Source organism: Equus przewalskii, chromosome 7 (assembly GCF_037783145.1).
Source record: "Equus przewalskii isolate Varuska chromosome 7, EquPr2, whole genome shotgun sequence".
Classification (NCBI taxonomy): Eukaryota; Metazoa; Chordata; class Mammalia; order Perissodactyla; family Equidae; genus Equus; species Equus przewalskii.
In genome coordinates this window covers 39,621,515-39,744,975 of record NC_091837.1, presented here as the reverse complement: position 1 = coordinate 39,744,975, position 123,461 = coordinate 39,621,515, and the positions used below count along the sequence as shown (strand labels likewise).

Below are 123,461 nucleotides of genomic sequence, written 5' to 3'. Positions count from 1 at the left end.
GAAATCTGTTTTGTCTGATATAAGTATTGTGACACCTGCTTTCTTTTGTTTGCTATTAGCTTGGACTATTGTCTTCCATCCCTTCACTCGAGCCTGTGTTTGTCCTTGGAGCTGAGGTGTGTTTCCTGGAGGCAACAAATTGTTGAATCTTGTTTTGTAATCCATTTTGTCACTCTGTGTCTTTATATTGGAGAGTTCAGTCCGTTCACATTGAGGGTGAGTATTGATGCATGAGGGCTTAATGCTGTCATTATATCACTCATTTTCCAGTTTCCCTGTGTTTCCTTTGTTTCTCATCCTGTGTGTTTTAGCCTACCCATTGACTTCTGCATTTTCTAATGCTGGATTTTTTAGCTTTTCCCTTATTTATGTTTTGTGTGTCTGTTCCGTTTTTTAGTTTAATAGCTGCCCTGCAGTTTGTATTCAGAATCCCGTGCATACCATAGTCCATTTTCTGGTGACCTCTTACTTCCTCCCCTCCTAAATTATTATTTTCATCTCTTATTCCAACTTGTGTTGTGAGTTTGTGGTTCGAGTGATAAGATCGTCTTTGCTTTGGTGATTTCCCTCCCTTCATCCTAGTGCTATAGTTGAATACTTGCTATCCTGTTCTGGTTCTATCTATTTTTCTCCCTACTCTGTATTTTGTGACTCCTTTCTCCTTTTTTTTCTTTTTTCAGGTATGAGAGACTTCTTGAGGATTTCTTGTAGGGGTTGTCTTGTGACTATGAAGTCCCTTAGCTTTTGTTTGTCTGGAAAAGATTTAATTTCTCCCTCATAACTGAAGGATATTTTTGCTGGATAGAGTCTTCTTCGCTGAAGATTTTCATCCTTTAAAGTTTTGAATATGTCATTCCAATCTCTCCTAGCTTGTAAGATTTCTGTAGAGAAATCTGCTGAAAGTCTGATATGGGTTCCTTTGTAGGTTATTTTCTTCTGTCTTGCTGCCCTGAGTATTCTTTCTTTGTCATTCATTTTTGCCATTTTTACTACTATATGCCTTGGAGTAGGTCTTTTTACATTGACAAATCTAGGAGATCTGAAAACTTCCTCCACACACATTTCTCTCTCAATCCCTAGATTTGGGAAGTTCTCTGCTATTATGTCATTGACCACACTTTCTGCTCCATTTTCCTTTTCCATGCCCTCAACTTAAAGAATCCGATGATTCTTACATTGCATTTTCTCATTGAGTCAGCTTTTTCTCAGAGATTTTCTTCAGTGTTTTTAATTCTTAGTTCTCTTTCTTCCTCTGTCTGGAGCCATTCCACCTGTCTATCTTCGATCATGCTAATTTCCTCCTCTATGGTGTCTACACGGGCATTCAGGGAGTCTGTATTCTGTTTTATCTGATCCATTGTATTTTTCATCTGTAGTATTTCTGATTGGTTCTTCTTTATAGTTTCAATCTCTTTTGTGAAGTAACTCCAGCACTTGTTGACTTGTTTCTCTATATTTCCCTTTACCTCATTGAGTTTTTTGATAATAGCTATTCTGAACTCCTTGTCACTTAGTTTACCTATTTCCAAGTCCTCAGGGCATACTTCTGTGTTTTTATTGTTTTCCTTTTGGACTGGAGCTTTTATAAATTGCTGGATGGTAGAGGAGCAGTTTTTGCGCATGATGCTATTATTCAGTTGCAGTTATAGCCTGTCGCCACTAGATGGGAGTCAAGAGCTGCGTGTTCTGAGTCCCCCGCCTTCAGCCGTGATGGCAGCTCACAGTGGGGTTGGAGAAGGAGGGGTGCTTTCTCTCACATAGACCTCGCTTCCCCTCAGCTCTTGCTCTCTGGTTTCCTGGGACCTTGGCTTGATGGGGTCCCCCAACGGGAAAGCTTTCCCCTGTTAGAGGGTTTGCATGCATGGGTGGTGGGAGTCCTGGACGATCCCCCTGATGCACGGCCCCTCCCCCACTCCTTCCCTCACCCGCTGCAGCGATCCCAGTCTCTAGGGGAGGGAGCAAAGTTCTCTCTCACCCCGTGCCAGCTCCTCTGAGGGCAGCTCCAATCTCTGCGCCCTCCCTCATTTGGCTGCTGTGGGTCTCTGACGATTTCTGTGTTATTAGGATTTTTTTGGTTGGAATGCAGTTGTTCCTTTTGTTTGTAATTTGGAGCAGATAAGAGTCTCTGGCGAGCTCACTCTGCCATGTTGCTGAGTCACTCTAAGGATAATTACTTTTAATCAGCTTGGTTGCTAGGGCTTTCTTGAGAGGGTTACTTTGATTTTTTCTGCACTAATGTGTTTATTTCAAGTCAGAGTCTGTAGCACAAATTATTGTGATTGACTCATTAAAATTTTCTTTTTTTTTTAAAGATTGATCAGGGGACATTTATCCATTGTGGACTGAGTAACTAGATAGCAAAACCAAAACCCATGGGCCGTGCTTGGGACAATACTGATTGACAAGGTATCCCCACAAAACCCAAAATGCACAGGGAGTGAGGATGACCCACAGACAGCTGCAAGACCTGCTGCTATCAGCCTGGGTGCAGGCAGAAACAAGGGAACAATAAAGCGTCTGATGCACCTGAAGGCAGGGAACCTCAAAATAGCAGCAAGTTTCCCCAGGAAAGCCTGGAGAGAACAGCAGCTGAAAACAGGCAGAATTTTTCCCCATCCAATAGCGAGTTAGTGCAAGGGGCCCCCGATGGACCTGAAGGGCTAGAGCAGTCCTTCCTTCTGGGACGATACCCCACATGAAGGGAAACTCCCAAGACAGAATAAGAATTTTGTTGATATGGACAAGAGAAATGTAGGAAGACAAAGTGCAGATAAAAGTGGGAAAGGGGAAGGTTCAGAAGGCAAGCTTCCATATTTTAGCCCACTAATGAAAACAGAAGATGTTACTACGTGAAGTGGCAAAGGCTATCCTGAACTCTGCTCCTTTGTGATGTTCAGGAAAAGTAAATCCACATAGGAATAAGCGTTAGAAAAGAAGTAAGGTCAAATGCCATACAAAGCTATCAGAAAAAAACAGGACAAGAAGTGGAATGACAGTCCCACAGACAATAAAAGTAGTCCACAAAGACATGCCCACAAGACAGACCAAAACTACAACCTATTATTTCAAAACAAGCTAAAGACATTAAGAGAATGATGGAAGATATGTGTGAACAACATAAATCTCAATTAGGAAAACTCAGAAACGAAGTGACAACTTGGAAAAGAATTAGAAGTAAATGAAAAAAAATTAAGAAATGAAGACAAACGGAACAAAAGAGGAAATAAATGTAACCAACAACACTTTAAGAAGAGGGAGAGATTTTTAAAAATCAGAAAGAAATGAATGATAAAATGAGTTTAAGAGGATATGGCAAATATCAAGGATAGGCAAAAATATCCAATGGATAACAGGAGTCCCTGAAGATGGAAAGCAATATGGAGGAACAATTCTAAAACTCGTCAAAGCAAATAATCCATAATCAATTTATAAATCAGAATTGGGGTGAGTTCATTATGAGCCAAGTTTGAGGACTATAGCCCAGGGCCTTCCTTCCTCAAGAAAGGAACCAAAGAAGTGGGATGTACAGAGTGGTTACATACTGTCTTGGAACAAAGAGCGTGCATCACATATGACAGAAATATCTCTTTTACTACTGTCACGAGGTGCTTAGCTGGCACAGCAGATCAGTGGTCAGCAGGTGAGTGGTCACAAGGTGAGCATAGCAGGTCAGTAATTAATCCTTAGTTTCCAGGAAGAGATGCTTATCCTTAAAGAAATGCCGATATGAGGGGAGTTGCATCCCTATCTTTAAAGGCACCATTCTTGGCTTTGGGACATAGTAAATGCTTAAAGCAGAAGTACAATGCATGCTCAACAGGCCACATCAGCCCCTTTGGGAAAAACAAGGTCAGACCAAATTAGTTTTAGACCAAATGCCTTCCTCATATACTCCAATATATCCTATTGCTTTTTATTTATTTATCAAACCTATAATTCAAGAAAGCTTTCCTGAAATAAAAAATGTTCATATTTGAAACATATTGAAAGAACACCCCTATGTACCTGAGAATATCACTTCAGAATGCTCAGCCCCAAGGCATATTCTAGGAAAATTATTGGATTTTTTTAAAAAGTGAAAAGAAAATATCTTTGGGCATCTAGGCAAAAAGAGCAAGTGACTTCTAAGGGAATAGAATTTGATTATTGCCAGACTTTGACAGCATGATTTTTATGGCAGAAGAAAACAGTACACATACTTAAGATTTCATAAGGAAAGGAAATGTGACCCAAGGATTTTACAAGCAGCAAAAGTGAATTTCAAGTTTAGAAGTCAATGACAACTGTTATCAACATGCAGGAATTGAGAAAAGTTAGCTCCCATGATTTCTTCTAGAAAACAAGCTTCAATCAAAATGACTAGGGAGAGACGGTGATATAAAAACCAGTGGTGAACATCAGAGATACAGTTTCTTTTGAACTAAGACCAAGGTAGGATTAAGAGTATGGTATGGAATAGCCATACACTCTGACAAAATAGATGTAGTGCAACTTTTTTTTTTTAATGGGAGAAGAATGGAGAGCACAAAGCAAAAACAAATTCCTGTTTTCAGTAAGCAAACTGGCAGCAATATTGTTGTAGTAGTGTTATTCTAACACTGTTGCATGTATAACAGGGGATAAAGCAAATTAACAACTAGGGCACATTCTAATTTTGTCAGTCCCTGTGTACTGACACCAGGACTCTTGGTGTGGAAGAAAGGAAATACAGACAGCGGTGTGCTGGAGCCGGCTCAGGCCAGCTCAGGAAAGGCACTGTGTACACCTCTTCCCAACTCCACACGCAGTGACGTCACACTGGGAACATCACTTGAAATCAGCCATGTGGGGGTATATACACCATGGAAATTTGTGAAGGGGATCAGAATATGCCATTCCAAAATATGCCACTTTGACTTGAGGATTATTTTGATCTGAAAGCAACTGAGAAACAGCAGACACAGCAGGAGCTCTCTGCCCTCCCCATCTGCCTAAGAGCAGAACATAAATTCCCCTTCCATTTGTAAAGGAAATTTCCATTTGAAAAGGTGGCCCCCTCTCCTGTACCAGGAGGAGAACTAGAGGCAACTCTCAACTGCCTGAGATGTCTTGAGACTGCCTGACAAACCTTACTAAACAACCCTTGTTTACCACACATTTCCTAGTCACCTTCCCACAGCTACCAAAGCCCTCTTTTCCTTTGTCTGGTCTCTTCTCCGCAACTTATCACCCTTTATAAAAATGGTCTATAAGCCCCTGGGGCCTACCCGCTTCTCTAGGTTTTCACTTGTTTTCTGGGAAGCCTCTGTATGCAGGCAAAATAAACCTTGTCTCCTGTGAATCTGTCTTTTGTGGCTTCACAGGCCTCAGCCACTGAACCTCAGAGAGTAGAGGAAAAGGTGGGATTCTTCCCCCTCTGGAGTTCTGGTGACCACAAAAGGACAGCTGGGACACCCCAATCATTTCGTAGCTGAGAACTCAGGATGCTGGACAAAGCTTGCCAAAAGTGAAAAATCTTACCAAGTCAGCCTCTCGGAATTTTGCTTGGAGTCTGATCAGATGAGGGCAGTAAGAGCGCTCCTCGTCCAGGAGAAAACACTGGAAGGATCTACTTCTTTGGGTATTACTCTTGGGTGACTCTTGGTCTTGAGTACTCATGGGTCATTGATTCTTTCTTTCCCAGGGAGAGCCATTGCTTTCCTGTTTGCCTCGTTTTATGTCTGAAAGCTTGACTTGACTTTCTGCCTGCCGGGGGCACCGGGTTGTCAGGGATGCATCTATAGGCAGCCAACTATCAGGTTGGGGGACCCCAAAATTTGTAGTTAGCTGAACAGAAATATTGTGGCTGCCATCTCATTGATTGTTGCCAGCTCTCAGGGTGTTCATTGACATCTGTCTTCTGCGGCTGTCTGTGGGAGTGACTCTGGATCGTGTGGCTGCATCTTTTGCACTCTCTTTGGAGATGCCTCTTGCATCCATGGTTAAGCTAGAAAAAGGTTTATTGATATTGGTTTTGAGTCACATTTATAATAGGCAGACTTTTGGAAAGAGAATAAGAAAAAAAGGGAAAGGGTCAGGAACACTAACTGTTTGTCCCAGCCTAAACCTGATAATAAGATATTTGACAGGATTTTTAAAAAAGAGCTCTATGGTCAGAAATTAGCCCAAATGGAGGCCAATATTCAGGGCCTGATTTATGCTTGGCATCCTATCCAATTTTTAAGGCCTTCCCTCCTATGAATAACTGGCCTAAAATGGAATTATGTACTCAGAGGGAAAAGAACATGCTCAAACCTTTGTGGAAAGACTCATAAAGAAACATTCCAAAAGCATACAGCTCTAATCTAGAATCTAGGACTCTTTAGATAGCCACCTTAGTTGAAAACCTCCCTGATATAAAGAAGCAAATTCAAGATAATGTAATTGGATGAGTGGGTCAGCCCCTTGATGTTATCACTGAGGTGACCCAATTCTTTGAGGAATTAAAAACAAATGTCCCTGTCTTACTAATTGAGTCTTTACAAAAGCAGAAAATGTGGCTCAGAAAGTAATTCAAAGCCCACCCATCCTTCTTACCAACTCTCAAATCTCCCCTATTCATCTCAAGAGACTTGTGGGAACTGTAAAAGTTCACAGCATTAGAAACGGAACTGTTCTGCACTTAAGGAAAATAAAAAAGGGGAAAAACTTAAATAATAATTGCCCTGAACCTCTAATAATAGGAACGTTCTTCCCAAGGACCTGAAAACCAACTCTTTGAAATGCAAACTTCCAAGGCTCTTGACTCCCAGACTGAAGGGAACAAACTGGATATTTTATCCATTCATCTGAGCTCTAAAAATAGACAGCCAGTTGGTATTTCCAAAAGGTCTCTCGCCCAAAATATAGTACACGACCTGCATAACATTACATTATCATGGCAAATGAAAATCTTAAAAACCTTCTCCACAAATATTGGTAAAAAGCTTTAGCCTTCAATCAGCAGATAACCTCAGCCTGTTTCATCTGCCAAAAACAGTTTGGATCCAACTTATGTTATATAAACTAGTGAGTTTTGAATTACTATGTTTGCCTGACTCAGGCTAAAATTTTAGGATGAAAGCTATTTCTGTTTGTATCTGTCTGTGTGTTTGTATATGTCTGTGCCTGTACATTATGTACATGTGGTATTTTTTACCTCCAGATGGCATTGTCAAAATTAACTCATAAAATCCCATAAAATAGATCTATTTTAATTGGCTTAGAAAAAAATAAACACATGTAAATTAGATATTCCTAAAACTCTCAGAAAAATAGGAACTAATCCAAGTACTTTTCTTTTTTCTTTCTTTTTCTTTTTTTTTTTTGAGGAAGATTAGCCCTGAGCTAACTACTGCCAATCCACCTCTTTTTGCTGAGGAAGACTGGCCCTGAGCTAACATCCATGCCCATCTTCCTCCACTTTATATGTGGGACGCCTACCACAGCAGGGCTTGATGAGTGGTGCCATGTCCGCACCCGGGATCTGAACCTGCAAACCCCGGGCCACCAAAGTGGAACGTGCAAACTTAACCCTGTGCCACCGGGCGGGCCCTCCAAGTAGTTTTCAAGTTCACATGATCTGGGATAATCTTGGGTAAATAAGGCTCATTCAATATTGCTGGTTTAATAAAAACAGGTATGTCTTCAGAATTGTCAACATTTAATACAGTGCAGACATACAATTTTTATTCTACCTGGGTTTGTTAGTCCAACAAGCTTATGCTATGTTTTCTAGATGTTTAAGATTGTTAAGTTAATTAAACAAGGAGGCCGTTAGACTGAGGTGGCGCTAAGGCTCTCGGCAGCCTACATAAGCAAACCAAAACCTAAGCCTGTAAATGCCTCAAGGTGGCAAAATCGAAACCTAAGGACAACCCATCACAAGCAGCCAGCCAGGCGTTAAACCAATCAGTGATTTCCTTGCTTGGCGTCTGCATCTTCTCTCTAACAGTCTTTCTGCAGGTCCTGGCCATGGAGCTCTTCTAACCACTTCTAGTTTGGCCCTGCCCAATTCAAATCGATTTTTGCTCAAATAAACTCTTAAAATTTTTTATATGCCCCAGTTTATCTTTTAACAAGATTCTAAAATTACTATTTATCCTAAAAACAAAATGTACAATAAAATTAATTGCTTGATGTATGTCAAGCACAGCAGTTAAAAAAAAAGGAAAAGTCATGTGTTTGACTTTTAAATTCTTCTGTGATTTTTGATACTTGCCTAACATGCATACGTTATAAAATTTGTCAACAACAACAACAACAAATAACTTAATAGCTAGCTTTCTAATGTCTCAAAATTTTCATGAGCAATCCAAACATAATTGTTAGGAACGTGTGAATTGAATAAATTTAAGTGGAGTAAAAGTTTATGCAATGAACTTTTTGATGATAATTATGTTTTATAATATGTCTGCTTAAAAATAGCTTCCAAAATCTTTGGGTAACTTTAAACCTTAAAGTTATACCAGGTTAAGTTAAATGATAGATATTCGTTGAACATCTAGATCATTTCTAAATAAGATCAAATACTGAAATGTTAAATACTAAGGGTTAATTTTGTCTACTTTTGGCTTCTTATTTTTACAGAGAAACTAAAGATAAATTTGCACTATAAGGAAATATATGCCTCTAAAAAATATGAAATGGTGTGTTTGGGGTAGGTCTCAGCCTATTGATAGTGATGCTGTGGGCTAGGAACGCAGAGGCCCTCGCCTGGGCCCAGCCACTTGTGGCAGCCCCCACATACATCTCCCTGACCAGAGCCAATGTTGTGGCTACACCAGCCCTTGAGGTTCTTGTTATGATTGCACGATACACCTCAGCAACAACCATCAGGGAACTTTGAAAAAACAAGGCTTATTACTCACAGATCACGGAGGATACACAGCACACCTGGGGCCACACGGTGAAGTCGCAGCTGAAAGAGAAAGAGAGCACGTGCAGAACTGAGGTTCTGATTTATTCAAGTTGAGGGTGGAGTGCCTAAGGTTTTGCAGGTTCAGTCTTTATTGGTGAATTTAAAACATAAGAGTGATAATTAAGGTGCAGGAAGGGAAAAACAAGCGGTCAGTCAAATGGTCAGTTATCTAGGTCGACGAGAGCTTTCTAAACGGGGTAGGGCAGTGTGGCTCTACCTAGTTGGGTAGCGGGCAGTGTGTTTATTGGAGATGGATGTTTTTGAAGTGGATACCTTGGCAATCAAAAGCTTAATGTTGGACACTTACACTACATGTTGTGTTCATAGATTTGCTAATCTGCTACAGAAGACTGATGTATGACGGACAGGTCATAATTACCTACTACCTTTTTTTGGTCCTAAAGTAATTTTAAAACTAGAGTTTAGTTAAAAGGACAAAGATTTCTTGGATTATTGGTCTGTCCTTAATAAAAGATTGTAAAAGGTTTTTCTTTACTTTTGACTAATCTGACTAGGAGACAAAGACTGTTTTACCAGATTAATTTGCTGTGCATCCTGTTGTCTTTATCATGTCTTTGAGTACTAAAAAAAGGAAAATCAAGTCTTCTCAATATTGAAAAAGCTAAGTTGTTTGTTTTATTTTTCACAACCATGTCACCACCTATAGTTACCTTTGAAATATTTTATTGTCACTTTGGTTAAATGGATAGCTAAGCAGTGTTTCACAGTGGCCTGTGATCTTATTTAAATGAATGTTCAAACATTTTGACATCTTTGACAACTTCCCAGAGGGCCCCTGGAAAATCTTAAAGGATTTGTTCTCTCAACTTGTAAAAAGAGAAATGTTAAAGTAATTAGGTCTATTTGATATGCCTAATTGCATGGGAAACACTGTCAGATAAGAAGTGACACTAAACCTTCTTTAGATTATGTTTGTATAGGTATACATTATTAATACAAATATTGCAGAAGTTGCATGAAGCTCCTAGAAGTTTGTAAATTACCTTGCCGTTCATGACGTGTCCTGGTATAATGTTATCAGTCATAATTCTACTTATTATCTTAAAATGTTGGATGTCACAGAAGCAACAAAATTTCCTTGTCAGTTGAGTTAAAATGAACTCTCATCAGATCTTCAACCATGGCCACTTTAAGTCTTTTGTCATTCACAGACAGTTATCATTTTATTCTTATGCTTTCCTGAAGGCTCTTGCAATCAGCTACAGGCCAAAGTACTTCACCTTAAAAAACAAAAAAGAATTTCCAGAACTTTAGCTGAGAAGTTGATGGGCTCATGAGACTGCTAACCCAAGATCAAGCAGAACAAGAATTGTTTATACGGAACTGAATGAACTGATGAAAAATCATCAGAAATTGATTATTTCTTTCACTATTTTTCTCAGGATATTACTGGTTCTTTAATGTTTTATTTTCCAGATTCAAGAAAACTTTTTCTCTTAAGCTGTCTATAACTTATAGGAATTTGTAGATTATACTTTTATAAAGAGAAACAAAACATTTATTTTTCTCCCTAGCTCACACCTCCAGAATTTGGAAACTCTTACGGTATATTCTTATTTTATGCAATATAGTTATTTGCATAAGTTTGGTAAGTCTATTCTCCTTATAACAGGACGCAGTTGGAAACAGTGGTTATATTACAAAGGCTTTGACTGGAACGTTGTATTTGAGAATGACGTGCATCAGATATGACCAGACAGCTTTAAGGAACTAAGGTTGACTTTATGGAGCCAACGTTTACAGAGCCCTTTGGAAAAACCAGCCTGGAACCTGGCTTGTATGGTTCCTAGTCTTACAGGTGAGTAAGGAAGGTCACTTCCTGGCAGATGAGAAACCTTAGGATATTTTGGGGACCTCAAGAAGAGAGGGACTTACCCAAATCTATAGGTACTGTAGGCAAAGTCTAATGGTGAGTTCTTGGGTTGTCTTTCTAGCCTCCAGAAACTTTTGAAAGTCTAGTCTGAGGTTCCTTATAAAAGCTCTAGCAAAGCAAACTTTAAAAGGTCTATAGGGCCAATTACTATTTTTGCTGCGCTTATGTAAATAATCAAGCTAAGTTTAATGAGACTAGACTTATTTTGCAACCAAAATAGTTTTACTTTGATTATCTTTGATAGAAATGGGGGTTATTATGGACAGAAATGTTGTGTTTCAATAGAAAATTATAACCCACCCTTGTAGGTATTCATTGTCTTTCAGCTATTTTCATTCCTTTATAAACTGGATCCTGTCATTTTATCCATTTTCTCTGTAATTAACATTTCCAATTTCTCTTTCACCCTCCTGACTTGGTGTCCCTAAAAACTAAAAGCTGACTGCCCAGATCCTTATTGGGACCATCTAAAGAAGCCCTCCCTGCAAGCTGAGGCTGAATGCTTCAGTGCTCTACTTTAAGAAATAATCGTGACTGTGACACTGATGTCTATGCCACCACCAAAGACATTTAAACTGCAAACCAGGAAATTCATCAGCTTGCCACTGCTGTCCTCACTCCACCATCTAAAGATGCTTCAAGCCCAACCTCTAGAAGTCTTCTCAACTGACTGGCCTCTGAACTCAAAAAGTAAGTTCATGGTCTGCTCTAATCATTAATTCTTGGTTTTTGTTTGTTTTCATAGAAGTGACCCTCATTAAATGCCTGATTGCTCACACCATATAGAAGCCTAGCTTAGGTGGGTACCTTCTTCCCTCCTGCACCGCTGCCTCCTGGAATGAGACACAGCTGTTTAATGGACTGACTTACTCCCAGGACCCAGAGACTGGGGCTGATTTCACGGGAGAGGGGGCATCTGCTAAGATTTGTTCTTTCCTGCTGATTTATTCTTGTTTCGGTTGACGTTCTTCCCCCTTTGCAGATCTCTTGCCCTGCAACTTCTAGCGTAAATCTCTCTCCACAGCTACCAACTTGGCCTTTGATATGTGAAAGTTCCTGTAAAGATTCAGGCAGGGGAAACAAAGGAGATCAGGATGTGTCACCCCAAAATTTGTCACTTTGGCATAAGGATTATTTTGATCTGAAGGCAACTAGGAAGTGCCAAACACAGCAGGAGCTCTCTACCTTCCCCCGTCTGCCTGAAAGCAGGCATAAGCTTCCCTTCCATTGATAAAGGTGCCCCCTTCTTTCATAGCAGGAAGAGGACCACGAGACAGCTCTTATCAGCTGAGATGACTTGAGACTGCCTGACAAACATTACTAAACAACCCTTTTTTACCATACATTTCCTAGTCACCTTCCCACAGCTTACCAAATCCCCCTTTTCTTCATCTAATCTCTTCTCCACAATTTATCACGCTTTGTTCAAATGGTATCTAAACCCCCAGGCCTAACTGCTTCTCTGAGTTTTTATTTCTTTTCTAGGAAGCCTCTGTATGCATGCAAAATAAACCTTTTCTCTTGTAATCTGACTTTTGTGGCTTTAATTTGTAGGCCCCAAGTACTGAACTTAAGAGAGTAGAGGAAAAGTTTTTTTCCTGCACTATATTTGCAAGTACTACAAATCTGGCCTTCAGATATTAGATTGTTAAGGATTTACCAACACACCACTGAACATACATGTAATATTAAGAGGTTAGACAAAACCCCCGGAATATTCATTTGGAAGTCTCTCTGTTAACTCATGAGGTATTTTGGGGTGTGTGTGTGTGTGTGTGTATTTGCTTGTTTCCTGACTCTGAAACCAGTGGACAGTTAGCCATTAATGATTAGGTAGCTAGTAACTAAAGTTTTTTAGGCAGTTATTAATTGTAGCTTTTAGTCGTTCGCCTGCCCATTGTTAAATGTGCTTCTTAGGCAATATATTATCTGACTCCCAGTAGGTTCCTCATAGATAACATCCCTGATGCTTGGGTCGCCATGGTAACAGATGCTTGAGTTGTTTTTCAGAAACTAAGAGTCAACCACTATCTGGTTCAGGCCATTTGAGACCACCAATCCACTAACTGGGATTCCACTAATAGGGCAGGTGTCTTAGGTAAACTCCTCATGTCAGGGGTCTAAAAACTCCACCTTGAGATCAGGCTAAGGCCACCATTTTGAGGACATGCATCCTATGAAGAGCCATGAAGCCTGACTATGCTTGCACAGATCATCAAGTACCTCTCTCCCCCTTGCTTCCAACACCTAGCCCCACACTTCAGACCACCTTGCCCCACTACCCCATAAACATCCCTAATCTTCATTTTTGGGGAGGTAGATCTGAGATTTGTTCTCCCATCTCCTCACTTGGCTGTCTCGTGAATAAACCCTTTCTCTGCTGCAAACTCATCATCTCAGTGATTGGCATTTCATGCGACAGGCAAAAAGAACCTGGTTTGGTAACAACTCTGTCACTGAAAAGGCCTATCCAAGATTGCTAGGGTGGTATCTATTACTAGGGGCCAGCCTGGTGGTGCAGTGGTTAAGTTCGCATGTTCTGCTTCGGCGGCCCAGGATTCACTGGTTCAGATCCCAGCTGTGGACCTATGCACTGCTTGTCAAATCATGCTGTGTCAGGTGTCCCACATATAAAGTAGAGGAAGATGGGCACGGATGTTAGCTCAGGGCCAGTCTTCCTCAGCAAAAAGAGGAGCATTGGCAGCAGATGTTAGCTCAGGGCTAAACTTCCTCAAAAATTAAAAAAAGACAGAGCCAACTTGAAAAGCCTCCCACAGGTCAAAGATTGGGATATTTGAATGTCAATAAAGATAATTTTAATGAATTAATCAATATGTTTAAATCCAAGGAGTTCATATTAATACCAAAAAACCCCTAATTGTTGAACTGCACCGTTAGTATACAATCAGCAAACCAAAAAATAAAGGGAAAAAATAAAACTTTATCCTGCCTTTCTTATATGGACTGTACACTGGGTTACTTAAGAGTTGATCATGGAATGCTTTATGGAAGTATTCCAACTGAATAGGTGAAAAAGACTGGATATAATGAGAATGTATCTACTCTGTAACTCCCGTTGAATTAAGTGGTATAGGCACTGAGCAGTGATAACTTCTAGCATCACACACCAGGCATTAGGCACTTTCCTATGACTGAGGAAAGAACACACCACCTACAACCTTGCCAAAGGGAAGAGTCTGATCAAGCCTCTGATCAAGTTGACAATTTGCATGACATACTGAGCAGAATGGAACGTGTTAAACTGTGCCATGAGTGTGCTGTCAGCCAAATCTAGACCGTGGGAATTTCATAGGGCAAACTCTACAAGTCTTCACCAGATAAATGTAGGGAAAGAGAAGGATGGAAAAGGGGGCTCTTAAATTGAAACAAATTCAAAAGGCATATAAAAAATGGGAAAGACCAAACTATGTTGTCTACTTGGGTAATAAAACTACAAAGAAACATAGTAGAAATGCTGTGGCGGCACCCCACATAAAATAGAGGAAGATTCGCACAGATGTCAGCTCAGCAACAATCTTCCTCACACACAAAACTGTGAGGATGGTGGTTCCTTTTGGGGGCAGGGTGACGTTGTGATTGGGATGGTCACATGGGTGGGGTTGTCTGGAGCAGCTTGCAAAGTTGCATTTCTCGACCTGGGTGGGGTTACAAGAGGGTTTGCCTTATAATAATTTATAAATACATACATTTGGTCTGTGTGGTTTTCTGTGCCTGTGTTTATTTTACAACAAAAATTTTTAATTCCAAAATGCAAAAAGGAAAACTGCAAAATTGAAGTTAATATGTTTCAATAACACTTTGTAAAATGTAGCAAATTTCTTCATTGTAAAATTGAGTATTCATAAAAATACTTTTGCCTTTGAAAATATTTTTCTTACTTTGATCTAACTCCTGCGTATGCTCAATGATTGCCAAGAAATCAGAATAAAATATAAACTAAACATTATTCAAAACTAAATCATTTCGGGGCTGGCCCCGTGGCCGAGTGGTTAAGGTTGCGTGCTCTGCTGCAGGCAGCCCAGTGTTTCGTTGGTTCCAATCCTGGGCGCGGACATGGCACTGCTCGTCAAGCCATGCTGAGGCAGCGTCCCACATGCCACAACTAGAAGGACCCACAACGAAGAATATACAACTATGTACCCGGGGGCTTTGGGGAGAAAAAGGAAAAAATAAAATCTTAAAAAAAAAAAAATTAAAAAAAAAAAACTAAATCATTTCAAGAACAAAATTACTCTTTTTGAAATCCTTATGAATGTATTACAGCAAAAATACAAACACATATATAGTCTTTAATGTGGATGTGGGTGTATTTTAGTGTTTAATATAATGTGCAATGAGACCTTTAATTTGAAACAAGCGTGGAGCTTACAAAGTTCTTGAAATGGCCTCAGACAGGTGCCTTCTCGTGACTTGGAGCCGGATATAACTGGACGAGTGTCTAGGAATCAGGCACCCTTCTGTTCAGTGTAGTGGTTTGGCCCTTCAACCGTGGGACTAACTTCCTGGATTTAAGTCCCAACTCCGTCACTTGTTAACTGTGTGCCCTTGGATAGGTTACTTAATCTCTTTGTTCTGCGTCTGTAAAGTGAGAATACTAGCAGTACCTACTTCACAATATTGGTGTGAGGATTAAACACCTTACTAGATATAAAATGTTAGAGTAGGGCCTGGCACATAGTAAGTACTCCATAAGGATCAGCTATTATCATTATTATTATGTTGGTCGGCAGGAGAGATGACCATAAACAGGGCTGGGTGTCCCACACCGTGCACAATGGCATGGCGGCCTACTTTGTCTGCTTGTGCCTCTACTATCCAGAGCTGGAGAGCAGACTCCTGCAGCGGTGGGGAACAGGGAGCAGGGAAGCTGTCACCGTTTCCTGAGATGACCACTACTTGTCACCACTATGGCCTGGCCTCCCCACCCCCATCAGCCCCATTCAGCTTCCAGCAAATGCTAAGCACAAGTGTCTCCCCAACACCCATTTCCACAAAGACACGTGCACACACATACACACACCAATGGGCACATCCTTTTAAGGTGGTCATCAGCCCTTCCTCTACACTCTAACACATCCCAATATTCTGTTCTGAAGTTGAGAACTTAAGCAAAAATAGAGCACAATACATGTATTAGAGTTACAAGTGCAAAACCTGTTATGAAAAACAATAAAATTCCCACATATTTTACCCAACCCACAATGTAGAAACATGATCCCTACTTTGTTTTTACTTAAATTTGAAAATTGTATAAGTATTTTTGACTGCTATCTTAGTAGTCCTGTGAATTTTAAGATAGTACAAATATATACTTTTTTTTTTCTGCCAGGAGCTGTTACATGACTTTTTTTTTTTTTAAAGATTTTATTTTTCCTTTTTCTCCCCAAAACCCCCTGGGTACATAATTGTATATTTTCAGTTGTGGATCCTTCTAATTGTGGCATGTGGGATGCTGCCGCAGCATGGCCTGACAAGTGGTGCCATGTCTGCGCCCAAGATCCGAACCAGCGAAACCCTGGGCCGCCGAAGTGGGAGTGTGCAAACTTAACCACTCGGCCACGGGCTGGCCCCTTGTTTCCATTTTTTGCCAGTGTTTTCTACCACTCCGCATCAATATCCCAGCCATAGACGCATTGTCAGGACTTCTCCCACGGCCCTAGGAAAAAGTCTATCATATTATGAAAGTCCAAATTATATTCCTCAGTACCCTGGGTCAAAGAATCACTGTCATTTTAAGAATTCCATATATCCATCCCATGGGGAGGATTTCAAAGGCTTAGAAGAAACACAATGGCCTTTTGCTAGTAAGTACGTCACTGTCCTCTGGGACCCATCAGCCTGACAGTTATTACGTGAAGATGTTCTACTTTTCCTCTTGGAATTCACCTTCTTCCTCTTGTCTTTGAAGCCCACTCTAAAATGAAGGTCCCACAAATATTACTCCTCGTGAGTGGGTCTAAACTTGTTGGTACACAGTCTACAAAATTATTTCCTCATCAAACCTAAACTCATGAGAAAAAACAAAACAAAACTAATCTATACTACATCTCTACTATTGTGAGATGTATGGAATGGACTAAGGAGTTGGAAACCCTGAGTTGAAGTCCCAATTAGCAATGTAACTTTGAACAATTCGTTAACCTTACTGAGAGCTCCATTTCTGCTTCTTTAAAATGAGGGAGGAAAATCAAATAAGTAAGAGGGATGTGTCATGTGACCACTGAGGCCCCTTATAGCTCTTTAATAATCCCTTTTCAAGCATCCGCTCTTAGCTGCCTCTGATAGGAACAATTTCTCCACTAGGGTTTTCCATTTAAATCTAGGGTTTTATAAGCAAGAGGCCCCAAACTGCATTATGACATACAACTTGGTCTTTTGGACTGTGTTAATCGTTAACAATCCCTGAGGCAATCCCCAGTAATTAAAATGATTTAGATTAATTTATAGGCCTTGTCATAGTCCAGGTATTTTTCATATGTACACTCAACCAGAGTTTCAGAAGAAAAAAATGCATTCAACTACAGTAAATGAGTCGGAAGAAAAAATTATTACTAGTTCTAGAATTATAATTAATTCTTCCTTTTTTTTTTAAAGATTTTAGTTTTCCTTTTTCTCCCAAAGCCCCCAAGTACATAGCTGTGTATCTTTAGTTGAGGGTCCTTCTAGTCGTGGCATGTGGGATGCCGCCTCAGCATGGCTTGATGAACGGTGCCATGTCCGCACCCAGGATTCAAACTGGCGAAACCCTGGGCCGCTGAAGCAGAGCGCTCGAACTTAACCACTAGGCCACGGCGCCGGCCCCATATTCTTTTATTTTTTAATATTAGCTTCTTGTTCTGTTCGACATTGCGATCATTTTTTCTCCTCCTTTTTCCTTTCAATGATGATCTCTTTCCAGGTATATATCTGTCTCCTTCACCACCACTAGGAAAATAAATGGTCCATAGGAGCATGGTAAGCAGTATATCGTGGTTTAGGTTCTGAAGCATTCAAGGATCTTAAGCTTTTGAGACTTGAAAATCAGACTTTTGAAGCTCACAAACTTTTCTTCAGTTTATTCTGTCATGGGTTTCAAAGTCTATTTTGAAACTCAATACTTGAGCACTGATTATTTTCTTCTCTTGAATTCACCATTGTATCCCCAGCACTTAGCACAATGCCTTAAACAGAACTTAATTGGGCCACACGTAACTGGATTTGGATATTTCATGAAAAAAAAAGTTAGCAATTTATCCTGATGTGGATTTGAGGATCTCCTTTCTCAATCCATGCAACTCCAGTTTGGTGGTTGGGGCACTCCAGCTCCTAGGGTATGCCCTCTTTCTAAAATCCTGTGCATCAAGTCTGCAAACACAGCTCAACAGTCACCTTAACGTTTCCTGCACATGCGTCTTGCCTTCCCAAGAAGAATGTATTCTCCTTAAGGACAGAAACTATTTCTCATCAACCTCGCCCTGGATTAATCCAGAAGGAAATGATTAAATATCTAAAGCTTTGTGGTTATAGGAAACTTTCCAAAGTTTTAATTAACATTTATGTACATATCTTCATGCAGAGATCAATAAAAGACTTTCAAGTATAAGTATATGTAATGGAAATATGATTTCAAGATGAGAAGAAAATGTAAGATTTCTTATTATTAAAAAAGAGCTTATTCTTTTTTTCTTCTCGTATAGAAGTAAGTATCAAATCACTATGGCATTTATATTTCCTTGGATACATTTAAACGACAGATGTAATGGTTTAATTTAAATGTGTTGATATTTACATTTGACTAGCAACTAAGTCCTTTGCAATTATTCAAACTTATGAAGAAAATATCAGAGGACAACTTAAAATGGGTGAGAGGGTATAGAGTTTTTCAAAATTCTTTTAAGGCTGTATAAGCGAAAGTGAAGATTACTGAGCTAGATGAGAGGGGATATTCTCCCCACCCAAAGTGAGAAGGTTGAGCCCTTGATCTTTCAATATAGGCGTGTCCTAGTTTAATTCACACAAACACAGCTTATATGAACCACATAGCTATTACAGAACAACAGTAGATTTGGGAGCACTTTATTCTCAACCTTAATTGAGCCAGACATGGGAGGATGGTTACATAGAGCAAATAAAAACCACTATATACTATGCAAACTACAAAACACGTGTCATGTAACTTCACTACAAGAAAAATTATCTGCTCTGGGCTTTTTTTCCCCCCTCCAATCAATCAACAGGCAGTTACTAAGTAACTTCCATGTGCCAACATTGTGTTAGCTTGTATTAGTGAATACAAAATACAATCATTTCTCTTTATTGGAGGTATTCATTCACTGAATCGGTGAATACCAAACCATTGCTCCTAGGGGAAATACAGGGTTAGGTTCCTGTGAGTTACTGGTCACAAAATTTTCATCAACAAATCAATACATAATCTTGTTTTATGTGAGTTTCTGTTTAAAGACACCTTATTTAATATTTATTGTTGATTCATTATCATTGAACTCACGGCCTATGGCACTATAACTCATGCTTGAACAAAGCTTATCTAACACATTTTTTCTGTAGGGCACATCACAGCCTTGTGCTTAGGAACACTAGACAGCACTTCAGGACTATGCTTGGGGGCCATTTTAAACAGCAAAATCACCAACAAAAAGCATGAAAATACGGAAAACCTGGCACTAAATAGACTGCAAAAAGGATACAGAAGGGCAGAGCACAGCCTTGTTTGACCTCAACCAGAAACACGCATGTCATGAAACTCAACTCTTCTGTCACTTGCATGTACCCGTGAACGAATTCTAGGGTTACAGACAAACCTTAGCAAGTCAGTGAATGCACAAATACAGACTCAGTGGATAATGAGGATCAATTCTAAATACATGTTCAAGAAATATAACTCCAGCTGAAAAGCAAGCAAGCGAGCAAGAAAACAATGTAAGTGTGAAGGTAGGTAGGCTTTGGATAAGGTAGAGAGTGAGCAGGGTGCTGTCTAGTGTGACATAAGACCAAGATTAAAACAGTATCTGTACTGGTTTCCAGTTACCACTGTAACAAATTATCAACAAATATGATGGCTTGAAAAGCGTAAACTTATTATCTTGCAGTTCTGTAGGCTGTAAATCCTCATGAGCCTCACTGGGCGAAAATCAAGGTGTCAGGAAGACTGCATCCCTTCTGGAGGTTCCAGGGGAAAATGCATTTCCTTGCCTTTTTCAGCATTTAGAGGCCACCCACATTCTTTGGCTCATGGTCACTTCCTCCACCTTCAAAGCCAGCAATCGCGAGTCACATCCTTTTCCCACTACAATACTTTGACCTCCTCTTCCACCTCCCTCTTCTGTTTTTAAGGATTTTATGTGATTATGCTGGGCCAAACTGGGTAATCCAGGATAATCTCCCTTTCTTGAGGTCAGCCGACTAGTAAGAGAGGAGTTTTTTCCCTCCTGACACCACATACATAGTGTCTTTCCCAGCACTACTTCTGCAATTCTCCAACATCAACTGGGCGTCCTACAATTCAATTCAATTCTACAATAACTACCCATAGTCAGCATCAGACTCCACACGTTTAAAGGTTCTTCCCACAAGACTACCCTCACTTCAGTTACAGGTATCTGGTCCTCAGGTTAGCCTCACTTCTGTCCAACTTGGCTACAAAGTCAGAGGCTCCCACAACCCTCCTCCCAACCCCACAAGGTTCAATAATTTGCTAGGATGACTCACATAACTCAGGAAAGTGCTATGCTTACTATTAGAGTTTATTACAGAGGTTACAAATACAGCCAGAGGCAGAGGCACATTGGGCGAGGTCTGGAAGTGTCCCAAGTGCAGGGGCCTCTGTCCTCGTGGAGTTGGGGTGTGCCATCCTCCCAGCACAGGGATGTGTTTGCCAACTCAGAAGCTCCCTGAATCCTATCATTTAGGGTTTTTTAGAGAAGTTTCATTATGTAGGCATGACTGTGACCATTGGTAATGAATTCAATGTCCGGCTCCTCTCTCCTCCCCAGATTTTTTGGGGATGGAGCTGAAAATTCCAAGCTTCTAATCAGGGCTTGGCTTTTCTGGCCACCAGCTCCTATCCTGTTGCTATCTAGGAAACCATCAAGTCACCTCATTAGAACAAAAGATGCTCCTATCACCCTTATCACTCCAGAAATTCCAAGAGTTTTAGGAGCCAGGAACCGGGGACAAAGAACAAATGTCTTCCTTCTCATACCACAGCAATTTTAATTCCATTTATAACCCTAATTGCCCTTTGCCATATAAGGTGACATATTCACAGGTTCTGGGGACCAGAATGTGGAGCCCTTTGGTGGGGGGGGGCATTATTCTGCTGACTACAGCGGCTACTGCAACTTATGAGTAGGGAAGGTTTAGGAAGTCTGATGCGGCAGCATTATGGTGCATGGTTTGGAGGGTTAGTCAAAAGACTGCCGCAAAGCACTACATTAGGATGAAGAGAAAACAGAAAGAGAGGGGTCTGCAGGGTGTTTACAAAGCAGAAATAATAATTATGTAATAAATATGGAGCTCATGATGGTTCTGTTAGATCACGCCCTGCAGTTAATACATTCACTCTCTGATGACCTGGTAAATGCATTATGAGAATGTGAGTGACCTGCATTAGTTTTAAACAAAAAAGAAAGAATCTAATTCTAGAGACTCGAATTTCCTCTGCTAACAAACCACCTTACCATGGAGAAATTCTGAGGCACCTCATTTGCATTCCCTTTCTTCCTCCCTCCCTCTCACCTGGCATTACTTCTAACACTGACTGATATGGGAAATGTGGGATGTGGCGAGAGGGCACAGAGAGAGAGAGACACCCTCCCCCAAGCTGCATCCTATCCCATGATTTAAGGGACCAACCTATCAGTGATTTGTGGGTGAGATGTATAAGCCACGGGAATAAAGTCCTTGTACACCCAGGTAATTCACAATAAACAACCTTTTCCTCTGTGCCTGCCAAGAACACTTTTATAGCTTTCTAAATCATCAGCCACTCTTAACTACTATCAACATCTCTAGGAGCACTTTTGATGTGAAAAAATTGCACAATGATAAGTTAGTTTCACCGTTGGTCAATAATTGCTAAAATCTCTCTGGATGGCAAATGTCCCCATGCGTCTTTGTTTCAGATATTCAGTCGTTTATTCCAAAGCTAAAGATCATGGCAGTTTAAGAAGTAGAGTTCAGAAGAAAAAAAAGACTAATCATGTAACTATGGTGTGATCTATGGAAACGAGAATATTTCTTCAAATCTACAACACCACCAACAGTAAGATGCACCCCTATTTCAGGCACTGGGGGATTCAGGCAGGGTCTCCCGTGAGGTTGCAGGTAAGTTGTCAACCAGGCCTGCAGGCATCTGGGGCTGGAGAATCCACTTCTAGACTCATTCACATGGTTGCTGGTAGGTTCCAGTTCCTCCCTGACTGTTGGCTGTATACCTTGCCAAGTGGACCTAACTGTCAGCAGGCTGATTGTGTCCCACAGAGTGAGGAGAGCCCAAGACGGTGGAAGCCACAGCCTTTTACGCCTAATCCCATGAGTGACACCCATGACTTCTGCCATCTTCTACTGCACACAGATTAACTCTCGTACAATGTGGGAGGGGACTGCACAGACATGAGTATCAGGAAGCAGGGACCACTGGTTACAGTTACAGAGAGGCTGGTTACCACAGTACACGTTACAGAAAGGAACCTGAAACTAGTTTGCTTCTTTGTATAACATCTATTGAGCACTTACTATATATCCACGCCTCACGCTAAACACTGACAATTCATCTCAGAGGATTAAACGAGAGCAATAATCTTACAAGAGGAACCCTATTAAACAATCCCTTTTTTACAATTGATGAAACTAGAGCTTAGGAAAGTTCAGTAACCTACCCAAGGTCACATACCTAGTAAGGATGAGGGCTGGTACTTCTGATTTTTCACTAAAATGCTACCCACCATTTGCTTCAATGTATACTATTAAGTATGTCAGGCAATGAAATCCCATTAGATAAATTTGAGAACCTCCAAGATTCTTTATGTTTTTCTTACTATCACCATCACGACTTGTAAGAAAGTACTTTATTGTGTTGTGACATGTTTAAAGCTTTAGTTTATTTAATTTGTTGTGGCAATTATTTATATATATATGTGTATATATACATATATATATATATATATATATATTTTTTTTTTTTTCTTTTGGTCAGGAAGATTGGCCCTGAGCTAACATCTGTGGCAAATCTTCCTCTTTTTCCTTGAGGAAGACTGTTGCTGAGCTAACATCTGTGCCAATCTTTCTCTATTTTAATGTGGGATGCTGCCACAGCCTGGCTTGATGAGCAGTGTGTAGGTCTGCACCTGGGATCCGAACCTGTAAACCCTAGGCCGCTGAAGTGAAGCACGTGAATTTTACCACTACACTACTGGGCTGGCCCCAATATAATTTTAAAAATCTATTGTGATGGACTTCAGCTCTGGTGCTATCTACACCTTCACAAAAGAAATGAGCACAACTGCCTGCCGAAACACTTGGCTTACACAATAGTAGGTATCATTTTGAAAGACAGGACAAAAGAATAAAGTGAAGACCTTCAAGAAAATCTGAACAATTTCCTCTGAAGACACAATGGTCTCAGAAGATAGTATTTAAAATTATTTTCATAACTTTACAAAAGAAATGTAAGACAAAAGAGACTGCTTTTTATTCTAAAAGAGACGTTCAAATACTGTCTCAAATACCTGTCAAGAGTAGCCACAAGCACACTCCCCGTATATTTAGTAACAATAGGAAGGACAAGTAATATCACTTTTAGAATGCTCTGTGAGCACACGGTGTAATAAGTCCTTACTACTTGTGGCCCCAAAGCTCATCATCTCCAGTGAATCACGCTGACCCCTTCCTACAAGGACGCAGACTCGGAGCTCATGGAATTAGTTCACTATGTTTCCAGTTCATATTAGACAAAGGAATTTTCTTAAATCCCTGCAGGTAAAACTTGCTGGAGCCATCAGTGTGGAAATGCTGCAGTCACATCCAGAGGAAAACAAAGCTTTAAAGTACTCACAATTGGAACAGCTGGACTGAGCTTGGAATAGTAACCAGTTGTAACCAAGCAAAGAAAGCAGTGGACCAGGTACTCACAGGGAGTCAACTCATTGTTCAATCCTTCCATGAAGAGAAACAGAGCCAATGGAGTCCATCCATGGGGAGGGTCAGGCTGGGTCCAAGAGTGGGAGCAGGGAATGCCAGGCTGAGCAGGCCAACAGTCCAGACCACCACACAGTGGGGGTGCTCCCAGGGCAGGGGTGGGGGACAGAGAGGAGTGCAGGAGTGGGGTAAAGTGCTGGGGCTGGGAACCAGGAATCCAGCTGACAGCAGATGGTCCAGGGGCTCAGCATTTCTGCAGTCTAGACAGTGGTCAAAGAAACAACTGACATTGACAACAAGTCATGACGGCCAAGTTTTGAACCTCTAAGCCCAGGTCCTTGACTGACCCTTTCTGTCTCTTTAGGGAGCAGAGCCCCAAGAGACTTGTTATTAATGGGGTGTTCTGAGCCCAGCACCCAAGAACTATAAGAACACTGAGTTACTTGGCCAGCTGTCTTTCCTCAGCGCACATCACAGTCTTCTGCTATGATTTTGAAGCTTGGGATGTTTGCCTACAGAAGGATATGTGTAGAGCTATTTCAGTCACGGTCTTCGTTCTGGATGCATACCAGATTCTCAAGAAATTGGTTTTTTTAGTTAGAAGAGAGAGAGAGAGAGAGAAAGCAGAAAAAGAACAAGGAGGAGGAAGAATAAGAGTGGAAGTATGAAAGGAAGGAAAGTGGGAAAGAAAAGAGAAAGACAGAAAGATGAAAGAAAGAAAGAAAGGGCAGAAGGATGGAAGACACATCAGTTTGGTGGGAACACACGCACACACACACATACTCACACACACACCCACCTCCACCGTGATCGACCTAAAGAAATTAGCTATTTTCCACCTATACCTATTAGCCTTTCCTTGGGACATCCTTTGGGGTAAAAATAGAGAATGGCTGGGACAACTCTGCATATGTTGATTTAAAATTATTTTTACCTCTAGGGTAAATTATACTTTGCTTTTCTCTGAAGCATAATGTAAAAGACAGAGGGTCTCAAGGCAAATAATTGTCAGTCAGAAATACTAAAGATGATCAGGTTGTGAACTAACTAGACTCAGGTGGATTACTTCGTGAAAGGCTAGAAGGACTATTAATGTCCCCAGCAGATGGCGCAAGCTGCCCTCCGCTCCCGGGAGACTTCTCACAGCGTGACCCATTTAGTATCCACACAGGTTTCCTCTTCATATGATGATTGAAACAAGTAGATCCTAACCAGGTAAGGGATTGGGTTAGGAAAGAAATCGTTCGGTGGGATTCGAGGAGGAGCAAAGTAGGGAAGACAAAATCTGGAGGCTTTTTAATTTATCATGTTAAACTGTTTGAAAACATAACATTGTTCCATTCACATCCTTTGGGGCTCTGAAAAAGTTAAGAATTCTTCCAAGACAGAGTTTTAATTAAGTCCCAAAGGACAACAAAGTATCAAGAATGAAGATATCTATAAACATTTTTATTATCTGGAAGGATAATTGGTGAAGGGCTCACAGTGGAGAAAGCTTTCTCATAACAAATTAAAGATAAACCAATTCTGATGAAAATCAAGGGAAAGGGGAACTTGATTAGAGATTATCGAGATCAGCCAATGTTTCTGCTACTTTTCTAGTTACTACAAATAAATATAGTGTTCTGGCTCACATTTTGAGCTCTAGAGCTGTGCGTGTTTATGAAGAAGCAGACAGTAAAACAGAAAGCATTTACATCACTGGACAAGCGGTAACCCTCTTTGGGAAAGTGGGGAACATAACATGTTATCCTTGGAATCATCTTCAAAATCTGGGATGGAAAAGAGAACTTTATTAATTAAGGCTTCTTAAACGTCTGCTCTCATAAGTTGCCAAAGAAACAAGAGTTTGGAATATTCGGGTCAGTGACTAATTTCCGGTGAAGAGCTATCCTGCCAGCACCTACTGCCTCCCTCCCTTCACATCCATTGATATTTTAACTGTCTGCAGTCTGCTTTTACTGTCTGCCACTAAAACTTGACTTTGTGAAGTTATTTTAAAATGTAAAAGTAATACATGTTAACCACAAGACATTTGAAAACACTGAAAGGTATCAAAGAGAAATTACCCATGATTGAGTAGATATTGGTAACAGATACTTCTAACAAGGAGCTTATGTCTGGAATATACAAGGAACTCCTACAAATCAATTTAAAAAATCAGTAACGAGAAAAATGGGCAAGAGATTTGAACAGACACTTTACCAAAGAGGGTACTCAAATGGACAATCTCAGTTTTGTTAGTAACCAGCTATAAATGAAAGCCATGACGTATGTGATGATTTTAAAAGAAGTCCACAAATTCTTTGATACTTATCCTTTCAAGACAAGGGGCCTAACATGATGCAGTCTATACAGAAACTGAAATATAGTGATGTACACCTGAAGTTTACTCAATGTTGTAAGCCTCGCTCCCTCTCTTGCATCACTCAGACTGGGTGAAGCCGCCTGCCGTGTCATGTGGCCGCTCAAGCAGCCCTAAGGAGGGCCACAAGGTGAGGAACTGGGGCCTCCTGCTGAGAGCTGAGTGAATGAAGGACCCTGAGTGGAACCGCCATGCTAAGTCACTCCCAAAGAAATGAGACCCACAGAAACTGTGAGATGATGACGTTTTTAAGCCACCAAATTTGGGGATAATTTGTTTTGCAGAGATAGATGACTTATACAATACTACCACACATACACCAGAATAGCTAAAATTTAAAAGTTTGACATATTAAGAACTGATTACAATGCGGAGAATGGGAACTCTCATTACACTGCTGGTGAGTGTGTAATTGGTACAACCATTCTGGAAGATTGTGTGACACGAGCTACTAAAGTTGAATATATGCAGACCCTATGACATAAGCACTCCACTTCTAGGACACATCCACAGAAATGCATACACATGTGCATCAAAACCCATACGCAAGAATATTCACAGAAGTATTATATGTAATAGCTCAAACCTGAAAATCTACCAACAGCATGTTCAAGAGAGCCAACAGGCCCAAAATGGAGTGAGTTGTGCTAAGCCCCACATCAGCAAACCAAAACTTAATACCTAACCGAGCTGTAGATTCAGCCTCTTCCAGGGATGTAATCTGAACCAGTCAGTCTGGAATTTCCTGGTCATCACTAGTGAGGTCATCCACCTGATGCCCCCTCTCATCCCCTAAAGGAAGCTGACCTTGCCTGAAACCATCCACTTTTTCTCCCCCTGCCTATAAAAGCCTCCCGTTTTGTACAGCTTTTTTCCAGGAAAAAAAATAACTCTTTTATTAAAAAGTCTGTTTTCTCTACTGTCTCTAAAATGAAAATGCCTCCGCCGAGCTTCAGGCGCCGGCGCAAATCCCAGCGTCCGGCCCGCGGCGGCGTCTCCCCGGCAACCTGTGCCCCTCTGGCGGCCGCGGGGACGGGTCAGCGCCGCAGGGGCCCGCGAGCCGCTCCACCCTCTGCACTCGGTCCTCAGGCTTGAACCCGAGCAGGCACTCGTCACTTGCCATAAAAAGCGATACTTTATATCGCTCTTCACGCGTCGCCAGGCTATTTTTAAGATCTCTCCTCCTGGAGATCCCCAAGTTAAAAGTATCGCGGGCCCGCCCACCGCAGCCCGGCTCCTGCCCCCCGCCGCCGAGCCGCAGCCTGGCCAGGGACAAGACCGCCCTCGGCACCCCAGGGGAACCGCCTCCGGGCCCCGGGGGAGGACCGCCCCAGACTCCGGGGTAAGGACCGCTTCCAGACCCCGGGGGAGGATCGCCCCCAGGCCCCGAGGGGAGGACCTCCCCCAGGTCCCGGGGAGAGGACCGCCTCCAAACCAGGGAGGGGAGACCGCCCCAAGACACCCCGGGGATCCGCCCCCAGACCCGGGGGATCCGCCCCCAGACCCCAGGGATCCTCCCCCAGACACCCCGGGGATCCTCCTCTAGACTCCCGGGAGGGGCCGCACCACCTGCCCCAGCTCTCTTCCTCCCAGGCCTGGCTCGCGCTGCCTTCCTTCCACGCGCTCCCAGGGAAAGGCTGCGCGCCTGTCGAGCTCCTCGCAGTCCCCTTTCCCAGGACTGACAATGGCCTCGTCCCTTCTTTGGTCTGGGATCCGCGTTAGAGGCCATGAGCCCATAAGCCTTACCTCTCAGATTCCCCACGTATGTGTCGTCCCTCCCCCAACTTGTCACCTCACCAGGGCCCCTGGTGTCAGCTGCCGGCTTGGACTGCGGCCCTGGGCCCTTCTCAGCCGGCCGCTGTCCCTGGGCAGCCCAGGCCAGCCAGCACCCGTCCGGACAGGCTCAGGGCTGTCTTTGGCTCACACAAAGAGCCGTCCAGGTGCCGCTCACCCCCACCCCCAAGCCAAGATTTTACAGAAGTCAGAAAGTCTGTTTGATTGAAAACCCGTTGGTTAAGAAACTACTAACAATGTTTTTTCTCTAGGAAGGAGAACTGAGTGATGGAAAATGAGGTGGGAGGGAGGCTTACCTCCTACATACCCTTTTGACCTTTTGAATTTCATGTTTTATGCAAAATTATTCATATTGTTAAAATAAAGCCTTGCTTTTTCATCTGGGGCTGTTTGCATAGGTATGTTCAGTTTGTGAAAATTCAGTGAGTTCTATAGTTAGACTATATGTACTTTTCTGAATGTTTATGTATCTAAATAAAAAGTTCTTAAAAATAAAATAAAACCTGTGGGTAAAGAGCTGAGCACAGACTCCCACTGTCCTGCAGGCATGCTGGTGCCTAGGAAGCCATCCAGATGTGCTTGGACAAGCCAGACCAGGCATCTTCTGCCCCTCCTTTCCACTGCCCTCCTCTCAAGCTTGGAGTCCTCCCATGTGCACATTCTCAATACATTCCTCCTTTCTAATCCCTCTATGAAGCCAGCAAAGGCTGGAATGTTCACATTTATATTTCCATGGAAAATCATTCATAGCAATTCAGTGACTCAATACTCACTGTGTCCCACATTCCTGCCTTTTGGTCGGAAGGCATTGTTCTGCATTCAAAGCATGCCAGGCTATAGCAGTTCAGTTAAGGAGCTTCTGTGTAGAGAGTAAGGGGGCCTTTTTCTGCTCCACCAACCTCCTCAGGAATGACAGATTGCCTAAGTCAGGTCCTGAAAGCAAACATGATTTACTGGATGTAGAGGATGTGCTGGCCCTAGAATGCGATCCCCTTGAGGGCAGGCGTCCCATGGCCTAGAACAGAGCCTGGCACACAGTAGGAACACACATGCTTATTGAATTCATGTTTTCAAATGAACTGAGCCAAAAGACTGAAAGGGCCTGCACAAACTAACTGTCCCCTCTCTTTTCCTGCCACCCCTGAGCAGACACTGAAGTACCAAAAAATGCAAAGACAAAAATCCAAGTGTAGTTTGGTATGTAAAGTAATATTAATTACTGTCCTTTGTAAACAGTTTAACCTTTCTGCCTGATAGTCATGAAGCGTCTTATTGATTTTGATGTTATGAGAGATATGAAAGCATATTTGCACTGTCGGTTTTGCATCTCTAACCCCATAAGCTCTGGCTCCTAACAGAGTATGGTGGTTGTCAGATGAGTCCAGAACAATGGCTGATGCAACATATAGGGATTATAAAAGAGCAGAAGAATATAATTGTAGCCCAGGTGAGGGTTCCAAGATCTAAGTCAGTGCACATTTGTGTAACAGAAAGGTTAGGTGGTGTGGTTTAATCAAATGATTGGGAAAAATAACATATAGTATGGCACAGTAAAGTTGGCCAGAGGCTATAGGTACATCAGACATATTTGTCAACCATTTATGTGGCCAAGTGAGAGGGAAAAGCAAAAGCAAAACTCTGCCATCTTTCATCAAAATCGTTTTATTACAGAAATGACATTTTAACACCAACATGCAGGAAGGACATTACTTCAGTTAAGGGCAATTTTTAACATGAAATACACGTAGCTGAATGAAAGTCTCATGGAGTTGTCCATATTGTTCCCCTGTTGGTGTAAATGTCATTGCGGACAGACCAGGGCCCAGATGAGAACTATGGCCCCAGAGAATAGGATGTGTGTGGTCAGTCCTGTCCCCAGTCATACATGCCTTGGGCTGTGAGGCCAATGCTACTACACTCAGAACAGACCAACTCCATCACCACACTGCTCCGTCAGGTGCAGGGGCCCACCCTGCTCCTTCACCTGCCTCCTCCATTCAAACCCTGAGCTGCCCAGCCTTCCTCGCCCCTTTGCGGGCAGGAGTATCAGCCTCTTTCTCTTTGAAGCATCTGTGCCCCTTGATTAATGCGCCTTTCAAATGATAGTTAAGTCAGCATTACTTTAGCCTCCAGCATTGTCGCTGGACCAAACTTGAGCCCAAAGACCTCATTTGAGCTCTTCCATTCCCCAGAGAACAGCTGTGAGAGGGAACGCTCTTCTTCAGAAGAGAGAAGCGGCCTGCTTTTGGGCTGCTGTGTTTTCCTGAGAGGACATTTAGTATTATTTTGCTGTTTCTAGCATCTTCCATAAAAGAAAAACCATCTTTCCCAAAGAAAAAGTGAAGAAAACTTCCATTTATGAAAACACCTCCTGTTCTCAGACCACAAGTATTTATCCGTGTGTTCTCCATTTCATGCAGAGACGGAGGTTTATAGACTCCCAGAGAATGAAGCTTACTGAAAAGCTGCCCGATACATTCGATTACTAAATGGAAGTTATATTAGACCAGGTATGCAGATATGTCTAAGAGCATGGCTGGGGGTGCGGGAGTCTTCTATAGACTAGGACAAATTAAGAAAAAATTTTTAGTCCAGTATGCTTCACCTTCCTTTAAAGACTTTCAATTTGTATATTAATGTTTTCTATGACCTCTTACAATTAGAATATCAGTGCCATAACTGGGCAAACACTTGAGACATTTTCATTCATTTAACAGATGTTTATTAAGCAATACAATGTGCCAACCATAGTACTGGCTTTGGAGATACAATAATGAAAATTCATCCTTTTCCATCAAGGGGCTTAGGACTTTAGTGGGGCAGACAGACACGTCGATCAATAAATGAGAAGTACTCCCAGTGCTTTCCCAGTTCCCGGTGCGGGCAGAGCGAGCATCGTCAGTTCTACCTGAGAGATGGGGAGGAGGCTTCACAGTGGGAAGCAACACTCCCCCTCTGTGGGAAGGCCGGCATGGAGAAAGAGAGGGCAAGCCTGGTCAGCAGGTCAGATCATGAGAGGCTGCAGAAGCCACCCTAAGGAGTCTGGGCGTTCTCCCACAGGCAGGGAAGGCTGTGCTGGTTATAAAGTTATTGTCTCCCTGTTCAGCACCGCCCTTCTCGGCTCTGCAGTTTGATGCCAAGGCTAAGACTCTGCAAATACATTTCCCTTTGCCAGCTGGCTCCCTCTCAGGATCTACCAGCGGGAGCGCTGGGAGACTGGGAGGCTGGAGGAAGGAGAGAGGACCTGCTTGCCTGCTGTTCTTGTCAACATCACTCTGGCAAACTTCTGGCTCTTTTCCACACCCCTGAACCAGCCTGCCTGTGCCTTGCAAAGGTGGCAGCACCACGAGGCAGCAGCCCTCCCTCAAGGCCCCTCTTCCGAGCCCCTGCCATGCAGCGCACCCCTCGAGGAGGCCTGGCTCTGGGCCCATGGCACCCCTCCCAGCTGGCAGGTTCTGGCAACCCCAGCTTCTGCCTTGTTTCCCCAGCCTGAAGGTCGGGATCTGCTTCCTGCCCTTACTATCTTTGCTGCCTCTGTTTTCTGATTTTGCCTTTTTACTTGCTTAACCCATTTTTATATTCAATTCTCTCTGTTGAAATACCTTGGGTTGTTTCTGTTGTGCTAACTGGACCATGACTGATGTCACACTGGGTATGAGTGGTCCAAGAAAACAGACTCTCAAAAGTCAGATTATGGGGTTGACATGGATGTGTTTTTGGCCCCGAATACAGTGCCACGCAACTTGCTGATGGGAAATGGAACCCTAGTAATCCACAGCACATAGTAACATTGCTATTAGTCTGGAGATCATCAGTGATCATTGTGATGAAGCATCTACTAACGTGCCTTGAAGAACCAAGTGGCTGCTGCACTTGAGTGTTACAGCAGCAATGACCATCGCTGAGATGGTGGAGTGGGGTTAAAACTTCTCAGTGCACTGGAGAGTTACAGAAAGAATATGACGATAATGTCTCCAGCTGCTTTTGAGCAAGGAATTCACTGTCTAAGACATGGCTAGAGGAGTGGGAGACCAGGAGTAAGAGACTAGGAGTCTATTGCAAATTAAATTCAATAATTTCCTACTGGTTAGGATATATTTGAGAAAGCCCATTCTGAAGTATTGAGTGCTTTCGAATATGTATATTTCTTACTTTACTGTAATACAGCAACTTAAAGCTAACAAACGAGTACGTGTCTGGACGCGGGATAATGTAGAGCTGAAAAATGATTTCTCAGTGCTCTCGAGATTATCTCAGAGACTTGGATTCCTAGAACTGGACGAGATCATCAGTTCCTCTTACAAAAGCCCTGCAGGCAATCACTCGCCTCTGCTCAAGGTGTCCAATGATGTGCTCACTGGTTTTCTGCAGCCCAGCCCAATTTTCAGTAGCTCAGCCTGGGAGAATTTCCAGATCTTGAGCAATGTTCGCCTCACTGTAATTTTCTACTATTAGTTTTAGTTTTGTCCCAAGGAATTATGCAGACTCAGCCTAGCTCGGGGTAGGTCCAGAATTAGCAGAGCTAAATTATTCAATTTGTGAGGCCCTCTTTTGGAAAAAAGAATAGTAATCATGAGCATGAAATTAAAATTGAAGGTTTGGAAGAGGCCCATGCAAGTGAGGGGCCTGGAAGCTTCCGTTTCATAAGAGCCATAACAAACCCGCCTCTGTTCTGGCCCCTCTTCCTGAGAATTCTTCACACCACCGCAATCTCCACCACACCAAGAAGTTTTTCCTTCTCCAAGATAAGCATCCACAATTCACCCAATTGTTTCCTTGGACGTATTCCGGTTTGTCAGTGACCTTTCTAAAGAATGCTGTGTAGACAGCAAGTGGGAGACAGGTGCCTGAGATAAAAGGAGAGTTGTCAGCACATGCCCTCATGAAGTTTTTGTGTCACATGCATTCATGATTGTGCAGTGAAATGCCTTTATTCATGTATTTAAATAACTTTTTAGAGCATGCTGATGGGCAAGAGACTCCAGGATGACCTGCCCAACCAGAGTCCAGTTGCATTGTAACCAACATGGCTCTAAATATCAGGGGCTCATAACACTTCAGTGTGCTGATCCCACGATGGCTAGTCAACCGTAAGCCCCTGCTCCACACTTGTACAGTTACTCTGAGACGTTTCCCCAGTTAAATTTTCCTTTGCCAAGCTGTCCACAAAATTTCTTGAAGCCTTAATCTATCATCTGCTGTGAATTACCTCTCTTAGGTTTGTCATCTGGAAAGCTGGCTCGTGCTTTCATTCATTCAATTCTAAAATCAAGTGCCTACTAGATTCAAAGACAAAGGAAAACAAATATATAATGTGACTAGGTCTAGAGCCCAGTTGGAGGGAGCTGAGCTGCAAGGACCTGGGGGCCTGGGGAGGGGGAGAGGAGGGCTAGGAGTGGAAAAGTACTGAATATTGAGTCAGAGTGGAGAAAAGTGTCTTCAGGCCCACAGACAAGGTGGTCTTGGCGGAGGCCCAGATCAAGGCTTCACCTAAGGCACCTTCCCCATAAAAAGGAGGCCTGGGAATGGAGGTGCCCAGGCCAGGTATGCAGATATATCTAAGAGCATGGCTGGGGGTGTGGGAGTCGGGTGGGGGTGGTTTCTGAGTCTTTGACTGCACCTCCCTCCAAAAAACTCCAGTGCAGTGGCTATGCACCAAGTCTAGCATAGAGAGGGCAGACCCCACCCCTCAGGAGAACTGCCAGGTAAAACTTTGTAATTGCCTAAGGTCAGGTCTGAAAAAGCACATGGAAAATTTTGGGCTGGAACCAGACTCCTCAGACTAGAGTTAAAATAGAACATGATTTCTCAATCAAACATTGTTGGACTGGATAATTCTTGTTATGGGGGAGCCATCCCAAGCATTGTGGGATATTTAACAGTATCCTTACCCTCTACCCACTAGATGCTAGTAGTATTCCTCATGTTATGACAAACAAAAATGTCTCCAGATGTTGCCAAAAGTCTCCTGGGGGCTAACTCAGCCTGGTTGAGAACATTGGAATAGAGGAACATGATACCTCTGCAACTGGAGTTGCTTAGAGTTCTATTTGTGTGAATCTACTCCTGCCTACCTTCTTGGCATTGCCCTGGGAATGTTTCCTCCCAAAATAACCTTTCTCTTCTTTTCCATTTGTGGATACCTACTCTTCCCCTCACCTCCTCTATGAAGCCTTCCCTAACCACACCCAGAGCCTTCTCCTGATGGTCCATCCTGTCTTTTGGCACTGCTTCTGTACCAAGCATTTGCTTTCATCAGTATAGTCTTAGTCTCTCTGTGACACATCCACCTACACAGGTCTGACATGTAACAGGCACACAGTAAATGCTGAAGAGTATACGCTTAGACAAGAGGTCAGGCAAAGAACCAGAGTCAGAGAAGTGCAAAATCATCCCAGGACCCAGCAGAGATTGAGGTCCTGGAAACAAACAGGAGAGAATTCCAAGGAGAAGTAGCCCTCAGAGTGAAATGCTACTGAGAATTCAAGTAGAAAAAAGATTTCAAAGTGTCCCTTGTGTGCAGCATGCAGAGGGGTACTGGTGACATTTGTGAGAGCAGTTTAAGCACGTGATGGAAGGAAGCCACGTTGCAGCGGGCTGAGGAGCGACTGGGTGGGCGGTGAGGACATGCAGGACTCTTTCAAGAAGATTCAGATGGAATGGAAAAGCAGTGACTAGAAGAGGTGCAAGATCAACCAGGGGCATTTAAGAAGAGGGAGATGTCAGCATGTTTATGGGTTGGACAAGAAGGAAGAAACAGTCAGTGGGGATGGATGTGTGGAGTAAACATACTAGAGAGAGGAGGTAATTGATGAAGTGAGATCCCAAGAAAGAACATAGATGGACGGGGCCAGAGCGCAAAGCGGAGGAAATGGAGTGGAGGAGGAGCACCTCTTCCTTTGAAACAGGAAAAAAATAGGTACAAGGGAAGGGAATTGTATGTTCCCAGGGTGAAGTGGGGTAAATTACCGTCTAATGAAATAGGAGGCAAGAGGGAATTTGAACAATGAGTAGAGAGGTTTGGAAATGCCAGTGAGGGGAGAGAAAAAGCGTTGCTGAGCAGCACTGACTTCAGGGAGATGGGAAGAAGTAGCCAACAGTTAACAAGCACCTACCTTGTGCCAGGTCTTTTATGCATTATTTAATTTACTTCTCAACACTGCCCTATGAAGTTAGTATTATACCCACTTTATAGACAAGCAAGTGAGGACTGAAAGAGGTAATGTCACTTGCCTGAGGTCCTAGCCAGCAGCATACCTGGAATCTGAACCCGGGCTGGTCTGACTCTAAAAGCCGTGTTCTTCCCAACACTCCACTGCTGGAGGTTTCCGGGAGAGTTCAGGTAGTGGGGCTAGGTGCAGCAGAGAGAGAAGTATGGGCAGTTCAGACAGGGAGTGGAGTACTGCAGATGGATTGCACAGGCGACCAAGAGCCACGTGATGACAGTGGCACGGGAGGACTGAAGGGTTGGAAGAGGCAGATAGTAAAACACATTGGAGGTAGGAGGTCAGGACCCTCAGAGTCTAAGGTGTGCACTCTGCCGTTCTTTTAAAAGTCAGCAAAATCTAGAAAATTGGAAAGGTTGAGTGAAAAAATTGTAAGCCAGGAGACAGACTCTTAGAGGAATGTGAATGATGACCCTGAAGTTAGCACCACCAAGGACAATGAAGTTAATGCATGGCAGGGGCCTCCCAGGAGTTGGAGTCCTGGCCCAAAGACAGAAGAGCCAGGAGTGAGTTGTGAAGGGATGAAGAAATGCTAACAAGACCTTCTTCTCCCCATCCCCATGTTTCCATCTTCATGTACCCCTGGCCTTGGGGATGTGGAAGAGTTTCTGGAAGAGGAGCTTTATTGCTAGGGGACAACCAGATTTCATTTAGGGCCAGAAGAGAGAGGAAGACCTTTCTGTGAAGAGGTTGAATGTGTGTGTTGTAGGGTGGGGGTGGGAGGTGTGTCTAACAGGGAAACGGGTACCAGAGGGCTCAGTGACAAAGCCTGGCATGGTATCAGCAATGGGAGGAGGCTGGGTGAGGATGGAGGACGGGCTCAGAGCCCAGGAAGAGAATGGCCTTCTAGTGTGTTTCCTTTAGAGTTGATCGAAGCTTTGGATAGTACTGACAGTGAAGTGTTCAGATACGAACTTCTCTAGTCCACACCTGTTGTCCTCATTTCACATCAATACACATTATTTATATCATTGATTGCACTACCCAAGAAGAATAAGCTTACTAAAAAGAAGTAACCCAAGTCCACCAAATACATTGAAATTTCAGGATGATTTATCATATTCACATCCAATCTCCTTCAACATCCAGAACCGCGTCAACAGAGGACAGTGCTGTCTGCCTGATAAATCATATGTCTAAAAAGAGTCTCTAATCTCTTTCCCCCTTCCCAGCAGTCACAGAGTATTTATTCTTAAAGACATTTGACTTTGAGTGTTCTTAGAAGGCAGGGAAGCTGTGAACCGCTTCTGCTGCTGCTGCGTTTTGAAGACTGAGCAAATCTGTCTCTCCCTGCCTCAGCCTTTTTCATAGAGAACACAGGGCAACTGACAAGGAAGAGCAGAGCCCTAAACTGTGGGAGCAGTGAGGCCAGAGGGCTTTCGGAGCCACAGCATAATCACCTGAAGGGGTTCTCATGGGTCCTAAAGAGCCTGCGGATCCCACTTAGAGGACCTGGAAAGATTAGCGAGTCTTGGCTGACTCCTTCCTCCACCTCCTTTTTCCTCCCCTCCCCTCCCAACATTAAGCACACCCTCCAAAAGTCCCACTGGCTTTAGGACCAGGTTTAGACTACACTTTTGGAAAATCTGATCCCATCCTATACCTTATGTGCCTCCTGCATCTGCATTTTATGTGGCAGACCGTTTGATCCAAAATAATTTGGTTAAGAACTAGTTCATCCAAAATGATAACTCAGTTTCAATGACAAACCATTGCTGAACAAATGCATCATCTATTTTTTTCAGCTTTATTGAGGTACACTTGACAAATAAAATTGTAAGATTCTAAAAGTGTACAAGTAGGGGCCAGCTCCATGGCTGAGTGGTTAAGTTCCTGCGCTCTGCTTCAGCAGCCCGGGGTTTCACCAGTTGAGATCCTGGGCACAGACATGGCACTGCTCATCAAGCTATGTTGAGGTGGTGTCCCACATAGCACAACCAGAAGGACCTGCAACTGGAATATGCAACTAGTACTTGGAGGCTTTGGGGAGGAGAAGAAGAAGAGGGGAAAAAAAAGAATATTGGCACAGATGTTAGCTCAGGTACCAATCTTAAAAAAAAATAAAAAATAAAGTGTACAATGTGATGACTTGGTAAATGCATAGTGTACATAGTGAGAGGATTCCCCCTACCGAGTTAATTAACACATCCATTACGTCACATATTTACTTTTTGGGTCTTTTTGTGTGAGAACATTTAGGTTCTACTCTCTTAGCAAATTTTCAACTGCAGTCAGCATGTTGTACATTAGATCCTCAGACCTTATTCATCTTATAGCTGAAAGTTTGTACCCTTTACCAACCCCTTGCCCCTACCCAAGCCCCTGGCAACCACTTTTCTACTCTTCTGTTTCTGTGAGTTTGACCTTTTTTTTAGAGTCCACGTATAAGTGATACCATGCAGGACTTGTCCTTCTCTGTCTGGCTTATTTCACTTGGCACAGTGCCCTCGGATCCATCTTTGTTGCCAGAACTGACAGGATTTCCTTCTTTTTAGAGGCTGAATAATATTCCATTATATATATAGATCACATTTTTTTTATCCACTCACCTATCAACAGACACTTAGGTAGTATCCATACCTTTGGTATTGTGAATAATGCTGCATTATTTTTTAAATTTCTCACTTTTTAAATTTCTCACTTGAATTCTTTCGTATTCATTTTAAGGAAATTAGGCTCACTCTACATTTTTGTCTGTGTCTTCACAATCTTTTAATTTTGCAAATCAATTGAAAATGAATGTCTCAGCAATCATCTATTCATGTTTGCATAATTTTTTTGCACAGTAGGGAGGGGAGTGTGCTATTTTTGGATACGTTTAAGGCAATCGTGGCACAAGGACAAGTGGTGCTGACTTGAGCCGTTGGTCCAGCAGAGCCAAGCATAAGGAGATATAAACTCCTTGACCCAGCTGGACTTTATGCCTATGATTTCTTATCATCCTGCTGGGGGAATTGCAGAATACTTCCAGGTAGCTGACTTTCTACGTGCTCACATTGCAGAACAAGGAATGAGTTGTCTTTGGCCCTGCTTAGATTTGAGCCTACCACAAACATTTACACTCTTCCCTAAGGTAGCTTGAGAGTGGCCAAACTGTCAGCCTGTGGGATTAACGGGAGTGGGTGCTCTGCAGTGGCTCTGAGACCAGAGGCCCCAGGCTTGCTCAAACAACGCCCTTGCTGTGGGTCAGAGCATGCGACACCTAGATATTCATACTCTGCCTTACCCTTAACAATATTTCCTCGGAATGCAACTCCTTGTTTTTTCTCCTGAGATTTAGGGAGCAGTGGACTCTACCCTCTTTCTCCTTTTGCACTGTTTCCAGAAGTCTTCGCTTTGAATCACAAAACTATTTGGAATCCTGGGGAAACCTGCTCTCATCTTAAGTAAAAGTCTTATAGGATGAAAGTTAATAAAACTATACACTGAAATAAGAAACCTAGAACTTGAGCAATTTGAGGGTTGAAGTGTGTCATTTGTCAGAAATGTTAGAATGCATTTCAAATAGCCAAACAAAAAGCAAATTAAGTTCTGGAATGAGATGACCTGAGAACAATGCTCACGATATAAACAGAAGATTTTTTTCTAAATAAGGAAAAAGTAGGATTGACTTTGTAGAAGTTAACTTTATTAATCACTTCAGTAGAGCTCTTCTATTTGGGAATAAAAGGAAGGTCTCTGTGTCTCTATAGAGTTTGTTTTCTGCCTTGGGTCTCAGTGATGGCTCCCTGACTACCACTATCACCCCCGAGAGAAAATGCTTGGAAGGAGAGTTGAATGAGTCTGTATTGTTTAGTGTCCTCAAGGGGTTTTTTTTTTTTTTTTTGAGGAAGATTAGCCCTGAGCTAACTACTGCCAATCCTCCTCTTTTCACTGAGGAAGACTGGCCCTGAGCTAACATCCATAACCATCTTCCATCTACTTTATATGTGGGATGCCTGCCACAGCATGGCTTTTGCCAAGCAGTGCCATGTCGCACCCGGGATCCGAACCAGCAAACCCTGGGTTGCTGAAGTGGAACATGCACCCTTAACCACTGCGCCACCAGGCTGGCCCCTCAAGGATGTTTTTTGTGCAGAGGAAAGATTCAGAGGTGACTTTGGTATTAAAAACTAATATTTGATTATTAAGTTTTTAGTTCAACTTAATTCATATCCTATTTAGCAAATTTTAACAATCACTATTAAAAGTGATTTTTTATTATGATTATTTGCAAATTTTGTTAATTGAGTGTATTTAATCACGTTAGATTACATTTATATATTTAATATATAAATACTCACAGGTAATTCCTTAACATGGAGATACTGGTGATATGAGTTTAGTTGCCTTTAGCATTTCTTTACTTAATTCTGTATCTTGCTATGGCTAAAAGATGCTCCTCGCCAAGGGAACAATGCTCAACCCCATTCAAGGAAGGTAAGTTTTCTGCTCTAGGTCTTTGAACTTAGTGGAATTCTGCATCATTTTCATATTCTTCGTATTGCTGGGACCACAGCTCTTGCTGATGTGATGACGACAGCTGACTGAATTCTGCATCTGTCCTCTGGTTTCTGCCTAACTCTGCAAATTGATTTCCAAGGACATTCTAATGACAATCTGTTGCTACACCCATCCACCAGTTTTGCCATCTGGTTTTTCTTGTACCCAACATAATATTTTCTCTGGTCTTGTCACATTTCTAACTCAATTCGGGACCCTCGGTGGTGCCTAGCTTCAATGTGCGGGGCCACCAACTGAAATACTGATAACATCTAACCCTATACCTCATTCTCTTTTCTTGTTTCCCTAACTGACAAAGGCCAATAGGTGATAAAGAAATCCCTGTTGAGTAAGCAAATAAATGAATGAATAGACAAATGATTTACATAAGGATAAATCCACACAAAACTATGAAATTTATCTTTGTTTTCCTTTTCCCCTTAACTTGGGTTCCTCTCTCAGCAGAAGAGACTCAAATGTTAGCATTGATCATATTTCCTTCTCATCACACAGACAAGTAGAATGCACACATCTCATTTAAATCCTATTCATCTATCAAGGTGAAAAATGTGCTAGCCTAATACTGGTGGCTGCCTTAGAAATGGAAGTTCTTCCTGAGATCCTGTATTAGCTAGCTTTCTTCTGTTGGCTATATATTCCTAAAGGTATATGGTGTATGTGCTCACTCTTGCTCCCTCTTCATGTGTGTATACACACATGTGAACATGCACACATGCACACATGTCTATACTAAAAAGTATTTTCTGTTCCTAAGTTCAAATCAAATTTTTAAAAGTATAATATAAAACACTGAATTAATGAAAATGTGACTGATTTTGATAGTTGTCAGGAATTCCATTTTAAGAAACTTCAAAATCTGCCTTCAAAAGGCACGTGAACGTTTTGGAGCATTTCATATGTTTCATACGACGTAGCTGGCTCAGGAAGCTTGCTTGTTATTTGATTGTTTAACTCTAGGCATTGGAGTGAGATGCAGACTACTACTAAAGAGGGAGTGTTTTAGACAAAAAAGGACACATGAAAAAGGCAGATGTATCAGGTGAAGGAAGAGGCCCAGAAGGATTTGCACATTCAGGCATTTCCCCTTTTCTGCAGTTACCAAATGACCTGAAAAAGAAAGTGCAGGTGTCGACACTTTCAAAAACCAGTGTTGGTGAAATGAAGACACAAAGCTCTGAGATGAGTTTCCTTGACTCAGTGTTGGTCATGGAGTGGTCCACTTGAAAAGGTCAAGGGCTTTGATAAAGGATCAAATGCAGCAGAGTCTCATTGTGTCTCCTCTCAGATGTTACTAATAACTGTGTAGCATTTTAGTGTGTACCAAAAACAAATTTTCTCCAAGGTAATGTAAACACTGCCTTTTTAGGTTAAAAAACCCCCCAAAACTTGGGGCCAGCCCCGTGGCCGACTGGTTAAGTTTGCGCGCTCCGCTTCAGCAGCCCAGAGTTTTGCCGGTTCGAATACTGGGTGCAGACGTGACACCATTCATCAAGCCATGCTGAGGCGGCATCCCACATGCCACGACTAGAAGGACTCACAACTAAAAATACACAACTATGTACTGGGGGCTTTGGGGAGAAAAAGGAAAAATAAAACTTTAAAAAAAAAAAAACACCCAAAACTGCAAATGGAGCATAAGCTTTCAGTAAAAAGGCAGAGAAACATGTTCCTGAAGGCAATCTGGTTTTAAAATACAGGCAGATGAAGAGTTTGTTAGTGTGTTCTCACCTCCATTCATTTTCAACCCCAAGAACCTTCCCCATTCAAGCGGTGAGATCTGCGGGTGAATTACCCTAAGGGAAAGAGTGGATATCTATCGCAAGAGGAACTCAGAACAAAGCATTGCCCATTCGGTCAGTGCTGACAAAGAAAATTAAAATTTTGAAATTATAAAATTTTTAAAATTTTGAAAATAAAAATTTGGAAAATCTGTCCCACACTCAGTAGATTGGAGATGGGGCAAGAGCGAAGGGGCGCTGTGAAGGAAGAGTTGAAGCATAAAGCCAGGCCCCTGCTCCTCCTGCAGAAGGGCAGAGCTGAGTGCAGCAGGAGAGGCCGACCTTTCCCGGAAAACTTTAAGAAGCTTGAGGCCCTTTCCGGCGGGGAGTGGGAAGCATGCGCCGTCCTGGTTTTCTTCCGCACTTCACCAAGGGGGAGTGGGTGCCAGCCGAACAGAAACTGTCCAAGCTGAGAGGACCAGGCTGGGAGCCTCCCCTGGAGCCTCCCAAAGCTGCAGTGCCCCAGAGAAGGGGGTGCCTGAGACCTGATGTGGGCTGGGGGTTGAGGAAGAAACTAGCATGCTCCATCAATACCGCAGATGAGGGCTACTCAGGAGAGGCCAGCAGGGCTGAGGAAGAAAGGAATGACTACAGCGGCCTGGATGGGGCAGGTCTCATCTCAGCATCTGCTAGTGGAGGACAGAGAAAGATCCAAGGAGCAAATGTCCTTTCCCAAGGCTGAATCCTCTTCGCACGGACCCATCTAGGGAAAAAGGGGACAGCTCAAAGATGAATTGATTGAATTTCCTTCTTTTTTTTCTTTTTCTTTTTTGCTGAAGAAGACTGCCCTGAGCTAACATCTGTTGCCAATCTTCCTCTACTTTATATGTGGGTTGCAGCCACAGCATGGTTGGTGAGGGGTGTGGGTCCGTACCCAGGATCCAGGTCTGGAACCTGGTCTGCCAAAGCAGAGCATACCGAAGTTAACCACTATGCCACAGGGCTGGCCCCTGAACTGATTAAATTTTAGGCTTGAAATGTCTGAAAAACCGCTGACATGTCTGAGCTGTCCTGGAAGTAAATTCAGTTTTCTACCATCAGGCAGGAGGGGAAGACAAAAAGAGAATTCCGTTATGGGGAAATAAAGAGAGTTACATATTGTACCTCTGAGTCTACGGATTGTGAAATATCTGCTCTGTGAGTCTTGTTAATTTCATGAACATCACCATGAAGAATTTCAGATGCACGAGAACTGGAAATATTGAAAATTTATTTTACACAACTGAGGCCTTGCAGTTTAACAGAATGAAGGTGGGACCAATTATTGAAGTACGGTTTCATCCCCTCCAGGATCTATGACTGTAGGATCTGCAGGCACAGAACAGCAGTAAGGAGTGAGTGGAGGTCACAGCAAAGAACAAATAGAAGTCACAGAAAAGCTTTGCAAATTCTGAAAGCCAGTGCACCATGTGTTCTCAGGGATTATCTGGTACCAGGTCACACTCGACAGGAGAGGTAATGACCACCACATTAAGCCCTTCCTCAATGGGAAATATGGGCTTTGGAGGTTTCTCTAGAGTAGGAAAAAGCATCTCCAGTTTTGCAGTGGAAATAAATGAGAGGGGGAACCCTGCTGAGAAGTTTTTTTACAGACAATTCTGCCGGAAAAGAGCTTTGCAAGAATTCCTAGGATTGTTCTTTGTTTCGGGGCCATGGCCAGAGTGTTGGGTGGTACTGAAAACAGAGCATTTGTTTCTAATCACCTGTCTGACTTAATTTAGTGAGAAGTTTCGGCACTGGCCGACTCTGTTGCATTGGTGGTCCTGAGCAGCCTGGCAGGGTGTTGGGCAGCAGGATTGGCTCTGCCGTTCTGTCCTGGAGAGCTATGCTCCCCACTGCCCTCCAGGAGGCCTCTTGGCTGAGGAGAGCTCCTTGTGACCCTAAGTGTGTGATGCACAAGGCACTCTCCTTGGCTCCCAACTATACCAGTTTGCTAGAGCTGCTATGACAAAGTACTATTGACTGGGGGGCTTAAACAACAGAAATGTATTTTCTTACAGTGCTGGAGGCTGGAAGTCCCAGATCAAGATGTCCACAGGTTTGGTTTCCCCTGAGGCCTCTGTCCTTGTCTTGCAGATAACCTTCTCCCTCTTTACGTGTCCTTGTCCAGATTCCCTCCTGCATAAGGACACCAGTCCTATAGGATTAGGGCCTGCCTATATGACCTCACTTTGACTTAATCACCTCTTTAAAGGCCCAAGCTCCAAATACAATCACATTCCGAGGTACTGGGGGTTAGGATTTCAACACATGAATTTTGGGGGAAACACAATTCAGCTCACGATATCAACTTTCCACACCTGAGGTTAAAAATAGATTAGTATCCCGGACCCACTTCTAGGGATTTAGATAAAATAAACAGAAGTGCTTATCAAATGTCCAAATCAGCACGTCTTGGCCCTGAAGAATTAGATCAGATTTCAAAGTAACCTGGGAAGCTGGAGAAGTGGTTAGAAAGAAAGAAAAACTTTGTTTGACATTTCGTTTATTTAGACTTTGCTTTGTTGCAGAAAGGACATAAGGGGAGGGGACTCCCAGATTAATACAGACACAACGGGCAAGGTGTGAAGGAGACAGTCTCTCCTGAGTGCCCTTTCACTGTCTCACTGCCGCCCCCTGGCCTCTGGCCCCTGTGCAGTCACCTTGCATGTGCCTCCTGGTGACCAGAGTGCCCACTGGGGCTGCACCCTTGGGGCGGGTGTGGGAAGGGGCTGTTAGGAAAGTTTCTCAAGGCAGAGCACGGTACCCTAGGGGCTCACCAAAGTTAATGTGCTTTCTCAGGGCCTGTGAAAGAGGTGACATGTAGACTGCATGCAGAACATGGTGGTGCAGAACTATTTTACATTTCCATGGAGAATCACCATTAAAGCATAAGGAACCTCGGTAATCCATTAGGAAAAGCTGATTTCAGTATTCAATGATTAACATATACTTATTAAGCACCTATTATGTACCAAGCAGTAGGTGATCACTTGAGACTACATTGGTGAGCAAGTCTTTAATAATATTAGCAAAACACAAATGCCAAGAACATGTGTGTTAACTTCTAAGATACTTACAAAAAACCCCACCCCATTTTACAGTTGAGGAAACAGAGGCAAAAGAGGTTATTTGTAATTTGCTCAAATCCACACAGCAAGGAAGAAACAAGGCCAATGTTTTAAGTTAGGAAAATATGCCTGGCTCCAAACTTCATACTGGTAAAAACCACATGATTTTGCCTTGAGATATTTGGAAGTTAGGCAAGGAAGTAAACAAGTCTTTTTCTCTAGACGTTTAGATATGATGAGGTCCATAATAAGTTTATCTAAAGATATAGCTGAGCTCCCAGATTGGTATAGACAGGGAGTAGGGGGGAGAGGTGTTCAGAAAGAGCAGCTGAGAAGAGCCCGAAGAGAAATTTCATCACTTTTGTGGAAATCAATAAAAGAAAACGTAACTAACTTGGAGTCAGGGAGGCCTGTAGGGGGAGCTCTCACTCCCTGTCCTACGTTGCCAACTACAGGAAAGAGGAAAAGAGCTACCCTTGCCTCTTCTGATGGGAAGTAAAACTACTTTACTACTAAAGGAAGATTTCTCCTCCTACTCGGCAACAGCCCAGCCAATGAGAAACACAGCAGCTCAGCCAATGAGAAGCCGTTGTGACCCTGAACCGTTACTTTCCTTCAACGGACTTTTGTTTAGAACAGCCCCTGCCTACTCCCCATTTTTCTCTATTAAAGCAGCTCCCTTCATTTGTTTTTGGGATTTGCCTACGGTTTGCTATAGCATGCACATCCTGAATTGCAATTCTTTTGGCTATTCCCAAATAAACTCATTTTGAGGGTAAAAATAGGCAAATTTGCTTTTTAGGTTGTAATTTTCCTTGGTGTTGGAAGGGATCCCTGATGGAAATCTGCTATGAAGATCAACAACTGTGCATTCAACTTTAAAAACAAGCATTCAGAGCACAATCTTAGATATTTTCCATCTTGAAAATTACGAAAAATATGAACAAAAATGATGGAGTAGAGCATGCTCATGCCTGCCCCAAACCGGGCAGTATTGGCAGCTGGGGCAGTTCTTGGTCTGGTTTTCTGAGAAGTGGGAATGAGGAGACTGGGCAATGCTAAAATAGAGACTATGAAATTAATAAAGGGAAACAATTTAAAATGGAGTCAGAAGGGTGAGCTCCCACTCAAGCAGTACCACTTGAGATCTATTACAGGGAGGATTATCAACTACAGACCCCCAACAAGAAGAATCCTCAATAGGAAAGAATCATCCGTGATAGGAAAGATGAACATTGCATCTACTAGAGGAAATTGACTACCCCAGCAACTAAGCCAACGAGAACCCATCATCACACTGAACTCTCACTTTCCTCCAATGGACTTTGGTTCTAAACAACCTCTCCCAACTTCCTCCTTTTTCTCCATGATGTGATGTTCCTCTCTCTTGTTTGCTGGATTTGCCTATGGTCTGCCATAGCATGTAACTCCGGAACTGCAATTCTTTTCGGCATTCCCGAATAAACTTATTTTGCAGGTAAAATAACTGACTTATTTTTAAGGTTGACAAGACTAGAGTCTTACCCAGCTATGGCTTCCTAATTGCTCCTTGCTGTTTGTAATTTTTATTTGTCTCCTATATAGCACACCTAAAGTTTCTCTACAGGGTGTTTCTATATAAAGTGCTCACAGACCAAAGCTAAAACATTTAATCTCATCATTAGGTTAATTGTGTAAAAAATGTCCCATCGATAGGGGCTGGAAGGTGGTTAAGTTCCCACGGTCTGGTTCCACGGCCCGGGGTTCACGGGGCTAGGATCCTGGGGGCGGACCTACGCATGGCTCATCAGGCCATGCTGCTCCGGCATCCTACATAGAACCAGAGTTACCAACAGCTAGGATATACAACTATGCGCTGGGGTTTGGAGGAGGAAGAACTCCCATCGAAGTTTTTGTATAAACTCTCACTCTTCTCCTGGGCTCTGAGAAGGTGGCACTCCAGACTAATTTTGTGTGGTCAGCATCTTTCATAAAGGGGTAGGTAGAACAGCTTATGAAATTCAACTCCTGGAAACCACACAGTCACTCTCTCGGGAAACGCAAATACAAATACAAAATGTATTTATGTGTAGGTGATGCCAGGGTTGGGTAGTGTTAAAGAATCCAAGGTCGAAAAGGTCATTCATTACAGAGAGGGGGTGAGTCACAGTTCAGACTCCACATAGGAGTTTGAATTCAGACAATTATAAAATCCAGTGACTGCCATCGTAGTGTTTGGTGTTTTAGCTGAGGTGAAAGCTTCTGGTTTGCAACCGAACACTCGGGAACACAGGCGCTTTGTGCTCGCTGCAGCGAGGACGAGCGCCCGCGGCCCACCGAGGAGGCTGACAACACCGGGCGTCCAGCAGCCTTCCGCTGAGAAAGGGCAGACCCGTTAGGAGTTGAAGAAAGCTCCTGCCTGGCCGCCCCTCGGGCCACGGGCGCGCAGGCCGCCAGGCGAGGGGTAGGGGGTCAGAGGCGCCCCCAGCTGGAGCCAACGCGCTGGCGCCCACTGCATATCCGGTGCTCGGCGGGAGTCTCAGCCTCAGCCACGCACGCCCACCCGAGCCGCAGCCTGACCCAGGACCCTGCTCCCCCCGGGACGAAGCCCTCCGTCCAGGCCTACCACCACCGGCACCCTTCCTTCTCCCTCAACGCCTTCCCAGGACCGCGCTCGGCGCCCGGGCCAGGGCACGGGGCGTGGCTCGGGGGAGGGGCCGCGGGCTGGAGGGGCGTGGCAAGGCCGAGAGGGCGGTGGGGAGGGCGGGGCTTGGGGGGAGCCCCGGGACCGCTACGGGAGGAAAGCGTGACGCCGGGCGAGGAGGGGTGGGGCTTGGGTGAAGCATGGAGCCGCTCTCAGCCATGGGCGGGGCGGGGCTAGGGGGCGGGGTTCGGGGCGGGGCTCCAGGGAAAAACAGGGAGGGGCGGAGCCGGGGCGGGGAGGGGGACGCGCGGCGGGGACGGACTTATTGCGGGGAAGGGCGGGGCTCTGCGGGGGCGGGGCTCGGGGCCAGGAGTGGGCGTGGCCGGGCGCGGGGCGGGGCGCGCGGGCGGTTCCCCTGGCCGGGGCCGGCGTCCTGCGCTTCCCGCGGTCACTGGGGCTGGGCGGGCGGCGGTTGAGGCGCAGAGTGGCGGGAGGAAGGGGAGGGAGTACGGAGCCTGGTTTCGGGACGGCGGGAGCCGGTGGGAGCCCGGCGAGGAGGGCTGGAGGTGGCGGGGCCCGGCGAGGCCGCGATGAAGCCGAGCCGCGAGGACGAGGAGGAGACCGCCGGCGGCCCCTGGCAGGAGTGCTTCGAGGCGGCCGTGCAGCTGGCGCTGCGGGCGGGACAGGTGAGCGCACGGCCTCCTCCCCCGCCCCGGCAGGGTCCCGGGGAACGCAGACCCGCGGGCCGGGCGGCGCTGCGCCGCATCACGCCCGGTCAGAACCTCTGAAAGTCCGAGCAGAAGTCACGTCGGAAGAACGGAGCTCCTGCGGGTCTCGTGGGGAGCCAGGCCCGGGACCGCGTGCGGCCGCGGGGCGGGGGGTCCTCGGCCGCGTGCTCTGGGCGCCCGGTGTCCGCAGACCGGGGCGTGATAGGGTGAAATAAGTCTTTGTGTTGGTTTGCGGCACAGACCTTCTCTTCTCCACCCCAGGGGCGGGGGCGGTGAGCACCTCTCTCCCGTATCGTCTCGCCCTCTCCGGTGGCGGCGGCAGGCGCCGGTGAAGCGTGCGGGACAGCCCCTCTCCTTTGGCAGCGGCGTGGCTAGCTGTAGGTGACTTGACTTTTGCGTTGGAGAGAGCAGGCTAAAATATATTGACTATGCGAATCAATTCGGGGCTTTAAAAATCCCTTCCAGGCTTGAATGCCGCAGCTGTTCGTTTTTAGGAACCTCTGATTTGATCCCGTGGCCGGGACAGGGGTGTGGTTGCCCCTAGGTCTAAACCCCAGCCGCCTGGAGATCTGGCAGGCTCGCTGTTTGTCTTTCCTCAAGCGTCGTGAATCCAAACTTACTCTGACCCACAGCCTGAAAGAGGTTCCGCTCCGTGGTGGGAGGGATTCGTTCACACTGGGTGGAAGGATGAACATCAAGCCGCAGAGCTGAAGACCTGAGACTAGAGTCTGAGAATGGAGTGCACCTCCTGTCTTTGCTCACTTTCATCTCCGTGTGTTTTGTTCCCCACATTTCCTCAGTACCTTCAGCAGCCCTGACACATAGTAGGTCCACAGTCCTGTTGGCAGGCGAGTGAGGGGGGTTGGGTCTCAGGACTTTCAGGGCAGGGTAGATGGCTTGCTCATGCTCTGCTTGTTAAGGTCCACGATTGCGTTCTGGTGATTTGGAGGATGAATATGGACAGGAGAAGGAGCCATGTGGGCAGACTGACTTGTATCCAAACAGCATTTTTTTTTCAGGTCTAGCAGTCTGAAAATGTTTTTCTCTTACAAGTTTTCTCTTCATGTTAAAATTTTCTGTTAACCAATCTTAAATTTGAAGTAAATCATCATAGGCACAGTGGATACTGCTTTACCTTGGTGTGAGTCCTCTAATCCACTTTAAAAGTTAATCTTCGGAGCCAGCCCTGATGGCCTAGTGGTTTAAAGTCCCTTATGCTCTGCCTCATGGGCCAAGGCCGGGTTCCCGGGTGTGGAACCACACTGCTTGTCTGTCAGTAGCCGTGCTGTGGCAGCAGCTCACGTAGAAGAGCCAGAAGAACTTACAACTATACACGTCTATGCCCTGGGGCTTTGGAGGGAAAGGAAAAAGAAGAAAACAGGAGGAAGATTGGCAACAGATGTTAGCTTAGGGTGAATCTTCCCCTGCCAAAAAAAAAAAGAAAAGAAAGAAAGGAAGAAAGAAAGATAACTACTGTTAATGTTAAAAAAAAAAGTTAATCTTCAACTTTGAGTGGACACGTTTTGGAGGGCCCTCCCTCTGTGGTTTTAAGGACCCAAGACTCAGCCCATAAGGAATACATGACTTAAAAGGAGTGTTGTGAAACTTTATTCTTTGGCTCTGTCACCTTCCCTCACGTAGGAAAACCTTAATGCTAGAGTGATGAAACTTGTAGCTGCAGGGCAAACATTCTTGCTGGAGCACTGTCTGTCCTGCCCTCCCTCCCTCCAAGCCGCTCACCTCCTGCCCAGGGTAAGCATCATCGGGATATTTAGGAACTTTCACGTTCCACTGTGAAATTTTGCCTCCTTCAGGCTTTGAGAAGTCAGTTTAGGATTCAGACACTACTGTGTAAATCCTGATGAGTTGTTATGGGTTTCTGTGGTTTTTCAAATTTAGATCCTTGAAGACACAGGGAGTTTTTTAAATTATATATTTTTTAAACAAATACATATATAGAGCTTGCAATATGGCAGGCACAATTCTGAGGGTCTTACGAATTTTAAATTATTCAAGAGTTATCTTATGTTTTGCAATTTGCCAACAACAAAAAAAGCTTTTTTTAAAAAGTTGGGTAAGGGTGAAATAAAGATTCTGCCTTAGCAGTCCAGTCAGGGACCCAGGACTCTGGGCTCCCTCTGGGCGTTATGCTGATGGCCTCCTGCCTCCCAGGCAGTGGGGGAGAGAGTGGCTAGAATGGTCTGTGGCTGGGACAAGCAGAAGCCACACAAGGTCATTGTAACCTGTGTAAAGAGGAGCAAATTGTCTTAATGTTCTCACTGATGGGGTACTGGTTGGAGAAAATCTGGCCTTTAGCTGGATAGCCCAGAGGGGTCTGAAAGGAAGTTAGTGGTGATCCTTTGCTGAGTCCTCTTGGCTGGGGGAGCGTTTGGTGCAGTTACTGTGTCTTGTGGCCCAACACGCCCACCCCCTCTGCAGCCCCCAGGGTTCTGCTATTTTATTAAGTTTGCTATTCTCAGCTGCTTTTGAGACAGTCCGTGTGCTGAGTCCGTGAGGGAGCTCCCAAGAGATCAGTGTCATTGTCCCTGACTTTTATGTGATGTGAACAAAACTATCATAGAAAACTGTGCTTTTTTCAGTTGTTCTGCAGGGATAGATCCAGGTTTTGTTGGGCCTGAAGCTTAGATAACTTAAGGGCCCTCTTTAAGAAAAATACAAAATTACAAATTTAAAATTCGGTATAAAATTGTTTATTTAGGGGCCAGCCCCGTGGCCAAGTGATTAAGTTCGCGTGCTCCGCTTTGGCGGCCCAGGGTTCGGATCCTGGACGCAGACATGGCACCACTCATTAGGCCATGCTGAGGCGGCGTCCCACATGCCACAACTAGGAGGACCCACAACTAAAATATACAACTATGTACTAGGGGGGATTTGGGGAGAAAAAGCAGGGAAAAAAAAAAGATTGGCAAGAGTTGTTAGCTCAGGTGCCAATCTTTAAAAAAAAAATTGTTTATTTAGAATAAGAAAAATCACAACAGTATGAATGTTAAGATGCTAACAAATGTAACAAAATGCATAAAAATAATTCTTTAACTGCTTCTCAATCTTCTGTAACAATTTTTCACATTTTTTGGCTTCATATTCTTTACATCTTCGAATGACAACGATTTTGTAGTATTTTCTATGGAGAGCAGAGGAAGATAAATTCAGTCTTTCCTGTAGCACAGCTAACTGAAATTGATTACTGTTGGTTTAGAAAAGTTTATTTTGGCTTCAAACTTGTTATTGGCAGGGTCATATAAATTTTTAGGATTGCCGTCAAATTTTAGACTCTTGTCAGTTTTCTTTTATATATTAGTTGTAAGATGGGAAAGAATTTTCCACAGACTAGCTCCTGGCTCAGTATGTTGAGGCCTCGGTTATTCCATGAGCCCGTGTGCCGGCTGCCACTGCACATACTCGTCTGGTCCTGCTGTTTACATCGCTGCCAAGTCAGTCGGTGTGGTGGGCAGTAGAAGCGTTTCTGGAAGCCACTCCTACACAGGATGGCTAATAATTTCTCACAGAGAGATGCAACTGCAAACCCCACAGGTATATCCCATCAAACCCAAAGTAAATTCATCTCCACTCAGTTTAACTTTAGCCAAAAATGCCAGTACCCGCTCCAATGCCACCTGACACAACATATGGTGGAGGGGAGGTCATGGTGGAAAGAGACGGCGGTTGTAGCTACAGTTAGAATAGCTGACTTTCGTAAATTTAGAAAAGGTGTTCATGTATGACCATGAGAACACTTTGCTAGGGTCCTTAGCAGAGCCTCACTCGAGGGAGGCGCCTTGAAGGCTCAGTTTAGATCCATCTCTATTTACTGGTAATAAAATCTCAGGACAAAGCAGAAAAACAAAATCTCAGTCCTCCAGACCTCTGCCTCTCTAGTCGCCCTTACACACCCTTGCGGCTTATGCTTCCCAAGGCCCAGTCTTGAGAAGTGGGGCTTGTTGTCCCAGCAGTTCCTGTGTGGACCAGCCCTTTGTCCAGCCAGATTTAACTACTCTACTTGGCGTTTTCAAAATATATATTGCATTTTCCTGCCTTTCCTCTGGCCTATGCTTGTTGAAAACCATAGTCTCCCTCCAGGGCCCCTTCCTTCCAGGACCTTCCCCTGTGACCTTCCTCATCTTTCCTGTGCCTCCTCCCAGCTTCGTATTGTCCCTGGTCCGGGTGTGGGGGGGTGCTTTCCCCAGAGTGGGCTCTGAATGTGGATGCTTTTCCACCTCCCTCCCTGGAGCAGAGAGCGCATGTTGGTGGGCTCTGACCCAGTATCACCTGCGTGTCTGGCTTGCTTTGCCAACACGGTGTTGTTTTTGATTTGTGATTTTAGTTTTTTTCAGTTATTCACACAGGAAATTTAGAAAGTGAAATATTGCTAAAAGGAATGTCATGAAAAACATCAGTTCCCTATCCCCTGTCATCCTCATCCTTTTCCCCAGAGGTCACTGTTTTCAATTTTCTGATACTTACACTCATTTTCAAATAACGGGCTTCTACCACTCTTTCTTGAGTCGTCCGTTTTAGGCATTGTACTTGTGTTGTGTGGCCACGTTACCTGTTTGGTTTATTCGTATTCATGTTCTCATTCTGATGACCATATAATTGTAAAGCATGGTTGAGCTGGGCAGTATAGTTGTATTAAGTATTCTTTTCTTTCTTATACAAGGTGTATTTTCCTTAAAGTTAAGAAAATTTTTTGTTCAGTTAGTTTTCTAGGTACCTACTGATAGCCATCTTCCAACTTCCCAATGGAATTTTTAATGATCTCAGTGTGATCAAACTCATCAGGTTCATTGCTGTAGAGAACTGGTCCTCACACTTTGGCATACATCAGAAGCTCCTAGAAGGCTTATTAAGGCACGCTAAGTCCCACCCCCAGAGTTTCTGATTCTGTAGGTCTGGAGTGGGGCTGAGAATTGGCGTTTCTACCAAATTTGCAGCTGATACTGGTGCTGCTGGTCTGGAGACAGCACCTTGAGAGCCACTGCTGTGTAGTATTTTGTTTTGTGAATATATGACAATTTATTCATGCAGCTCTTGAGGAAACTGGATAATCTCCAAACTGTGAATAATGTTGCTATGAACATTCTTGCCTGTGTCCTTTGGTTATGTATGTATTCATTTCTGCTGGGGATAAACTGATAATAGGAGAGAAATTGCTGTGTCATCAGGTGTGAAATTCTGCCAGGTAGTTTTCTGAAGAGGATGTACCAGTTTACAGTCCTGCCAGCAGTAGGTGAGCATTCCTGTTGCTCCACATCTTGGACCACACTTAGTATTATCTGTCTTTTCCGTTTTAGCCACTCTGATGAGTTTTGTTTTTTTTTTTTAACTTTTTGTTGTTGTGGGTTTTTTTGGGTTTGTTTTTGAGGAAGATTATTCCTGAGCTAACTGCTGCAAATCCTCCTCTTTTCACTGAGGAAGACTGGCCCTGAGCTAACATCCGTGCCCATCTTCCTCTACTTTATATGTGGGATGCCTACCACAGCATGGCTTGCCAAGCCGTGCTGTGTCTGCACCAGGGATCCGAACGGGCGAACCCTGGGCCGCTGAAGCAGAACCTGTGCACTTAACCGCTGCACCACTGCGCTGGCCCCACTGATGAGTTTTGAGATGGTGTTTTGCTGTGGTTTTAATTTGCGTGTCTCGTGTGACTAATGAACAAATATTTATTGAGTAACTCTGGAAAGGGACTTTAGTCTTTGCTCTGAGTGTGATGTGAGGTGTGGAGCAGAGTCCTGTGTAGAGTCCTACAGAGCAGTTGGGACACCACCCTGGCTGCTGCCTGGGGCCCTACAATGCCGTGGGGAGACCAGAATTGGATATCTGATAGGAAGCTACTAAAATAGCGCAAGTGAGAAATGAGGGTGGACTTGACTGGCGTGTAGTGAAGAAGGTGGTAAAACAGATGTATTCTGAAGGCTGAACAGCCAGGTTTGCTGTTGGATTGGAGGCAGGTGTGAGAGAAAGAGAGGAGCCAGGGGTGCCTTCAAGGGTTTGGGCCTGAAAAACTGGTTGAATGGATTTGCCGTTTTCCGAGATGGCGAAACTGCAGGAGGAACAGGTTTGGAGGTGGAAGTCAAGTGGTGTGTTTTGAGCATGTTAAGCTTAAATTGCCAGTGGATTTCTAAGTGGAGGTGTTGAGTTTGGATCTAGAGTTCAGGGGAAGTGTTGAGGGTGGAGATGCCAATTTGGGAGCCATTGGCCCAGGATGGTATTTAAGGCTAGGCCCCTGGACAGGGAGAGAGCAGGCCTGTCTACCCTTGGGCGCTGCCTCAGGATGATCCCAAGTCAAGTTCCTGGTTTTATTCTGTGGGAGATTCCCTAAGGTCAGTATGTGGAGGCCCTGGGCTGCTCACTTCAGAAAGACTGCCCCCTCTCCTGCCTGGCTGCATGAGCTGGCCGCCGCAGGAAGGGATGTGGGGGTGGCAAGTCCCTCATGTCTCGCCTTCAGTGCCTCATCTCGCCTTCAGTGCCTCGCCTCACCTTGGCCCCAGGCTGCAAGGCCAGGCCTCCAGTTTCTGCTTAGCTCCACAGGGTGGGAGCCAGCCTGCGCTAACAATTGTAAAACTTATGCCAACATTTAAAACCTCAGCCAAGACGGCGCTCCTGTGAGACAACAACTGGCAGGCACAGAGTAGCGGCTGCCCCTTTTCGGGGTACGTGCAGGCCACTCTCCAGGGCCCACTCCTCCCTGACTCTGTTTGCGAAGCCAACTGTCATTTTCCTTACATATCGTTGTACGGAAAGTGGCATGTTTCTTATGCCCATTTTGCTAACAAAAGCTGTTTGAGAAAAATGAGAGGGAGCTCTTTTTTTCAGAGGCATTTGTATCCGCAGCCCTGGTGTGGGAGTGAGTCAGTGAAATCCCACCTGTGTCTCCCTAAGGGATAGGAGGGAAGGCTGGTGTCACCCCCACCTGAAAGTGAATTGGCCTCTGTTGCCCTGAGATATTTACTTGCTAACCCATATGAAACACTCATTAGTGGAGATGACTGTCTGTGGGGCTGGCGCAGAGAGTAGGCTGAAATCTTACCACTAAGCCAGAGGATGGAGACTTTGCTAGTGAGTTCCAGGCCCCACCCTCCCCCCGAGCCCTAGGACTTGGGGGCTGGGTGGGGGAGCTCAGGCCCCAGGAGCCCGAGGTTTGGAGAGGAAAAGGGGAATTTTGAGTCCAGGCTCCTCCCTGTCTCCCGGCCTCATCAGGCCGGAACCTAAGGCTGGCCTGGCTCACATCTTTCTCCCCTGGGAAATGAGGGAAGAATTCAGCTGAGGGGCGGTGTGGAGTCTATGTCGCTAAGCCAGTTTCATGATCCCTGTGTCCGCTGTCTCAGCCCCCAACCCCAGGGGCTAGGGCAGTGCCTCGGCCACGTGGATGGTGGATTCAGCACACAGCGGGCATTGCAGGGGGCCCCCTACAGGCTGCCCAGGATGGAAGCGTAAGCTGATGATCACAGTAGCATACAGGATGGCTGTGGTGGCGGTCTTCCCAGGCCCGGGAAGACTGGAGACAGCTTCCTGGAAGAAGTAGTATCTGAATTGTATCTTTAAAAGGAAAAGCAGGAGTCACCTAGAGAAGGCTCAGGGTGGGACGACGGGGAGAGAAGGGGTCAAGGCAGAGAGAAGATGGACACTGCGAGGGATGAAAGTGAAAGGCAGCACCCAGGAACCACAAGAGATGCCCCCTGGCTGAAGCTTAAGATGGGAGAGGAGAGTCAGGCCACTGGGTGGGAGGAGTCTGGGGAACATGAGTAGAGTTGCAGGTGGGGGTCACACCCAAGACCGACCAAGGTGAGTCAGGCTGCTTGATTAGCTGTGTGTCAGGTGGACTTGGTGACGGATAAGTTGAAGGAGCCCTAGGAGTAAGGAACTTCTGGGTTTCTGGCGTGGGCAGCTGGTGGATTTCATTGCTTTAGAGAGAACTCTGGACCGGGTAGGGATTGGGAAATCGTTAATCCAGATAACCGCAGCCCCGGGGGAGTCGGCTCCTTTCAGGGATGGAAGATTTGGGGCGCCTGTGTTAGAATCCCTTTTCCTGCACTTTAGAGCTGTATGAGCTTGGGCAACTTTCCTCATTTCTTTGTGCCTCAGTTTCCTCATCTTTAACACGAGCATAGTAATAATTACTACCTCAGAGTGATCATGAGCATTAAATAAGTCCGTATGCTTGAACTGCTTAGAACGGTGCCTGGGCCAGAGTATGCCCCCAGCAGGTGCGGGTGCCAAGGTGGCTGACGATGCTGGCCGCAGTGACGGAGGAGGTGGGATGTCCAGGGCCCCGCCTGAGTCCTTAGACACCTCTCCTGAGGAACGGTCTGGGGGAGAAGCACTGGAGGAGGTGGAGGTCTCAGAGGCCCTGGTAGAGAGGGTCAGATGACACAGAGCTGGCAGCTGAGATGTGGGTGAAGAGTGTCCCCTGGATTTGGCACAGGAGGGGCTGGGAGCCTGGCAGAGCTGGTTCAGAGGAGTGCTAGGGGCGCAAAGGAAGACAGTGGGCTGAGGGGTGACGGGAAATTAGGAAGCAGAGGTGGCAAGTTTGGGGAGAGTTGCCTACGAAGATAAAGAGGGAGGCAGTTACTTTGGAGAGCCTTGAGACTCGCTGGCATGAGAATGCTGGAGCATTTGCATCCTTGGCCCACCTCTCCGGTAACCAGCAGCTCCTCTTCCCCGGAGTGAAGGTTCTGTAGTCATGCAAAGTGTATTAACAGAGTGAACTGCTGAGCACTTGGGCCATGTGATAACCACGTTGTTACCGGATAGCTAGTTTACTTTGTAGGTTTTATTGACTGTCACGAGTATTAGTCAGAGTTTTCCAGAGAAACAGAACCAGTTGGAGGCCAGCACATCCAATCTGTGGGGTGGCTGGCAGGCTGGAGACCCAGGGAGAGCCAGTGTTCCAGTTTGAAGGCTGAAGGCAGCAAGAGTCAGTGTTGCAGATGAAATCAAATGGCAGTCTACTGGAGAATTCTCTTGCTCAGGGAAGGGTCAATCTTTTTTATTCTATTTGGGCCTTCAACTGATTGGATAAGGCCCTCCCACATTACAAAGGGTAGTCTGCTTTACTCTACTGATTAAAATGTTAATCTTATTCAAAAACACGCTTACAGAAACACCTAGAATAATGTTCAATGAAGTATCTGGGTACCCCATAGCCTAGTCAAGTTGACACGTAAATTAACCATCACGTCACATTCATTTGTGTTCAAATAAGTGTAGAGGCTGAAATGTGGCAGTGTCCTTAAGACCACACCTCCCATAGCCACACTTTTCCCATCTGATAAAGGAAAGGCAGGCTACCTCTTGGAAGCCTTACTTCTGTAGGATTTTTTGAGCTTGCTGTTTCATGGGTTGCAGAGCACACCCACATTGCTCTGTGGTGATGGGTGAGACTTGGGCGGCAGACTCGGGGACAGTAACACGGAACCGACATGGCGTACAGACAAGAGAGAGGTGTTTGGACATGTCTCTGAATGATGCCTCTGATGCTGGCGTTGATGGTGTCTTTTCTCAGACTTGGACTTCAGGCATCAGGGGCTGAAGGCCCATATTTTGCGTGTTAAACGTTAACAGAATGTTATGTGGAGGGAGAGACCTGGGCCGGGAGGTCTGTGGAGTGCGTGCTTAGTTAGTAGCTGAAAAACACTAATTAAAAAACAGCATACCCTAACCTATTACTAGCAGAACGCGAAGGTTTAAACTCGCCTTGACTGAGAGAAAACAGCCGTGGTAAAGGGCGTTAGCGGGTAACTGAGCTGGCAGCCCCCCCATGCCACCCCCATGGATGCGACCACGGCTAAAGGGCAGGGCCGTTTGAGTCTAATACTGACTTACTTTAAAAATACAATACTCTATCACTGCCTTTCCTCAGTGTAGGAAAGTTTATGAATTAAACTTTTCTTTGCTAGTATTTCAGCATCCCGTCTGAGATTTGTACATTGTGTATATGGAGGTTTTGGTTTTTGTTGTAAGTCGTTAAGTTTTGTCAGATCTGTGTTCTCACAGATAACTATGTAGAGTGGTGAAGTCTGTGCATATGTATGTCATTTCGTGTCCCACGACCGTTAGGTACAGTTCCTCATTTAATTCTTACAACTACCCGCTGTCTTAGATACTACCGTTAAAAGAGATGAGGAAACTGAGGTTCTGAGAGGTCTCCTGATTCCCCGAGGTCTCCCCAGTGGGGTCTGAACTCAGATCTGTCTGATTCTAAACTGCAGGCTTATCTTCTGTACTCCCTACTGATGTTATGAAATCGGTGAAGTAAGAATTACATTCTAGGCAGGGGAGATGTTCACGTGCATTTCCTTCGTGAAGAACTAGAGTTGCTAATCATTGGTGACTGAACGGAAGCTAATTTGTCTAGCTCTCCCACATATGGGAGTCCACCAGTCAGTTTATAAAGTCCCATTACGTGCAGACTGCCATGATCGGCCTGGGGCCTGAAGGGCAGGGTGGGGCCTGGAGCTATCACATGAAAGGCAGAACTCTGCTTTCGAAAAGCTTACAGTCTAGCAGAAGAGACAGGACAGGGCCTGACAGTGAAAAAGGACGGCAGTGTGTGCATAACTGAGATGTGCATTCGGTGCTTCGGGAAGCATGGACCCAGGAGAAAGGGCTTCATCCTGGGTGGGGGGAAGGCGGGGGGCCACACAGACAGCTTCCTGGAGGAGATGGGCTTGAGTGGAGTCCTCAGGGACAAATGGGCTGGCGGTACCCAGGGATGACCATTGCAAGCAGAAGGAACAAGGAGTCCAAAGCTATATAGGAAGGAGAACACCCAAGAGTGATCGAGCATGGCAAAGGAGACAGGGCGAGGGCACGGAGGGGACCGAGTCCCGCCCAGGCTGGTCGCAGAGGACCTCACACACAGGACATGGGCCTGCCATCCTCCTGGCGAGGCCAGCAAGCCACAGGGGGTGCCAGGAGATAGATCTGCTTTCCCGAGAGGCCGCCCTGCTCCTAGTGGACGGCCCTTCAGAGGAACAACCAGGGAGACTTGGAGGCTGGTCCAGCATGGCAGGCAAGTGATGGGAGGCAATGTGAGGAGGGCAGTGTGGTTTGGGAAAATCACTCAGAAATGCAACGTAAGTGGGTGTGTAACCGGAGGAGGAGGAGTCAAGAACAACCCTCAGTTTCCTCAGGTGGCCAGCTGAGTGCACGGGGAGTAGGGGGCCCAAAAGAGCAGCAGCAGGCGAGAGGGGCTGGCAACCTGCCCTGCCGCTAAAGGACGCAGGCACATTGAAGCCCCTGCCTTTCCTGGTGACGCATGCCCACAATGAAACAATCATAGCACAGCAATAATAAATGCAAAAAAGAAAAATGAAAAAAAAAACAACGAGATACAACATCCTCCTTCTTCATCCATGAAGCTCCCCCTCCTCTGTATAATTTGTAGCTAGGGGCTGGTTCCTCTGGAAAGTGCCCAGACGACATCAGACATTCCCCAGACTGCGCGCACGGGTGCCTGAGCAGGCATCTCCTCAGCAGGCTGGAGTTGTGTGTGTTTTGGATGTGGAAGACCAAGTGCGTAAACACCAGTGAGGTTAGATAGGGCTTCGCAAGAGCACTTGTTAAACAGTCTTCCAGATTTTAGTTACCTATGAGCTCAGTGTGCTGCAGCCAAGAAATCTTTCATTCATTCAGCAGATGTTCGCTGAGACCACTGTGTACTGTGTACAGCCTCTGTACAGGCTGCAAAATCTGCCTGTGGGATACAGAAACAGGACGGAGGAGGGGCCTTAACCAGGAGTGGACTGACGTGGAATCCCAAGGGGCAGTTGTATGGTTTGCATAAGTGCCCTAGGAGCACACTTAAAGGGTGAATGCCCCTCTCTGCCCGCAGAAGTGAGAGACTCCTCATAGAGGAGGTGACACGTGAACTGAGTCACTAAGGAAGAGAACAAATGGGCCAGAGGAAGGCTGGCACTTCCGTTGGAAGGAGACTCTGGGGGGAATGATTCAGTTTAGCTGGAGCATGACAGTCATGGAGCGGGGAAGGGAGAGGAGAATGAAAGTTTAGGGTAGGCCTTCATTTGTTAGGGTCATGGGTTGGCTTCCTTCGGAGACCGGTGACAGAAGCAAGGTAGGTTTCTTTCTCTTTCCTGTAGAAGTCCAGTTAGAAGTCTGGGGAGTAGGCTCTGCTTCCCCAAGTCACTCAGAGACCCAGGTGCCTTCTCGCTTCTTCCTCTAAAGTGGTGGTCTCTTCCCACATGAGCAAAGCTGACCTCTCACTAACACACCCGTGTCACAGCTGGTGGCACAGGGGAAAAGGAAAAGAGGAAGTGGAGTGCAAACAGTGGCCTTTTAAGGACCTTACTCAGAAGTTGCATATATCACTTACATTTACATCCTTTTGGATAGAACTTGGTCACAAGGCCACACCTACCTGCACTAGAGACAGAGAGGTGTAGACTGGTGAGGTGGCTCTGTGCCTTGCTAAACTTGGGGCTTCTGTTCCTAAAGGAAAAAGAGGAGACTGGAAATTTGGGGTCAAATTATCTCTGCTACAAGGTATGCCACCTTCATGGGTTTTGACTTTATTCTCGGAGTAGTAGGGAGCCATGAAGTACTTTATGCTGGGGAGATGCATGATTAAGATCAGGGTTTTAGCAAGCTCATCTGTCTGTGATGTGGAGAATGGATTTGTATGCCATGAGGCGGATTCAGGCTGGCTCCAGGAGGTAGACCAGTGGATAGAGGCTCAAGCATGACAGACTTGAAGCATATCAGAACTATTTAACAGGGCAAAAAACAATGAAGCAAAACAAAAAGACCAAAGTGGTCAGTATTCAGACAAACACTAGTGGTCTGGTTGGAGAAAATGTTACAGAATCTGTTCAGGCAGTCTGAAGTGTATTTGATTCATGATTCAAAGAATTTTGTGCACCTACTCTGCCAGGTACAGAGTAGATGCTAGGAGTGTGGCAGGGAACAAAAGAGAGTGAACTCTGCTCTCCTAGAGCTTGTGTGCCAGTGGGGAGAGGCATACCATCAACAACAAAACAAAGATGATTTCAGATGGTGAGAAGTTTCTAGACAGAAGAAACCATAAAGTCCCTGGGGCAGAAACACATTTGGTTAGCATCAGCCAGAAAACCAGAGTGGTGGAAGGAGAGTGAGCATGGGGGTGGCCTGTGGGAGGTGGGATTGGTGATGGCGAGGGCCTGGTCATGTGGGATGTGGGGCTGTGTTCTAAGAGCCATGGAGAGCCATTGGGTAGTTCTAAGCATTAAAGTGAGACCGGCTGATCTATGTTTGAGAATCATCAGTCCAGCTTCTGTGTGAGACTACAAGCTAGACGGTTGGAATCAAGCCCTTTAGTTAGGTGAATGCTTACCACACGTGAGGATAGGAGCCAGGGTGAAATGCACCCTGTGTCCTCTCAGGGAGGAGGCCCCAGGACTCACATGCGGTGCCAAGCCAGAACACCCCAGCCTCCTGAAGACCCTTCCTCACTCTGGTGTTGGAGAACCTGCTCAGCCCCCACCTCCCTCGAGTGTGCCCCCAGCATTGGGGGCACGACAGAACTTGTCAGAAATGTGCAAAGACCCCAAAACCCACACCTACTCAACCACAGTCTTCACTTCGACAAGTCCCCAGGTGACTCAGGCACATGAAAGTTTGAGAAGCTCTGGTGGCATGCCCTCTTGTTAGGGTGTCTCTCTCTCCTCCTCTCTAACTATGTGCCTACATACCCTGCCCATACATATACCCACAAACACATATAAACCATACACACATACCACGCACACACCCCACACGCACAACATAAACCCCACACACACCCTACCACATATTACACACAGCACACACATATAAACCATCCATACAGGCCACATACACTCCATCCCCCCACACCCACCACCGAATTGCCATGCAAGATACGAGCTCATTGCAAATGCCCTCCGGACAGGAGGTCTGGACTAGCTCACAGTTTTGGGGTTCCTAGAGGGCAGGGCGGTGCCTCATGAACTAGATTTGAGGAGTCTGAAATTTATAAATGGGGAACCTGTGGAGATTCATTTGGTGGGAGCTTGCTGTGTAAATTGGTGTTTGAAGGAGATTAACCTGACAGTGATGAGCAGGATGTGGGAAAAAGAAGGGACAGGAAGGCCCTGGGTGGAAGATAGTCTGGAGGCTGCGCAGAAATATGAAGGAGACTGTCTTTAGTTAATGGAGCATGCTTTTATATTATTTACAAAATACTTTACACTCTAAATTTTCTGGAATATGTATCTGTTATCTTTGCAACCAAGTTGAAAGAAACAAACCTGTCTAGGCTCAGTATTGTTTGGGCCAGCACTAGGATGGGGCACTATGTGAGAAACATGAAAAGGGTGCCTGCTCCATGTCTGGGGGTCCTCCTGCTTATTCTTTACAATTCTGTGTAAGCATCTCTCCTCTCTGCGGGCTTCTGGGTGAGTGTCTCCTGCCCTCCTCCTCCTCAGCATTGTTAGTGCACAGCACAGGCTGGACGTGAAGGGCACTCAGAAAAATGCTTCTCTAAGGTTGAAGAATAAGTATGGGCCAAGGGTGTCAAGTCTAGGTAGCTGAGTGATTGGTGGTGCTTTGGAAAGAAATGCAGGATCTTGGAGTGGTAGCCAGTTTTGGAGGAAAGGTCTGAAGTCGTTTTTAGGTGTCCTGAAATGTCATCATGGGAAGGGAGACATCAAGTTGTTAACAGTGGACAGAAATGAAGAAGAAAGGCCCACTCTGGGGTAGGGGTGCTTTTTATTTCACAGGATAGAACTGATCCTTCCCGAAGTGTCCTGTGACTGATTAACCACACCACACGCCTTCCTGTTTGATTCTCCCAGGGGTTCCTGGAACCGGATTAGGCCGGGCGGGAGGTACTGGAGATCTGGTGCCCTCCATTCCTCGCCCCTATATTTAGCTGCAGTGGGTTTACCCCGGATGTGCTGGCAGCCCGCACACTGCAAAGCCGCCTGAGAGCTCAGCCCTGCGGGCTCCGGGAGGGCGCTTGGCACCAAAGCCGGTTCACGTGTGTGTGCCCTGTGCACCGTTGGTAATGCCCTGACCCAGGGCAGCAAGGAGAGCATGACTTTGTGTTCTTGAAGTACATTTTAGCTCTCCCAGGTTCTCAGTTTGAACATTTATAATCTGGGCTCAAGAGCATATTCCATTTCATGTGATTCATAAAGTGAATTAGGGAGAAGTTTTTACACTGAAATCTCATAAATTCAAATTCATAGGACTCTATGGGGCAAAGGTGTGTTACCTCATCTTATGTTGTATGAAATTTTGTGCTCTTCAAGACCATTAAGTGTTTCTTTTCCCTCAAAGAAAAATTGTTCCACACGTCGGACAAAATAACTTCAACAATGAGTCTGTCTGTCTTGTAAAAAGAAGACTAGGTAATTACGGCTCACTAGAAACCCAAACAGAAAGGCTGGGGTGTAGTGTTTCCTGAAGGCCTGTCAGTGATGGAAGCAGTCAGAGGTCCACAGACCCACGCTCATCGCCCCTCCTCAAAGCACGCCCAGTTCAGAGTTGGCCCCACAGGAGGGGAGAGCTCATTTGTCGGGGGTGGAGGGTGATTGTCAGCTTCTCACACTTTTATTTCAGATCATCAGAAAAGCCCTTTCTGAGGAAAAACGTGTTTCAACAAAAACATCAGCTGCAGATCTTGTGACAGAAACGGATCACCTTGTGGAAGATTTAATTATTTCTGAGCTGCAGAAGAGGTTTCCTTCGCACAGGTAGGTGTATTCCTCAGGGAAAACATCCCAGTGACAGGTTGCCACGTTCATGCGGAAGGCCAGGGTCTAACCCCGGAGGCTGCACCGTTGGTCCTGGGGGCAGACATAAAACAGGAAGCCTCATGGTCTGTCCCCTGATACTTTGATTGCATGGTAAACTGACCCTAGTTTCATTCTTTTTACTGTCATCTCGTCAACCCTCCTGTCAATATGGTACCTTACAAATACTGAAAAGCTTCCACTTTCACAATGCATTCTCAGGGGAAGTGCCCTGTTCCCTTCTACTAAGCCACTTAGCATATTTCTGAAAGGACTTGGAGCATTAGTGTTCCATGGCAGCATGTGTCTGCTTGGTGGCCCCATGCACACTTTCCAAGAAGGATGTGACCCTGAATGGCGCCATCAGCTGTGTGGGCCCAGATCCACCATCTGGTGGTGCACCCCTGCTGGTATTCAGTGACCCGTTCTCCCCTCGCCAGGCCAAAGCCTGCAACAAGGAAGGTTGCTCTCCTCCCTGGGGAGGCCTTTATGGGATCCCAACTTGCTCTGCTCTAGAGTGGAAGTTCTTGACCTTTTGAGATCACTGTGTGGAGAAGCTGATGCAAACTATTAATCTTTTCCTGAGAAAAATTCAAATATTTACACAGCATTTTGCACCTTATTCCAAGGGAGCCTTAGACCCCAGAGGAAGGCTTTCCTTGAGCTCTAGGGGCTCCTCAGGCCCTTCCTTCCCCCTCAGTGTTCTGCAGAACTGAGTTTGAAAACCACTGCCTTGGATGCAAGGGGTCTCTTTCTTTCCTTATGGAGAATTGCTAAAACTGGAATACCAGTTGTTGCATTTCTGGATGTAGATCATTATAAGAGTCAGATTCCATGTTTGTTTGTACTTACGCAGCAGAAACACATAAGGCAGGCTCCCTCAGCATACGTCTAACACAGGGTAGGCGCCACAGATTTTTTTCCCTGTGAATAATTAAGCAAGGGAAAGGACAAGCCGGTGCTCAAATTTACCCCCTTTTTTCCTGTTGTTTGCTTTAACTGGTTAGGTTATCTCAAGGTCACCAACTCTCCTTCAGAATTCTCTCTGCCAATAAGTTGTGTTTGTTTTGTTGACAACCTTTGTGTTTGAGTGTCTATTATTTCCTATTTCCTTACTCAGTGTGAAGTCAGGATCCTTGACATCTGTTATAATATTTATAAGCTCTAAAATGTTTATGATATTTTAACTTTTAAAAATCTAATTAAATGGTGGTATCAAAAGAATTATATAGACTGCTTTTATTCTTTGAGAGGAAAAAGGCTACAGTAACCCACCAGCTTTTTCTGACTGAGGAACTATTTTGGTGCCCGAGGTTTTGTTGGAATTGGTCCAAGTGGCTATGATAGAAGTGAGGGCTGGCTCAGCCGTATGGGGTCCTCGTAAGGGCCTTAAGGGCAACTGTAAGACTAGGCATAATGGCATTATCAGGCCTTCTGTATTTTTCAGTTAGATTGCTCTGACAAAGGAAATTCTGAAATTGTCTGCCCCCTTGTATGTATGGACAGCAGTTGCTCATGTCTTGGATCCACTATGACGTCAGAATGGTGGATTCCTTCTGTACAAGGTATATTTAAATGTTCTTTGCTATAATCCCTATCAAAGTTCCAATGACACTTTTCACAGAAATAGAACAAAGAATCCTAAAATTTGTATGGAACAAAAGACCCCAAATAGCCAAAGGAATCCTGAGAAAAAGAACAAAGCTGGAGGTATCACACTCCCTGATTTCAAAATATACTACAAAGCTGTAGCAACCAAAATGGCATGGTACTGACACAAAGACACACAGATCAGTGGAACAGAATTGAGAGCCCAGAAATAAACCCACACATCTATGGACAGCTAATTTCAGACAAGGGAGCCAAGAACATGCAATGGAGAAAGGAAAGTTCCTTCTATAAATGATGTTGGGAAAACTGGATAGCCGTATGCAAAAGAATGAAAGTAGACCATTATCTTAACACCATACACAAAAATTAACTCAAAATGGATTAAAGACTTGAATGTAAAACCTGAAACTGTGAAACTTCTAGAAGAAAACATAGGCAGTAGGCTCTTTGACATAGGTGTTAGCAGCATATTTTCAAATACCATATCTGACGGGGCAAGGGAAACAAAAGAAAAAATAAACAAATGGGACTACATCAAACTAAAAAGCTTCTGTACAGCAAAGGAAACCATCAACCAAATGAAAAGACAACCTAAAAATTGGGAGAAGATGTTTGCAAACCATATTTCAGATAAGGGGTTAATATCCAAAATATATAAAGAACTCATACATCACAACAACAACAAAAAATCCAATTAAAAAGTGGGCAAAAGATCTGAAGAGACATTTTTCCAAAGAAGATATACAGATGGCCAACAGGTATATGAAAAGATGTTCAGCATCACTAATTATTAGCACCTCACTCCCGTCAGAATGGCTGTAATTAAGACAAGAAATAAGTGTTGGAGAGGAAGTGGAGAAATGAAACACTCATACACTGCTGGTGGGAATGCAAACTGGTGCAGCCACTGTGGAAAACAGTATGGAGATTTCTCAAAAAATTAAGAATAGAAATACCATATGATCCAGTTATTCTGCTGCTGGGTATTTATCCGAAAAACATGAAAACACGAATGTGTAAAGATACACGCACCCCTATGTTCACACAGCATTATTCACAATAGCCAAGACTTGGAAACAACCTAACTGCCCATCAAGGAAAAAATGGATAAAGAAGATGTGGTATAGATACAGAATGGACTACTACGCAGCTATTAAAAAAAAAAAGATGAAATCTTGCCATTTGTGACAACCTGGATGGACCTTGAGGGTATTATGCTAAGTGAAATAAGTCAGAGAAAGTCAAATACCATATGATCTCACTCATAAATAGAAGATAAAAAAACCACCAACAACAAACAAATGTATAGATACAGAGATTAGATTGGTGGTTACCAGGGAGAAGGTGGATGGAGGAGGACAAAAGGGGTGACGGGGACATGTGTGTGGTGATGGATGGTAATTAGTCTTTGGGTGGTGAACATGATATAATCTACACAGAAATGGAAATATGATAGTATACACCTGAAATTTATGTGATGTTATAAACCAATGTTAACTCAATAAAAAAAAGAAAAAAAGAAATATTCATTGCTCTGTGTCACAGGACAAAAGTCAGTGTATCCACCCAGCGCAGTGGACCCTACCCAGGGTGTGTGTCAGGCCCATCTGGGAGCTTCTCCAGCCCCTAATGCCAGGGCTCCATCTCTGAAAGCCCTGGGAGATGCAGATGCCACACCTGGCTAGGAATCAGCGATTTAGAGAAGTGGTTCCCAAACTGCGGTCTACAAGCTAGTGCCAGCCAGGCCCTGAGGGTCAAGACTTGGTTGCCCTGCAGTCAGTCACTGGCTCTTTGCCACTGCTTCCTTTGTGGCCCTGATGTGGCTGAAGGCTGGACGTCACTGCTCCTACTCTCTGCTCAGTTCGTCTGGAAAATTTAAAAGGATGAAATCATTTTTCAACAAATCTATGTCAAATTTAAAAGAAAGTACCAGAATTTGGGACCATTTAATTGTATTTTAGATCATAGACAAATTAATAAATGAGAAAAAATTGCATATGATTATAAAATAAAATAGTATGTTGTAATTTTTCTGCATTCAGAGTATTTAAATATCTCCCTTAAACAATAAGCTAGCATAGGGTTAACCATCATCCTTTTTAGGAAAGACTTTCTTTCATTCTGAGCTTATGCTCTTCCTCATTTTTAATCTTTCATGAAACAATATTAAAGATACATTGTAACTTTTTTTTTTTTTGAGGAAGATTAGCCCTGAGCTAACTACTGCCAGTCCTCCTGTTTTTTTGCTGAGGAAACCTGGCCCTGAGCTAACATACGTGCACATCTATGTGGGATGCCTACCACAGCATGGTGTGACAAGCAGTGCCATGTCCGAACCCGGGATCCAAACCAGCGAACCCCGGGCCACCGAGAAGCGGAACATGTGAACTTACCCGCTGCGCTACTGGGCCGCCCCCCTATTTTGTTTTTAATAAAGTAAGAAACAAGCTGATATAGGCTCCCTGGTTTTATTAATTTATTTTATTAATTCCTTTGTGAAATCCAAAGTCTGGGTTCCTGATCTGGAAAAGAGGCGTAGACTGAATCAAAGAATAGTAAGGTTTAGACTTGCCCTCAGCTATGGCAAATCCCTCCACTTCTCAGGGGCCCTGTCTCCTCACCTGGGAATGGCGGACCCAGGCAGGGCCATCTCTGCGGTTCCAGCACTAATGCTGATGTACGGCGGTGATGACAGAAAGCAAAGCAGTGGGTCAGGTGGAGAGGCACAGCTTGGGTCTTTGAAGGCAGTGTGGGCGTTGACCACGTTAGCTCTGGCTCCAGCCAGGCCTGCCTTCGTTGGTACCTCAACCTGTTTTCAGTGATGATTTTGCATTAGAGCCAAGTTTAGTGACTTTGAAAATACCCAGTAGCCTCACTGAACTGTATTCATACACAGCCCGTCCTTGTCCCTTTTGTCAGGGTTGGCACGGGCAAAGGCGGGAGGACAGCTGCTTAAGCTGCTCTGTATACACAGCCACCTCCTCTGCCCAGGTCTGGGTCCCCATTGGTGGGACATGGCCTCGTCCATCATGGTGACCCCGTGCCCTGCAGTGTGTCCAGTGTGCCCTGGACTTGGAAACAGGATGGCCCAGCCCCTGCCAGCTGGACGCTTGCTCTCCATCATTTTCCCCCTGCTTTGTGCTGGGTGCTTGTGTTGTCAGGCAGCAGAGGCCGCCGCAGTGCTGGTGGCGGCTGGGCCGTGGCTTGAGAAGATGAGGCCGAGGAATGTTAATTGGCTCCCTGGTGGACTGAAAGGTGAGCCTGACCTTGTCACAGGATAAACACACTAATCAGGAAAAAAAAGGCCTAGATGCACTTGGCCATCAAAATTATAAGGAGGTTTTGTTACAACTATTAGGAAAAAAAGGGAAGTAGTTAAATTAGGCAGCAGAATGTATCATTCTAATAGTTAGCATACTTCCAACCTTGCGCCAGATGCTCTTTTCCTCTTTACATTAGACAGGCTTATGAAATGTCCCTTGAGCTCCCTAGATTTAGTCACATGCATTGTTTTTTCTTATTTGTTATGGATTTTATATAGATGTTCCAGTGCTTTTATTAAGGTCTCTATTATTTCACACTTCCATTTGTCCACGTTGATGTCCCCACTCCATCAGAAGAGAACTGAAGAATGTTCTCTTCCATTCTGTAGATATTAGCCTCCCACACAAGGAAAATCAGGTTTAAGTGAATAAAAACTCTATATCCCTCCCCACATGCCAGGGAGGTGTTTTTGGTCCTGAAGAACAGACGCAGTCGCTGCCCTGTTAGCTTCTGGGGCCTCCCACAGTGCCGCCCGCAGGCGCGACGTTAGCCGGGAGGCGATGGAGCTTCTTCAGTGCCCCTCACTCAGGCAGCTGGGTAAAGAGGAGAACTCTCAGGTGTGAACAATCCACTGCTGAGCGGTCCAGGGACTTAATGTGGGCCGCTTGAGTATTCCCCTTAGAAGCGCCTTGCAGAACAAAGTTCTGTGTCAACGGGAGCGTGATGGGTGCTGCTGCAGAGCAAGCTGCCCGCTGAAGCCCGCAGACTGTCCCCCACACCTGCTGATGTGGCCCCGCGTGTCCTGAGAGGCCCCCGCCGCTGGGCCACGTGCTGGCCTTGCGCTGAACTCTGGCACACGTGTTGGATGGCAGTCCCAAAAGAAGCTCTCCCTCTTCCTTCCAGGGGACCCCAGCAATTTCCCCTCTAACTCGAGTAGGTACCAGCTTCCCACTTAAAATCGGGTTTGAAAAGGAAAAAAATTCCACACTCCTCCTCAGTTTCCTGGGAACTGATCTTTGTAGGTGAGACATTTCCATTCCTATCTTGACCTTGGTAATGTCTTTTCACTGCTTTATCGACCTTGTGCCCCATTTAAGCTTTGGCACTTGGTCCTTACATTATGTGTGCTTTCAGGGTGTGGACTCTTTGTTTTAAAAACATAATCACAAGTCATTTCATGGGAGGAGAATCATGCAGCTACGAAGATGACATTGAAAACATTTAATTCCTTAAGCTTTGGCTAAGAAAACTGGCAGAGCTAATGCCACGTACGATCATCACTGAGTGGAGTGATTCTGTGTGCACATCACCTGCATTTCTGCTTTGGTCAGGAGTTCAGGCCTCACCGCCTGGCCACACCCTGCCTGCCCTGGCTCCCCTGGCTGTGTGTCTTTCACCACACCATTTGTTCCATCTAGACTCGCCTGCCTGGATCACGTGGTCCAAATGATCCAAAAGCCCAGGGAGGGAAGTGATGGTGGGGAGGCATTTCCCAGCAGGAGGAGGGGATGCAGAGCAGACAAAAGCAAGGAACCAGCGTCCGCTGCATCTGGTCTGCCCACTGGATTGTAAGCTTCTGGGGGCAGATTGTGCTCACTCTGGCTTTCTCCGCACAGCTGCCATTTTTCAGGGCGTGGATTTCTCAGTGTCCCACTCAGTGCTTTCCATCTCCAGTGCTTTGCCTGCTCATGCGTGGCTGTCTCCAGGGACCACGGTGGGTAGGGAGGAGGAGGTAGAAACACCACCCTGAAAATGACACATGTACACTCATATATGCTGATGTTTTTCAGATAATTTATAAGATAGAGGGGCTAGATGACTGTGCATGTAGAGCATGAATTTCATAATCTGTGAAATGGAAATGATGGTCCCAGAATTGTTGGGGGACCAGGTGAATTACAGTGCATATGACAGCACTGTGTTGACTGAAAAGTGACATCAGAATGCAAGGCACTTGTTATTTCAGTGTTACAGACTAGGACAACACTGGCCCATAGAACCTCCTGTGGTGACAGAAATGTTCTGTCTGCACTGTCCACTGTGATAGCCACTAGCCCATGTGGCTAGTGAGTACTTGAAATGTGGCTAGTGAGACTAAGAAACTGACTTTTTAATTTTTTAAATTTTATTTAAATTTAAACAGCCACATGTGTCTAGTGATACTGTATTGGGCAGAGCAGTTACAGAGGTTTCCATTTTCAGTCTTTTCATTTATAATGTCAATCTCATCTGCAGTTCATTGATGCCAAATCATGGGACATGTGGTTCCTCTGGGGAAAGTGGTTTCCAGGGACGCCTTGAGGCTGAGGGGGAGTGGCCTGCCCTGTGCTCTGACCTCTTCACGGGCGAGGCAGCTTCCTGATGACCACGACTGACAACACACCAAATGCCATCAATAAGACATGAGGCATTTCTTGTTTTTCATTCATTCTTCCTTCTTGGTAAAAATCTCTTGTCTTCAGTTCTCCTCTTTCTCTAGTACAGTTGTGGACATGCATGAGAACCTAGTAGAAAACCCCTCTGCAAGGCCTTGTATCCACACATCAAACAAATGTTTGCTCAGTGCCTGCCGTGGACAGGTCCTGGTGACAGGGCAGAGGCCCTACCCTTGGTGACCCGGAGTCTGTTCATGACAGTCAGCAACGTGCACCGGGCACTGTGTGTGCCAAGCCCTGTCCTGTATGCTTTAGATGGAATATGTTCTTTATCCTGAGTTCGCCTTCAGGAGGTGTAAGCAGAGGCCAGCTCTGCAGGGACACAAACCGCTGCCTGAATGGCCCCCACTGAGCGGTGCTGAGCCTGGGTGGGTGGTGGTGGGAGGGAGGAAGACAACAGGGAAGAGTTAAGGATGCCTTCCCTAGCTTTCAGCCTGATCACTGGGGTACCTGGCAGTCCCTTTTGCTGAGACGGACGTGAAGAGAGACATCCAGGAGCTCCCTTTTGCGCAGGTTGATTTTGAGATGTTGGGTGTCTTGTTCAGATCCCTGATAGGAGATAGACGGCCCCCTCACATGAGGATAGTTCCAGGAGGGCTTGTCTACAGAGAACTAATTACAAAGGCCAGGAACAGGGCCCACTACCACTGCTGCAGGGGGTGCCCAGGCTTGGGGGTTGGAGCAGGTTGGCCGTGCTCCTGCAGGATTGGGGGGTGGGCGGGCATCAGAGCCTGAAGGAGAAGGGAGGAGTAGAGGCTTGCCCTGGTGAGTAGGGGGCGCTCAAAGGGAAGGAGCCAGCAGGTATTGTAACTTCACTCTCCTTCCATTTCTCCTCTCTGTTGGGTTCCCCAGAGGACAGGGGTGCCCAGGAGGTGTGCCCTCCCCGGGGGGGTCCTAGGCCAGAGACCAGGGTGGAGAGGGCCTCTGCAGGGAAATGTCAGCTCCTGTTGAGCCCGAATGGTGGGGGTCAGTACACGTGGATGCAGTTGTCTCCTTGTCTGCAGTTCAGGTGAGGCCAGCTGGGTACAGACCTGGGAAAGGTCAGCTGTAGGTGACATTTAACGCCTTGCTTCTGGTGGGTGAAGCACTCTGCCCCAGGCCACAGCACTACTAGTAGGAATGCTAAACCAGAGTCCTGGGCCCTGCTCCCTGGCCAGCATTCCTGATGCTCTTCTCTCTCTTGTCTGTCCTCGGCCTTCCCTCCTCCAGACTAAAGTTAAAGCAGAATTTAGCTTTGCTTCATCCGATGTGTTTCCCAGTGTTCTTCATTCTTGTGTTTCTCCCTGCTGCTTTTCCAGAGATCCTAAATTGAGGTGTCATTTGTGTTTTCTGAATCCTGCTGAGTAAGTAGACTACAGACAGATCAAAAATCAGATGGTCTTACAGACTCTCCATCAATTTGCTCTGCAGAAGCCATCATGAAATCTCTTTACTGTGGCTGCTTTGTCTTTGATGCGGCCGGCAGCAGTTTGAAGTGCTTTGTCTTGAGTTCTTGCTGCGTTTTCTCAGGCTGTGTTCCTGCCCATCACAGGTTCATTGCAGAAGAGGCTGCAGCTGCTGGGGCCAAGTGCGTGCTCACCCCCAGCCCCACCTGGATCGTCGACCCCATTGACGGCACCTGCAACTTTGTGCACAGGTGAGCATGAGCATGGGTCACCTCATTCTAGACCTTTAACTGCCGTCTTCTCTAAGACTGTCTTTTCCAAAGCAGCATTTCTTAAGGCAGAAGTATATAAGAAAATCTCTGGTAGGTTTATAGTCTCATCAAAAAGGTGATCAAATCTTGATATTTTTAAAATAAGGTCTTCCATTTGTGAGATACTCTCAGAGCTTGCGGGAAATCTTTACTTGTTTAAAAACCATTGTGTTTGTTATCTTTAAAATGTGTGGTTGAATTAAGAAGGACCCCTTAAGGAGGCCCCGGAGAAACAAGCAGGGTTAAAACAAGCATGTGTGGTCCAGCAGCTGCAGGAGCACAAGGTATAGACAGCAACACGTGACGTTCTGGAGCTGCCTTTGGAGATGGGAACTAACCACATGTCACCATGAGACGGGATGAGGAACCCATTAGCAGCTGACTGGGCCTAATGTGACTAGGCAAATGACAGCTAAAAAGCAGTAGATTTTAGGAAGGTCAGCAGGGACCTTGTGGGGAGGGGAAGTGAGCCGCAGAGCTCAGGGAGGTGACAGGGACGTGGCCCTGGCCCCAGAAGCTCTGAGTAGTGGGGCGGGCATCAGAGCTGAACTGGCTAATCTGGGGATGCAAGGGCACAGAAGGTGATGTGGTTTCCACAGAAGGTGGTTTTCTGACTTGAACATGTTTAGAGCCCCCTGGAAAGCTGGTTGGCACAGGTTCCTGGCCCAGCCCCAGGTCCCCCATTCAGTAGGTTGAGGCGGCCCGTGGATCTGCATTCTTCACAAGCTCACAGGTGATGCCAGCACTACTGGACCACACTGAAAGCCCCTGCTGTAGATGACTACGAATCAGTCTGGTTCCTCACTTCGAGTGAGAAAGTGTGAGCACAGCCCGATGCTGGGGATCGCTCTTGGTGCTGTCCTCTGTTTTGTCTCAGGTGTTATGTTTATTTGTAAGTATGTAAAGTAATTCCAATGTATCTTGTTAATCACCACCCTTTTCTTAAAGGGTGTCTTGAGAATTCAGTCAGTCGTGCCCACGCAGGTGGCCCTCTTGAGGCAAAGAAATAGTGCCATCTGGTGACAGCAGCACGATCTCCAGACTGTAATTTTACCTCAAGTGTGACACCCCTCTGGAGAGTCATGCGGTATCACAGGTCTCCCTCTGAGGTGTGTTTTGCTGAGTGAAGCGCCTGTTACTCTGTCTTGCTCTTCATTCCAGTGTGCTTGTGAGGACAGGGCTGCTGAGCCTCGGCAAGTGGTGAAGGCCACACGTCCACCGAGGGTCTTTGGTGGGCTCCAGTGGCCCCAGGGCCAAGGGGAATGTGGGGCCAGAGAGACAACTTGGAGAAGGGCGTCATTTGGAAAACAAACTGTGGTGCTGACCCTTACAGTTCCAGAACACCACCAAGGGCCAAAGCAGTGGCAGTTCTCGTGGCCTAAAGACATCCAGAAGCTTTGGCCACTGCAGCTCAGGTAGGACCTGTCCATTCTTGTATCCGGCAGACAGGACTAAAGCAGGTGGGACAGAGCTCTTCTGAGAGTTGGGACTAAAGCTGTGCCTGGCGCATGGTGTACTTGGTAGTGAGCCAACCAGCAGTGGCGGCGGTACATGCTGCTGCTGCCTCCGTCAGGGCTCAGATCCATGTATGATCCGTTTCATAGTTCCCCTGTAAGTTAGCAGTACCCAGTCTTTCCTTGTTCCTGCTTGTTGTTAAGCTCTGATGATCCTCACATAAAAGAGATTATTTTGAAGATGAGCAGCAACCACAAAATCGTAAAATAAAACCACAAGCAAACTGCGACATCACAGCTGGCCTTCAGCCAGCATGGCCCGCACCTGCTCTTGGATGCTTGGGACCTCACACAGGAGATGGCGAGGAGAGATGTTGTTGCCCAGACCTGGCCTCTAGAGGGAGGCTGTGGCCTGGGGCCTGCAATGGCACCTCTGGGGGCCCCTGTCACCCAACCTGGGACATGGGTCTGCCCTTTTTGGAGGTCTCTGAGAATCAAAAGCTGCTTATTAAAATCTCTCTCAGTTGGGTACTCAGCAGTCATTGTTGAATTACATCGGTCTCACGTGGTTTTCAGAATGTTGCCTTCTTTCAAGGGCAGCTGTCTTACAACATGGCCAGCTAAGCCTGTTTGTCTTGGAAGCCGTTAATCAAATTGTGGGAAGTAGTTTTTAAAAAAAGCAAACACGCTCACACTGTAGAAAGGCCCTTCTTTGCCTTGAATGACGATGCTCCACAGCCACATAGAGGCTCCTAAGAGTTTCCGTGTTGGTAAAGAGCAGTTATGTTTTAGAATGCAAACCATTCTGTTTTCCTTTGCAGATTTCCAACTGTGGCAGTAAGCATTGGATTTGCTGTGAACCAAGAGGTGCGTAGTAGGTGGGGCCCCAGGGTCAGTGGTCTCCAAACCCCTTCGGGTCCCCAGGGCTCCAGGTTTTGTTTAGTCATCTTCCTGTTTGGTTTCAACCTCTACATTCCTGCTTTTCTCTCTTTGTCATATGCCTTAAACATGACTAGTAAATCTAAGTGTGTGTTTTTCAAATCTGAGAAGGTAAACAAACGCAAACCGGTTTAGGGGTGTGGAGGTTTGGGCCCCTGTGGCCGGCCCTCCCCCCACGGTGGCTGGCCCTTGTTTCCACTGTGGTCTTTTTGTGTTGCTGCTGTGGAAGGGGAAGTTTGAGCAAATGGTCCAAGTTAGTCTCCATCTGACCCCTGGGGCGTGTGATCCAGTCACACTCAAAAGGAACTCCTATTTTTGGAGGACACTTTTAATCCCAATCTTCTATTAATTCTTCTTTATCTCCTCTAGCTATTAGTATGAGAACGTGGCTATTTCAGGGTTCCCAAAGATCCTCAGAACTAAGCAATATCATGAGACCTGCATAAAAGGCAGTAACACTTAGGAAAAGCCTTAACTTCTTTGTAGTTACTACAGTTTTATTTAAGTAGGACTGGGGGCTCAGTGTTTTTGCAAAGCAGTCCTCCTTTAGAACACTGTTTTCTCATCGTAATCCTCAGTCTTAGCATAGGTTCCCTAGCATGGACACAGAGACGTTTATACTTGTGTAAAAGTACTTAAGTAGAAGATAAGTTGAATTTTAATGTTGAAATTTGGCTCAGGAGTTAATTACTCACTTGTTTCTCTGTTAAATGTTGTCATTGAGACTGAGTAGGAGGTTGAGCAGTAAGCTCAGAGGGTGATGCTCATGACCCCATGTCAGTGGTGGTAGTAGGGACGTGCGACACAAAAATGCTGCGGCCGGGAAGGTTGCAGTGGTGAGGCCCGTAACCTACAATGGGTCTGGTGTGTGTGACTGCGCATGGTGGCCCAAGCTTGCAGTGGCGGGCCCCTCGTCAAGGGGAGCATCCCACCCTTCCTCTCCATCTCACCCTTTGCCACCTTCCTGCCAGCAAAGGCCTCCAGGCCACCCGCTCGCCCTGGGGGCACAGGACCCGCACCATAGGGTCTCAGGCCAGCGGGATTCTAGGCCTGACCCAGATCTGGGAACCCTTTGAGAGCCAGGGCAGTGGGAAGCGGGTGGGGAGAACAGATAAGTGTTGCTGGAAAGTGTAGGGCTGACCGAGCGAGCCTCCCCAGAAATAAACCCCATCCTGAAGGTCGGGGAGTCCGTTCCACCGTGGCTGTGCTCCCCTAGCCTGGCCGAGACGTTTCTAAGGCATTTGGCCTGGATCTCTCTTCCTTGTCCAGAGAGCCGAACACTTGGCTAAGCCCCAGACCGAGCACACTAGCCATTGTTAACCCTGAGCGTGAGCAGTCGGTAGAGGAAGGGCAGCAGAAACCTGTGGGTGTGAGGCAGCGTTTTCTCCACACTCCCCTCTTGTTTCTCCCATCCCTTATTGGGAGGCTGTTGCGGGGGCCCGTGTCACCTGCTGTGTGCAGTGTGGCTGCTGAGCGCGCCGCCTGCTTAGGGAGGAGCCCTCTTTGCTGACCGCTTCTCTCTTCCAGGGGCTGTCTTTGGGTTCTGTGATTCCGTTGGCTTTACAGATGCATTCTCAATTCTTCACACATCAGCAGTTTTGAGAGTTTCTTGTGGGGTTTGATTAGAGTCACAAGGAGCGCTCCCCCCTCCCCAGAAAAAGAAAAAAAAGAGGTCTTTCTAAAGAATTAAGCTTTTTCAATAACTTTTAGTTGTTAATGTTTGATTATGATGTTAATTTTTAATGTAGTTTTAATATATTTTTAAATATAATGATTTCAAAAGAAAGTTTGCTTTTATGTGCAGGTCTAGTTATGAATCTAGATGCTGGTTTTTTCCAATTCCCTTTTGAAAGGTCATTTCTAGCACGTCATCACTGCAGTAATTGTCACACCTAGGACACCTTCCCCTCTGAATTTTGTGTCATTTTCTGGGTCAAGTAAGTGACCTGCATTTGTTTTCCGTCCTGCCCTGCATCCACAGCTTGAATTTGGCGTGATTTACCACTGCACGGAGGAGCGGCTGTACACGGGCCGGAGGGGCCAGGGGGCCTTCTGCAATGGCCAGCGACTCCAGGTCTCCAGGGAGACAGGTGGGCTTCACGTGGCTCGTCTCAAATTGAAAGTTCGTTTCAAATTGAAACATGTGAATGGAAAATGCCAAAAGTGATCATTCCCTGAGACGGTGGTGGAAATCTCCTGCTGAGGGTTCAATCTCTTTAGGGACATTGTGTCCCTGATGACCTGAAGGTTGAGCCAGTTCTGTATCTTAATGTTTTTGTAAATGTGGCCAGGAGCTTTAAATAGTCTCATTCTGTTTTGCACTCACATCTTTCATCTTTAATGCTAAACGAAATCCATTCACCGGTTAGGATTTGGTCTCTAGCAGGACTGAGGCCAAGGCCTAGGGCAGAGGCAGGGGCCTACTCTGGCCCTCAGAGCGTGTAGGTTAACGTCAGTCACCAGGTGCAGGCTGTGGCTCCCTGGATGTGGACGAACTCAGTTGGCTTCAGTTTCCGTGGGAAGACAAATAGCCACAGGAAACAGTCGTCTAAATAAGCGATGTTTTCACGGACCACAGATGTTCCACTGTCATTATTCCTGAAGCAGAACCTCAAGGACATCCAGCAGCTCTTATAGAGGAGCTACTGTTGTGCTTACACCGCGTACAACTGTGTACGGTTAACAATATGCCAGTTCCGGTTTTTCACTGACTCTGGCCTTTCTCTCACACTGACTAGAGTAGTGATATTTTATCTCATTGTTGACGGGTGCTGTAGGGGACAGAAAAATACAAGACAGAAATAAAAGAAGAGCCCAGACAAGAAGCAGCTGGATTAGGAGAAGACTTCAAAAGCTCCCTAATGTTCATGTTTGAGTCTGAAAAGGTCAGGAAGCACAGTTCCTGCTAGCCGTTGAGCCCCTGAAGTGGGATGATAGGAGGTGTCCTCCCCGATCATGGCTTCAGTCTGTGGGTGTCAACACTTCCCCTCTGAGCTTCCTGTGCCTTCCTTACTACCTCCCCTCTACACCTGTTTCCAGCCTCTCTGTTTAAAATTCCTTTCCTAGTGCCCTTTCCTCATTGTCTCTATTTATTCTGCCCTTTCTTCCTCCCTGGATGACACCTTTGTGCCTGGATGGCCTTAGAGGCAGTGAGAGGAATAAGGTGAGTCCCTGCCCTCCAGCTGCTCCAGCTGCAATCCCAGAGAGAGTAGTGCCTTGCAGGAGCCCAGGGGGGCGTGACTGTGTGTGTGTTGGGGATGGGGGGGGCGGGCAGGAGGGAGCTCTGTGTGCCTGGAGCAGGCAGCACCCTGACCCAGTGATCAGCCGGTCTGCTAGGGGCAGGACCATGAGGAGACTGAGGCGGCTCCCTCGGAGGCCTGTGAGATGAAGAGCGTGCCCTGGGCAAGGGTAACGGGGGAAGGTCACAGGAGGCTTCAGACAGAGGTGGGACCAGCAGGACACAGGAAGCAGTTACTGCTTCTGAATCACAGAGAGATTCCAGAACAGCTTCCAGCCCTGCCCCGTTTCTCCCTCTCCCAGAAATGTTGTGTTTGGCTGTGTAAAAAGTAGCATTAATTATAGCCACACATGCCAAGAGGTAACCACTCAAACTGAATTGTGTAACCCAGTAGTGAGGAAGCATGTTATTAAACACGCTTAAGTGAACTTTGCTCTATATTTCATTTGGTTATAACACTCAACTCTATTCATACACACTTGGCTTCCTGGTCGGCTGCCTGCGTGGCTCAGTCGTACATGACAACTTCACATCCTCAGTGGGGCTCTCACACCACTTGCCCAGCACTGGCTTGTCTCACCCCTGTGGACAGGGACTCTGGGTCACCACTATGTCTGGCCCATTGTAGGCCCTTCCGTCCCCCCAGTTCATTGCTCACACTGTCATAACCCCTCCCTACAACGTGGCTGTGGTTTGCATTTCTCTCAAAATTGCTCATGTTCCAAAGCTCATTTGTGATTCTGTAAAAACTCTGGCTCATAAAGTCCAGTGTGTTTTCAGCCTGGCCGTTGTCTATTTGGTGGGTGACTAGACTTCTCTGGGAGGTGATGGAGTACACTCTTCAGCAGCACAGTCCTTAGGCGTCGTACAGACCTGGTTTCAAATCCTGATTGTGCCACCTTCTAGTGCTGTGGCTTGTCAGTTAACCTCTCGAAGCCTCAGTCCTCCTCTGTAAAGTGGGATGATGATAGCTGTGAGGATTAAGTAAACTTATACAGAGAAAGCACCCAGGAAAGTCTCTATTACACAGTACCCACAAATGAGAGTTGTTATCAAAGAAGAAAGTTGAGTCTTCCACAGGATCAATCAATTATAACCCATTGTTGAAATCAGGATGCGTTTCTGGAGGAAACAGGCATTTAAACAACCACCACTAATTTTTCTCTCCTTGCTTTCTTTGCCTTCTCTTTTCCTATTACAGCTTTCTGGAATGTCTTCAACTCACAAATTGAAAAACAAAACAAAACTACACTGGATAGGGATAAAGGATTCAATGGAGGCCAGAATTTCATTAGCTTTTTCTTCAAATTCCACTGTACAAATACAGGGGAGGAAGACAATTCCTCTACCCATTCTAGGTCCTTCTGGCTGGTCTACGAATTAAATTGACTTGAGACAGAATAACAGGAGAAAATCAAACAAAGCTTTTTAACATGTATACATGGGAGAAACCCAGGAAAACTGAGTAACTCACCAGAATGGCCGAGGTTGCCGCCTTAAATACCATCTTCAGCTAAAGACAAAGGAGGATATTGGGGATGGGGGGGAGTCAATTGTGGGAGATTACCAGAAAAAGCATAGTAAACAAGAGTACGGTTATTTTTCAGATTTAAGTCCTTGCCTTCTGCATTTATGAGTTTCTAGAGATAAGGTCATCCCCATCTTCCTGGTACAGAGAGGGAGATATTTTTACAAATGGAGATTTCCCTTACAAATGAAGATGTCTCTTACAAAGGGTAACTTCTGCTTGGTTTTTAGAGCTTGTCCCCTGTGTGCAGTTTCTTTCTTTCTTTTTTTTTTTTTTTTTTTTTGAGGAAGATTAGCCGTGAGCTAACATCTGCTGCCAATCCTCCTCTTTTTGCTGAGGAAGACTGGCCCTGAGCTAACATCTGTGCCCCTCTTCCTCTACTTTATATGTGGGATGCCTACCACAGAATGGCTTTTGCCAAGCGGTGCCATGTTTGCACCCAGGATCCGAACTAGCAAACCCCAGGCCACCTATGTGGAATGTACACACTTAACCATTGTGCCACCAGGCCAGCCCCATGCAGTTTCTTAAAAGTAACCAGCCCAAAATAATCCTCATGCCAAAGAGACACATCTTGAGGTGGCAAATTCTGCTCCCCTACACAAACTTCAAACATGTACAAAGTAGATAGAAAAAGTACGGTAAACCCACATGACCCGTCATGTGTCCGATATCGTCAGCTCATGGCCAGTCCTGCTTCATCCCTACCCCCAGCCGACTCCCACCACCCCAACCAACTCCCGGATACAAGTCCCAGACATAATGTCACTTTCGAGTCAATATTTCAGTATGTATCTCAAAACATACAGATCATTCTTTGAAAAACAATCACAATACCAATATCAGAGCCCTCCAAAAACTAGCAGTCATTCCTAAAATCACTGGACATCCAGTCAGTGTTCAGATTTCCACTCGTCTCATCTTATGGAAAATGGCCTTTCCAGACCACACTCGGGGTTCTAGGGGCCCATGTGGCTCCTGGGTCAGTCTTTGTTGCCAGGCTTTTTCAGTGGACAGAGATGGAAATAAGTTGTTTTTAAATATAAAATTCATCATGAGTTTATGCTGGTGTTCTCGATTCTGTTTCACGGCCACGAGGTTCTCTGCTGACTCCTCCACCTCAGTCTCCTCTGCCCCTGCTGAAAACCCAGGAATGATGAATCTAGTAAGGTCACACAGTTGCTTGTTCCCATTATCCCACAACACACACACATCAGTTTCAGAGTAACCACACTAGCCCTGCTATCAGCAAATGATTGCCAAGTGTAGCTTGAAGGAGTTTTCTGCGTTGTTTTGATTTTTCTTTTGGGAGTTCTTTTCGTCCTTAGCGAATATTCGCTGGGATCTCGAGTCACATTGCAGTGAGTCTCTGAAGTGCTTCCTGGTTCCCCTTCTTACACCGTTAACTGAGGATAATCACTTAGATACTTTTTTTCACTTTGTTTTTAATTTAGAAGGATTTTTTAAAAAAATGGTTTTATTTTGTAATTATGTAAAAAAAAAAAAGTACATTGTTCCAAAGTCAAATCTATAAAACAAAGTATATTCACAGAAGTTCAGCTTCCCTCCTGTCGTTTACCTGCTCTCTCCTACCCTCATAACCCCCGCTGAGAGAACCATTTAAAAAAGACTGTCCTTCCATTGTTTACCTTAGGTGTGTTTTTTAAAGTAAGCAGCTGTTTTGTTTGCTTTTATTCTCCATTTTGGTATAGAAAAGTCTCTATTTTTTTCCTAGTAGTTTTTCCTAAAATTTTTATATACTATCCCTAGTCCTTTCTTTTTTGGGTTATTGTCTACTGGTTCCGTATTATCAGTAATACTTTACTTAGCTTGTAACCTTTTTTCCCCCTCCTCATATACTCTGGTATATGATTAAAAAATGATACCCTTTTACTCTTGGTAACTACAGAGCAGTTGGCAAGCTTATTCTAGTTGTCACATCATCTCTCATTATCTTTCCAATTTTGGATGGTTGTGTGGTATGTGCATTTGCAGACCAACCAGCCATTGTATGCCATGCTCTCACCCTAAAACTATCATTTAGTATTTAGCCTTGGTTCCAAGGTAAATGTAGATTTCTATTTTTATTTTTACTTTTGGTGAGGAAGACTGGCCCTAAGCTAACATCCATTGCCAATCTTCCTCTTTTTGCTTGAGGAAGATTGTCGCTGAGCTAACATCTATCCCAGTCTTCCTTTATTTTATGTGGGACGCCACCACAGCATGGCTTGATGAGTGGTGTGTAGCTCTGTGCCCGGGATCTGAACTGTGAACTCCTGGTGCCAAAGTGGAGTGCATGAACTTAATCACTGCACCACCAGGCCCATCCCAAATGTAGGTTTAATACCCACCACCAGTCCTTTACATTGATATTTCTATATTCGTTTTGGTTGTGGGGAGCTTTTCACTGGTTCAGCATTTCTCAATTTTGATCTTAGGACCAACCCATTTATACTCTGAAAAAATTATTGAAGACCCCAAAGAGCTTTTGTTTATGTAAGTTATATCTATTGATATTTATGTATTAGAAATTTAAACAAACTTTTAAAATACGAATTTATTTTTAAAATAAACTCATTATGTATTAACATGAGTAATATATTTCTGTGGGAAACAACCATATTTTCCAAAACAAAACAATTTTTCATGAGAATAGTGGCATTGTTTTACATTTTTTCCAAATTTCCTTAATGTCTGGCATAACAGAAGACAACTAGATTCTCATTTCTGCCTCTGTATTCAATCTGTTGTAATATATTATTTTGATGTGTGAAGAAAATCTGGCCTTACACAGATAAGTGGTTAGAAGGGGGAGGAATGAAGAATATTTTAATAGACTTTTCAGATAATTGAGGATATTCTTCTTTGATGGCACACCAAAACTCAAGAAGTGGTGGTTTCCTTTTTTTTTTTTTTTCTCTCCAAAGCCCTAGTACATAGTTGTATATCCTAGTTGTATGTCATTCTGGTTCTTCTAAGTGGGATGTCACCACAGCATGGCTTGATGAGTGGTGGGTAGGTCCACGCCCAGGATCTGAACCTGCGAACCCTGGGACACCAAAGCAGAGTGTGTGAACTTAACCACACGGCCATGGGGCCAGCCCCAAGAGGTGGTGGTTTCTTAACGGTTAGTTGCAATGTGAAATCTAATGACATATCAATGAATTTGTTTGTACTCAGTTACATTGAAATCCATTGGGCTGTCTCCTATTAGGATGGATCTTTTGCTCATGGATGATTTTGCAACATCGTATATCAGTCATTTGGAAAATATGAGTTCACTAAGATTTTCAAGCTCTTTCAAATGTTGACATATTTCATCTTAAAATACTTTAAAAAGTCATGTTCATTAATATCACCACTCTTCTTATGAGAAATCTTTAAGTTTTGGGAAGGTGTCAAGCTTTTGGTGGTGGATACAAGTCTTCCCAAATTCTAATTTCCACTTAAGAGCTTGAATTTTATCATTGACAACCTTGGCAATTGAAGTGATGGGCTCACTTCTTTCATTTTCAAGAAAATGCCTTCCAAATACCTAACTCTGAATAATTATAGTATATCTAAGTTTTCTATGTGCACTTCCCATCTCATCACACAGAATATTCACAAGACATGTACTTAGGGTTCAAGATTTAATACAGTTAGTAATTTTTACAGCTTCATCATTCTTAAGTAAAACTGACTCACTATTTGAGTGTCGCAGAGAAGATTGCAATGACTCCTAGAATGGGCATTGCTCTGCCTTGCTTTGTCTACCCGTTATGCAAATATTAACACAATGAAAAAGGCAAATAATGTCTTATTATTATGATGAAAATTGTTTTAGCTTCACAGATTCCTGAAAGAGGTTCAGGGACCACATTTTGAGAACTTCTACTCCGTTTGATTTCTCAGGAAGGGCTCATGGGAGCAATATTCCCTGAGGTCTTATGCATTCCTAACAGTTTATCAGTGGCCTTTATACTTGAAAAATCCATTTTTCTGAGAATAAAACTCATGGCTCACATTTTCTTGTGGTGAATGTCTTAAATTGTCTCCGTCGTCTAGCATAAGTATGTTGTTGAAAAGTCTAAAGACAATTTGATTTTGTTTCTCTTCTAAGGGCCTTTGGTTTTTTGCCTGAATGCCTAAAGGGTTTTTTTTCTTTAGAGTACAGTAATTTTAATAAAAGACTGTTTCTTCTGAGTCAGTTTTCCTAGGTGCATGGTACACCCTTTCAGTATGTAATTTCAAGTCTTTTTTTTTTACTTTCAGAAGAGTTTTCTTGTAGTTTTTAGTATTTGTTCATTTCCAAATTCTGTTGCTTAGTTCTTTGTCTTCAGGGTCTTCTATTATGCATATGTTGAGTCTTTTCTATTTACCTTGTTTATATGTCACTTTCTCTTGAATTCTTTTTGCCTTTTCCACCAGTTTTTTATTTTTTAAAATTTCCTCCTTTTCATCCTCTCTTTCTTGTAAAGTGCAATCTGTTGTGTTTATTCATTCTGTGTTCCTTCAATCTTCTTGTTTTGTTTATTAAACTTCTTGAAATGTTTTCTTTTCTAATTCTTTCCTAAGTTCTGTCACCTCTGCTTTTGAGTCACACTGATTTTTCATATATTCCTTATTTCTTTTTTTAATTGAGGTATAATTTACATATAACATCGTATTATTTCAGGTGTAAAACATAAAGATTTGATATTTGTATATTTTGCAAAACGATCACCACAGTAAGTCTAGTTAACATCTGTCAGCATACATAGTTACAGGTTTTTTTTCTTGTGATTAGGACTTTCAAGATCTACTCTCTCAGCAACTTTCAAATGTGCAATACCGTATTATTATTAGCTGTGGTCGCCGTGCTGTACACTGCATCCCCAGGACTTGTTTATTTTATAACTGGAAGTTTGTACCTTTTGACCCCCTTCACTCATTTGCCCGTCTCCCATCCCCACCTCTGGCTCTACCTATCCATTCTCTGAATCTGAGCTTGGTTTTTGTTGTTTGTTTGTATTGGATTCCACATATCAGTAAGATCTTACGGCATTTGTCTTCTCTGCCTTGACTTATTTCACTTAGCATAATGCCCTCAAGCTCCATCCATGTTGTTGCAATCAGCAAGATTTCATTCCATGTCCTCTTTGTTTCTTTTACATAAAGCTGCTTCAGTTTTGTGGACAAATCTTTCTGGCATTCCTTGATGGACTGGAGAGATGTTATTCTGCTCCTGATTCTCCTTTTTTCTTATGATAATTGTGTGTGGGTTTCAACCATGATTCTTTTAAATTATTTATTTCGACTAGAAATCTGTGTTCCTGAACTTCGGAGGCATGAGGGGCGGGGACGAGTTCAGGACATTTTTTGCAGTTTCATGACTCTAGAGCTCCCTCTTCTGTTGTTATTGTGAAGTGTTCAAAAAATTGGCCTTGTCCTTAGATTGTTTTGTCTGCGTTCCCCTCCTTCACTGTTATCTGGATCTTCTCTTTACCCCTATTAATCCTATCTATTAAATTTGGAATTCACTCCCATAAATTTCTACACAGTTCTGGGTCCTGACCTGAGCGGCCCTGCGAAGTGGGCTACGACAGGTCATAGGGCTGGTCAGCTCCCTCCCTTCAGACCTCACAATGTACCCTACGCTGTGTGCAGGCCCCCTCGTAGTCTGAGCTCCTCTCACACTGGCCTGCGCAGTTTCCAGTGGGTGTCTGTTGGTGTTTCTGAGGTTCTCCTGTTCTTGGGTCCAATAGATACCCGATGCTTCTCTCTTCCTCCTGATACCACATGGTTTTGTAGCTTTGGGAGGTCTGCCCCACATGCTCGTGCTTTGGGGTTTGCATATAGCTTGTAGATATAGTTTTTTTGGTACCTGATGTCTATAGTTTTTTGCTCTCCTAGCTGTTCTGCCTGTTTTTATCAGAGGGAATTTGGAGGGGTTAAAAATTATGTGGCTGTTATACAGGTTTCCAATTCTGTCCTTCCCACAATTCTAAACAATACTTTTTTTCCCCCTCAAATTACTTCTTTGTTTTTAAAATAATATATTGAGGTGAAAGTCAAATGACATAAATTAACCATTTTAAAGTGAACAATTCAGTGACAGTGAGAACATCCTAAATGCTGCCCTTCGCATCGCTGCAAGCTGGCACCCCGTGCCGTAAGCACTCCCTCCCCCACGCCCCTCCCCAGCCCCCGGCAGCCACCAACCTTTGTTCTGTCCAGTACTTAGATTTTTGAGTTAAAGTTAAATTATACCGGCTGGAGTCAGCGTTGTCACGGGGCTCTGCATTCCGCACAGCCAGCCTATGCTCACAGCGGGTATTTCCAGTCTTTAAAGCACAGTCGCCTCTTTCTCCGTGAACGTATATTTCAGTGTATACAAATGACTTGCTTCTCTTACCTTTAAGTTGTAAAATTTCTCTGAAGATAACACGTCCCTTTGATACCCTGGGTATTTAACTTTGCTCAATCAGAAAGAGGGTTTTCAAACTGTTGGCAGTCTATTAGCAGACTATTGTTTTTCCACCCTAAAATCTGTTTATTGAAAGAGTGTACACGTCAAAATCTATTAGGTTGTTTTATTGTTGTAAAATATAACATAAAAATTGCCATTTTAACCATTTTTAAGTGTACAATTCAGTGGCATTAATTACATTCACAATGCTGTGTAACCATCACCACTATTTCCAAAATTATCACTCCAAATAGAAACTTTGTACCCATTAAGTAATAACTCCCTATTCCCCCCACCACACTCCCATGAATCATAGAATATTTTAAATTAAAAAATATATTAGTGTTTTATTGAGCTAAAATATTATGATTAATATAGGATAAAGAATAATCAAATGTAAAAATCATAGTAATTGTGGATACCTAGTCAGAAATAATCATAAGACAATATTAAGTAGTGGGAATTGTAATTTTTACCTTTTTTTCCCTTATGTGGGGCAAAAGAAAACAAACTATTTGCCTGTAGGTGTCAGGACTCAGACTTCCTTTTTACTCTGTTCTTGATTTCATTTGCAAAAAAAATAGATTAGCAAGGGTGAGAAAGAATGGATAGTCGCAGCTAGAAGAAGAGGAAGGTACTGGATGCGGAGGTATCTTTTTATTTTTTCGTTTGCGTTCAAAATAGTTGGCATCATTGTGAAATTTCAGTTGTATATTATTTCTTGTCTGTCCCCACATAGGTGGTCCCCTTCACCCCCTGTGCTCACCCCCCACCCCCTTCCTCTGGTAACCACTGAACTGTTTTCTTTGTCCATGTGTTTGTTTATATTCCACATATGAGTGAAATCATCTGGTGTTTGTCTTTCTCAGTCTGGCTTATTTCGCTTAGCATAATTCCTTCCAGGTGCATCCATGTTATTGCAAATGGGATGATTTTTGTCTTTTTTTTCTGGCTGAGTGGTATTCCATTGTATGTATATACCACATCTTTATCCAATCATCAGTCGATGGGCACTTGGATTGTTTCCATGTCTTGGCTATTGTGAATAGTGTTGCAATGAACATAGTGGTGCATATGTTACTTTGGATTGTTGATTTCAAGTTGTTTGGGTAGGCACCCAGTAGTGGGATACCTGGGTCATATGGTATTTCTATTTTTAGTTTTTTGATGACTCTCCATACTGTTTTCCATACTGTTTACACCAGTTTGCATTCCCACCAGCAGTGTATGAGGGTTCCCTTCCCTCCACACCCTCTCCAACATTTGTTATTTTTAGTCTTAGTGATTATAGCCATTTTAACAGGTGTAAGATGGTATCTTAGTGTAGTTTTGATTTGCATTTCCCTGATGATTAGTGATGTTAAACATCTTTTTTTGTGTTTATTGGCCATGTGTATGTCTTCTTTGGAAAAATGTTCATATCCTCTGCCCATTTTTTGATCAGGCTGTTTGTTTTTTTGTTGTTCAGTTGTGTGAGTTCCTTATATGTAATGGAGATTAACCCCTTATCTCGGATATATGATTTGCAAAACTTTTGTCCCAATTGGTGGGTTGTCTTTTTGTTTTGATTCTAGTTTCTTTTGCATTGCAGAAGCTCTTTAGTCTGATGAAGTGCCACTTGTTTATTTTTTCCTTTGTTTCCTGTGTCTGAGAAGACATGGTATTCGAAAAGATCTTTTTAAGTTCACTGTCAAAGAGTGTGCTGCCTATATTATCTTCCAGAAGGAGTTTTATGGTTTCAGGATGTATCTTAAAGTCTTTGATCCATTTTGAGTTTATTTTTGTGTATGGTGTGAGATAATGGTCTGTTTTAATTCTTTTGCATGTTACTGTCCAGTTTTCCCAACACCATTTATTTTTTTTTAATTTTTATTTATTTTTAATTTTTTTTATTAAGGTTAGGAAAGTTAACATCCTTGTGAAATTACAGTTGTACATCATTATTAGTCATGTTGTAGGTACACCACTTCACCCCTAGTGCCCTCCCCCCACCCCCCTTTCCCCTGGCAACCACCGATCAGTTCTCTTTGTCCATATGTTAACTGCCACCTATGAGTGGAGTCATACAGAGTTCGTCTTTCTCTCGCGGGCTTATTTCACTCAACATGATACCCTCAAGGTCTATCCGTGTTGTTGTGAATAGGACGACTTTGTACTTTTTTATGGCTGAGTAGTATTCCATTGTATATATATACCACATCTTCTTTATCCAATGATCAGTTGCTGGGCACTTAGGTTGGTTCCATGACTTGGCTATTGTGAATAATGCTGCGATGAACATAGGGGTGCCTGGAACTTTTGGAATTGCTGATTTCAGGTTCTTAGGATAGATACCCAGTAGTGGGATGGCTGGGTCATAAGGTCTTTCTATTCTTAACTTTTTGAGGAATCTCCATACTGTTTTCCATAGTGGCTGCACCAGTTTGCATTCCCACCAACAGTGTATGAGGGTTCCCTTTTCTCCACAGCCTCTCCAACATTTGTCACTCTTGGTTTTGGATAGTTTTGCCATTCTAACAGGTGTAATGTGATATCTTAGTGTAGTTTTGATTTGCATTTCCCTGATGATTAGTGATGATGAGCATCTTTTCATGTGTCTATTGGCCATCCGTATATCTTCTTTGGAGAAATGTCTGTTCATGTCCTCTGCCCATTTTGTAATTGGGTTGTTTGATTTTTTATTGTTGAGTTGTGTGAGTTCTTTGTATATTATGGAGATTAACCCTTTGTCGGATAAATAACTTGTGAATATTTTTTCCCAATTAGTGGGCTGTTTTTTTGTTTCAATCCTGTCCAACACCATTTATTAAAGAGACTGTCTTTTCTCCATTGTATGTTCTTGGCACCTTTGTTGAAGATTAGCTGTCCATAGATGTGCAGTTTTATTTCTGGACTTTTCAGTTCTGTTCCATTGATCTGTGTGTCTGTTTCTGTACCAGTACCATGCTGTTTTGATCACTATGACTTTGTAGTACATTTTGAAGTCAGGGATTCTGATGCCACGAGCTTCATTCTTTTTTCTCAGTATTGCTTTAGCAATTTGGGGTCTTTGGTTGCCCCATATGAATTTTAGGATTCTTTGCTCTATTTCTGTGAAGAGTGTCATTGGGATTCTGATTGGGATTGCATTGAATCTGTAGATTGCTTTAAGTAGTATGGACATTTAACTATGTTTATTCTTCCAATCCATGTGCATGAAATCTCTTTCCATCTCTTTATTTTTATCTATTCCTTTCAATAATGTCTTATAGTTTTCATTGTATAAGTCCTTTATCTCCTTAGTTAAATTTATTCCTCGGTACTTTATTCTTTTGATTGCAATTATAAATAGGATTGTATTCTTGAGTTGTCTTTCTGTAAGTTCGTTATCAGAGTACAGAAATGCAACTGATTTTTGTAAGTTGATTTTGTACCCTGCAATTTTACTGTAGTTGTTAATTATTTCTAACAGTTTTCTGATGGATTCTTTAGGGTTTTCTATATATAAGATCATGTCATCTGCAACCAGTGAGAGTTTCGTTTCTTCACTCCCAATTTAGATTCCTTTTATTCCTTTCTCTTGCTTAATTGCTCTGGCCAACACATCCAGTACTATATTGAATAAGAGTGGTGAGAGTGGGCATCCTTGTGTTGTTCCTGTTCTCAGAGGGATGGTGTTCAGTTTTTCCCCATTGAGTATGATGTTGGCTGTGGGTTTGTCATATATGGCCTTTATTATGTTGAGGTAATTTCCTTCTATACCCATTTTGTTGTGAGTTTTCATCATAAATCGCTGTTGGATCTTGTCAAATGCTTTCTCTGCATCTATTGAGATGATCATGTGGTTTTTATTCCTCATTTTGTTAATGTGGTGTATCACGTTCATTTGCAGATGTTCAACCATCCCTGTGTCTCTGGTATAAATCCCACCTGATCATGATGTATGATTTTTTTAATGTATTGCTGTATTCAGGTTGCCAATATTTCGTTGAAGATTTTTGCATCTATGTTCATCAGCGATATTGGCCTGTAGTTTTCCTTTTTTGTGTTGTCCTTGTCAGGCTTTGGTATCAGAGTGATTTTGGCCTTGTAGAATGTTTTAGGAAGCATGCCATCTTCCCTAAGTTTTTGGAATAGCTTGAGAAGGACAGGTATTAAATCCTCTCTGAAAGTTTGGTAGAATTCCCCAGGGAAGCCATCTGGTCCTGGGCTTTTGTTCTTTGAGATGATTTTAATTACTGTTTCAATCTCTTTACTTGTGATTGGTCTATTCAGATTCTCTATTTCTTCTTGATTCAGCTTTAGGAGGTTGTAAGTGTCTAAGAATTTATCCATTTCTTCTAGATTGTCCAGTTTGTTGCCATATAGTTTTTCATAATATTCTCTTATAATCCATTGTATTGCTGTGGTATCCATTGTTATTTCTCCTCTTTCATTTCTAATTTTATTTATCTGAGCTTTCTCTCTTTTTTTCTTTGTAAGTCTGGCTAGGGGTTTGTCAATTTTATTTATCTTCTCAAAGAACCAGTTCTTTGTTTCATTGATCCTTTCTACTGCCTTTTTTGTTTCAATAGCATTTATTTCTGCTCTGATTTTTATTATTTCTCTCCTTCTGCCGCCTTTGGGCTTTGTTTGTTCTTTTTCTAATTCAGTTAGGTGTAGTTTGAGATTGCTTATTTGGGCTTTTTCTTGTTTGTTAAGGTGAGCCTGTATTGCGATGAATTTCCCTCTTAATACAGCTTTTGCTGCATCCCATATGAGCTAGTACGGTATGTTTTCATTTTCATTTGTCTCCAGATATTTTTTTATTTCTCCTTTATAATTTCTTCAATGATCCATTGCTCGTTCAATAGCATGTTGTTTAGTCTCCACATCCTTGTGCCTCTCTCAGCCTTTTTCTTGTAATTAATTTCTAGCTTTATAGCATTGTGATCAGAAAAGATGCTTGTTATTATTTCAATCTTCTTAAATTTATTGAGGCTTGCCTTGTTTCACAACATATGGTCTATTCTTGAGAATGTTCTGTGTGCACTTGAGAAGAATGTGTATTCTGCTGTTTTTGGATGGAGTGTTCTATATATGTCTATTAAGTCCAACTGGTTTAGCATTTCATTTACTTCCACTGTTTCCTGGTTGATTTTCTGTCTGGATGATCTGTCCATTGACGTGAGTGGAGTGTTGAGGTCCCCTACTATTATTGTGTTATTATTAATATTGCCTTTTAGGTTTGTTAATAGTTGCTTTATGTAGTTTGGTGCTCCTATATTGGGTGCATAGATATTTATGTGTTATTTGTTCTTGATGGAATGTCCCTTTGATCATTATATACTGCCCCTCTTTGTCTATCTTTACCTGTCTTATCTTGAAGTCTATTTTGTCTGATATAAGTATGGCAACACCTGCTTTCTTTTGTTTGCCATTAGCTTGCAGTGTCATCTTCCATCCCTTCACTGTGAGCCTGTGTTTGTCATTGGAGGTGAGATGTGTTTCCTGGAGGCAGCATATTGTTAGGTCTTGTTCTTTAATCCATCCCTCCACTCTGTGTCTTTTTATTGGAGAATTCAATCCGTTTATGTTTAGGGTGATTATTGACATATGAGGGCTTAGTGCTGCCATTTTATCACTCGCTATCCAGTTCTCCTGCATTTCCTTTGTTTCTCATCCTGTGTATTTTGGTCTACCAATCAAGTTATGTAGTTTTTATGTTGTGTTTCTTTGTTTTCTCTTTATTTATTATTTGTGTCTCTGTTCTGCTTTTGTGTTTAGTGGTTACCTTGAGGTTTGTATTCAAAATCTTCGTGGATAAGATAGTCCCTTTCCTGATGGCCTCTAATTTCCTTAGACTAAACTGATTCAGTCCCTTTCCTCTTCCCCTCCTAAGTTGTTTTTCTTACATCTTATTCCATCTTGTGTTTTGAGTTTGTGGTTAAAATGACAAGATTATCTTTGTTTTTGGTGTTTTCCTTCCCTTTGTCTTTAATGCTATACTTGAGTATTTGCTATCCTGCTCTGATTCTGTCTACCTATTCATCTCCTTACTCTGTGCTTTGTAACCCCTTTCTCCCCTTTTTTTTTCCAGGTATGAGGACCTTCTTGAAGATTTCTTGTAGAGGGGGTCTCGTGGCTACAAACTCCCTTAGCTTATGTTTGTCTGGGAAAGTTTCTATTTCTCCATCATATCTGAAGGATATTTTCGCAGGATAGAGTATTCTTGGCTGAAAGTTTTTGTCCTTCAAAGGTTTGCATATGTCATTCCAGTCTCTCCTAGCTTGTAATGTTTCTGCAGAGAAATCCACTGAAAGCATGATGGGGGTTCCTTTTTAGGTTATTTTCTTCTGCCCTGCTGCCCTTAGTATTCTGTCTTTGTCATTCCGTTTTGCCAGTTTTGCTACTATATGCCTTGAAGTAGGTCTTTTTACATTGACATATTTAGGAGATCTGGCAGCCTCTTCCACATGTATTTCCTTCTCTAGGTTTGGGAAGTTCTCTGCTACTATTTCTTTGAACAAGCTTTCTACTCCATTCTCCTTCTCTCCTCCTTCTTGAATACCTATAATTCTTATGTTTCATTTCCTAACTGAGTTGGATATTTCTCAGAGACTTTCTTCATTTCTTATTAGTCTTAATTCTGTCTCCTCCTCTATCTGGAGTATTTCAACATGTCTATCTTCGATTATGCTGATACACTCCTCTCTGGTGTCCGCTCAAGCATTCAGGAATCCGTATTTTGTTTTATCTCTTCCATTGTGTCTTTCATCTCTAATATTTCTGATTGATTCTTCTTTATAGTTTCAATCTCTTTTGTGAAGTAGCTCCTGAACTCGTGGAATTGTTTCTCTACATTCTCTTTTACTTCGTTGAGTTTTTTGATGATAGATGTTTTGAATTCTTTGTCATTTAGATTTCATATTTCTTTGTCCTCAGGATTGATTTCTGTGTACTTGTCATTTTCTCTCTGGTCTGGAGATTCAATATAATGTTTGATATTTCTAGAGGGAGTGGCCCTGTTTTTTCGCATCCTGGAGTTATTTGGTCGCAGTTCCCACCTATCATCACTGGTTGGGGGTCAGGAGCCATGTGTTCTGAGCCCTGTGCCTTCAGCCAAGATCCCAGGGGCTGGAGCTGGGCTGAGCAGGTCGGGGGAGGGATGCTTTCTCCTGTGTGCTCTCAGGATTTTCTCCCTCTGCTCTTGCTATCTGCTCTCCTGTGGTGTTGGCTTGATAAGGTCACTCCCTGTGAAAGCTTTCGCCCTGGTAGAGGGCTTCCCTCTAGGCTGCAAGGGCTCTCGGGTGTCCTTGATGATCCCACAAACGAATGTCCCTTCCCCCGTTCCTTCCCTCTCGGAGGCCTCCTGCGGTCCTGGATCACAGTCTATTAGGGCAGGGAGGGAAGTTTTCTCTTACCCCATTCCACCTCCTCTGCGGGGGGCTCCCGCCTCTCCACCCTCCCATCGTGTGGCTGCATGGATCTCTCCAATGTTTTTTGTGTTGTGTTTGGATGTCCTCTGTTGGAGTATGAATGTCCTTCTCGTTGTATATTGGAAGGGAAAGATTACTGGCAAAGCTCACTTACCATGATGCTGATGTCACTCCCCCGAGGTGTCTTTTCACAAACTTGAAAACTATGGGAAGAAACCTTTTCTTTCACATGATCACCAGACAACCTTGAGTTTAAGTCTGGGCCTCTCCACTTAAAGGTTATACGACCTCTTGCAGGTCACTTCTCTAGGCTTGCTTTCCCCATCTGTGAAACAAGAGCAGTGAGAGAGTGAATTAATAGAGGAATGGAATCATAAATGTGTCATAAATATAACAGAGGAATGGAATCATACATGGATCACAAATGTAATCGAGGAATGGATCATAAATGTAATAGAGGTATGGAACCACAAATGGGAAGCGCTTAGCACAGGCCTGTCTGGAGAGAGTAAGGCTTGGTGAATGTGAGTGAGTGCTGTTTCCACACTCTGCTTAACTTCCTTTTGTGAAATAGCCCTATGGCACCTAGTTTGAGAATCCCTACTCTTCCTCACCAGGACAGGTTGGGCTAGGCTTTGGCCTGCAGGAGTAGTCCCATCTTTTATTATTATTATTATTGAGGTATAATTGACATAGAACATTATATTAGTTACAGGTGTACAACATAATGATTTGACATTTGTATATATTGTGAAATGACCACCACAATAAGCTGGCTAACATCTGAGTAGTCACATCTGATGAACCTGATTAGAAGTAGGTGCTCATCACCCTGTGGAATTGACTGTCTGGCTCTCTAGTTCCAAGCAGGGAATCTTCAGAGTCTTCCTTAGTATCCTCCCGGGATGATTAAGATTCTGGAGCCAGGAAATGCTCTGTATGTAAGGATTATTCTCTTGATCTTAGCTCTCAGAGAAAATCACTCTTAAAGTATATATTCTGGAGTACGGGATACCTGTTAGGGACTTGAAAAGAGTACAGGATCATACTGCAGTGGGGAGCGGGAGGGTGCTAAAGCTGATACAGCTCTTTTGGAGGGCAATTTGGAAAAAAGTATCAAAATCTAAAACATGTATACTCTTTGATTCAGAAATCCCACCTCTATTAATCTCTCCTGAGAACAATATCAACATGGCTGCACAAACCTACATAGAAAAAGAGATAGCATTGTTTCTAGTAACAAGAATTGAAGTGTTCATCTTTGGGGGTGGTTAAACCAAGTGTAGGTCTTCCATCGAGTGGAATCATCTTTGTGAGTGCAGAGCAATGGTGAAAGGTGTGCTTGATATCTTGTTATGTCAAAAGAGCGAGTTACAGAATCACCTGTAAAACTGTTTTGAAAATGCCATGTTTGCGTACACATGTAGGGGTATGTAGGATGTGAAGTTAGGTAAGGGAATTAGAGGTAAGAGTAGGCGAGATGCCAGGCTGCTTCACTTCCGCTTTCCTCCATGACCTCTTCTTGGAACAGCTTGTCCTTCCTGATCTTCCTGAGTAAAATAACATGCATGCCATCCAATTTGTTTGTAAATTTTAATTTAACAGGCCTTCCCCAAATTGGAACATATCTTTCAAAAGAGCATTTTTAACTAGAATATTTATCCTTCAAAGTTCATTTCCCCACAAAAAAGTGTTGTGCACAGTGATTAGATTCTTAGGCCAGCCAACAAAATCCTACTTAACCCAAACATCCCTCCCATAAATTTAAAAATGCTAGTAATTTAAAAATCAACCCAAACAAGAAGACTCTTATCCATGTTTCCTTAATGCCGGGATTTGAGGGAAAGTGTTCATCTCTCAATAACTGTTTATTGAGTGCTGGCTGTTCCTGGCCCTCTTGATGCCTCCTTCTTCAAAAGATGTGCTTTTTTCCCCCTGGGAGATACCGACTCAGTTTGCCGCCCAGTGGGGGGCTCAGGGGTGGTTCAGGAGGTAAGCTCTGGTGGGGTCAGCTGGGTCCTGTCCACAGAGATCCTGCAGCCGACCAGCCCGGTGTCCCTTGCTGTGGGCAGCGCCCTGTGCACCCGCCTCAGACACGCAGCAGGCATGTCAACAGCCCGGCTTTGGTGCTGGCTGTGCCTGGCGAGGGATGATGCAAACCTCCCGCAGGCTACCGGTAGCCTTGCTGTGGAGCCAGGTGTTTTCACCAAGTGTTTAAGGTGTAAAATGAGAGCCTCCGATACAAGAAAAGGGGAAATGGGTATAGATTCTGTCTGAGAGGAGAATGCGTTCTCACGGTCATCTGGTCCCTGCTGAAAGATGACTTTGCAGATGTCAACATGGGCTTGGGCCCATTTGGCAAAATACCTCGTGGAGTGTTGTTCCCGCCGCTTGCTTCATGGAGTGGCTTTGTTCTGTTGTTTGAACATACCTGGTGTGCCTGATCGTGCCTGAGCAGCAAGGCCTGATGAGACATGACACACTAAATTTGGTTGTGTCTGGGTGTGTGGCAAAGCAAGGATAGGCCGCTTGTGATCCCCCCCCCAGTGAGTCAGGCACAGGAAGGGAGCCTAGTCACGTCTCCCCCACACCCATGCCCTCGGCTGGCCTCCTGGCGGGCACCCCACCACACCCGTCCCAGGCCCCTGTGCTCCGTGCTGCTGTGGCCTTCTCTGTGCTGGCAGGGCTTACTCCTACAGACTCCTTTCCAAAGACAACATCATTTGAAAGTTACTTTCTCCACAGGGATGACATTCCATCTCTGTGATCAGAGCAGTTAGAGAAAGGCTTTTTAAATTTTCCTCCAAATAGTAGGCTTTCATAGCTTGAAGTCATTTTGTTTTTATTTATGATTGAATGATGGTGATTTTCATAAGCTACCATACTCTTCCAAGTTCTTCGGCTAAGCGTCCCTGAAAAGAGAGAGAACTGAAAAATCGGCTCCGTCTGCAATCTGAAACAGAAGATGGCTCGAAAGAAACAATGGTGAAATGGAGTCAGAGTGTCGATTTTGTTTCCCTCTGTTCACTGCGTCCTTCCTTGTTCAACATAGCCATCAGAAAAACTTTGTAGCCCAAACCACTCAAAAGATGATACTTATCCCAAGAAGGAATGAGAGGCTGATATTTGAAGTTTGCTTCAGGGGAAACTCCGACTATTCAGTTAGAACCAAGACTTGATTTTTCTGATTTGGGGAAATTCTTTCTATTGCAGATCTCTCAAAGGCCTTGGTTCTAACAGAAATCGGTCCCAAACGTGACCCTGCTACTCTGAAATTGTTCCTGGGCAACATGGAGAGGTTACTCCACGCCAAAGCTCATGGGTACGAACTTCAGTTCCTGGAAAACCCGGGGCCAAGGGAGTGTGCCAGATACTCAGATCTTGCTGACAGCTCCCCAGGGACTGAAAGAGGAAGAGATCTCCCATGTGATAGGAGCAGAAGGAGCACATTACCCTCCATGCTGAGGCCCAGGAGAGCACGTGATACTTTGTCATCCAGTATGATAGCTCGTACAGGCCAGCTGTTAGGAAATGGACAGGGGACCTTTGTTCCTTTCCGAGCAGCACTTTGAGAAGCCAAGGAACTGATCTCAAACCACCCAGCCAGCAAATCCTGTGTGCTTAGAGCCCTGCATGAATGACGTTACTGCAGAAGCACTTGGACAGGAAATATCAACCCAGGTCCAAGTGAATCTGCTTCATCGCCATCCTCCCTCTAGGTCTGTGCCGAAACTCCTAGCCACACGAGGTGATTTCAATTTCAGGTAGTTACAGTTCAACAGAGTTAAAATTGAGTTGTTCAGTTGCACTAGCCACATTTCAAGGGCCCGATGGCCATAGGTTGCTAGTAGCTACCACAGTGCGGAACGTTTCCATCATTGCAGAAAGTTCTGTTGGACAGTGCTGCTCTAGACAGTAAGTTCAGAATCTAGAGCTTGTCGGTAGAAGCCCTGTGGCTCATTTTTAATTATTGAGAATGGCCAGCAGAGGGGGTGACTTTGGATGAAGTCAGTGCACACGCCTTTTAAGAGAAATCCGACTTACGCGTTGCCACTCACACACGCATTTGCTCTCTTCCCTCTCCCGCAGGGTCCGAGTGATTGGGAGCTCCACCCTGGCGCTCTGCCACCTGGCCTCAGGGGCCGCAGACGCCTATTACCAGTTTGGCCTGCACTGCTGGGACCTGGCTGCTGCCACAGTCATCATCAGAGAAGCGGGTGGCATCGTGATGGACACTTCAGGTGAGCTCCTCTGACCTTTGGCCCACTCTCTGTCCCCAGGGATGCAACAGCAGAGACAAGACTTAGGGACGCCACCAGACTGAGTGTCTCCCACTTCCTTGGAGTCTCTACTGATAAGAAACCGTGCAAGGGCATCAGAAAGCAGCAGGCCACTGCCAGACGTCTCCTTCCCACCCTTCCTGCCTTCCTGCTCTAGGCTTCAACGCGTGAAAACAGACCCTAAGATCAGGATATGTGACCGGATGGGAAGAGCACCACCGCTTTCCTTTATATAACATTTGACAGTTTTCTAAGTGCACACACATTTTGTCCCCACAAACTCTGATGAGACAGGTAGAGCAGGCGGAGTGCTCCCCAATCCACAATGAAGCTGTAGGAGATGGATCTGAAAGGTGACCTGTTCTGCTTCAAGGTCATTGCCTGCCAGTGGCTGACCCCACGGGGGCGAATCCGGTGGCATCTCTGTCCGCGGGTGTGTCCACTTAGCTTCAGGCTGACCACTCATCTGACGTTGAGGATAAGAGTCAGGGACTGGGGGAGTCCTTTTAGGTTCCGTTCTCTCCCAGCTTTTAGTCCCAAGCTTGTTAGTGGAAGCACCGTGGCTGCCTTTTAACTACTGGGGATATACAATGGGTCTTCTATCATTTGATTTCTACTTTTTTCCTCTTTCTCCTCTAGTAGCCTTAACTGAGCTGCTAGAAAGGTATAAAAATGAAGAGGCAGCCTGGAGTGGCAAGGCCAGGCAGACCAGTTTCACTTTAAAAACGTGTCCAACACTGGCTCTGACCACTTGGGCATGCGTGCGTGCACAGAGGGCTCCAGCAATTAGTCCTGTTTATACCCCCGGGAGGACGTGGGGCTTCATCCTCCCCCAACAGTCAGCTACCAGGTCCCGAGAGCAGCCGAATTAGGTTGCTAGGAGCTGATCAGAAAGGCCGACTCCCAGCCCCACCCAGACAGACCTGTTGCGTCAGGACCTCCATCTCACGGGATCCCTGGTGCCACCCATGTAGTGTAGGGTTTGAGAACTGCCCTCCCCTATCCTGGTCTAACTGATCATTCGAGTCTCAGTCCTGAACATTGGACCTTAAACTACATTCTCCTGGCACCGCCTCAAGATGGCACTGGTTCTGTGGAGCCTCAGCTGTACTCATCCTGGGGCAGAGCAGACACTGAACGGGCCCACCGCTCTCTGACCAGGCTCACGGCTAGACCACTCTCTTTGTTCCAGGCTCAAGCATGGCCTGAGCTTTGTTCTCCTTGGAATGTGCGTGTGCTGAGTTCTTTTTGGGATTGTTCCGCCCTGTCCAGTGACCGAGGTACCCTCTCCCCCTCTTTGTCTTCAGGTGGACCTCTCGACCTCATGTCTTGCAGAGTGGTTGCTGCGGGCACCCGAGAAATGGCAACGCTCATAGCTCGGGCCTTACAAACAATTAACTATGGGCGGGACGATGAGAAGTGAAAGGGAGCAGACGACAGAGAATGCCGACCCAGGCCCGGGCCCTCCCGGAACGTGAAGCTGGCGGCCTTGAGCAGCCTGTCCTCAGGTGTCTCGCACGTTCCTAACCCCCAGGGAATGCTGTGCTGAAGTGTGTGGCTCTCTGGTTAAATCCACGCTCTCACCGGGACTGGGTGTTTAGCTGGTTTCTCTCTTTACTCTCACATGGCCTTTTTCAGGTTAGTACAAGCTCTATCAGGGCCAAAACCCGAATCTCATATGACGTATGTATTGATAGTTCAGTCTCAATTTTTCCTTTTCCAGAATGCAAATCTCAGGTAATAAGGCTTTAGAACTGCTCATAAAGCAGACTTGTTCTCAGGCCCTCCCCCTGGTACTTCACAATGCAATAAATCAAAATAATGGCAATCTACTTATCCGTTTCCCTCCGTAATTGTGTCACCTTTCCCCCCCCCTCAAATAACCGTAAAATCCAGAGCCACAGATCTAGGCTCCTTGGGAAGGTTTGCATATTACAGCCCAAAGTTGACAGTCTTGCCTCTGTCTGCTGCCTTTGATAAGCACTGTGAAAATGACTCAGTAAGTAGCATGTTAGTATTTAAAATCCAAGACATGGTCAGAATGAAGAAAAACAAATCTGAAATGCTATTGTTTTGTGATCAGTTTAATGAAGAGAAATTTTAAAGTATTTTCTGGGCCTTATTTTTTTGCTCTGTAGGAGGCAGAATTATATATAAGAATAATTCCAGTGAGGATATTCACTGACTGGCCACAGGTATTTTTTCTGAAGCTTAAGAATCAGGAAAGTCTTAAGACAGAAAATTCCAACCCACTCTTAACTTTTTCTCTCATGTTCCTAATTTGCCATCAACAACAACAAATATGGAGTATTTGGGAGCCTCTCCTCTGCTGTCTCTGGCTCCTAACCTCAGAGGTTGCCTGTACGATAACCCCAGACACTTTCACCAGACTGTGCCCCGCAAGAGTCATTGGCAAGCCCCTGGCTAACCCGCAAGGCCTGCCCTCTCTGGACACGAGGGGCCTCCAAATCCTTTCACCGTGAACTCTCCCACACCACCCACCTCTCGCAGGGCGAGCCACACGTGGGGCCCAGCTCATGCAGACGGTGGACCCCAGAGAGCGATGCCACAGAGGATTATTCCCTTTGGGAGTAAATTACCTGGATACCTTACCTCCACTTCCCTTTGGGTTATTAGTTGATAAATTTGCTCTCTAAAGGAAGTTCCTTTTCTGATCTGAACGGGGTGAGCAGGTGAACTTCCCCCAATGGGCGCACAGTTCTAGGGTCCAGACGTGTGAGGACTGAGGTCTCCCTTGGGTCTCCCACAGTGCAGTGCACATGGGCCTCCACTTTTGATACCTACAGGCAGATGGCAGACCGCCTGTGGAGCCACAGAACTTCAGGCTCAGGGGGCCTTAGCGGCCACACGATGCTGCTGCCACCCCTTGGCACCTCAAGTCTCCTCTATATCCCGCCTCAGTGTCCAGCCTCTTGTTGATCCCTAGAAGGACTGCACCGGTCCTCCAGAGACCACCCACCCACACCAAGACCCCTCAGATCATTAGAATGCTCTACCTATGTTGAGCCAAAGTGTGTCCCTTACAGCTTCCATCTCCACTCTAATTTTCACCTGTAGGTCTGTGAATAACTAAGCAAGGCTTCTTCCATCTAATGGTGTTTGAACATAAACATGTGTCTCGTCCTTTTCCATTTCTCCAGGTGAAGTAGCTCTGGTTCCCTCCCTGAGCCCCCAGGGTTGGTCCCTTCACCCAGATGTGTCTTCTAGACTCAGGTTTGGTCTGATCATCCGTCACTGCCCTTCCTCTGATCAGCCACTCCGAGCTCCCGTTTGTTGTCTGGTTGTGCACACCACCCTGTGGAGACGCGTGAGTCATGAGAGCCCTGTTGTGCACAGCTGTTAACCCACCCTCCAGCAAGTGCCCCAGCCCAGCTGGGTTGTCAGACCCTCCGTGGGCCTGTTAGTTTGTCAGTGCTGAATTTCACCGCATCAGCTTTAGCTCACAGCCGCAGCCTGTCTGGATTTTGGAATTCTGATTCTTTCTTCCAGTATGGTGTCAGCCTCTGGAAGCTTTTTAGCTACATATTGGCTTAGCCTGCCATCAAGAGCTTTTATTCAAATCATGGGGAAAAAATGTTGGCTTGGATCAAAATAAGCCCAGAATCCTTGAGCACCTCACTCACCTCTTCCAGGTTCTCGTGATTCTGTTAATCACCGCTCAGAGGGGCCGTTCACACAGTTTTCAGTACATCTAACTGTAGTATCAGCTGGCAGACGGTTCTCTCCACAGGGCTGCGTAAGATCTTGCCACACATCTTGCTGAATTCTAGATTCATAGAGCTTTGGTGTCTAATACATTAGCCACCAGCTACATGGGGCTATTTCAAGTTAAATTGATTAAATTCCATTTAAAACCCAGTTCCTCAGTCACACTAGCCACCTTTCAAGTACTCAGTACCCACATCCGGCTAGTGGCTACCATACTGGACAGTGCAGATAAAGTGCAGATATCCCCAGCATCTCAGAAAGTTCTACTGGATCACATACACACTCTTCAGTAATCTATTCTAAGATCTGGATTTAGTTTATACATAACACTCCAACTTCTATTTTATGGAATCTGCATTCTTCCCTGGTGTTTGGAAACCAGAACAATCCTGGTCAGTCTCCAGTCTCCCCAGGCTCCCTGGACAGTCTTGCCTACAGGGTGGCTCCCAGGTCACCACTGTGTGATGCGCTTGGGGTGTGTGCGCAGGATGGAGAGGCTAACTCAAGGCCAGAGCAGAGCCAGAGCAAGGTAAGTTACCAGCTATGTTATTACAAAAGTGGAACCAGATTAGAATCCTAGAATTGCAGATAATTAATTCTATGAATCTATGATAAGGGCAACCTTAAAGGGAAAGCCTCACAAACAGGGAAGGAGGTGGGGACAACTGTGCCTTGGGGATGGGAAGGGTGGGTGAGTTGGATGCTGGAATACTAGCCCCAGGTCTTGTTTAGAACTGGCTGGAAGATCTGCCTCTTCCCCCTGGGTGGCTTCGCTGCATGGTTCCCTGAGCACCAGCTGGAGGCCGGCCCACTGCTGCAGTCCGGAGAGCGCTGACTTTGCAGTCAACAAACCTCATTCCAACTCAGGCTTCCTTCACCCGGGCCTCAGATGCCACCCTGAAAACTGCAGGTGATGCCTCCCTCCCAGGGTTGTTAAGGGGACTGCCTGGCGTGTACAAAGGGCCCAGCTGCCACTGACACTCAGTGCATACCAGCTTGTCACCAGCATCCAGAACCTTCCACGTCAGAGCTTCCCCTGGGTGACTAAGAGCCAGGATCTCTCATGTGCACAGCTGCAAATCCTGGCTCCTAGTTTGGTGCACATTCAGGACACTTTGAAATGGGTGATCAACAAATGCTAAATGAAGAGAACCAATTTGATCAGCCAGAGATTAGCAGATACATTTTTTTTCTGAATTCTGTTTATGTGAAAATATTATGACAACATTAATATTTTGTTTCCCCATAATGCCAGTGGACTGGCACTCTTTATCTGTCACATAGAAAGGTACACCAGCGTCAGCAGTCCTGCATCTGGAGAGCTTTGAGGGAACCTACTTGTGAGAGTGAAGATACCATGAAATGAAGCTTAAGGAAGCCTTGAAACCCACATGTACTGGAAGGAAAAAAGAAAGTTAAAGAAAAGCATAACCAAAATATTATGGTAAAAGTTACATCATTTTGAACACAAATTAATATCTTTTAGGCCTACATTTGCAACTTTGAAAACATTGTTGTGGATTATTGAGCATAAATTTCCAATGCTTAAAGATTCCAGGGAACAGGTACACAAGTGTGGGCAGCACCCCGAACAAGTGTCAGAATCCTGGTTCTGTGCTCAAGTCCCAGCTCTATACTAATTCGCCATGTGACCTTGGGCCATCATTTAAGGAAACTGAGGACCCAATCAGTACCTATAACATTTGCACATTACAGGTCTCCAGAGCTCTTTGCAGATTCTGTTCCCTGAGCCTGTGAACCTGGTAGATACCTGCCTTGCCAGAGTCCTGGTAGGAAGAGAGAGGAAGTGTGTATTTTCCAGCTGTGATAGTAAATACATTTTGTTTTCAAATTAACTGGATTTTTTGCACATTCCCATAGGTTCACTTTAGAGTGAGTGCTGTGTCTTATCACATTTTGTAATAATTTTGTCCTTGAAGAAATAGAAGCTACCCAGCGTCTGACCAGCCTGCAGAAAACCCCAGGCCGCTTGGAGCTCTGTCCTCACGGGCCAAGTACCCCGGCCTTTCCCAGCTACTGATGGTTCCAGAAGCACAGCGACAGTCATCTTGGAGGAAACTGTGTTTTCTTTCATTTCTGGAAATAGCTTGATTTGTCATTTTATTGCTTTGTCTGCATTAATTTTGTTTAATGGGACTTTTTCATAATAATATGGCTTTTTTTAATGAGATTTTAAAATATATGCTCAAGTTTTGCCAAATTGCTGATTATCCTTTTAGGTTTAGATTTGCAAGTTTTTATTTTCTCAGAATACACTCAAACAGCTCTTCTGAGGATATATGCAATTGCACAAGAAATTCCTTACATTCTTCAACATGCATTTTGAGGTGTAATGCTCACTAATCATGTAGTGTCTTTTAGTTCTGAAATGGTTATGGAGGTTTTCTTCAAAGAAATAACTCCCCGCAGGAAAAGCCTCTCAGAGGGCCCAGAGGGCAGCAGGAGACCCTGAGGACACAGCTTAAATAATGGCTGCAGGTGCCACAGGCCTTCTCACGCGTCCACGTGTGTTTGCGTCTCTCGAGTTCGCTCAGTCTTTGACAGTCTGAAGCTGACATTGGTAAGCTTTTGGCCTGAGCATTATCACTGCCCCTTCGGGAGAAGCAGAGACCCTCTGGGGACCAGGGGGGTGTCCGAGACCCCGAGGTTGGAGGCCAGGCCAGGGCACAGAGCACAGGCCACCGTGGAACCTTGAGGCCCAAGAGCCCCAGCCTGGATGCCTCCTGGAAACCAAACGCTCTGCTCACTTTCATATCTTTGAAGTTGACACACTCACCATCTCATTTTGACTTCCTTGAAAAATAATGTTCACCTACTCTTTGATGATTACATTTGCTCAGAATTCCTCTTGTAGGCTTCCAAATGCTTTGGTTTTGCCCTAATTTTTTCTCTTATTTCAACAGCTTTACTCAAAGCATCTTGTGGACCAGAGTTGTCAACTGTTTTGGTGCCTTTATAATCTAACTTCAAATAAAAGTAAAACATTTGTCCTAGTACATCGCTAAATGTCACCATCCAAACAGACCAGGAGTCAGGAAGCATGATTCTGGTCACATTAAAGTAACTGTGTGACCTTGAGGAATTCGCCTCCCCTCTGTCAGTCTTGGGTGAGATGCGTAATGTGGGACTGTCCAATCCCCTCCAGGGCTATTGTGAAGATGTCATAGGATAACATGTGAAAGTTGCAAGAGCTGTGAAATGTCGGGTGATACTGTTCATACAATTAAATATTATTCAAGAGTGAGAAGATCATGGTATCTTTCACAGCCAAATGGCATGGTTCAGCTATTGGAGAAAACCAGACATATTTACTCAGATGACACCACAGCTTAGACAGGCTTGGCCTGATTTATTAAACCATTTACAATTACAATTCTGTAATTATTCTGTGCCCAAGACTTCAGGCAATCTCAGAAAATACCTCCCCTAGCTTTCCTCAGTAGGAACCACATTAAAGTATGAACACACTTTATCATGCTTTTTTCCGTGGAGGCAAGATATAAAGAGAACAGATATTTTAGAGCATAAACAGAGCCAGATCACTGGCCTAAACACATGGATGATTTCCAGAAGCACGAAGCCCTCTGAACCAACGCTTTGGGTTCCTAGTAGATGGTGCGAAGTGCAGGGCTGTGCATGTGGGCGCCACTTACCAGCTGGGTGAACCTGAGTTACAGGTGGAACCTCTCTGGGCCCCTCTGTAAAATGAGTTAAACTGCTCCTTCCAGGGCAGGCAGTGTGTGCATAGATGGTTGCATCAAACAGATGTACCAGAAGAGCAGACTGGAGCCAGAACAGAGGACCCGCAGGCGAGGGCTTCTGCTCGCTGCTTCGGACCCTTCTCTGCCCGGCCTCAGGTGGGCTTCTCTTCCTGCTGGTGAAGCCCTCAGGGTGGAGTGCAGCTCAATCACCTCGTAAAGGCCCCCTGTAAAGGACACAGGGAGACAAAAGTCTAGATGTCTGTTTAGTCATGTACTGTGTCAGCTGGGTGCTGGGGCCAGGTTCACCAAAAACACGGGTGAGCCGCATGGCTTCCTGGTGTTGGCCTGGACCTGTCCCCTCAGGCACCACTAAGTCACCACACACATCAGCAGCAACCCGTGATTGATCCAAACCACATGCTGGAAAAGAAGTATGACAGAAAATGAAAGAGGAGTCCTTAGCATATAAAGGGGGGAGGATTGTTGCAAGAGACCCAAAATGGCAGAGTTTCAAAACCAGGCGTGCAGGTTCTACGCATCCACAGAGCCTGTGCAAGCAGGTGAGGGGCAGGGCCACCACCCCTATGCTGGGCTAGAGAGGCCAAAAGAGCCCGAACTTGAAGTTGGGAGGAAGGCCAAGTCTGGGTGGCTGGTGGGACATGATTCTGGCCCCTGGGAATGGGGAGGTTTTAGGTGTGACTCAGAATACACAAATTCATACGCAAGAGGCAACATGGCTTCCTGGAGTGCTCTGCTCAGGCCTCTTGGAGGTCAGGTTCGGTCTGGGCAGTTCATATATCCTATCTTGGCATACACGTCTGTAACCGTCGAGCCCCTGGAGGCCCACAGCACCCCGCCCAGTGCCTGGCACAGAGGAGGTCCATTAGAGGGCATGGTGTCACGCGGGACAAGGACAGGGAAGTGATAAAGACACTGGGGCTGACTCAGAGGGCCTCAGCACTAAGTGAAACAGTCAGCACTTCACGCTGAAAACATTGGAGAGTGCTGTGTCACTGGTACGTGTTCACATGCCTACTGGAGAGCTGGTCGGAACAATTTTTAAGGGAGAGGAAAGACACTCAGACAGGTGGTGTGTGCAGTGTGATTCCACGGGGCAACTTCATAGTTTATCAGTCCTGCAATAGGGTTGTGCTCTTTCAGCAGAATCATATATCTGCTCATAAAGCAACTGGGGACTTTGACAGTGTCTCCTGGAGGCTTCTGGAACTGAATAATGGAATCTCTAAGGTGGAGGAGGGGGAGGCTTAGGAATCACCTGGTCCAGCCACCACAGGCAAATGGCCTGACCTCTATTCTCCAGGTCCCACCAGTCACTAGCCTTATGGTACACTGCCAGTGTGCCTGACATTCACCAGTAGAAAAGCAACCGTATTGATCAATTAATTCTCCCATCAACCTTAGGGGAGGAGGCAAGGCCATGAATGGCTCAGGGCAAATGGTGTGAGATCTCATATCCACTCTGTGGGTCCAGACAACCAGTGGGTTAGGAACACAGCCTGACTCAGCTAGAGCATGGCCTCCATTCCCTCCCCATCCCCTGAAATGGCCTCACCTCTCACCCCTGCATTGGCCAAGCACCATGCACATCCAGTGCCTGGACTAAATTCACCAAAAACCATCTCAGGAAGGGTCAGGGTGATGAAGAGCCCTTTCGTCCTTGTTTTGGGTTCTGGCTTCTGACTGCTGCTGACCAGAAGTGTTTCTGTGTCGTGATGTCTTTGGTTCCCTGTGTCTCAGCCAGAATGTCACAGGGTGGTCCCAACACCTCTGCCCTTGACAGCGAAGCAGCTCCCCATCCTTCCCATGGTGCAGGATCCACCTGGCACAGAGGGACAGGTCCACAGTGCCTTGGCTTGGAAAAAGCCAAGTCTTATTAAGAGATCAATGACTTTAAATCACACACAGCAGATATGCAGTTTTCTTTTTCAGTTTTCAACAACAAAAATTAAAGGTAAAGCCCTTAACGCATGTTTCTAAGATATGTCTAGATCGTGAGGTCCCTGTAGAGTTAGCTTTTAGACCCATACGTAGGGCTTTTTATTTTGTGCCTCTGGCATTCCATCTCATCAGCTTGGCCTTTGGATCTTCTGGGATTCTGATTCTCTCTTTCTCTTACTGAAATCATGCCAGCACTAAGGCACCTGGGTGAGGGAGGCAGGAGAGTTTCCCCAAGGCCCTCGGGTCACATCACCTAAACCCCTAAAGGTGCCCCTACCTCAGGGCCAGCCTGCCCGTGAATCCAGGAAAAAGGATATCTGGATAGCATGTGGCCTGTCCTAAGGACCCGATGCCATTAGCCCCGTGCGGCTGGGAAGAATGTTACAAGCAGCCTCCAATACCCAAGAGGCGTCCCCACATTGTGGTCACACCGCAATCCTTGGCCCACCACAGCTTCCCGACAGCTGGTTACACCTATTTCCCGGCACCCCGCCGGCGCCGCTCCCCACCTGCGCTCCAGGAGCTCAGTCCTGGCAGGTGGCAGCTGTACCCTCATCTTCATGGAGCCCTGGGCTGCGAGGCGACATGGCAACGCCATCGCTGGGTCCTGGCAGGCGCAGCCTCGCCTCACCAAGCCACTGGGCAATGACGCTGCAGACTGAGCATTCTGACCAACTTCTCCCCAGAGGAGCTGAGCTTCTGGCAAAGCTGGCCCAGCCGCCTAGGGCTGATTCCCTGCCGGGTCGCGCCGGCGCCGCGCGGCGCAGGGCAGAGGTGCTTCTTTCCCAAAGGCGAACAGCGCGCCCCCTGCTGTTCGCGCTGGCCAGCTGCGCGGCGCCTGAGGCCACCAGCGCTCTCAGAGGTTGGCGCCCGGCGAAATCCCTCAGGCTCAGAGCGCATCCTGAGCCATCGGGTGTGACAGGGGATTGTTTGTCCCTGGAGGACCAGGAGAATTTAGCTGCGCTGTTCCTCTGTATCCATGATTGTGTGGACACAGGATTTAGGAAATATGACAATATCGTTGTTCTATGTAATGTGACATACTGTCTGTGTATAACCCAAAAATGTGAACGTAGGCCATGGCCAAAGTAAAGAATGAAGTAAAATTTAAGTCTGCTAAGAAAAAAATGTAGTAAAACCAGCTCATTAGAGTTTAATAAAGTTTTTCACACAACGTTGGTTTTTTTGGTTTTTGTGTTTTTTTTAAGCTACAATAATGACTTTGGAAAAGCCATTTAAAGGTTTTTAGTTAAATTTAAGATGGAATTGGAGAGCCAGCCCTGATGGCCTAGTGGTTCATGTTTGGCGCACTCTGCCTCAGCAGCCCCGGTTCGGTTCGCCAGGGCAGAACCACACCACTGGTCTGTCAGTAGCCATGCTGTGGCAGTGGCTCACAGATAAGAACTAGAAGATCTTACAACTGGAATAGACAACTATGTACTGGGGCTTTGGGAGGGGGGAGAGAAAGATTGGCAACAGATGTTAGCTCAGGGCAAATCTTTCCAGCAAGAAAAAGAGATGGAATTGGAATTATACTTCTGGATACTGATATGTACAATTTTGTAATGGTAATGTTGCTAATTAAGTACCTCAAGGACAGGGAACCTGGCTCTTTTTTTTTTTTTTTTTTGACATCTTCCCAGAATACTAGGAAAAATCTTAATTCAACTCAATTCAATATTTATTTGACATATCCCAACAACACTACTTATTAGCTGTGTGAGACCTTGGGTGGGATTCTTTTTTTTTTTTTTTTAATTTTTATTGAGTTAATGATAGGTTAGAATCTTGTGAAATTTCAGCTGTACACTATTGTCTGTCAGTTGTGTTGTAGGTGCAACCCTTCACCCTTTGTGCCCACCCCCCACCCCCCTTTCCCCTGGTAGCCACTAATCTGTTCTCTTTGTCCACATGTTTAAATTCCTCATATGAGTGGAGTCATATAGAGATTGTCCTTCTCTATCTGCCTTATTTCACTTAACATAATTCCCTCAAGGTCCATCCATGTTGTTGCAAATGGGACGATTTTGTTCTTTTTTTTTTTTTTTTTTTTTTTACGACTGAGTAGTATTCCATTGTGTATATATACCACATCTTCTTTACCAAATCATCAGTTGATGCACACTTAGGTTACTGCCACATCTTGGCTATTGTAAATAATGCTGCAATGAACATTGGGGTGCATAGGACTTTTGGAATTGCTGACTTCAAGCCCTTTGGATAGATACCCAGTAGTGGGATGGCTGGATCGTGTGGTAGTTCTATTTTTAGTTTTTTGAGGAATCTCCATACTGTTTTCCATAGTGGCTGCACCAGTTTGCATTCCCACCAGCAGTGTATGAGGGTTCCTTTTTCTCCACAACCTCTCCAACATTTGTTACTATTAGCTTTACATATTTTTGTCCTTCTAATGGGTGTAAGGTGATATCTTAGTGTAGTTTTGATTTGCATTTCCCTGATGATCAGCGATGATGAGCATCTTTTCATGTGCCTATTGGCCATCCGTATATCTTCTTTGGAGAAATGTCTGTTCATGTCTCCTGGCCATTTTTTGATTGGGTTGTTTGATTTTTTGTTGTTGAGTTGTGTGAGTTCTTTATATGTTATGGATATTAAGCCTTTGTCAGATGTATGACTTGCAAATATTTTTTCCCACTTAGTGGGTTGTTTTTTTGTTTCAATCCTGTTTTCCGTTGCCTTGAAGAAGCTCTTTAGTCTGATGACGTCCCATTTGTTTATTCTTTCTATTGTTTCCCTTCTCTGAGAAGACATGGTGTCCGAAAAGATCCTTTTAATACTGATGTCAAAGAGTGTACTGCCTACATTTTCTTTTAGAAGCCTTATGGTTTCAGTTCTCACCTTTAGGTCTTTGATCCATTTTGAGTTTATTTTGGTGAATGGTGAGAAAAAATGGTCAATTTTCATTCTTTTACATGTGGCTTTCCAGTTTTCCCAGCACCATTTGTTGAAGAGACTTTCTTTTCTCCATTGTATGCCGTCAGCTCCTTTGTTGAAGATTAGGTGTCCATAGATGTGTGGTTTTATTTCTGGGCTTTCAATTCTGTTCCATTGATCTGTGCACCTGTTTTTGTACCAGTACCATGCTGTTTTGATTACTGTAGCTTTGTAGTATGTTTTGAAGTCAGGGATTGTGATGCCTCCAGTTTTGTTCTTTTTTCTCAGGATTGCTTTAGCAATTCGGGGTCTTTTGTTGCCCCGTATGAATTTTAGGATTCTTTGTTCTAATTCTGTAAAGAATGTCCTTGGGATTCTGATTGGGATAGTGTTGAATCTGCAGATTGCTTTAGGTAGAAAGGACATTTTAACTATGTTTATTCTTCCAATCCATGTACATGGAATGTCTTTCCATCTTTTTATGTCCTCATGCATTTCTTTCAGAAAGGCCTTGCAATTTTCATTGTATAGGTCTTTCACTTTCTTAGTTAAATTCACCCCAAGGTATTTTATTCTTTTTGTTGTGATTGTGAATGGTATTGTGTTCTTGAGTTCTTTTTCTGTTAGTTTGTTATTAGAGTATAGAAATGCTACTGATTTATGCTAATTGATTTTATACCCTGCAACTTTGCTGTAGTTGTTGATTACTTCTAAAAGTTTTCCAATGGATTATTTGGGGTTTTCTATGTATAAGATCATGTCATCTGCAAACAGCGAGAGTTTCACTTCTTCCCTCCCTATTTGGATTCCTTTTATTCCTTTTTCTTGCCTGATTGCTCTGGCCAGGACCTCCAGTACTATGTTAAAGAAGAGTGGTGATAGAGGGCATCCTTGTCTCGTTCCTGTTCTCAGGGGGATGGCGCTCAGTTTTTGCCCATTGAGTATGATGTTGGCCATGGGTTTCCCATATATGACCTTTATTATGTTGAGGTAGTTCCCTTCTATCCCCATTTTGTTCAGAGTTTTTATCATAAATGGCTGTTGGGTCTTGTCAAATGCTTTCTCTGCATCTATTGAGATGATCATGTGGTTTTTATTCCTCAGTTTGTTGATGTGGTGTATCACATTGACTGATTTGCAGATGTTGAACCATCCTTGTGTCCCTGGTATGAATCCCACGTGATCATGATATATGATCCTTTTGATGAATTGCTGAATTCAGGTTGTCAAAATTTTGTTTAGAAGTTTTGCATCTATGTTCATCAGCGATATTGGCCTGTAGTTCTCTTTTTTCGTGCTGTCCTTGTCAGGCTTTGGTATCAGCGTGATGTTGGTCTCGTAGAATGTTTTAGGAAGTGTTCCATCCTCCCTAATTTTTTGGAATAGCTTGAAAAGGATAGGTATTAAATCCTCTCTGAATGTTTGGTAGAATTCCCCAGGAAAGCCATCTGGTCCGGGGGTTTTATTCTTTGGGATGTTTTTGATTGCTGTTTCAATCTCTTTCCTTGTGATTGGTCTGTTCAAAGTGTCTGCTTCTTCTTGAGAGAGCTTTGGGAGATTTTAGGAGTCCAAGAATTTATCCATTTCCTCTAGGTTATCCATTTTGTTGGCATATAGTTTTTCATAGTATTCTCTTATAATCCACTGTATTTCTGCCAAGTCTGTTGTTATTTCTCCTCTTTCATTTCTGATTTTGTTTATTTGAACTTTCTCCCTTTTTTTCTTTGTAAGTCTGGCTAGGGGTTTGTCAATTTTACTTATCTTCTCAAAGAACCAGTTCTTTGTTTCATTGATCCTTTCTACTGCCTTTTTTGTTTCAATAGCATTTATTTCTGCTCTGATTTTTATTATTTCTCTCCTTCTGCTGACTTTGGGCTTTGTTTGTTGTTCTTTCTCTAACTCAGTTGGGTGTAGTTTAAGATTGCTGATTTGGGATTTTTCTTGTTTGTTAGGATGTGCCTGTATTGTGATGAATTTTCCTCTTAATACAGCTTTTGCTATATCCCATATGAGTTGGTATGGCATGTTATCATTTTCGTTTGTCTCCAGGTATTTTTTGATTTCTTCTTTAATTTCTTCAATGATCCATTGCTTGTTCAATAGCATATTGTATAGTCTCTGCATCCTTGTGCCTTTCTCAGCTTTTTTCTTGTAATTAATTTCTAGCTTTATAGCATTATGATTGGAGAAGATGCTTGTTATTATTTCAATTTTTTTAAATTTGTAGAGGCTTGCCTTGTTTCCCAACATATGGTCTATCCTTGAGAATGTTCCATGCGCACTTGAGAAGAATGTATATTCTGCTGTTTTTGGATGAAGTGTTCTGTATATGTCTGTTAAGTCCAATTGTTTTAGCTTTTCATTTAGCTCCACTATCTCCTTGTTGATTTTCTGTCTGGATGATCTTTCCATTGATGTGAGTGGGGTGTTGAGGTCCCCTACTATTATTGTGTTATTTTTAACATCTTCCTTTAGGTCTGTTAATAGTTGCTTTATGAACTTTGGTGCTCCTGTGTTGGGTGCATAGATATTTATAAGCATTATTTCTTCTTGACAAAGTGTCCCTTTGATCATCATATATTGTCCCTCTGTGTCTCTCTTTACCTGCCTTATCTTGAAGTCTGTTTTATCTGATATAAGTATTGTGACACCTGCTTTCTTTTGTTTGCTATTAGCTTGGAGTATTGTCTTCCACCCCTTCACTCTGAGCCTGTGTTTCTCCTTGGGGCTGAGGTGTGTTTCCTGGAGGCAACAAATTGTTGGATCTTGTTCTTTAATCCATTTTGCCACTCTGTGTCTTTTTATTGGAGAGTTCAATCCGTTTACATTGAGGGTGATTACTGATGCATGAGGGCTTAATGCTGTCATTCTGTCACTCATTATCTGGTTGTCCTGTGTTTCCTTTGTTTCTCATCCTGTGTGTTTTAGCCTACCTATTGACTTCTGCAATTTCTTATGCTGGGTTTCTTAGATTTTTCCTTATTTATGTTTTGTTTCTCTGTTCTGTTTTTTAGTTTAGTGGCTACCCTGAAGTTTGTATTTAGAATCTCAGTATAATATAGTCTATTCTCTGGTGATCTCTTACTTACTTGGCCTAGACTGATTTAGTCCCTTTCCTCTTTCCCTCCTAAATTATTATTTTCATCTCTTATTCCAACTCGAGTTATGAGTTTGTGGTTAGACTGATAAGATCGTCTTTGCTCTGGTGATTTCCTTCCCTTTATCCTAATGCTATAGTTGAATATTTGCTATCCTATTCTGGTTCTATCTGTCTCCCTACTCTGTGGTTTGTGACCCCTTTCTCCCTTTTTTTCTTTTTTCAGGTATGAGAGCCTTCTTGAGAATTTCTTGTAGTGGAGGTCTTTTGGTTACAAATTCCCTTAACTTTTGTTTGTCTGAAAAAGATTTAATTTCTCCCTCATATCTGAAGGATATTTTTGCTGGATAGAGTATTTGTGGCTAAAGATTTTTATCTTTTAAAGTTTTGAATATGTCATTCCAATCTCTCCTAGCTTGTAAGGTTTCTATAGAGAAATCTGCTGAAAGTCTGATAGGAGCTCCTTTGTAGGTTATTTTCTTCTGCCTTGCTGCCCTGAGTATTCTTTCTTTGTCATTCGTTTTTGCCATTTTTACTACTATATGCCTTGGAGTAGGTCTTTTTACATTGAAAAATCTAGGAGATCTGAAAGCTTCCTCCACACACATTTCTCCCTCAATCCCTAGATTTGGGAAGTTCTCGTCTATAATTTTCATTAAGCACACTTTCTGCTCCATTTTCCTTTTCCATGCCCTCAGGGATTCCGATAATTCTTAATTTCGATTTCCTCATTGAATCCACTATTTCTCTGAGATTTTCTTCATTCTTCTTAATTCTTAGTTCTCTTTCTTCCTCTGTCTGGAGCCATTCCACCTGTCTATCTTCGATTATGCTAATTTGCTCCTCTATGGTGTCTACACGTGCATTCAGGGAATCCATAGTCTGTTTTATCTGATCCATTGTATTTTTCATCTCTAGTATTTCTGTTTGATTCTTCTTTATAGTTTCATTCTCTCTTGTGAAGTAACTCCAGAACTCGTTGACTTGTTTCTCTATATTTCCCTTTACCTCATTGAGTTTTTTGATGATAGCTATTCTGAATTCATTGTCACTTAGTTTACCTATTTCCAAGTCCTCAGGACTTAATTCTGTGTTTTTATTGTTTTCCTTCTGGTCTGGAGCTTTTATAAATTGCTGGATGGTAGAGGAGGGGTTTTTGCACATGATGGTATTATTTGGTTGCACTTACAGCCTGTTGCCACGAGATGGGGGTGGAGAGCTGCACGTTCTGAGCCCTCTGCCTTCAGCTGCGATGGCAGGACACAGCGGGTCAGGGGAGGAGGGGCACTTTCTCTTGTGCACAGACCTGGATTCCCATCAGCTCTCGCTCTCTGGTTTCCTGGGGCCCTGGCTTGATGGGGTCCCTGCACGCAAAAGCTTTCCCCCATTAGAGGGTTTCCACTGCATGGCGGTGGGAGTCCTGTATGATCCCCGGATGCATGGCCCCTCCCCTGCTCCTTCCCTCACCCGCAGCAGCGATCCCAGTCTCTAGGGGAGGGAGCGAAGTTCTCTCCTACTCCATTCCAGCTCCTCATAGGGGGCTCCAGCCTTCACCCTCCATCGTTGTTTGGCTGCTGTGGGTCTCTGACGATCTCTGTATTATTAGTTATTAGTTGAAATTCATTTGTTCCGTTTTGGTTGTAGTTTGGAGGTGAGAGAGTCCTGGGTGAGGTCACTCTGCCATGTCGCTGATGTCACCTCCTTGGGTGGGATTCTTGTGCTCTCTATGCCTCAGTTTCATCATCTGTAAAATAGGTGATAGTACCTACTCATAGGGTCAGGAGTTAGTGAGATGAGTCTGTAAGGTTTCTAGCACCGTTCCTGGCCATACCAAGAGCTCATGTGGAAGGTTTGTTATTATTTTTATATTTACTACAGTTCTGTTTGGAGCTAAGTGCTGGAGTGACTTGTAATAAGATATGATTTCTGTCCTCAAGAAGTTTAAAGTTTGAAGCAAAGGGAGACAAACATGTACACAAACAGGTATATAAGGTTATAAATGATCAATGGCATAAAAACCATAATAACAATGTGCTGGGGGGACAGAGAGAAGAAATGGATTATGTCAGAGTGCGAGGACACCAGGAGGTTTTACAGGAGAGGGTACACCTGAGCTAGATGCTTAAGGATGAATTAGGCTTTAGATGGAGGAAGAGAAGCATTCTTGGCAGAAGAAATCGCATGAAACGACACTGAGTCATGGTGAAAGTGTGCAGTAAATTCAGCATCAGCCAGTGGCCAGTATGACTGGAGGGTGGGGGATGGGGCGCGAGGAGGGTCGGCGGGCAGCCAGGCCCCAGCAATGGTCATGATGGGTAGCTAGCATTTGGGGAAGGCTTACCCGATGCCAGGCACAACAGACTGGAGGAAGATTACTGGGCCTTATGAGCCAGCCATGCTGAAGACTGATTTGTCTCACAGACAATGAGGCACCGTCAAAGCTGTCTGACCAGATCTCTATTTGCAGGAGGATGGAGCACAAAGCAGGCTCTTGGTAAACCACCTGTCGAATTAAATTGAACTTGATGGCGGTAAAGAGAGCCAATCCGGTGGCAAATCCCAGACAGGTATAAAAGGATATAGAATAGTTATCCTAGTGATGCCACATCCAAATGTGGTTGATAGCTAGGAGGAATGAGTAGGTACAACATTCAAGATGCATGGCTTGTTTTAGAATCAGTAAGACTCTAAGGCCAAGTATGGAAGCAGCTTCTGTCTATCAAGGTCCACTGCTTTGCGAAGCTTGAACATAAGTATAGAGCATCTAAATGTAGACTCTTATTCCCAAGTAGTGGGAGGAGATTAGTCCCTGGCTGTGACCAGAAGGAGATATCCTGGGGCCACGGCAGGGGAGGCGTGCATTTCCACCCCTCTGGTGAGGATATGGGGGAAATCTCAGGTTTGTGGTAGAAGTGGAATTCCTAGCTTCGCAGCCTAACCACCAGTGAGTGCCCTTGGCAGGGGTTTTGTGCTCTCCCCCAGGCTCATGTGGTATTGGTAAGGGAGACCCAAAGCTGTACGCATTGGGCACGTGTGCAGGGTGTGCAAAAGTGATATAACTGCTACGACAGGCTCCGAAAGACCTAAGCAAGCACACTACATTGGCCACAATTTCGTCTTCTCCAGAGCTTTATATAATATACAAATTTGCAAACCAACAGACATGTGCATAAGCCTTAGCAGTATCACCAATTCGGCTACTGACGGGTATGGCTAGAGAATCTTTATGCAAAGCATAGCATGTGAGAAGAGGGACTGGTTAGGGGAAGAGAGAGAACAGCAGGACAGAGAAAAACCCCCCGTCATGGAGGCGACTCCTCTCTCAGCTGCACACCCTCTCTAGATCTGTCAGTGCCCGGAGGAGTGCCCTATTTACTGCCACCTGGTGGCTGCAGGTTGATACACACCTCCTCCCTCCCTGCAGGCCTCCAGTGCACCTCCTGATGGGGGAGGAGGCCCAGGCGGGGAGCCAAATGCAGCCAGGAGTCAGTGTGTTGTGTAAGAAAGTTAGAGCCGCCACACTGACGGTCCAGAGGGTCTTGTGCCTGGGCACAAACATAAGACAACCTTTGCTGTCTTTTGGCTTGGAATAACTTCCAGCTGCATTTCTACATTGCCTCCAAAGACGCGTTTTTAGCCTTTGAGAAAAGCATGAGGTTTTGCTCACCCTGGGTCACTGTCGTGATCTACTGCCTGGCAGGCTGTCCTATTGTGTGACTGCACTGGCCACTGGCCTCTGATGAATTTCTGGTTAGCAGCAAGGTCAGTGCAGAAAAGGAAGGGAAAGGTGACAATAAGACAGTTTGTGCTACCCTGGTTTTATATTTTGAAAAAACATAATGCTATACTTGTACACCCATGTTCACAGCACTATTCACAATAGCCAAGAGGTGGGAGCAACCTGAGTGTCCATTGAGGGATCAATGGATACACAAAATGTGATATATACAGACAATGGAATATTATTCAGCCTTAAAAAGGAAGGAAGTTCTGACACGTGCTACAACATGGATGAATCTTGAAGACATTCTGCTAAGTGAAATAAGCCAGTCACAAAAGGACAAATATTAGATGATTCCATTTATATGAGGGGCTTGGAGTAGTCAAATGCACAGAGACAGAAAGTAGAATGGTAGTGCCTCATAGAGGCAGGGACTAGCGGGAGGAGGTTATGAGCGATTATTGCTTAAAGGGTATGGAGATTTAGTTTGGCGAGAGGAAAAGCTCTGTTGCCCAACAGTGTGAATGTACTTGACACTATTAAATCATACACTTAAAATAGCCAAGATAGTAAATTTTATGTGTTTTTTACTACAATTAAAAATATTTTTAAATTATTAAAAAAATATGATGACTTTGTCTTCCTGTTCTCTCTTTTTTGCAGTATTATTTATTTTATATTTTTACGTTATTTTGTGTTGAGGTATAGTTTACATACAATAAGTTGCATTATTCTTATGTGCTCACTTTCATGAGTTTGACCACTTCAAACAAAATATAAACATTTCCATCACCCCAGAAATTTCCCTTGCGCCCCCTTTCTGTCAGCACCCCGTCCAGGCAATCACATCTGACTTCCGTTACTATGTATTATTTTTCTCATTGGTGTTATATTTACATACTATAACATGCACAGTTCGTAGGTGTACCGTTTGTGAGTTTTGACAACTGTCCAAACCACGTAACCAACACCCTAATCAAATCTAGATCTTTTCCGTAACTCTGGAAAAGTTCCCTATGTCCCTTTCCAGTTAGTGACCTTCTCTACCCGAGGCAGACGCTGTTCTCATTTCTCTCTCTGCACATAATTTCATCTTTCTTGAACTTCACATAAATGGAATCCTGCAATATATGCTCCTTTATGCCTGGCTTCTTTCACTCAGCATAGTGATTTTAAGCTTCTTCAGGCTGCTTTGTGGATCAATACTTTGTTCTTTTTATTGAAGAGGAGTAGTCTATCATATAAATGTACCCAACATTTGTTTATCCATTCTGTTAATGGACATTAGGGCTATTTCCAGCTTTTGGCTATTATGAATAAGGATGCTGTGAACCCGTCCTGTATTTTGTGGACAAGTATTTCATTTCTCTTGTGTAAAATGCCTAAGAATAGCTGGCTAATGGGATAAATGTATGTTTAACTTTATTTTTTAAAAAACTGCCAAAGAGAAGTCCAAAGTGATGCCATTTTGCAGTCCTACCAGTCATTTTGTAAAACTGAAGCATGATTGACACATGGTAAAGTTCACTCTTTTTAGTGTACATTTGTGCACATTTCGACAAATGCATGCAATTGTGTAATGACCCCCACATCCAAGAGTTTCAACAAGTCCATCACCCCACGTTCCCCTGTGCCCCCCTTGTAGTCAGCCTGCTCCCAACCCCAGCCCTTGGTTACCACTGATCTATCTCTATATTTTTGCCTTTTCCAAAATGTCATATAAATGGAATTACACAGTTTATAGTCTTTTGACTCTGGCCTCTTTCGCTTAGTGTGGTGCATTTTGGGTTCATCCCTGTTTTGCACATATCAGTGGTTGGCTCCTTTTTACTGCTGAGTAGTGGTCCACGGTATGGATATACCAGTTTCTTTATCCATTTCCAGCAGAGGCACATTTGTGTAGTTTCCAGTTGGGGGCCATTATGAATACAGCCGTTATAAACATTCACATACAGGTTTTTGTTTGAAGATAAGTTTCTGTTTCATTTGGGTGACTACCTAGAAGTGGGATTGCTCAGTTATATGGTTAAATGTTTAACTTTATAAGAAACTGCCAAGCTGTTGTCCAGTTTGCATTCCTACCAGCAATGCATGAGAATTCTAGTTGCTCTGCATCCTTGTCAGCACTTGGTATTGTCAGGGTTTTTTTGCTTTTTAAATTTTACACCTCCTGACAGGTTTTATGTCATTATAGTTTTAATTTGTATTTCTTTAATAACTAATAATGTTGACTTTTATTTTTTCTATTTATGTGTCTCTTTTAATTTTGTTCATCATGGTTATATAGGGTTTTTAACCACATTTAAATGTGCTTATTTGCATATAAGTTATCTTTTTTAGTGAAGTATCTGTTCAAATCTTTTGCCCATTTTATACTGGGTTGTTTTCACTGAGTTTGAGAGTTCTTTTACTCTAAACACAACTTCTTTATTAGATATGTGATTTGCAAATATTTTCTCCAAATCTATGGCTTGTCTTTTCATTCTCCTAACAATGCCTTTTGAAGAGCAAATGTTTTTAATTTTGATGAAGTTCAATTTATCAATTTTTTTCTTTCATAGATCATAGCTTTGGTATTGTAGCTAAGAAATCTCTGCTTAACCCAAGGTCAAAACATTTTTCTCCTATTTTATCTTTTAGAAGTTTTACAGTTTTATGTTGTACATGTAGGTCTATGATTCATTTTGAGTAAATTTTGTATATGGTACAAATATGGATCAAAGTTGGTTTCTTTACATGCGCCATTTGTTGAAAGGCTATCCTTTTTTCATTGATTTATTTTTACACTTTGTTGAAAATAAATTGACCGTATATTTATGGATCTGTTTCTGAATTCTCTATTTGTTCCATTTTGATTGCTGTGTCTGTCCTTTCACCAGTACCACGCTCTCTCGATTACTGTAGCTTTTTTTTTTTTGAGGAAGATTAGCCCTGAGCTAACATCTGTTGCCAATCTTCCTCTTTTTACTGAGGAAGATTGGCCCTGAGCTAACATCCATGCCCATCTTCCTCTGCTTTATATGTGGGACGCCTGCCACAGCATGGCTTGCCAAGCAGTGCCATGTCCGCACCCGGGATCTGAACCGGTAGACCCCGGGCCACCAAAGTGGAATGTGGGAACTTAACTGCTGTGCCACCAGGCCAGCCCCAACTGTAGCTTTGTAGTAAGTCTTGAAGTCCAGTAGAGTGAGTCCTTCAACTTTGTTCTTCTTTTTCAAAATCCTTTTAGCTCCTTTGTCTTTCCATGTAAAATTTGAATCATCTTGTTAATTTCTAAAAGAAAAACATCCTGCTAGGATTTTGTTTGGGATTACGCTGAAACTATAGATCAGTTTGGGGAGAATTGGCAACTTAACAATATTGAACTATATTGAATCCACAAACGAGGTGTCTGTCTCCATTTATTTATACCTTCCTTGATTTCTTTCTTCAGTGCTTTGTGGTTTTCAGAATACAGATCTTGTACATATTTTGTTAGCTTTCTACCCAAGTATTTTATTTTTTGTTGTTGCTGCTTTCTACTTTTTTATTGTGATAAAATATGCATAAGATTTTCCCATTTTAACCATTTTTAAGTGTACAGTTCAGTGGCATTGATTACCTTCACATGTTATGCAATCATCACTACTATCCGTTTCCAGAACTTTTTCATTATCCCCACAGAAACTCTATACCCGTTAAAGAACAGCCCCGCATCCCTCCATTCCTTCAGCCCCCAGGAACCTCTATTCTACTTTGTCTCAATGAATTTGACTACTCTAGGTCCCTCATGTGAGTGGAATCACACGGTATTTGTCCTTTTGTGACTAGCTTATTTCTCTTAGCAGGTCTTCAAGGTTCGTTCATCCATGTTGCAGTATATTGCAAAATTTCCTTCCTTTTTAAGGCTGAATAATTCCATTTTGTGTACATGCCACATTTGGTTTATCCATTCATCCGTTGATGGACGTTGGTTTGGTTCTCCCTTTTCCCTATTATGAGTAATGCTCTATGAACATGGTTGTACAGGTATCGGTTTGAGTCCCTGCTTTCAACTCTCTTGAGTGTTATACCTAAAAGTGAAATTGTTGGGTCATATAGTAATTCTGTTTAACTTTTTGAAGAAACATGAAACTGTTTTCCACAGCAGCGGTTCCATTTTACATTCCCATCCACAGTGCAGGAGGATTCCGATTTCTCCACATACTCACTAACGCTTATTATCTTCTGTTTCTTTGAAAATTTCCATCCTAATGGGTGTGAAGTGGTATCTCGTGGTTTTGATTTGCATTTTCTTAATGACTAGTGATGCTGAGCACCTTTTCATGTGCTTTATTGGCCATTTGTGTATCTTCTTTAGAGAAATATCCATTCAACTCCTTTGTCCACTTTTGAATTGGATTTTTTGTTGTTGTTGAGTAACGGGAGTTCTTATATATTCTGGATATTAATCCCTGAGCAGATATATGATTTGCCAATATTTTCTCCCAATCTGTGAGTTGCTTTTTCTCTCTTGATAGTGAGTATTCTGTTTTTTAGTGCTATTGTAAATGATGTTTTTTAAAATTTCAATTTCTAATTACTCATTACTAGCATATGGAAATGTCACTGGTATCTGTATGTTGACCTACACTTTGTGACCTTGCAGAACTCACTTATTAGTTCTAGTAGTTCTTTTTGTAGATTCTTTGAGTTTTCTGTGTAGACAATCACATTGTCACAAATAGAGAAACTTTTATTCTTCTCTTCCAATCCGTGTGCTTCTTACTTCTTTTCCTTGCCTAATGCTCTGGCTCGAACCTCCAGCATGGCGTAGAATAGGAGCGGCGAGAGTGGACCTCCTAGTCTTCTACTCAATCTTAGGGGGAAAGCATTCGATCTTTCACTATAAGTATAATGTTAGCTGTAGGGTTTTTTATAGTTGAGATATAATTCACATACCATAAAAGTCACAATTTTTTGTGCATGAGGGAGAGTGGCCTTGAGCGGACATCTGCTGCCAATCCTCCTCCTTTTCTTCTCCCCACAGCCCCCACTACACAACTGCATATCCTAGCTGCAGGTCCTTCTAGTTCCTCCATGTGGGATGCCACCTCAGTATCGCTTGATGAGGTCCACGCCCAGGATCCAAAGTGGCGAACCCCAGGTCACCAAAGCAGAGTGCACAGACTTACCCACTGGGCCACGGGGCTGGACCTAAAAGTCACAATTGAAACATTTACAATTCAGTGGTTTTTCGTATATTCACAAGGTTGCGCAACCGTCACCACCATCTAATCCAGACGCTTTCATCACTCCAAAAAGAAACCCCTTAACCATTTCGGTCACTCCCTGTCTCCCCTCCTCCAGCCCCTAGCAACCATTGATCTATTTTCTGTCTCTATGGATTTGCCTGTTCTGGACACTTCTGGCTTCTTTCACTTAGCATAATGTGTTCACGGTTGATTCATCTTATAACATGTATCAATGCTTGATTTTATGGCTGAATAATATTCCATTGTATGAAATATCACATTCTGTTTATCCATTCATCAGTTGATGGATATTTGGGTTATTTCCACTTTTTGTGGTTATGAATAATGCTACAATGAGTATTCATGGGCATATTTCTGTGAGAACATATGTTTTCCATTCTTTTTTTTTTTTTTTTTTAAGATTGGCACCTGAGCTAACAACTGTTGCCAATCTTTTTTTTTTTCTGCTTGTATCTCCCCAAACCCCCCCTGTAAACAGTTGTATATCTTAGTTTCACGTCCTTCTAGTTGTGGGATGTGGGACGCCGCCTCAACGTGACCTGACGAGCAGTGCCATGTCTGTGCCGAACCCTGGGCCGCCGCAGCGGAGCCCGCGAACTTCACCACTCGGCCACGGAGCCGGCCCCTGGGAATGGATGGCTGGGGCACATGGGAACTATGTTTAGCTTTTTGAGGAACTGCCAAACTGTTCTCCACAGCAGCTGCAGCTTTTTACATTGTCACCAGCAATGTCTGAGGGTTCCAATTTCTCCACACACCCATCAACACTTTTTATTTTCTGTTGTTTTTCATATTATAACGATCCTAGTGGGCGTGAGGTAATACCTCATTGTGGTTTTGATTGGCATTTCCCTAATGACAAATTATGTTGAGCATCTCTTCCCGTGCTTATTGGTCATTTGTGTATCCACTTTGGGAAAATGTCTATTTATATCCTTTACCCATTTTTTGATCAGGTTATTTTTATTGTTGAGTTGTAGGAGTTCTTTATATACTCTGGATATTAGACCCTTATCAGTTATATGA

General features: G+C 44.3%; 1 protein-coding gene and 2 long non-coding RNA genes across 4 annotated transcripts; 2 read left to right on the top strand and 1 right to left on the bottom strand.

Annotated features, from left to right (window-relative positions):
* Window positions 1-2,293: 2,293 nt before the first annotated feature.
* Window positions 2,294-28,251, bottom strand: LOC103541284 (uncharacterized). Its single transcript, XR_542432.2, has 4 exons — window positions 28,081-28,251; window positions 9,922-10,158; window positions 8,868-8,917; window positions 2,294-5,965 (listed from the first exon to the last, which is right to left on the bottom strand). It is a non-coding gene; the product is annotated as an uncharacterized lncRNA (long non-coding RNA).
* A 19,452-nt stretch (window positions 28,252-47,703) lies between these two features.
* IMPA2 (inositol monophosphatase 2) lies at window positions 47,704-99,910 on the top strand. 2 transcript variants are annotated; one of them, XM_070629619.1, is made up of 8 exons: window positions 47,704-47,994; window positions 63,634-63,767; window positions 72,648-72,752; window positions 75,088-75,133; window positions 77,187-77,295; window positions 97,012-97,120; window positions 97,888-98,039; window positions 99,386-99,910. In XM_070629619.1, exons 1-8 carry the CDS (start codon window positions 47,899-47,901, stop codon window positions 99,499-99,501), a joined length of 867 nt encoding a protein of 288 aa, XP_070485720.1. In that variant the 5' UTR covers window positions 47,704-47,898; the 3' UTR covers window positions 99,502-99,910. The 2 variants fall into 2 exon arrangements, with proteins under 2 accessions (XP_070485720.1, XP_070485721.1); XM_070629620.1 differs by lacking the exon at window positions 47,704-47,994 and adding an exon at window positions 60,023-60,130.
* Window positions 99,911-101,239: 1,329 nt separating this feature from the next.
* LOC139084805 (uncharacterized) lies at window positions 101,240-104,824 on the top strand. The gene is made up of 6 exons (XR_011542569.1): window positions 101,240-101,406; window positions 102,190-102,336; window positions 102,540-102,717; window positions 103,063-103,251; window positions 104,238-104,388; window positions 104,732-104,824. It is a non-coding gene; the product is annotated as an uncharacterized lncRNA (long non-coding RNA).
* The last annotated feature ends 18,637 nt before the right edge of the window (window positions 104,825-123,461 follow it).

Excerpts from the sequence above, each read along its gene's own strand:
- IMPA2 (XM_070629619.1), top strand. The coding sequence starts at position 47,899 with ATGAAGCCGAGCCGCGAGGACGAGGAGGAGACCGCCGGCGGCCCCTGG. Across the intron at positions 72,753-75,087 it reads ACCTGCAACTTTGTGCACAG|ATTTCCAACTGTGGCAGTAA; the intron begins GTGAGCATGAGC and ends TTTCCTTTGCAG. Across the intron at positions 98,040-99,385 it reads CATCGTGATGGACACTTCAG|GTGGACCTCTCGACCTCATG; the intron begins GTGAGCTCCTCT and ends CTTTGTCTTCAG.